The sequence below is a fragment of the Ahaetulla prasina genome, chromosome 1 (assembly GCF_028640845.1).
Source record: "Ahaetulla prasina isolate Xishuangbanna chromosome 1, ASM2864084v1, whole genome shotgun sequence".
NCBI lineage: Eukaryota > Metazoa > Chordata > Lepidosauria > Squamata > Colubridae > Ahaetulla > Ahaetulla prasina.
The window spans coordinates 210,268,490-210,412,668 of NC_080539.1; the positions used below are offsets into that span (position 1 = coordinate 210,268,490).

Consider the following 144,179-nt stretch of genomic DNA (forward strand, 5'->3'; position numbering starts at 1 on the left):
CCGGAGTGGGGTCTTGATCGCCCTGGTAGTGGGCATCTGCTTAAAGCGTCCGCATGCCCCACTTCTTTTCCGGTCGATGCTGCAGCTTGTAGGAATAAGCGGCTAAGAAGATAGTCCATCGGGTCAATCGTGGCGAAAGTGCCACAGGCGTTGGTGTCGCCAGCCAGTATCCCTAACAGCGGTCTATGGTCAGTAACAATTTCAAAGTCTCTACCAAAACGTATTCGTGAAACTTTTTACCCTGACACAATTGCTAGCGCTTCCTTATCCAACTGGCTATAGTTCCTCTCTGTCGAGGACATCGTTCTGGAGTAGAAGGCTATTGGGGCTTCTGTGCCGTTTGGAAGTCTGTGGCTGAGCACAGCCCCACCCGTAAGGGAGGCATCGCAAACCAGTAATAATGGCAATGAGCTATGATACTGGATCAGTAGGCTATCGCCGAGAGTAGGTTTTTACTGCTTGAAAGCCCTAGCTTCCGACTTTCCCCAAGACCAAACAGTATTCTTTCCCAGAAGCTTATGCAGCGGTTCAGCAACGGTCGCTTTGTTTTTAAAAGACCGTAAAAATTCACTAGCCCCAGGAATGCCTGTAGCTCTGTTTTGTTTTTGGGCGCTGGAGCCTTTCTTATTGCCTTGACCTTGCTCTCAGTGGGGTGAATTCCTTTCTTGTCTATTCTGTAGCCCAAGAACTCGACGGATTCTACCCCTATCTGGCATTTGTTCACTTTAACCTTTAGTCCGCTGACCGAAAATGCCCAGAACTTTTCTCAAACGCTCCCCAATTCCTCTAAATTTTCGCTGATATCAATACATCATCGAAGTAGGGGACTACCCCTGGGAGCCCTTGCAGAAGTCGTTCCATTAAATTTTGGAACAGCCCCGGTGCCACACTCACCCCAAATTGTAATCGGGTACACTTGAAAGCACCTCTGTGAGTTACAATCGTTTGGGCTTCGGCTGTGTTGGCGTCTACGGGCAGTTGTTGATAGGCTTGAGCCAAGTCTAACTTTGCAAAGACTTGCCCTTGCCCCAACGAGTGCAGCAAGTGTTGCACCACGGGAACCGGGTAAGCGCTTTTCTGTAAGGCTTTGTTTAACGTCGCCTTGTAGTCAGCGCAGATTCTAACTGACCCATCTGGTTTTACTGGGGTGACGATTGGTGTCTCCCACTTTGCGTGATCGACTGGCACCAGAATCCCCTGATTTATGAGCTTATCTATCTCCTTGTCAATCTTAGGTTTAAGGGCAAAAGGGACTCTCCTTGCCTTTAACCTAATGGGGCTACCTGGGGTCTAAGTTGAAGGAAATAGGGGTCCCCTTGTACTTGCCCAGGCAGTCCTTGAAGACATCTTCGAACTCGTTCATGAGTGTGTCTTTTAGGTTACAGTCACTTCTGTAGATGCCAGTCACTCCCATGCCCAATGCACGGAACCAGTCTAGTCCCAACAAACTAGGCAGGGTCCCTTCGACGATCGTGATGGGCAGGGTCTTCTTGTGTGGTCCGTACTCGACTCGGACAGAGGTGGTCCCTCGAACAGGGATGCGATTCCCTTGGTAGTCGTGGACTCGTAGCCGTTGTGTTTGCAGGTGGCGCTTTGCGACTGATGGCAACGCTTTCGCCAAAGTGTCCCAGGACATGATGGTGATCGCTGACCCGGTGTCCACTTCTAGTCGGCACGGCACTCCTTCTATTTTGGGCTTGGTGAAGATTTTCTTCTCCACCCGGGTTGTGGCGCGGCCTATGATCACCGTCGTTTGATTCGAGTTCGCGCCTTTTTTGTTTGAGCCAATCACGGGTCGCCTTGCCGATCCCGCGCTCTGATTGGCCGATTTGAATTTTCGGCGGGAAGGTTGGGGAGCTCGACAGACTTGAGCTAGGTGCCCCTTCTTCTCGCACCGCCGACATGTAGCGTCCTTGAACTTGCAGTGTTGGCGCTGGTGTTGACCTCCGCAACTTCCGCATTCGTCCCGGTCTTCTTTGCCGCGTTTCTCGGTTCGACAAACCCCTTCCTCATCCTCACCGTCGGATTCGGTCTGGATCTCTTCTTGGTGCACCGGGGTTGATTTTGTGCTCGCCTTCGGTGTGAGTGGCTGTTGCAGGGTCTCCGCCGCTTGGGTGGACATTTCATGCGCTCTGGCTTCGTCCAGGGCGTTTGCCAGCGTTAGATTGCTTTTCGATAGCAGCCGCCCGCAAACGCATGTCTCTGACCCCACGGATGAGTTGCTCCAGCAGCGCCTCGTCCAGGTCTCGGTACCCACAGTCTTTGGAGGCTTTCCAGGGCGGCCATGTAGTCGCCGATGGATTCGCCTCGCTGTCGGCGCTCTCCAAATTCAAAACGCCGCACGTATTTGGACGGCGTTGGCGCGAAATGGTTTTTTAGCAGGGTTTGCAGAGTTTGCCACGATACCGATTGTACCGGCGTTGGCTCTGCCAGGGCTTCCGCGATGTCGATGACCTCGGGACCGCAGTGGCTCAAGAAGTATGCCCTTTTGCGGTTGTCTGGAACTCCTTGCAGTTCGTTTGCTTCTAGGAAGCTTTCGAAACGGGTCATGTACGTTCCCCATTTCTCTCTGGCTGGGTCAAACGGCGCGGGCGGAGTGTAACTGGCCATCTCCGCGTTTCTGCCCTGGGTTTGCTGGGTTCGGTTCTTCCGTGCTTCAGCTCGGTTCTGGTGCTCCTTAGCCTCGAAATCCCATCCTCGTCACCAGTGTTAAGTTTGGGAAGTAACGAGGCTGGAGACCAGGGTAGTGACAACAGCTCTTTAATATAGGGTGAACCCAGCAACCTGGCTGGGGAAAAACCTCTCCTTATATACTGTTTAACCGGCGGCTTCAACCAATCAGCAACGTGCTTGTTTCCCGCCAAAACATTTAAAGATACATAACACTGACGATCCCAGCTGAGCCACACGATCATCAGAGGCTTCTTTTTAACTTTTAAAAGTATTTTTTCGGCCGAAGAAAAAATGCTTTTAAAAGTTAAAAAAAAAAAACTCTGATGATCACGCGGCTCAGCTGGGGCGGGGGGGGGGAAGCAGGGATTTTTGCTACCGGTTCTCCGAACCACCCGCTGCCATCGCTACCGGATCAGGCAATCCAGTCCGAACCGGGAGCATTTCATCCCTGCCTTCTACCCAATGCTAGGAAGACAGAAAGGAAGATGCTTTGGATTTCTGTAATATCAAATTACAGAAGTTTTAAAAAAAGCCTGTGCCAATTCAAGGACAGCTCTACGCCCACGTATCTAGCATGTTGTGAAAATTTGATGAGAAACTCCTAAACAAAATCAATGTTTGCAAAATGTATACAGGTTGTCCTCGGCTCACAACAATTCATTTAGTCGCTGTTCAAAGTTACAACGGCACGGAAAAAAGTGAAGTATGACCATTTTTCACATTTGTGACCGTTGCAGCATCCCCATGGTTACTTAATCAAAATTAAGATGTTGGGCAACTGGTTCATACATATTTAACAAATGTTTTGCTTAGCAACATAAACTTTGGGCTCAGTTGTGTTCGTAAGTCAAGGACTTACCATGAAGCCGCTGGGTGAGATCATCAGTGGTTTCGGTGTGAGGTACCAGCTGTACGCGGATGACACCCAGCTGTACTTTTCCACACCGGACCACCCCAACGAAGTTATCGAAGTGCTGTCCCGGTGTCTGGAGGCCGTACGGGTCTGGATGGGGAGAAACAGGCTCAAGCTCAATCCCTCCAAGACAGAGTGGCTGTGGATGCCGGCATCCCGGTACAGTCAGCTAAATCCGCGGCTGACCATCGGTGGCGAGTCATTGGCCCTGATGGAGAGGGTGCGCAACTTAGGCGTCCTCCTGGATGAACGGCTGTCTCTAGAAGATCCTTCCTTCCTTCCTTCCTTCCTTCCTTCCTTCCTTCCTTCCTTCCTTCCTTCCTTCCTTCCTTCCTTCCTTCCTTCCTTCCTTCCTTCCTTCCTTCCTTCCTTCCTTCCTTCCTTCCTTCCTTCCTTCCTTCCTTCCTTCCTTCCTTCCTTCCTTCCTTCCTTCCTTCCTTCCTTCCTTCCTTCCTTCCTTCCTTCCTTCCTTCCTTCCTTCCTTCCTTCCTTCCTTCCTTCCTTCCTTCCTTCCTTCCTTCCTTCCTTCCTTCCTTCCTTCCTTCCTTCCTTCCTTCCTTCCTTCCTTCCTTCCTTCCTTCCTTCCTTCCTTCCTTCCTTCCTTCCTTCCTTCCTTCCTTCCTTCCTTCCTTCCTTCCTTCCTTCCTTCCTTCCTTCCTTCCTTCCTTCCTTCCTTCCTTCCTTCCTTCCTTCCTTCCTTCCTTCCTTCCTTCCTTCCTTCCTTCCTTCCTTCCTTCCTTCCTTCCTTCCTTCCTTCCTTCCTTCCTTCCTTCCTTCCTTCCTTCCTTCCTTCCTTCCTTCCTTCCTTCCTTCCTTCCTTCCTTCCTTCCTTCCTTCCTTCCTTCCTTCCTTCCTTCCTTCCTTCCTTCCTTCCTTCCTTCCTTCCTTCCTTCCTTCCTTCCTTCCTTCCTTCCTTCCTTCCTTCCTTCCTTCCTTCCTTCCTTCCTTCCTTCCTTCCTTCCTTCCTTCCTTCCTTCCTTCCTTCCTTCCTTCCTTCCTTCCTTCCTTCCTTCCTTCCTTCCTTCCTTCCTTCCTTCCTTCCTTCCTTCCTTCCTTCCTTCCTTCCTTCCTTCCTTCCTTCCTTCCTTCCTTCCTTCCTTCCTTCCTTCCTTCCTTCCTTCCTTCCTTCCTTCCTTCCTTCCTTCCTTCCTTCCTTCCTTCCTTCCTTCCTTCCTTCCTTCCTTCCTTCCTTCCTTCCTTCCTTCCTTCCTTCCTTCCTTCCTTCCTTCCTTCCTTCCTTCCTTCCTTCCTTCCTTCCTTCCTTCCTTCCTTCCTTCCTTCCTTCCTTCCTTCCTTCCTTCCTTCCTTCCTTCCTTCCTTCCTTCCTTCCTTCCTTCCTTCCTTCCTTCCTTCCTTCCTTCCTTCCTTCCTTCCTTCCTTCCTTCCTTCCTTCCTTCCTTCCTTCCTTCCTTCCTTCCTTCCTTCCTTCCTTCCTTCCTTCCTTCCTTCCTTCCTTCCTTCCTTCCTTCCTTCCTTCCTTCCTTCCTTCCTTCCTTCCTTCCTTCCTTCCTTCCTTCCTTCCTTCCTTCCTTCCTTCCTTCCTTCCTTCCTTCCTTCCTTCCTTCCTTCCTTCCTTCCTTCCTTCCTTCCTTCCTTCCTTCCTTCCTTCCTTCCTTCCTTCCTTCCTTCCTTCCTTCCTTCCTTCCTTCCTTCCTTCCTTCCTTCCTTCCTTCCTTCCTTCCTTCCTTCCTTCCTTCCTTCCTTCCTTCCTTCCTTCCTTCCTTCCTTCCTTCCTTCCTTCCTTCCTTCCTTCCTTCCTTCCTTCCTTCCTTCCTTCCTTCCTTCCTTCCTTCCTTCCTTCCTTCCTTCCTTCCTTCCTTCCTTCCTTCCTTCCTTCCTTCCTTCCTTCCTTCCTTCCTTCCTTCCTTCCTTCCTTCCTTCCTTCCTTCCTTCCTTCCTTCCTTCCTTCCTTCCTTCCTTCCTTCCTTCCTTCCTTCCTTCCTTCCTTCCTTCCTTCCTTCCTTCCTTCCTTCCTTCCTTCCTTCCTTCCTTCCTTCCTTCCTTCCTTCCTTCCTTCCTTCCTTCCTTCCTTCCTTCCTTCCTTCCTTCCTTCCTTCCTTCCTTCCTTCCTTCCTTCCTTCCTTCCTTCCTTCCTTCCTTCCTTCCTTCCTTCCTTCCTTCCTTCCTTCCTTCCTTCCTTCCTTCCTTCCTTCCTTCCTTCCTTCCTTCCTTCCTTCCTTCCTTCCTTCCTTCCTTCCTTCCTTCCTTCCTTCCTTCCTTCCTTCCTTCCTTCCTTCCTTCCTTCCTTCCTTCCTTCCTTCCTTCCTTCCTTCCTTCCTTCCTTCCTTCCTTCCTTCCTTCCTTCCTTCCTTCCTTCCTTCCTTCCTTCCTTCCTTCCTTCCTTCCTTCCTTCCTTCCTTCCTTCCTTCCTTCCTTCCTTCCTTCCTTCCTTCCTTCCTTCCTTCCTTCCTTCCTTCCTTCCTTCCTTCCTTCCTTCCCTCCTTCCTTCCTTCCTTCCTTCCTTCCTTCCTTCCTTCCTTCCTTCCTTCCTTCCTTCCTTCCTTCCTTCCTTCCTTCCTTCCTTCCTTCCTTCCTTCCTTCCTTCCTTCCTTCCTTCCTTCCTTCTTTTCTCCCTAGTTTCCTTATTTTTCTCCAGGAGAGCGTTCTACCAGGTTCGCCTGGTGCGCCAGTTGCGCCCCTTTCTGGACCGGGATGCCCTATGCACGGTCACTCACGCACTCGTGACGTCTCGCCTGGATTACTGCAACGCTCTCTACATGGGGCTTCCCTTGAAGGGCATCCGGAGGCTACAGTTAGTCCAGAATGCGGCTGCGCGGGTGATAGATGGAGCCCCTCGTGGCTCCCGCATAACACCCATCCTGCACAGACTGCACTGGCTACCTGTGGCCTTCCGGGTGCGCTTCAAGGTTTTGGTGACCACCTTCAAAGCGCTCCATGGCATAGGGCCGGGTTATTTACGGGACCGCCTACTGCTACCAGATACCTCTCACCGACCCGTGCGCTCTCACAGAGAGGGACTCCTCAGGGTGCCGTCAGCTAGGCAGTGTCGTCTGGCGACGCCCAGGGGAAGGGCCTTCTCTGTGGGGGCTCCCGCCCTCTGGAACGAACTCCCCCCAGGACTCCGTCAACTTCCGGACCTCCGAACCTTCCGTCGCGAGCTCAAGACACATTTATTTACCTGTGCAGGACTGGCTTAGATTTTAAATTTATAGGGGTTTTAAATTGGTTTTAATATTTATATTTCTATTTTTAATAACTGGGCATTAGAATAAGTTTTTTAATGATTATTTTAATTTGTATATAGATGTTTTATATGCCTGTGAACCGCCCTGAGTCCTTTGGGAGATAGGGCGGTATACAAATTTGAATAATAAATAAATAAATAAAAATAAATAAGACCACTAAAGGAAAATACAGGGAAAATAACAGGAGGCAAATGTCACAAAAAATTCCAGCAAAAGCAATATAATACAATGCATGGCCTTTTAAAAATGCTCTTGGGTTTCAGTGTATAGCACATAGCATAAAGATTGTGGCTGGAGAAAGAGAGAGAGAGATGCTGGGCCCATGCTCAAATGTTCACAGATATTCCCTCGCCTTCCTTCTTTTCTCCCCTAGTTTCCCTTATTTTTCTCCAAGTGCTTCTCCCACTTTTAAGAGGGAGGGATGAATAAGTGAAAGCTTTGTTTGGAGAAGAGACCACCAGCATATGTAAGAGTAGATTGGACTGGAAAAGCGGCAATGGGCAAACTGCTTCTGCATCATATCAAGAAAAATTATAGCTATGTAATCACCAGGAGTCAAGTTCAGCAACACCATCCTTATCTTATTACAACCAAAAGTCAAAATCTGATTTTAGGAGTGAAATATGTGAAATGGCTAAGTATTGAGTAGGGCTTTCTTAGGGCTGACTAGGTAAAGGTAAAGGTTCCCCTCACACACAGGTGCTAGTCGTTCCCGACTCTAGGAAGCGGTGCTCATCTCCATTTCAAAGCCGGCACTGTCCAAAGACGTCTCCGTGGTCATGTGGCCGGCATGACTCAATGCCAAAGGCGCACAGAACACTGTTACCTTCCCACCAAAGATGGTCCCTATTTTTTCTACTTGCATTTTTTGCATGCTTTTGAACTGCTAGGTTGGCAGAAGCTGGGACAAGTAATGGGAGCTCGCCCCGTTACATGGCAGCACTAGGGATTCGAACCGCTGAACTGCCGACCTTTCGATCGACAAGCTCAGCGTCCTAGCCCCTGAGCCACTGCATCCCTAGGGCTGACTATTAGAGCCTTAAAAAGAAAATGACAAGTGAAATGTAGAGCAGTTGGATCTGGGGGGTCAGAGAAAACATACTAGTTAGGAAAAAGTAGTATGTGCAGCACAGCATTTGTATCGCTGAATGCACAAACAGTAACAGAGATTGGCTTTAATATGAATATGGGCCCAATGGAGATGGGGATCAACTATGGCTCACTTTTTCACAGACCTCATTCCTCAGTCCAGAACAGTTACCCCCATCATTTTTATTTTAATTATTTATTCAGATTTTTATCCTGCCTTTATTACTTTATTAGTAAGTCAAGGCAGCAGACATGTCAAATACTTTTTTCTCCTCCTATTTTACCCATAACAACCACCCTGTGAGGAGGGTTGAGCTGAAAGAGAGCGACTGGCCCAAAGTCACCCAGCCAGCTTTCATTGCCTTAGGTGAGACTAGAACTCACCGTCTCCTGGTTTGTAAGCCAGCTCATTAACCACTACACCAAACTGGCTCTTCATGCCATCTTGAGCTGACCAAAAATAAATGTGAGATAAAAATGTAATGATAAAAATTAAACAAGTCTATCCTATAATTTTTACCATTACATTTTTATCTCACATTTATATTTGGTCAACCAGAGTGGGTAAATATATGTTCTCTAAAATTAGTCGCTGAGGCAGCCTTCATTCTAGATTGCCTCAGCAATATGAGCAAGCCATTGCTAGAACTTAGTTGATTCCAAATTCCAGTGATCCCAATGTCACAATAAGGTGCAATTATTATTAAGGCCAACTTGAGTACTTATATATCATAAATACAATATAATAACCTCTTTAAAATGGGTTTCCGTGCATATTTACTGCAAAGACTGTGGTTGGAGAGAGAGTTGTTGGTCCTTATGCTTAAATATTCAGAGATATTCCCATACAAACATACAAACCTAGAGCCAGTTTGGTGTAGTGGTTAAGGTGCTGGCTTTAGAAACCAGGGGGATGTGAGTTCTAGTCCTGCATTAGGCATGTAAGCCAGCTGATTTTGGGCTGGTCCCACTCTCTCTCAGCACAACCCTCCTCACAGGGTGTTTGTTGTGGATAAAACAGGAGGCATGTTTGCAGAAAATAATAAAAGTGGCATATAAATAAATTGATTAATGATGATGATGATAATAATAATAATAATAATAATAATTTATAAAATACATCAAGAAATTGCAGCTTCCTGCAATAACACCAGCAGAACTGCAAAAAACTGTGCTACTCAGAACATCGTACATTTTAAGAAGATACTTGGTTAATACCTAGGATGCTGGCAGCAACCAGTATCAAGCATCAACGCCTGTCAGTGGTATTTATGATACATTTTTAAATGTTCAGTTGACTGAGTTTCATGTTTAATGAATAAAAGAGATAATAATAATAATGTAGGCATCATAAGCAGATCATCTACTTTCACAGCACTCACTAGCCTTTCTTGCCAGTCCAGAGTCAGGTACTGAATGTACATCTTCAACGGATTTCATGTTCTTTCTAGCAGAGATGCTCAGGAGATTCCCTCAGCCCCTCTCCTCCTAGAGAGAGAAATATACTGGACTTTTAAACATTGCACTTGGGAACAGGATGAGGAACGAAATGGTGTTTTCTTCCATCCATCAACAGTCTCAGAATTAACCGACCGGAATCTCCAGGGGAAGATTCTGGAGAGGAAATTCATGACTGAGAGGCGGGGGGAATTTATGTCAGGAAAACAATTGTCTTTGAAAGGATGGGTAAAATAAAAATTAGCTAAAAATACTGCATAGCATTAGTTTTCTTTTTGATTTTGTATGCTTTAGCCTAATAGGTTTTCCCCCCTTATATTTATTTGCATTGTACAAGTTTCGCAATTACATGTTATGCCATTGGAAATTCAGTTACATCTGGATAAAGAGCAAGCCAGCATCAACTTTTATTTTATTTTCTATTTTTTTTTCCTACAGGAGAAAAAGATTCTTTAAGTCACAAATTGTGATATATAAACCTACTTTATATTTTAAATTCCTTTGGCACATATTTTTTTTTTAATTCCTTTGAATATTTGGCATCTGATTACATAGAGTAAAAGGAATTTTTACATTCTATCTTTTCCTTTTAAAAACATTTGATTCTGCTAGTCATATAATCATAATACTGGTTCAACAGTACAGAGCAAAGAGATTGTTCCATAGAATTGATTTTCTTTACATCATTTTTAAAACGTTTACTTGCCAGCTATGACAACAGCATATGGGATCCCTATTTCTTTCCCCTGCAATTAGAGGGAAGATGTCGGGTGAGGATCTTCCTAGAAAATACATGCTGGTAGTAATAACTACCAAGATACTACTCCAAGCAGCAGGGTATTTTAGATCCAGATATCTTCTCGGAAAGGAATTTGAGATTTCTTTTACTCTATCAGGGTTCAGACTTGCTGGATATGATACCTCCTCCTCTCCATTTGATTCTAGAAGAGGAATCTTCAAGAATTGGTAATTTGAGGACTTCTTGTCTAATCGGTCATTGCAGCGGAAATTTATATTCTGAGTCTAGACCAGATTTAATCACAGTTTATATTTTCAAAAGAGAACGTGATATTCTCCCTTCCTTCCTGTAGCCTTAGATCAGTTTTTAATTTCAAAGTCATAACTTAACTACATCTACATAATAATGTTAATATCTTGGACACTACAAGCCATCCAAAACATAGCAATGTGAATACTGTAGTTATGGGGACACCTTGGTACATCCATGTAACAACACTACTTCAGGAACTTCACAGGTTACCACTAGGCTTCTGGTACAATTCAAGATGCTCATAGTCACCTAAAAAGCCCTTAATGCCATAAGACCTAGATAGCTGTGAGACCATTTGAGAGACCCTTCTGTAAGATCCAATAGGCTGGCATGCTATAGGTTCCATCAATTAAAGAGTACCACTGTCTCAGACCCAGAAAGCATGCCTTCTCTCACATAATACTTTCCCAGTGGAATAGCTTTCCTCCTCCCATTGAAAAAAAATGGTTGTCCCCAATCCTGACAGGCTTTACAAGGTCCTGATCTGATTCTTTCATCAGGTAGTAGGCCCAAAAGTTCCTTGAACCTGTTGGAGCTACATGGAGGGAATTTCTGTTCCCTAGTGTTTGACTTTATACAGTTTTACTATTTTTGCTAGTATTTTTGTTTTTAAAATCTTAGCCATCCAGCATCATTTGGCAAATGGGCAGCAACATACATTTTTTAAAAATCTATAACAAACGACAATTTTGGTGGCCCTATTTTTTTTCTTCTTCACCTCCAACTTGAAGAAGTGTTACAGAACTAGAAAGCTTATTGTTGGTTATATGGAATCAGAATTGAAGTAAGTGGAAAGTGTGTGTGTGTGTATATTTTTCTTTAGGATGTCTTAACATTACTATGACATAAAGTACAGTATAGGCAGGGATGAAATGCTCCCAGTTCGGACCGGCTCACCCGCTCCAGTAGCAATCGCGGCAGATTCGGAGAACAGGTAGCAAAAATCCCTGGCCCCGCCCCCTGCCTCTGCTGAGCCGAGCCATGAGGTTTGGTTTTTTTTTACTTTTAAAAGCAGTTTTCCTTCAGCCAAAAACATGCCTTTAAAAGTAAAAAAAAAGCCTTTGAGGATCCCGCGGCTCAGCTGAGATCGTCAGAACCCTTTAAAAGTTTTTTTAAACAAACTCTTCGGCCGAAGAGCTTGTAAAAAAAAAAAAGTTTTAAAAGGCTCCTCTGGCAATCCCAGCGGAGTTCCTCATCACCAGAGAACCTTAAAAAATATGTTTTCTACAAGCTCTTCAGTTGAAGAGCTTGTAGAAAACCTCCTTTTTAGAGGTTCTGGGCTGCTATGAAGCACTTACCTTATTACTGCTCCTTTCCGGCTCGCAAAGCCATGCTTTACATCAGTTGCATCAGCTAGTAACTGATTCTGCCTGCCTAAAATCCATCTCCTCAGTGCCTCCTCAATCTGTCTGCTTTCCTGGCTGAGAAACTCTGGGAATTGAAGTCCACAAACCTTAAAATTACTAAGGTTAGAGACCCCTGATCTAAAAAATATAAATAAAATAAAACAAAATAATAAAATAAAATATTTGTGCAGCTTTCTGAGATTTGGTGTGTTTCTGTAGTGTTTCATTCTAACTACACAAACACAAAATCGCACAAAGCTGTATGTGGCATTTTGTGTGTGTCAGTTGTGTTGTGTTGTGTGTGTATAAAGTGTGAAAGTTGGTTTTTGAACTTTTTGTGGCTGTGTGAGGTTCCTGCTTGTTGCAGGGGCCATTTTGGGTGAAGTGCAGCTGCTTTTACATTGTGTGTGAGTCAGTTGTGTTATGTGTGTGTGAAATGTGAAAGTTGGTTTTTGGTACCTCTTATTGTTTTGTATACTTTGTTTATTATTTTTATTATTTATTGTTATTGGCCATGCCCACCCAGTCATCTAACCAGCAAGCCACGCCTACCAATTAAGCCACGCCCACAGAATCGGTAGGGAAAATTTTTAGATTTCACCCCTAAGTATAGGGATTAAAAAATTAAGTACAGGTACTCCTTGATTTATAACAGTTTGCTTTGTGACCATTCAAAGTTACAACTGCACTGAAAAAACTGACTTATGACCATTTCTCCACACTTAACAACAGCTGCAGCATATCCATGGTCCTGTGATCAAAATTGAGATGGTTGACAACTGACTCATATTTATGACAATTGCACTGTCCCAAGGTCATGGGTCATCTTTTGCAACCTTCTGACAAGCAAAGTCAACGGGGAAACCAGATTCACTTAACAACCATGTTACTAATTTAACAACTGCAGTGATTCACTTAACAAATGTGGCATGAAAGGTCATAAAATGGGGCAAACTCACTTAACAAATTTCTCACCTAGCAACATAAATTTTGGTTCAATTGTGATGGTAAGTGGAGGACTACCTATATACAAATTTCTAGCCAGCATCATTCCCTACAAAATATTTCAATAATGTACAATGTGTCTTGAATTTGGAGGGAGGGGGTGGCCAGTGGGAGGAATGTTTACTATCTATAGCCAAAGAAGTCATGTTTTAGGAGGGGTGAAGTGAAACGCTATTCATTTATTTCATAGGAAAAAGAGCCAACAATATTTATAAATTCTTTATCTTTACTAAACAGGAATGTAAACACAATTGTAAGAGTGTTCTGGCCAAGTCTGATATCCACTTCATCCCCAAGAGGAATGTGGTTTATGAGAAATCTACATCTGTAAGAGAATTCAGAAGCCCAGAGAAGCTGTTGCACAATTGGTGCTTGTACAAACAGGATAAACACTGGGAGTTTGTTATTAACAAATAAGAATACCTTAAAGACATGTAGGTGCTTGAAATTCTCACCCAGAGATTTTCTGAAAGAATGCAAGTAGTAGAGTATTTCTGATTTAGTTATAAAATGATAAATATTTTGACAAAGCTTCGAAGTTGACTAAAAAATATTTTGTTGAATATAAACAGCTGAATGAATAGGAAAACCTTATATCAAAAAGGGGTTATATTACTGTATTGCAATTTATAAGGAAAGCAAGCTTAGATTTTATTCAACAAGAGCAGTGAAATCTACCGAAACTCTAGTAAGCTATATAGAATGAATAGAAACCCAGTATTAGAAATGGCTTAAAGTAGGTCAATTTCTGTAGTATTTGAACTTGGATTTTATGATGAAATGGGATTAAGATGAAGCAATGAAACCATATTTTATAGCCATTGTTTTTTGTTGTATAGGTTTGAAAGCTAAGCACAACCTGGTTACCCCACTACGTATTATCAGGAATATTGGCAGGATTGGAAAATTTTAAAAAAATCTCTTAAAACAATGGCAAACCATTTCTGCATTATTGTCAAAAAATGATGCATTGATGAAATCAGTAGAAATTGAGCTTGACTTGAGGGATATTTTTACCTTTAGTTTACCTTAATTTAGGCTTCTCAGGTCAACTATAAGCAGAAATATTGGATAGGTTAAGGTGAACCTGCTTGTTGTGGGAGATGAGTATGAAATGGGCCATAAAGGGGATTAGGCAAAGCAAGAATTTTTAATCCTAAACATGTCAAATCTTGACATAGCTATTCTGGATAATTATTTTTATTTTTGAATTTGTAACCCCCGTCTTTCATTTCTTTGATGTTAGGAAATCATTGGGTCAGTGTTTTTTTCATAGCAAGCACCAGGTAGGATTAGGAGTATCTGGAGAGTATGCACAAATAAGCAAACTCATTCTCCATGGCTACCAGGGAATAAGACAATGGAAGGAGCATTTCATCAATTATTCTTTATCTTATTATTTGGAAAAGATGAGCAGCTGAATTGCCTGGATTGGCAGCTTAATATTGGCCACCTTCCCTTAACAGGATAAGGAAGAAACTTTAATAAACATGTCCTTTCAAGTTTAATCCCTCTACATGTATTTCTTTCCAAAAGAGGCTGTAATTGCAGCAACCTGAAGCAGCATTCAGAAATGGAGTAAATCCCGGCTCCTGACCATATCCTCAAACAAATGATTGACAAGCATGCTAAATTCTGCCCAGAGCAGAATAAGAGAGAAAATTCCTGGATCACCTGGAACAGCTAAGGATGCTTTAAGCTCTCAGCTGTGGATTAGGGATAAGGTAAAGGCAATATCATGGAGATTGCATAAAAAGGGTTATGAGGATATGTTTGTGCCACAGCTGAGGGTTATATGAGCCATACTCGAATTTTATTTAACTTAATTTATATGGGCAGCTATGAATATTATTTTGGATTCCTTTAATCTAGATCAGTGTTGGCAAACCTTTTCGGCACTGAGTGCCAAAATGGGAGCGCACAAGCATGCGTGTGCTAGTCTTCTGGTTTCCGGCACACGCATGCTTGTGCGGGGAAGATGGTCTTCCAGTTTCTGTTGTGCATGCACATGCGAAGTCCAGGTGGCTGGTGTGCATGTGCACACCAGAACCCAGAAGATCTTCTGGTTTCCGCCACTCCTGCGCATGTGAAGACCAGCTGGCCAGCATGCTGGAACCCAGAAAAGCAATGACCGATGTCTCGCATGCCCTGAGAAATGGATCTGCGTGCCACTTCCGGCACGCATGCCATAGGTTCACCATCATGGATCTTGAAGTTATTCCAAGCAAACCCAAATGCAGTCAAATTTAAAGACTACATAGCACAAACCTGGAGTAGATATAGGTGAAGCGACCATTTCCTTCCATTCATTATGGAATTTTCACCTCAATCTCTAGAATGTCAAGGTGGAATGGCAGGGGATGTTCCTTTATTTTATTCAGATACTGTAGCTTTGGATGATTAATTCACAGTCAACCAATGAGTGCCACATCCTAATGATTTGAACCTGGGTGCCTTCTAGACCAGCCCAACTTAATCATTATTCTACTTTTATTCAAAAAAGACATTAATTTCCCAAATAGTATTGCAGCTAATAATTGGATCCAACATATATAGATGTATGGAATACATAAATGTATATATAGGCATATGCAGGTTTGCCTTCATAAATATTACATTCTTAGTGTGGTTCTGCATTAAGAACCAAGTTTCCTGTCAAGAGGGGCATCTTTCCAACTGCATTGAGAATATTCTCATAATTCAGCCAATAATGATCTCCTGCCTTATGGGGATTATAGAAATTGCAGTCAATCAATACTGCTGGAAAACCCCCAGCAGTGGAAGGAGATTGAAAAAGAGGGTTAGTAAACTAAATTAGAAAAGAGAAGAGAATTTATCGAAAAAGGAGATCTGTGCCTCCCAACTTCTGAATGGGCTGCTGAAGGACTTAGATTTGCTAGTATTACTATCTTGGCAACCAAATCTGGTCTGCAAAAATCCCAACCTATCTTGAGTTAAAATTGCTGCCTATCCCTTAATCCTCCAGATTTTTGCAGCCAATAATGGTAGCAATTATCATTATTACGGTTCATCAAACAGCCAGCCAAACATCTATACTGGATTGGTATTTTTATCCACCTACCAAATCCTTCCCAAAGACCTGGGACAGACAGTTCTTAATAGTGGTAAAGGGAAAGGGAAAGAACTAGGGTAAAAGCGGTTGTAGGATGTAAGTTGTTCCCAGTAAAGCTGCCTTTTGAAATCGAGCGATGGTTTATTTCGTCAATGCCGCTGTCGCCGATGGTATTCATATGGTGCTCCAGATGTTGACCTCTTCATCCCACTCCGTTGACCTCACCCCATTCCTAAGAGGTGTGTAAGGGACATGCATAAGTGCATCCACATGCCTACCCTCCCTGTCCTAATATTCCTTTTTTACTTACTCGTTTCATGTATCCAAATTATGTTTATACTTTTACCTGTCATCTTATATATAATTGACAAATAAATAAATAAATAAATAATAAAAAGAAAAGAAAAGAAATGAAATAAAATAAAATAAAATAAAATAAAATAAAATAAAATAAAATAAAATAAAATAAATAAATGTATGGTCTGGAATTGCACCTCAGGTGCCTGTTACCACTGGTACCATCTTCGCTTTCTTTTTTCCCAGAAGTCGTTCTACTTCTCTTTGCAGGTCTTGGCATTTCGTGATTTCCCCAGTTCTTGTTCTTCTATTCTGCTGTCTCCAGATACCGCATTTTGTTGTTGTTGTTGTTATTATTATTATTATTATTATTACCATTCCTCTTCTCGCGCGCCAACGAAACGGAAACTCCTCTGCCGAGTCCCCACCTTGGAGGGGCAGCAGAGAGGCGCATCACGTGGGGCGGAGGAGCCCGGCCTCTCTGTGGGCAGCGGCCGGGCGACAGAGCCTCCGCTGCTGTTGCTAGTGCTGCCGCCGCCGCCGCCGCCACGCCTAGCGAAGACCCAGATTGGGAGGAGCGCCGGTGTGAGGGGGGGGTGGGAAGGAAAAAAAAAAAAACCGGCTCGGGTGGCGGAGGCAGCCGGAGCGAGCGGGGGAGAGATGGAGGCGCTTTGAGCGCGGCCCGGGCTGCTTGACGGGCGGGGGTTGGCGGAGGCAGGAGGAGCGGGGAGGGGGAATCCGTCAGGGTCAGCGCCGAGCCGCTTTGCCCGCAAGCAGCCGCAGCCTCGGCCGCCTCTCCTCTCTTCTCCCAGGATGTCGCGCTCGGTGCTGCAGCCCAGCCAGCAGAAGCTGGCCGAGAAGCTGACCATCCTCAACGACCGCGGCGTCGGCATGCTGACTCGCCTCTACAACATTAAGAAGGTGCGCGGGCCCGTCTGCGGGGAGGGAGGGCGAAAGCCGTGCGGGGACAAGCGGGGCCTGGGGCTCCGAGCCTCGCTCCACGCTGGCTTATTCCGCCAGCTGTGGGAATTTCCGGCCTGCCTTTGGGAAGGTGCGAGCCCGTAGGCCGCGCGCAAAAGGAGCATTTCCCGGCTGCTTTTGGAGGGGCGCGGGAGGAAAAGAGGCGGCCGTAGCACCGGGGGCGAAGTCTCTCTCTCTCTTTCTCTCTCTCTCTCTTTTCCCGCTCCCCCCCTCAATCAACCCACCGGGCCTTTCTTCCCAACCCCATGGCTGCTGCTTCTTACTCAGCAAGGCCTGCAAGGTGTGGGGATTGATTTGCTCCGGGGCGGAGGCCCGGAATGCAAAAGGAAGCAGACCCGGGTTTTTTTTTTAAATTATTATTATTATTATTAAATTCCCATTTCCTTTACGCAAAGAGTGAATGGAGAGGAAGAGAAAGAAAGGGAGGGGGGGTGTAAAACCGGGATTGGGCCGGATGCCTCTTCTGGATTTATCCCATTTGCCCCATGGAATGAAGTAGAGAGAAAAGATAACGTTGGAGAGAGGGAATGTTTTCGCCACTGTTTTCCCGAAACCCGACGCAGGGGCTAGTATTCCGTGTGTGTCTGTCTGTATAGCATGTATGTTTGCGTGTACGCCTACGTTTCTGTATGAAAGGAGAGCTCAAAACTGGATATGTAATACCTGCACTTTTCTCCTCGGTCTCGGTACTCTTGTTGCCCAAAATTGTAATAAAAAAGTATGACGTTCATTGCTGGTTGCCCCGTGTCGTTATTGCTTGACGTAAAGTGCTCATTGGAAAGATGGTAGATTCGCTGCTTAGTAAACATTTTTATGTTCGGATTTACTAACAGCTCCCCTGATTGCTAGGTGGGCTGATCATAAAGGAAGGAGAAGTGAGATTCTTGACAGACCGTGCTTCAAATATTGATTTGCTGATATTTGACTACCAACTTGCGGCATTAACATGCTACGAAATTCAATATGTAATTCTGTTCGCTCTGATGGTGTGTTCTGAGAGTTTCCTGCTAAGAGAATTGAAATGTAATTGGAAAATAATCAAGTGGTTTTTGCTCTGATTTGAATGATGATATTAGATCATCATTATGTGAACAGATACTAAAATATATGTGTAAAAGTACTGGGATATCTTAGCTATAAAAATCGCTATGTGATAGAACACTGATTTAAATCCTTTTGCTTTTAATAAAGTATTTAGAATTGTGGTCATTGTTAGATGGATTCCTCCCTCCATCCATGTAAGAACTTTATAGATGTTTCACTGTGTTATTCCTGTATATGTTTGTATTATCCTTGAATTATCTGGTAGCTTAGTTAAAAGACTTCTAGTCTTTAAAAGTGGGGTTGGAAAAAAAAGCTAAAATATGTTCTGGTAGGACAGTGATTCCGATTATCACGTAATACTATATAGGTAGTCCTCCACTTATGACCACAATTGAGATCAAAATTTCCACTGCTAAGCAAGACAGTTGTTAAGTAAATCACTGCAATTATGGTTATGGTTGTTAATGGTAGTTAAGTGAATCTCGCATCTCCCTTGACTTTACTTGTCAGAAGGTTCCAAGAGGTGATCACGTGACCACAGAACATTGCAACTGCCATAAATATACATGCCAGTTACCAAGTGAATTTTGATCACATGATTGTGGGGATGCCACAATGGTGTGAAAAAAAGTCATAAGTCACTTTTTCAGTGCCATCCTAACTAAGAATGGTCACTAACTGAATGGTTGTAAGTCAAGGGCTACCTATATTAGCATTTAATACGGGTGGTAACATTGCTGGATCATAATACTAGTCCGGTATCAGGAGTACAGCTCTACATTTCAAAGAATATATTTCTAGGAAAGCACTGTAAAGATTGATACCTCACTATATTGTGGCTATTCACAATGGCTATATTAACCATAGCCATTGTAAATAAAACAGTCAAGTTATATTAAATACAATAGATCAAGCACTTTTTCTTCATTAAAATTTATCCATTGACCACAAGAGATTCTATTTATGAGTGACTGTCTATATAAGACAAATCAAAAGAATATGTGTTTCATTTTAGGAAGGTACCATAAAAATGTGCTAATGAGTCTTCATTAGGTAGGAAATACTGCCAGTTTGTACTTGTTACAGTAACTTCATAAATCACATATCATAAGAAAGAATAGCTTCTAAAAATGTATCCTCAAAAAGGCCTTTTTAAAAAAACCTACTGGTTTCTTACCACCACCACCCCCCAAAAAAATCTGAGAAGGATTAGTAATCATGGCAAACTTATCCATGAAACAGCTTTCAAATATTAAAAGTTCCATAGTTGTCAAAATAGTGATTTGGTTATATATTGTAGCATCTCCAAGTTCATAAAATATACAAAGAGGCAGTCCCTGGGATAAGAAGATATTCTATTCATAACACTGTCAAATTTGTATGTATGTCAGAACTTGTACTTACAAATGGATGGTCTATTACTAAAAATAGTGGGTAGCATTGTCGTTCCTTGAGTCAACAAAATGCTAAAGCCATGTAGTGCTTTCTGGAACTGCTAAAAACAGGCTGTATATAAAAAATGTGCAGCTTCAGTGGCTCCTGAAAGCATTGTGCGGCTTCAGCAGTTCAGCAGCTAGCGGAAGGAGAACACTACCCACCATTTTTAGTAATAAACAACCCATGCGTATCTAGGTCTCAAGTCAACTGATACGTGGATTACCTATATAGCTCTTAAATACTGCTTGAACTGAAAGTGAAAGTTTGACAGTCTGCTTTTTCCCCCCTTAATACAAGAATAGCATCCTATGTTGTTACATTACTCCCAAGAACTTCAAAACTTGAGTGAATATCTTCCAATTCCACCTCAATTACCTTTGATTAATAACTACACATAGGCTTCTGTTACGAACCATAATAATGCAAAAATATGCACGATATTATTCAAATGAAATAGTTATATAAACAGTCACAGAATGACATCTGATGGAAGTACATAAGTGATATCATGACATTAACTTTTGCTCCTCTCTGCAGCCACCTCATAACGTCAAGCAGTTCAACCAAAATTATAAAACCCAGTTCTCCACCATTAGGATGTTTGCATCCAAATTAACAGAACCATGGTGTACTCAATCCAGTTTCCTGGATTTGCACAACACACTGAATTGCAAATTACATTATCGGGGTTCCCATTGCTCAAATAGCCTCAAACTAGCCAACCATACTTTAGTTGAGACAATTGTGTTCACCAGCTGTTGAATAAAAAAATAATAGGCATTATAAACAGCTGGGCTTGGTACAATTCACCTCCTGCCAATTTTCCTTTGCAGAAATGCTAATTGCAATTTTGTATCTGGATTTTATACAGTACTCATCACTATGGTAACTGTAAAACTACTGATTAAAGCCCTTGTTTTTCATTGGTTTGGGCCGATGTGATCTGGTAGAGCAGAATGGATGAGATTCTAAACAGTGCAGGCTGCTATTTTTCATTCTGCTGCAAATCCTTTTATTCAGGAAAATATCTGCATATGAAAGGAGCCTTGTAGTTTTCCGGGGCTCTTTTTTTCATATATCAGGAATAAGCAAGTGTTCAAGTGTATCCTATCTAATTTATGTTTACTTTGTTATTATAATCAGTGAGAGAAGTAACAAAACCAGAAAACCATCTATGGATTGATTAATGATGCTTCCAAAGGGGAATCCCCGTGATCCCTATTTACTTTTCTGATAAAGCCAAAATCTAAAAGCCAGGATTTGTTCTGGGCTCCTGGCTTTTTAGGAAGGTAAAAGTCATAGATTTGAGTTTTGGTGTAAAACAAGAGACTTGTTTAGAGTTCCTACTAGACTAGAGGAGGGAAGTAAAACCACAATTCTTGCTTCTAATGATATTCAAGCTGATTTTTGTTTTGTAGGATTACAAAAGTTGTATCAGGCAATATGTGGTATTGTGGTTAGATGAATTGGCTGTTTTAAACAGAAAAGCAGAAGTTGAGGCTATCGGTGGTAACAGTTGGTTGATCCCCGCTGAAGTTAAGCAGTTTGAAACCAAATTATTTTTTGCTGGAAAGTTATAACTTCTCTGATAAAATTTGGAAAATAGCTAAAATACTAGTATTTCCATGGTTAACATATGCATCCTTTTTCTCCCTCTTCTTCTCTTTTTTGATTCAAGTCAGTAAGTTAACTCAAAAGCAGCTGAAATCCTCAGTTTTTTTAATCTAGTGCCCACTCTATCCTTGCCTATTTTCTGGGGCACTATAAGAGTTGAAGAAGCAACCTTTCTTTTCTATTAGCACTCTGTTAAAAGCAGAACAATATTTTTAGTTAAAAAATGAATAACTGGTTAGAAACTTTTTATCAATGGTAGGAAACAGGATATGCACTAAGAGACAGATTGTTCTCCCAAATTATCTTCTGAGTCCAAGTGATGACAATGGATAGGGCCAGTTTCTATATTTCCTGACATGACAGTCACAACTGTTACATGGCTTTGGCGAGCATCTCTTTCTTAGCACTCAGGAACCAGGTATAAGTAGGTTTACTTACCCTTCATTTGGGAAAAAGAAAAGATAGCACAAAGACATAGAAATGTTGTTTAAAAGTTGACTAGTGTCTTGAAACAACAGCTAAGAGTGGGAAGGGGCAGTAAATGTTGGTGATTGAGTTTAAGATGAGGATCCTCCATTCTGGTTCAGAACATTTGAATAAATTATTGGAGTTAATTATTGGAAGAACTTTAGTAATTCAATACTATGTGCTTTCTTATTTGGTAGAAGAGGAAAGTTGTTCTTGTTTTTTCATTAACTTTATCTGAAAGATGAGCAGTGCTATGGTTGCAGTTAGATTATCTCAGGCCTCATAAGTTATAATTTATAAAACTATAGGTGTCATAAATGCTTTACATTCTCATCTCTGATACCTTGAGAATGATTTTAACTTGCATGAAGCCAAAGTTCTCAAGAACATCTGGACCAGGGCAATCAGGCTTTCTTGATTTGTTAATTGGTATTGAATTTCCTGCTTCTGAATAATACTCCAACTAGTATATAGCAGGCGAAGAATGATTCTGTAGATTCATAACTTACGGTTTAGGTTTTAAATAATAATTTAAAATAATAATAAATTATACATGTGGTTTGTTTTTTGTATTAGTATGTTGTATGAACCCACTATTCGGGGTTATGAAAAATATGAAATAAAATAAATAAATATTACGGCTTAGTATTGTGGGTGAGCCTGGTCATACTATGTTAGAAATAATGTTTTAAAAGTCTTTTAGGATTATATACACTTATACAGTGTAAATGAGATCAACTTTTTGTCCCATGTAATCCATAATTTTAAGAACTTTATTTCAGCAATTTTGCTAACTGATGCTGGGTCTTTAATAGTTATAACAATCAGATGGGGAATATAGAATTACTAGTGGGACTTATTTTGCAACAGATATTATCTAGTCTAGTGCACATCTATAAGTGAATTAAAATATGAAGTTAGCAGTACATAGTACATTTTTAGAACCCAAGTAAAATCTGAATATGTATGTATACATTAAATAATGTAGATATATATTTTTGTTAGCATTATCATTCTCCATGTTCACATCACAATGTAGTATTAATCTTGGATCCAGCAATACCATATATGTTGCTTCTATCTGGAAGGACCATTTTCTTTAAACTTTAATATAAATTAGTTGATTTCTGAAGCTTTGTTACGGGCAGCTAAAAGTTAGTAGATATTTTCAGTTAATGGATTTCTCAGAGACCTTAGTTGGGCCTGCTTTGGACACTTTAGGTTTTCACTCTAAAATATAATCCCATAATGGGTTGTGCTAACCCATGATTTAATGAACTGTCATTTTGCATATATTCAATGAGAATCCATAATTTGTGAACCATAATACCTGAGTTCATAGCAACATGCTAAGACAAAACCAAATAAAGCATATTATAGCTTAGCGCAACATGTAATTGGTCTAGTGATTAAGGCACCAGGATAGAAACTGGGAGACCTTGAATTTTAGTTCTGCCTTAGACATGAAAGCCTGATTTTGGTCCAATCACACACTTTCACTTCAACTGAACTTAATTCAGAGTTCTTGAGGACAAAACAGGAGGAGGAAGGTTTATTAGGAGGAATGAATATTAGGTATGTTCGCCGCCTTGAGTTATTTATTAATATGTTAAAGGTGGAATAAAATAAATATAGAAGTAAATTAATATATAAACTTGATCAATGTGGAAAAATATGTCCTGATTTAAATACTTGCTGAAAGCCTATAGTAATTTATGTAGTAGCCACTAAAATACTGGAATTTCAGTATTACTGCTGTTGTTAAGGCTTTCTTCTGCTGAATTTAATAAAGGTTTAGGAAAAGTTGATGAATAGAATAGAATAGAATAGAATAGAATAGAATAGAATAGAATAGAATAGAATAGAATAGAATAGAATAGAATTTTTTATTGGCCAAGTGTGATTGGACACACAAGGAATTTGTCCTGGTGCATATGCTCTCAGCGTACATAAAAGAAAAGATACGTTCATCAAGAATCATAAGGTACAACATAATAGCTATGGACTGATGTTGCAGTTTCCTCTGAAATACGTGAAGCTCAGTTGCCTTTTAGATTCAAAAAGTGTCTGAAGCTTTAAAAGCTATATTTGCGAAAGGGCTGTTTGTACCAGTCTGTATGCTTGGGATGCAGATAGTGTGAAATCTTTATTAGGAGGCACTCCTGTGGTTTTCATGTTCCAGCATTCTTGCCTGATTGTATGCACTAAAGAAACACAGTAATTGTTAACCCTACAGAATGAAACACACTGGCTTCAGAACAGTAATGGTTCAGACTTTATTAGAAAAGGCAATTTTTCCTTTGTAATAAAGATAGTTTTAAAATGCTATTTCCTGAGTTGATAATTAAAATGCTTCTTTGCATGGTATATAAACAATGTTTTAATGGAATAACAAGAGACTCTTAGATGTCTTATGGCCCTTGTTTTCTAAACTACAGTAGAACCTCTGGTCTAACTACAGTAGAATGCTTCTGACCACGACCAAGTCAGGTTACGACCAAAGTTATGGAATGAATTACGGTTGTGACCAGAGGTTCTATTGTATAAGTTTTTTCTACAAGTAGTTTTTGTCCTTAGCCTACCAAGGAATGCTTAAGATGTGACTGAGAGCTCAATAAGTCAAGCTTCTTGGTTCTGATTTTTTTAAAACCACACTAGAACCACATGCCTTACCACAAACATATTTTGAAACTGATCTGAATTTCAGAAGTGGTTTGCACGCTGTGGTTGGAAGGAAGTCAGCAGTTTGAACAGAGGTATTTTATCTAGAGATATGATTTTCTGGAGCATAGCTGAATTGTTTCAGAATCTTTTTTCCCCTATGATTTAACCCTGCAATTAGAAATAATTTTTAAAAATCCAAATTGATTTTGAAATCCAAAATCCCCAACTGGGTTATGTCTTGATTATGTTAATCGGAAATGCAACAGTGAACTTCAAAAGTGCAAGCTTTTGAATCTTCATGAATTATTAATCAGCCAACTTGAAGTTTTGGAGGATTTGAAAAGTTGTACACTTTTTATAAAAATTTGGTCAGTCATAACAGGAATTACCCTCAGGTACATATTTTGGATTTAAATTCTAAACTTCTCAGTGCTCCTGAGGCGGAAATTAAATTCAAGAATAACTTTATCAATAAAAGAAAGAGATTAATCCAAAATCATAGATTAATCCAATTTAAACAAATAATTACAAAATGTTCTTACAGTATGAACAAAACCTGCAAAACATTTTTAACAGCTTTTAGTTAGTTAGTTTTTATACTGTCTTCCTTAGTTCAGGTTAGTTTTAGAATCTAGGAATATTTAATTAAAATCAGTTCATTATGCATGTTGCTTATTGTAATTATGCATATTTTTGGCAGAAGATATTTCTTAATTGATATTTCTCAAATAAACTTTACATTACCTTAAATTCATAGGTTTGAATATTTTGCTGGTTTAAAATATTAAATAAAAGGAGAGACTAAAAGATTTAGTGATCTGCAATAAGATTAGTCGTTTTTTCTTTATTATGTGAAATAAATCAAAAGTAATTTTCAAGACAGAATATGTTACCCTTACTAATTCGGCAGATTTTCCACGTCTGAACGAAGGCACTTCATTTATGCACGAATATGAAAGACATTGTTGTCTAGAGAGAGAGAGTAGAATTTTTTAGGGTCTTCTATCAGTGACTGTTTAGGAATTAGATTGGTCTTCTTTTGGTCCCCTTCGGATACGTTGTTCCCACCTAAATTCCCATCCAGAAAATTTTGAAAATCGTGTTAAACTAAAAAGTTGTTTTCATTTTTTTAAAAAAGTACTTTGATATAAGCTTACAGGTAGTCTTCAACTTACAACTATTTGTTTATTGACTGTTAAAGTTATAATGATACTGAAAAAAGTGACTTAGGACTGATCTTCATGACTGTTGCAGCATCCCCATGGTCATATGATCAAAATTTGGATGTTCGGTAAATGGCATTATTTATGACAGTTGCACTATCCTGGGGTCATGTGATCACCGTTTGTAACCTTCCCAGCCGGCTTCCAACAAGCAGAATCAATGGGAGAAGCCAGATTTGCTTAACAACTGGATGGGTTTACTTAACCACTTTGGGCAAAAGATCGTAAAATGGGACACAGTTCACTTAACCATTGTCTTGCTTAGCAACATAAATTTTGGACTTGATTGTGGTTGTAAGTCGAGAACTGCATGTAGTTGATTTTAAAACAAGTAGGATTTTTCTTCTGTATATCAAATTGCTGGGCATATTGACTAGCTGTTTAGAGCAATTTTTACTTGATGTTAAATATCTTCATGAAGCTCTTATGGCAAATTATATTCAATAAACATTATAAATCTGCTATAATGACTGGGATTTCCCCACCCCACCCCACCCCCAATTCTTGGCTCTTTATTTCTATTACAGGTATGTAAGATTTTCACTAAGAGTTCTTCCCGAAAGTTTCTTGCACTATCAATTTTCCCTTTCCTTGTCCCTCAGAATGGTACTTTGGGTGTGACATGAGACATGTGTGCATTGAAAATTCTGATTTACATCTTTTAAATAACCTATATGTAAATGGAGATAGTTAAAACGTTGACTGTGAGCAGCAATATTTTGCTTTAACTCTGTTAATAGTTTTAGTATGCATTCCTGAACGTGATGTTTATGGGAATTCAAAAAAAAACCTTTTGTTTATGTGTAATCTTCTCTTTTTTGTTGTTGTTTCGTTACAATGCTTCCCCCAGCAAGGACAAGTATGGAAGGTTTGCAAAGCTTTTTCACCTTCCCTCTGCCCGCTTTCAGATCAGCCTCATATTTCCATGATTTTTCTCTTTCTATTATTCACAACTGTAAATAATAATAACTTGCCATCCTGGCTTTTCACTATATTGTATAGAAATGTGCAGCATGTTATAATTTGCATGAGACAGATTACATGAGGATTTTATGTTGAAGAAAAGCTATTGGCGCCAAATTAGAATTACTGCACAATTTTCTTCAGAGTAGTTAATTTGAATTTGCTAATTGTACTTTGGGGATAGTTTTACTACGTACCACTTCTCCCAGATTGACTTCATCTTAAAGTAGAACATTGTACTTTTAAGAAAACGTTTACCTTTAGCAGTTAAGGATAATAACTGTATTATTCAAAGTGATGGCCAGCTAGGTCATCACAAAATCCCACAAGAAACCATTGAAACATTACTATGTTAACAAATTTGAGGAGATTAGAAGCTGAGATAAAATTAAGGTTACCCAAATTAACATATAATTCTTTAGGCTGGAAGCAGGTTATCAGTACTAGTCAAATTGAGAACTGTTCTTACCATCCACCCTAGTGATATTCAGTACATTTCAGAGTAGTACGACTGGATTCCCAGCCCAATTTAGGATTTGATTACTATAATAGAAAATAATTCTGTGGGGCTTGTGGTGTGTTTGTAGGTCAGAACATACTGAATGTGGCTGCAGGTGCAAAACTTGTGCCTAAAGGTAACCTTGATAAACACAGTTTAAATAGGTCTTCTTCATTAAGACTTTTGCTTTCATTTACTTTTAAATGCACACTAGTGTTGATTGTTCAAATTGTAGACAGACCAGCGCTAACTCTAAGCTGCTTGTTTCTTTGATTTAGGTGAGGCATAAAAATGTAATAAGCCCATGATTTATTTATTTTTTTGCCAGTTGTTTAAGCTTCACTAATTCAGGGTGGCGATTAAAGATAAACCTGTTTCACCCTCTGATAGAAGGAAAATATCAGTTTCTTTTAAGATTGCTTTTTCAGTTCACTACTGTCCTGCATTAACAGCTTTGAAATGTCCACACATTTTTTTTTCCAGTAGGAGAACATTTCTGTACTGTCTCTCATTGCATTGTCCAGCTGTGACAATCCTCATTCATTTTTTTTCACTTCACTATGAAGCCAAAGAGATATTTCTATTTCTTGATTGCAGATTATTTATAATAAATGCTTGGTGAAAAGAGTATATCTTTAGTTTCTTGTTTTTATTTTCTTCCATAGGCTTGTGGAGACCCAAAAGCTAAACCTTCATACCTTGTTGATAAAAATCTGGAATCAGCTGTTAAATTCATAGTCAGAAAATTTCCAGCTGTAGAGACACGCAACAATAATGTAAGTAATGAAACATTCCATAAATAATTGAATTTCTTAAATGTCTCCTTCTTTAATCAATTCCGTTAATGCAACTGCTAGGGATTTATTAATAATATTTATTTTATGACACAGTTGACTTTTTTGTAGTGACTATGTTAGATGAAAAACTGACATTAAAAAGTTGTAATTTTGTTAATGACATAATAGGAGCATTCTGTGTTGAATACTACTATGTTCTAAAACTTTTATATTTGGATAGGAGCTTATCTAATTTAGGATATGACCATACTAAGCAGTTACAATAGTTTTTGAGAACAGAATTTCAGTGGAACCTTTTGAGTGTGTTAGGGTTTATTATGGGTATATTTGAGATGTTTCAAACTCAATGGAGAATTAGAAAGTATTTTGAAAGAATTGCAACTAGATATATTAGCAGATACTTTTCGAGTACTGCATAACCATCACTCTTTTAAATTAACTGTAGAGGAAAACTGAATGAAATAAATATATTTGTAAAAAAGTGTCACATCGGCTCCTGCCTCTTAATTAAACTAGTCATTCCATTATAACCTGGGATAGAAAGTGAGCCATGGCACTTTCTGAAAATTCTTTTTTATATAATTTCATTGGTTTTAAGTTAAAAGATAAGCAGAAAAAAAAAGATCTGAAAACAAAAAGGTCAGAGCAGAAAAAGTGAACGTGCAAAAAAAAAAAGGAAAATAGAAAAGGGTTTCCAACTTCTTCCATACAAATACAAGTAAAATATATCAAACTTTTGATCTAAGATTAACAATTGTCTACATTATTCCCATAATCCCATATAATTCTAATCATCAAGTCCCCAAAGTGATTTTCAAGTAGAAATAATATCTGTCAGTCTTTGCTTTCATCAAAACTGTCAATTTCACCATCTCTGGCAATTCCACCACTTCATCATCCATTAATCCATTGACTTTCTGAAAATTCTTGATTTGTTTTGATAGCAGAGCATTTTCAAAGATACTGAATAGGGGGTAGGGGTAAGATATGTGTTATGTTTTTATATTGTTTTACAGTTTTATAAACCAGTTTGTGGTGATGCTGAAAGGTAGGTTAGAAATATAATAAATAAATAAAATAGAATCATCTCCCACAATGATGCCATATTTCTAATAACCCAGCTCTCAATTTGGGTAATTGCACAAAAGTATTTCTGTTCTTTTGATATTGTGAAAACCATCTGTTGAACAGGATGGAATAAAATACCCCAAATGATGCCTTTTACAGTTCTCTTCTGTACCTTTAGATTTATTTCAATTAATTCAGTGGTGTTATTGCTACATTATCAAATTTTGTTCAATGAAATAAGCGTACAATTGTTAAATAAGCTTTAAAGATATTTATAATCTTAACTGAATGCTGATAGAAATATAGAAAGCTCTCCGTTGGTTAATTTTTTATTTCTTTATAATGGAAAATTGGGAGGAAGATGGTCTTACCTATCTGTTTTTCTTCTCAGAGGTGGAAAGGGGAGGCAGGTAATGGGCTTGCATGATTTCTGCATGGAACAGTTTGCACGACTGCTTGAAATTTCTATTTCTGGTGCAGTTATTAAGTTCAGTAATTATATTCCTTTTTATGGTCCCACTTGGCAATATTAATATATTTATGTATCTAAAACTTTACTTCAGATGTATTTTATATTTGCTCTAAATTGCATCCAGACAATTTTGTTTAGAGAAGGCCCATTGGAAATCAGTAAGGCTTATTAGTTATGTAAAGCTAACGTCCCATTGATTTCTATAGATGTACTTTAAGAACGGTGAACTCTGATTCAAATATTGCACATTGTCAACTTGTCAACTTTTCAACTGTTCAAATAAGTAGTTTTGCAAGCCACAGCAATATCTGTAACTTTCAAATGCAATGACTTTGGCATGATCTGTATGTATACTTTCACAATGGAAAGCATCATCCACCCATGAAAGAATTATTAATTACCCAATGGAAAAGTGTTTAGAAGAGCCCAAACTCAGACATAATTTGTCTGAGGGTATACACTTTCCTTCAAGACTCATTCAGAACATTTCCCTGATTTTTTAATGTCCCATTGCAAACCACTGGTGGTCTGGTCTCCATATGACATAGACATAAAACAATTCATTTGTAGTCGGAGATCATGCTGCTGAAATTTGATAACAAAATATCTGAATTTGTCCTGTACAACTATGAGCAGGATGGGGATGGGTACTAGCCATGCGTCTTCCATTGGGATCATCTTGTGATTGCATGGTCTCATGTGGTCCTGAGAAGATCAGGAATTTGAGTTGTAACCTGATTGCTCAAAGGCTGGCCGCTCCTGCACTGAAGATTGATTCCCAAAGCCAGGGAAAATAATCATTTTCTTCTAGAACATCATTGGGATGGAAACTATATGGATCTTGGAGGCTGGAAATATCATTTCAGAGAAGATGCTATATTAGACAAGCCTTGGTTTGTACATCCTCCTAGATGTCATATCTAATCAAGGGGATCTGAAACATATGAACCCTGCCAAATCTTACCAGATGGGCAGAAACCTTGAGAGATAGATTCCTCAGATAAGCTGGCCCTATCCATGAGTGTCTTCCTAGGTGAGAGCCAATACCACGAATTGTACCCAGAACTTCACAGACAATAAGTGAAACTCATGAAGCAGTGGTATCGCATGGGCATACTAAGACACATCCATAGTACTGTTGGTACTATGAATGGCCTTCAAGCACACCCTCATGTAGAGAGAATTGCAACTGTAGGGTGACTAGGGCATATATGACCTTCTGGAGAGCTCCTCTTCTAAAAAGGGATGCAATTGCCTAACGTTCGTAACTGACTCAAGGTCTTCTTGGCCTTCACTGCTATTTGAGCACGAGCAATGAGTCCAAGCTGTTCCCCAGGTTATGTACTGGTCTTGAGTGTAGGAATGCAACCCCACTCAAGAGTTAAGATGGAAAATCTCCAGATCAAGGGAGAGAAAGGCACAGTTATAGTTAGGATTTTCCACGTCATATGATTACTTTTCGTAACAAAAGAGGAAAAGTTGGATATCAGAATTAAGCTTTTAGGTAGGCACTATATGTGTATATATTTTTGTTTTATATTTTAGTATCCTTCAAAGCTAATTTTAGGGTGGTGTTAGACAGGTTCTACCTGCTTAATATTGTGCGTCAGACAAAAATGTTACAACAAGAACAAAATCTCAAGAGTCAGCAAAAAAGTAAGCAAAACTGGATTTGCATTGCATATAATGTACTGAGAATAGCAGTTGGGTGCAGTGATTAAGTCAAGTTCTTATATCAAAGAAGTTTAAAAAATTTGGAACTAATTAGGTTTGGGGTTTGTTTTGTTTTTTTGCTCCCTGTAATTTTTAGAATGAGATTAAACTAATTTTTAACTGTTCACTTATTTTGAATTACAGATATATTAATTGTGTATTAATTAAATTAATTAAAGTATACAAACAGCAGTCGTTAAATATTTCTAACTTGAATGCATAAAAATATGTTATAAAGTATGGAATTTCTGTTCCTTTTTGGAATTCAAATGAAAAAATAATGACAAAAAGGGAATGTTATTATAATGCTGTATTTCTATGAGGCTGTTAGGATAAAACGCTATCTGCTGATCTCTTCGGTTGGCACTAAACAATGCCAGCATATCGTGCCTCTGTTGTCTCTGTTCTGAGATCCTATCAAATGAGGGGATCCTGGTTTGTCAGTTTGGCTTTGCTGCTAATCTCTTTCAGCAAGTTTATGGTCAACAGGAAGAAGCTGTCTTATGGTCTCTAGCTAAAACTATCTGAACAGATTTGTGTGCCCGTCTTCCCACGTACCATTTGGACATCTGTTTAAGATTTAAAAAAATGAGAAATAAAGCATAAACATCAGATCGGGGATAACCCCAGGGAGCAGGAAAGCAAGACACTATCACAATTGGGCAATCATATACAGGAGATTCTGAATCTGGAACAATTGACACTGAGAGATTAAAATTGTTTAGCCAATCTCTTATTTCAAGAGGAGTGAAACTAATCTAGGAAGACTGGAAAATGGACAAACAAAAGCACTTTTCAGATGTCATATTTCATTTTCTGGATAGTGCACGAAAGAAATTACAGCCACTATATGTAAACCATACTCTTAACACTATGTCAGAATATTGTTTAAGTGAATTGGCACTTAATACCCCCCACCTCTCCAAATAATTGGCACTTATAATTATAATTAAAATTACCCCCCACCTCTCCAAATAAAATAGCAGAAATGTTGTTCAGAGTAGCGTTAAAACAGAATTGTACAGATTTGCCTCTTTTTTTGCTAAATACATTAGTGGAGATCCGCTTTTCTCCTCTGTACAGCCTGGAGAAAGCTCTTTCAAATTAGAGAAGAGACAAGACATAAATGGAGAGAATCCAGGAGGCATAGTACTAATTGGGAGGGCAGTTGCTGGAAGAGAAATGATTGCAGTCAACTATGGGTAGTGATCAAATCCGAAAATAAATTTCTGATCATACCCATTACAAGTCACTTGATCTGCCCACTAAGAGAATGGATGATAAAGCATTCTAGATTTTACATGGCGGCACAGTGGTTAGAGTGCTGTACAGCAGGCTACTTCTGCTGCCTGCCAGCTGCCTGCAGTTTGGCAGTTCAAATCTCACCAGGCTCAAGGTTGACTCAGGCTTCCATCCTTCCGAGGTGGGTAAAATGAGGACCCAGATTGTTAGGGGCAATATGCTGACTCTGTAAACAGCTTAGAGGGATGTAAAGCACTGTGAAGTGGTATAAGTCTAAGTGCTGTTGCTATTGTTGTTGGGATATGTTGGCTTAAAGGGCATATTCCACTTGTGTACAGGTAATCCTTAACCTACAACCATTTGTTTAATTTTTTTTTTTATTTACATTTATATCCCGCCCTTTTCCGAAGACTCAGGGCGGCTTACAGTGTATAAGGCAATAGTCTCATTCTATTTGTATATTTACAAAGTCAACTTATTGCCCCCCCAACAATCTGGGTCCTCATTTTACCTACCTTATAAAGGATGGAAGGCTGAGTCAACCTTGGGCCGGGCTTGAACCTGCAGTAATTGCAGGCTATTGTGTTCTAATAACAGGCTCCTAACAGCCTGAGCTATCCACGGCCCTTGACCGTTCAAAGTTACAGTGGTACTGAAAAGAAGGGATTAATGACCAGTTTTCACCATTACGTCTATTGCATCATCCCCGTGGTCACATGATCAAAATTTGGATGCTTGGAAACCTGCATGTCCCAGGGTTATGTGATCACCATTTGTACCCTTCCCAGCCAGCTTCCGGCAAGCAAAATCATTGGGGGAAACCACATTTGCTAAACAACTGCAAAATTCACTTAACAACTTCAGTTATTCGTTTAACAACTATGGCAAAAAAGGCCATAAAGTGAGACATGTAAAAAGTTAACTCACTTAACAACCACCTTATTTAGCAGAATTTTTCAACTCAATTGTAGTTGTAAGTTGAGGACTACCTACGTAACAACTTAAAGGTGTTTTAGACATGGGCTTGGGTAAGTGAATAGTATCATGTGATCAAGATGGAGGTTTGGAATTGTCAGGGTACAAGGGTGTGTACATGGAAAGAAGAATTGTACAGTATCTTCTAAAATATCAACTTTCAAGAACAGAACTAGAACTGAAATATGAAGTAATGCAAGATCCAAAGCCAGCTTTTTAAAAGAGCTTCAGAGCACCGAACACCTTGCATATCCTTCTTCGACAATACAGTCAAAATGAATTTGTTCATTCTGGTGATGATCAGAAATTTAATCTTCTGAATTTATTTTTGCCCCTTGACTCTCCTAATAGCACTGAGAAATCTGATTTGTAGATATGATTGGGAGGAAACTACATTCCATTTCTTAGTAGTGAATTTTCTCTCACACGTGTTTTCTGCAACTCTGATTATAGAACAGTTTTAATTGGTACAGTCTAGCATTATTATAATCAGAAATGTATTGTTTCACTTAATTACTCAGGAATCTCTTGCCTTTTGGCTACTTCGTTGGCAACAAATTACTAAAAATATCTGATAGACTTGAGAAAGATTTGAGATAATAACACTTATATACCACTTCACAGTGCTTTATAGCCCTCTCTAAGCGGTTTTCAGAGTCAGCATATTACAATAACAATGGAAAAAATATTGAAAGCTGAAATGTTTTATTATGGCAATGAAATGAAAGTATTTTTTCCTTTTATATACTACTAGCATTTTACAGTAATTAACTCTGTAGTAAGAAAAACGATTACTGATTTCTGTGCAATGATTAATAATACTCACAGGAAAAGTTAAAAACATTTTAGGGCTATGCAAAACTTTTCAGAGAAGTGTTTTGTAGTATACGTAGTACATAGGAAGGATGGCCGTTCATATTAAGGAAAAAAATCTTTTAAAAAAGATATATCACTTTTTTCTAACAAAGCTGCTGTGCCCAAAAACAAATAAGAACAGAGTAAGCCAGGGGTCTCCAACCTTGGTCCCTTTAAGACTTGTGGACTTCAATTCCCAGAGTCCCTCAGCCAGCTGGCTGAGGGACTCTGGGAATTGAAGTCCACAAGTCTTAAAGGGACCAAGGTTGGAGACTCTCGGACTAAGCAACCGTGCATGATTGGGTGGGGGAAGGGCAATTGCTTTAGAAGCGGTGAGTACTGTATGTGGTTCCACATGATGCAAATACCTTCCAGGAGATTTTCACAATGTAAAAATTATTAAAATATTTTTTTGTTTACTTTGCATTTAACTGAAGTAAATCATGAAGTTAAGCATTCTTGTTATTTAAGGAGTAAACTTAAAATGCACTTTAAAAACAGATTTTATTTCACCGAAATAATCATTTACACAATGTTTACATGAATTGCCTAGGATTGGTTAGGGAACATGACTATGCTGAGAGGTTGCTATATTTTTCATGGTGGATGCTGCAATTAAGGTGACATAATTATTGCTTGAATTACATCCATTCAATCTATTAGATCATTAAATGGGACTGGTCCATATCTAAATGATTGCCTCCCATTTATATTTACTGACTGGATTGTACTTTCTATAGTTTTCTGCTCCAGTCCTTTGAGAGCAGAGCGCTAAAATGGTTTTAATAGCTACTTTCTTTGCCAGGGTCATGTGACTGCTTAGTAAGTAGTTCCTAGCTGTTTTTCCATACATTTGATGCATAATTATTTCACTGGGGAAAACATATGTCTATGGAGGAGCCATGCAAGACTTTGGGGGATGGGGAGTACTGCTTTTTCAATGACTCAAAGAGAAAAGTCTTCCACAAATTAAATAGCATCTTTTTTGAAGAGTTTGCTCAGCAGTACTATGTTCTATTTTATAAATAAGGAAGCAACTGAATATATGAAACTGTAATAAAAAGAATCATGCTTAATCTGAAATTTTTAGAGGGTGTAATGTTGAATGTAACAGCAAAGCATGTTTCAGATTCTGACTTTTCAAAATATCTTGTATGAGGTCATTAGGTAGTACAGTAATTATATTTTTAGTAGTACTGTATAACAATTATAATATTGACAGGAGATTTGGGTTCAATTCCACCCATTATTGCAAAAGTTTACAGGGTGATTTGGGGTTCTTTTCTTCTCTCACTTTACCCAACATCACCAGATTGTTGTCATTAGGACAAATTAGAGGAGGGAATGTTGGGTATCTCTTGGATAAAAGGTAGATCCTAAATATGAAAAATAAATATTCAGTAGGTTTATTTACCTAGAAAAAATCCTACACTACATCTATAGGATTTTTTGAAAACACGCTATAATATTAAAGATACAAATTTGATTTTTATGGTCATGATTTCAGTTGGTGAATTGGATTATGAAGAAATAATAAAAATAAAAGCAAAAAAGCCTTAAAAGTTTAAGTTTTTTTAAGACAACTTACATTTCTCCACAATACAACATTTATATATATTAAAAAATACATTTGCATAACTCAAGCCAAGTGAATTATCATAGGAGTAGGCAATGTATTGAATTTCAAATGTTCTGTTGTTCGTGTGTTATTCTTCCCGCAATTCTTAAGAAACATGCAAATTAAGGTGTAATCATTCAACAATGTAAACTTGAGTTTCTTACTTTAGCATTATCCAAATGAAATGCCAGGTTGATTGACATTTGATCAGTTAAACAACCCATCATATACTGGCTACAAATTAGTAAATGATTATGCAAAAACAAGTTTTCTCTAATCTCAGAAGGTTTGCAGCACTTCCTGTTATATGTACTCAGTTTAAATTTTGATTCCTAGTAGTTTCATGCCTGTGGTAATTACTACTTTGTATGGGCCAACCATTGCACAGACCAGATTTACAGGTTATGCATGAAGTAGACAAGCAGCCTCAGATGTTCATGTATCCTCCAGCGTTATAGAGTCCGACCCTATTCCTTTATAGGGCTATTATAATCAAGGCAAAAATCATGTTGATAAGTAACTTTTCTGTCTCCATGTTGCTAATTTGTACTATATAATGGTAAAAGTTCCCCTCATACATATGTGCTAGTTGTTCCTGCCTCTAGGGGGCAGTGCTCATCTCCATTTCAAAGCTGAAGACCCAGAGCTGTCCAAAGATGTCTCTGTGGTCATGTGGCCAGCATAACTAAATGCCAGAGGTGCACGGAACGCTGTTATCTTCCCACCAAAGGTGGTCCCTATTTTTCTACTTGCATTTTTTACGTGCTTTCAAACTGCTAGGTTGGCAGAAGCTAGGACAAGTAACGGGAGCTCACCCCTTTACGCAGCACTAGGGATTCAAACTGCTGAGCTGCTGACCTTTTGATCGACAAGCTCAGCAACGTAGCTTATATATATAGTATATATACATATATACACACAATATATATGTGTGTGTGTGTTTTCTGAGGTTTTCGCGGGTGTTTGTACGTAGGTCTTTGGTTATTTGGGTTTTCTCCCGCGTAAAATTGGAAGTGTCTTGGCGACGTTTCGACGAAGTCTCATTTGTCATCTTCAGGCTGATGTTTTCAGCTTCATGCTTCTAGGAGCAATGTGTGATCAGAAGCACGAAGCTGAAGCCTGAAGATGATGAATGAGACTTCGTCGAAACGTCACCAAGACACTTCTAAATTTACGCTGGAGAAAACCCGAATAACCAAAGACCTACATACAAACACCCGCAAAAACCTCAGAAAACAAATATATATATATATATAGTGTGTGTGTGTGTGTGTATGTACATATACACATACACACACACACCGTATATAAGACCCACCTTAGTTTTTGGGAAGGAAAATAAGAAAAAAGCTGATTGGCGGGTGGATGGCCTCCCAGAATACCCCCAATCAGCTGTTCTCAGAAGTGAACTTTAGCAACAGGTTGGTTGGTTGTGAGCTCTGCGCCTTGCTTTTTTTTCAGCCTCTGAAACCTCCTTTCTTCAGCCTCTGAAACTTCCATTTCAGAGGCTGGGCGAGGCTACATTATGCTTAAGATGTTCTGAGTTGGAGATGTGGTGATTTACTAAAAGAAGGGGGGGAATGAGAGAGAAATATTTTACTAATATTTTCTTTTCATGTGGGGAGGAAACAGAGCATATCACTGACCCACCCATTCCCATAGCTCCAGAGTTGAGAAGATTGCTGGCAATAGTTACAGTAATGACCGACTAAAAAATCACATTGACAGAATGTTCTACTTGCCTGACCTAAGCAATTTTCTTTCATAAGGGTTGGTCCCAGAAAATAGTAACCTTCCTTTGGGATTTAAAAAAGGAACTGGTAGAAGTATTGCAGAAGTTAATCAATAAATATTTAATTGATGGACTGTCAAAAAATATATACTTTCATTACTTTCCTTGAATTGTTACTGATTAGATAAGACTCAACTATACCAGTTAACTGCAAAATGAACATCTTGCTATTTTAGAAATTATTAATCATAGAATCTAAACATTAAATACTGTAAGTAAAATTAACAGAAATAAAAACAGAAATTTGTCAAATCCTTACGCAACTTAAACACATTGAATGGAATAGATAATTCATTTAAAACCTGAAAATATGATCTACTTAAACATTTTCCTTCTTATTTTCATTTTACCAAGTTTTTTCCTGATATATTGTAGTTAATTATTGATTGTGATATGTTAGGAGCAGGTTGCTGTCCCCGAAACGTCTCAGAAACTTGCTAGAGATACTATTTAAACTGTCAAAAAAGAAAAATTATTAAATATATATATTAGCTATCTTATGTAAATAAAATCACATTTGTATTTTATTTATTTATTTATTTGGCTATGCGTGGGTTTTTAGAATGGAGATCCCTGAACATTACCTAGAAAACATATATTGACTTTTGCACACAAAAAGGTTTCACTTTGGAAAGATTCTAGAATTCAAATGAACATTTTTAATGTAATATGTGTCTTTAGAAATGGAGTCTGGATATTTTGCGTATTATTCATTGATGACATATAAAATGTTTGCTATACTTCTTACAGTTGAAGCTAAATTATGCAATCATGCAAAGTAAAAAAAATAATAGGCTGCAGAATAGCAAAGCTGGTTGCAATAGCATTATATTTCCATTTAATTAATCTTTGTACAAGCTCCAGCCAAGTATTCTAGCACACTTGCAGAAGAAAAAGGGTTTTTTTAACCCTGTAGAGCACTAACCTGAAGATCTAGAATGAGGGATCAGATGGGTACTGTTATTGCATATGTGAAAACACACACCAAAATCTCTCCTCCCCAAAAAAGCTAGATTCATATTACAAATTACAAGAAAGTTGAGTAGAAAGAGAAATACTAGAGACAAAAAGTAGGAAAAGCGTGGCTTTTATAAGACTTTTGTCCAACCCCTCAAAAGCAACTCTACTCTGGTTTTACACGACCAGAATGGAAAAGGGCCTTGAATTGAGTGGTTAGCCACATTCCAAGCTGGAAAGACATTGGCGAATTTTGTGGAATCTTTCTCCTTATGAATCTTATGAACCTTATGAACCCCCCTTCCACCCCCTGAAAGTGAATTTCTCCACTTTCTAATTTGATTTTTCTTCTGCCTACTTTTCTCCTTCTCCACTACCTTCATATTTGATCCTTTTTCCAGCATTGATGACGTTACCTACTTTGGGTAATGAAGCATCTGCAAGAAAACAACTAACCTTAGAGAGCACCAAGAACCCTCCTTTCAATCCTGAGCTACACATAGTCTCCTTTATTGATTCTTTTTCTGTTCAGGTTTTTTTTTTGTGCATTATCAGTTAGCACAAATTAGTCACAACTTGCTTCATTTTTTTAATGAAAAATATTATTAACTCTTATTAAAAGTTATGGATTTAAGCATTTGGAGAGATTGGACTAAATAATCGGCAAGGTCCCGTCAATATCAAATATATTGATATTTTATAATTTTATGTTAATGGGACTATTCTAAGTTTTCTAAAAAGATAGAAAAGTCTTTTATATAAGAATAGTTATTTTTAGCTGGAATCATCTCCAGTACTTTCTATGAAACACTTAAATCATACAACAATGGTCATCCATTGGCTAAGAAAAGATGTTATAAATATCTTAAATTTGAGTCCATTTTAGTATAAGATTATTTTTAATACTGGGAAAAACAGAAAAATGTCACCTTATTCCAAACCAAATTATACAGGCTGAACAATATAATAGCTTTGCAAAATAAACATTTTAAAATGCGTTTTTATTTAATCAATGACTTTATGTTTCCTGCTTAGTTAATTATCTCACATTAGCTGCTTATACATATTGACTCATTAGATATACTCCAAGTGGATAAAATAATATCATGAAATTGATTACTAATGTCAGTTAGAAAGGGATGAAGAATATCAACATTAAGAATGATCACATTCAGATGATATGATTGGTCTGTTATGACTTAGCTATGTAGATATATAATAGAGATAATCCTCAACTTGCAACCATTTGTTGAGCAACCATTCAAAATTATGCTGGTGCTGTACAAGGGGGACTTAACAATAGGTACACAAAGTTGTGGCCATTGTAGAATCCCTGTGGTCAGGTGATCATGATTGCTGGCCTGCCGGCGTTCCCCATTCCCCACTCATGGCACCCATGCATCCTCTACACCAGGGGTGTCAAACTTATGGCCCACAGGCCGGATGCATCACGCGCTGGCCACACCCACCCCTGTTTTAGCAAAGGGGAAAAAAGTCATGATACATCATGTGACGACAATATGACCATGCGAGTTTGACACCCGTGCTCTACACTCTTTTATGTGGGACTGCAGCTTTTTCCTGCTGAACAACCTGCACAATCCTGAAGTTATGATAGTTGCCAGGACTGACAGAATTGCTGTTGCTAATTGGTACAGTACATGATATCACATTTTGTGACCAAATCACTTATTGACAGCGGTCCTAGTTCAAATTGATTTTATATCCTGGGTAGTACTTACAGCTTCTTTTTCAGATAATGCAACTTCAGGTTATCCATCTAGGATTTGCTTCTAGATTGCTGTCAGTCTGAATAGGGAAGAAGGCAACCAGTTTTATTTTTCCCTTGTTGACTTTATTTCAGCTGAAAGAAACTGTCATACCATCTTCAGACAACACAAGCTAAAAAGCAAACCACAATTGCTTTGCAACTATGCAGTTAAGAAAATGCAAACTTTAAGTTTGTACAGATATGTAGCTAAGCTACAATTAGCCAAAACCTATGGTACTCTGAATAGTTTTACTTCCGTATCTGTGGAATTGCATTTTAGATGATCTCAATCCAAGTGATATTATCTTGAGAATGGGACCAAATATGGCCTTCGTATTTATTTTGTAGTCTGTTTAAAACCAAAGTTATCTGTTTTTGTTTCTTCTGATTATCTTCTGAATGATATAAATGGGTAAATATTTCTCCATGGTTGACTAAAACTGATTCTATTAATATGCATTTGGTATCCTTGTAAACCCTTCAGCAGATCTTATTTCATCCATTACTAGTAACAACTGTCAACGACAGTTCTTATTTGTGCTTCCAAAAATGATTCCTGTTAATGATTTTCAGGTGCAATTTATCTGCATTTAATTAAGGTATTTTAAGAGAAAGTAATAGAGAATTGCTTGAATGTTTATGAAAAAATGGAAAACGAATAACATTCTATTTGACTTTTGTGAACGGATTGAAAAACTGTATTGCCCTCATATATTGGCCTGACTTAAGACTGTATCTCAAAAAGAACATACCATTTCTCTCAGAATATTGCTGCTTCCCATCCTCAACTAACATAGCATATTATACATACAGTTTCAAATCTGTGAAATACATGAAACTCAGTATGAAGCTTTAAGGAAATCACTGCCTTTATCATAGCATCCAGAGTGTAATGTATGTAGCATCCCAAAAGGTAATATTGCTGAAAAATACTGTGTGAAAGCTATGTTCACTGAATATTCTTGTTTTCATATTTTGCTCTTCCATATCTTCACCAATGTCTTAACATGCTAGCCTCTTGCTTCTTTTTCATCTTTGTTTCTTTTGTTGCTTGTGTTTCAATGTATATTGTGTTATATTGGCCTGGTTAAAGAACCGTTACCGTATTTTATGTTTGTATCTACATTTTATTTTGCATGCTTAACGTGGCTTTGCCTGGATATTCTTTTTGGTAAGTTCTGAATTTTAAAAGTGTATTGTTTTTCTGTAGTAAACCTGTAAACTCTGTTATCACCAATCTTTCCCACATCAAGAAATCTGTCTTTCTTTTCATCATGCTGATTTGTGCTCATAAATGGTTTTGCTTTGGCTAACTTATCTGTATAACCAATACATAACACTTTTAATTTCATATTTAGATCTTCTGTGACTATGTCACAGTTTCTGTACTAATGGATACTAATTACCAAGTAACCAGGACTAATTAAAGTTAATAGTCGAATATGGTTTGAATCATTGTCGGCTCTCATGAAAAGATTGCAGAGAGCCCAGTGGAGTCCTCTTTTTTTGTGTGTGTGCATACCTTTGCTCATGAAATGTGTGCACACGCACCTGTGTATCACAGAGAGCTACTTGTTATTTGGAATGGATGGCTGGCTTGCTTATATACACACATAGTTTGTGTTCAATAGTTAACGCTTTGGTTCAGTGACAGATTTCAAGAAAAGAAACAAAGATCTGATTTACATGACCTGTTAACCAATCTGACTGATTAAGAGATATGCACATGATACCATCTCCTTTCCTGCCTTGCATTGCTCTTTAACCATGGTCTGTGCATAAGTAGATAGAAAGAGAATTCATGCTACCTTGGAAGAACCATCCTTTCTGGGTTTAGGCAATGCTTTGGTCTTAAAAACAAAAAACCACACACAATGGTTAAAGTATATACATTTCCTTGAAGTAATTTGGTTGATTTAGATGTCATGCAAAAAAATGTTTATTCTGTCCACCCTCTTGCTTCCCTAACAGCCAGCCTTATGGTAGATGTTTGTATTCACAGAGGGAGAACTCCACTGAGTTTATAGCAGAAAAGACTGCATCCTGCTATTTATTGATTTTTGTAAAATTCCTATAAAATACAACTTGATATTAGAGCTATACAGTAAAATCATCAGTAAAAAGAAATTATGAAAAACATGATTCACATGCTTCTTGCAATATGATTTCTTGATTTTCCAAAACTAAACTATTGCTTATGCATAAAAGTATGTGTATATGTCTAAATATATTTTTTCTTTAATTTACAGCAACAGCTAGCTCAGCTGCAGAAAGAGAAATCAGAAATTCTGAAGAATCTGGCTTTATATTACTTCACTTTTGTTGATGTTATGGAATTTAAGGTAAAGATCTAAATATAGATTAACTTTCTTGTGAGGCTTGTAGCTAAAAGTTCCCATTAAGTATAGATAAAATCATTCCCTATGATGTTACTTTAAGAATTATATATAGCCTATCATAAATTATTTGTTACTGTAAAATGCTATAGTCTAATAAACAATCATACCTTTCTCTTCCTTTTTATTTCAAAGGATCATGTCTGTGAACTATTGAATACTATTGATGTTTGCCAAGTCTTCTTTGATATTGTAAGTCTGAAAAAAATGAATCTTTCAAACAATTAAGATAGAAACATTATGAGGGAATATCAGGGTTGTATTGTTGCAGTTATATCAAGCTGGATTTGTTTCTTACATTCTTAAAGGATTGAAAACGGGACATGGGGTTCATACACCAAATTACTGTGGTTCATCTGCTTAAATCTGATTAAATAACTGTTAAATAATGCTGGATTAGGAATATCTGTTCAATATGGGGTCTTTAAATGTGCATAGTATTTAATTTTTATGTTTTAAAATTAAGCAAAAGAAGGTCTAGGAGCTGTTAAAAATTCAGGCAATGATCCTTGATGACAAACTATGGAGCTTCCTAATGGATTTTGGCAAAACAAAGCCATTGGCTGAATAGGTTTAATAAATGAGTAGGGTTAATTATCTTTAAAGGTTTTTCTTTTAAATTTCCCCCAAACTACCACAAAAATAAAAAATCCTACTTCTCTGACTGTTCCATGCAACAGTATACTGATTTGTCAGGCAGAGGATGGAGAATTAGGATATCAGCTACTGAGAGAACTTTAAATTTTGTCATTAACTATTTTTACATCTGGAACCCAGAAATGTATTTTCAAGACATTTGACAATTATTTTATTGGATGAGCTCACCTAGAAGATTTTGGCCGGGACAAGTTAATAAGTCAGACAAAATCTGAGAACTCCAAATGGTTGGGCCTGTGTCAGTCACAGACACCAGAGTCAATGGGCATGGAAAAATGCATGAAGAATAAGAACTTGAATGTGATATGAGTAATCTGCCGTAAAAAGTGTGCATTGTTTAATCAACGAATTGATACATTTCGCATAATTTTTTAAAAAGAACTTTCTTTGAATTTTAATTTCAGACCGTAAACTTTGATTTAACAAAGAACTATCTAGACTTAATCATAACCTACACAACATTAATGATATTGCTGTCTCGGATTGAAGAACGGAAAGCCATCATAGGATTGTACAACTATGCTCATGAAATGACCCATGGAGCAAGGTATCTGATACACTGGGGGCCTTTGGGGACCTCATTCACTTTGCAAAAGTATTTTTACACTGAATTCTTCTTTTGCTTTCAGTGATAGAGAGTACCCACGTCTTGGCCAAATGATTGTGGATTATGAGAATCCGTTGAAGAAAATGATGGAAGAATTTGTACCACATAGTAAAGTATGTGTGAATTTTTCTGTTTGCTGAATTGTATTTTTAAAATTCAGTTAAGTGCTTTATAATGTGTCTGTCACTATTTTCTTTAATGATTTTAAAATTTTAATAGATTGTTAATTAGGCCAGTTGCATAAATAGATAAAAAGTTTTTATTTGTCCCTTGTAAACAAAATGTGTAAATTGCTGTGTAATTGTGATTTCTTTATGTTTTTCCCCTGACTTCTGAATTTGTAAATATTTTATAGTGAAATAATGTTCAGTCATTTCTTGCCACACATTTTGGAGTATAAGATGCACTCCCCCCCACCCCAGAGAGGGTGGAAATGTTGGTGCGTCTTATACACTGAATACAGCCATTTTTGGCCTCCCAAACCCGGCCCTGTGTATCCTGTTTTTGCCAAAAACAAGCCCATTTTTCACGAAAACAGGGCCTGCAGAGGGTTTGGGAGGCCTGCAGAGTGCTCCTGGGGGCTGGGGAGGGCAAAAACATGATGCATGGGTGATTTGGGAAGCCAAAAATGGGGGCATTTTTGCCCTCCCCAGCCTCCAGAAGCACTCTGCAGGCCCCATTTTTGCAAAAAAAATGGGCCCGTTTTCATGAAAAATGGCCCCATTTTTGGCCTCCCAAACCCCCCATGCATCGCGTTTTTGCCCTCCCCAGCCCCCAGGAGCACTCTGCAGGCCTCCCAAACCCTCTGCAGGCCCTGTTTTTGTGAAAAACGGGATGTGCAGAGGGTTTGGGAGGCCTGCAGAATGGGGCTGAGGAGGGCAAAAACTTTTTTTTTCTTGTTTAACCTCTTCGAAATCTTGGTGCATCTTATACTCCAGTGTGTCTTATAGTCCGAAAAATACAGTAAATCTTGGAATCTAACCAACATTTCATAGTCATTATTCACTTCAATATTTTAGCCTTCACTATCCCTTTGGTATCATATATGCTTACCACATTTTCTCAGTATTCTCAAAAATATAAAAATATATAAATAATTATATATTATTCTCAAAAATATAAAAATAATTATATATGATACTTTGGGACACAGCGTTTTCACCTCCTAGACTGTGCTTGCAGTAGTCTCATTAAAGAAGAATTTTACACTCTGCTAAAAATATGACATTCATAATTGTCATTTTCTTACTGAATGCAAAATATGCATGGCAATGGTAACTATTCACAAGCAAATGAAAAGGAATGTTTAAATTAATCAGAGTTAATGGAATGAATCTTGAAGGAATTGTAAGACAAAAGGGAAATAAAACTCACTTTCCCTCCATTCTGTAAAGCTCTGTTAAAGATTTTGATTGCTGTATATTTGGATTGAATTTATAGTAACCAGCTTCATTCTTTATGAACAAGATGATATAATCATGTTAGCCAGCAACCAAATGGCTTTTAAAGCTTCTAATATCTGTCACCATTTGTCTGTATTTTAAAAAACTCCCTGCATTTTTTTGCAGCTGGTTTAAAGCAGTAACTTTGCAAAAAGGAACAGTAAAACATAATAAAAGTAAATAGAAGTGTATTTGTGATGGAGCAGAGATGTTAAAGGACACATTTGGGAGTTGTGTGATGCCAAGCCTTGGCTTGGAGTACTGGACAAGGTCAGGTAACCAAAGATGTGGAGTACAATAAGAATGAGTTAATGGCCTGGAGAGAGCAGAGGATTGAGTAGATGAACCATTTGGTTCTGATTGTTCCAAGTGGTGGTGTACCTTAATAGGTCATAGGCAGTGGAAGCAATTGGGCTCTCTGCTAGATTTAGTTTGTGTCTCAGAGCAGATGCAATATGAATCAAGAATGGAGGATATTATCATCTGTCCTTTGTCATAGACAAACTACTCTTTGATTGCTATGGAGTTAATTAGTACTACCAATCTTTTGTAGGATGAATGGATCTATTCATTTGGTCTGCCTCAGATGTCTAATGGATCCATCTGCTTTCCAGAGGACTTAAATAATTTACTGAAGCCCTGGAAGACAGTTGTGGAAAGGCCTTGGTTATTTATTGTGGAGACAACCGCAGCCTTAGACAGGATTGTACCTGAGTGACCTCTGCTTGTTACTGATCATGGAGAAATACTGAGTTTACTGAGGAGCTTCAGCAGATGAAATGGCTGGAGAGATGCATAGAGCAATCCTGACCCAAAAAAAGTGTGAATCTGATCAAATAAGATAAAAACATAGGTTCAAGCCTATACTGTGGCAGTAACTGTGGCAAAATGGTAGTATGTCTCGCATTATTATTGTATGAATTACCACCTAGCTGTCCTATTCAAATAAACCACAAAGAATGCAATAGAGGAGAATTTCTTGGGCTGCTGTTAGAATTGGGAAATAAAATCACTCAAATTAGTTGGAAGTTGAAAGTCTGCTATACAAACACTATATAAGTGACCAGAATTACATCTTATGTGATATGGCCTGGAGCCAGGCTCTGAGGAAATGGATTAGATTTTCTGTGGCATCAGCTTTAGCATCTAGTACCTGAGATTCTTTCCCTTCCTGGTTGATGAAAACCTCAAGGAAGGTATAGATAGACAAAGACAATGTGCAGATAGGTTTACTGCTACTTTTCAAGTTTTTCAGGTGTACAATCTGTGGTGGGTTTCTGCCGGTTCACCCCAGATCGGGTGAACCAGTAGTGGCAGCGACAGGAGGCTCTGCCCACCCACTCAGATGTCATCACGGACGCTCTGCGCATGCGCAGAAGGTTCTGCGCATGCGCAGAAGGTTCTGCGCATGCGCAGAAGCGCCACAAGCGAAGAGAGCGCATGCAAACATTCGGTTACGAACCAGTAACAAAGGTAAGAGGAACCCACTACTGTGTACAATGTCACTCTTACATCTCCAGTTGGCTCTTTTTATCTACTTATTACATTTTTTAATAAATAATTTAAGGCAGTACAGCTCAAAACACCTGCTTAGATTGTTGAGAAGATAGGCCTCCAGTTGCAGGGGAACCTGGATGAAACAGATTGTTTGGATGCTTTTTGGACTGTTTCATGCTTAGGTATGGTTTCAAGACCGCATTAATCTCCCTTAGTAGCGAGCTGTGGCAAGATTGGAATAGGAGAAGTGCAATCCTTACAATTTTGCTTGATTTCTCAGTGGCCTTCAGTACCATTGATTATGGTGTCCTACAGTGTGTCAGAGGGTTGTGATCTTTTTTCCTAAGAGGGCAATTCCAGTCATTGGTGATGGAAGAAGTTAAGGCCTAGGGCGTTCTGTTATGGAATTCCACTGGACTTGGCACTGTTAGAATCTTTTTAACATCTATATAAAGCCACTGGGGGAAGTCATCCATAAACAGAAAGTTAAGAATTAGTGAGTACAGAAGATGTCCTTGAGGGTACACAGGGAAGATTCATTGCCAAGGCATCAATCAAATAAACAAAATTTGAACCCAGACCAAGAAAGTGGTTTATGAAAATTACTCAGACCGTTCCTCCCCTGCCCCTTACAAATTCCATTAAGATAAAAGAGGGAGGAAGGGAAACACACTCAGATATGCAAAATTCTGTTACTGTATACCTGTTCTAATAAAAATAGCTTTAAGTCTACACTTAAAATCTATGTCTTAGTCTGGTCTACCTTATGGAGGTGACATAAGATTCTCAGTCAAATATTTTGCCCCCCACCCCACCTCGCCCCCTGCTAATTGGAACATTTGCTGAAGTCCTGATCTAGGGCTTGGAATTATTAATGTCTGGATGGCAAAAAGCAGGTTCAGTTCCAAAACGTTGGAATGACTTTGGGTTCAGAATCCATCTGTATATTTGCCATGGGCGAATAGGCGGCAATATAAATTCAATAAATAAATAAATATTCCATCTTTAGTTCTGGATAGGATCAGCATCTCTTGTGCTGAACTGCTTCATAACCTGCAGTTCCTCCTAGATTCCCTGGTTTGACTTGAAGAACAAGAGGCAGCTGTATTTAAGGAGGACCTTCTCATCTTGTATGCCAGTTATGGCCTTTTCTGAATCAAAATGTCCTCCTCATAGTTAAGGTGCCTTGACTACTTTTCAACTACAGTAGTCCAATGCACTTTAAATGTAAAGTTAAAAGTTCCCCTTGCACATATGTGCTAGTAGTCATTCCCAACTCTAGGGGGCGGTGCTCATCTCTGTATCAAAGCCCAAGAGCCAGCGCTCTCCAAAGACATCTCTGTGGTCATGTGGCCGGGATGGCTAAACGCCAGAGGCTCAAGGAACGCTGTTACAGTGCACTTTACATGTCCTTAAAGATACCTAGGTAGTAGAGGCAATCCAAAATGCAACAGTTATGGTTGCCACTTGATTGTCCATGTAATGCCTCTTCTTTCAGAGTTGCAAGTGTTGGCTGGTAGTGCAATTCTTCATGATTCAGCAGCTGAGTGTTTAGAAAACCACACCCTCCCTGTGGTGTATACTTGTTCAATAAGATTTGTAGGGAAGACTTGTGAACAGATTATTCTCTCATTGCAAGGGCTGAGGGGCTGAGCTGTCTCAGTTTCTTTCCCCCCCCCCCATTTAAATCTGATTAGCCCCAACCCATTTGATATTTTAGAAAGCTAATATGTATGGCTTTTTAAGAAAGCTACAGAGGCTGGTGTGTTGTGAGTTTCTCTCTTTCCCACAGGAGGAATATCTGTTTTAATTGGATTTTGGTTCTTTGTATATGAGGTGATGATGATACATTGAATGTATTTTATTTGTTTTTGTCTTGTTGCGGAATATGGATGTGTAAGCCATTTAGAATCAAATACATTTGGACTGATGTGTAAGCCTTTGTAATAAATAGCAATAAGTAATACTGTTTTCTTTCAGTCAGGGATAGAATGTGAATTTACTATATATCCCATCACAGCTGTTTAGATGCAGGCTTAGCTTGCCGGTTCTCTGGATATACAGGCACTTAAAAACAGCAGGGTATATTTTACATGTAGTCACGTAAATTACTACTTTTAGCATGCAAATTGGAGTCAACATTCAGGTTCTGCTATGAATGTCTTAAACATGAGTGACTTTGGATGTTTGAATCTGTGATGTTAGATTTAAATGTTATTTATTAATTATCAGATTTAAAAATGTATGTGTGTGTGTGTGTGTGTGTGTGTGTGTGTGTGTATAAGTCTTTGGTTATTTGGGTTTTCTCCCGCGTAAAATTGGAAGTGTCTTGGCGACGTTTCGACGAAGTCTCATTCGTCATCTTCAGGCTTCAGCTTTGTGCTTCTGGGAGCAATGTGTGCTCGCAGCTGTTTCTTCCTTTTAACTGCTAGTGGGGTTTTTGATATTTTGATATGCTAGTGGGGGTTTTGATATTTTGATTTATTATTAATTTGTGCTCTAGGCTCTTTCAGATGCCCTCATCTCACTTCAGATGGTCTATCCTCGTCGGAACCTTTCAGCTGATCAGTGGAGAAATGCCCAGCTCTTGAGCCTCATCAGTGCTCCCAGCACAATGCTTAATCCTGCACAGTCAGACACAGTATGTCACTCTTTGATTGATCTGTGTTATATTTATGTCTTGAAACCAGGAATAATTCCTTCCTTGGTTCCTCCTCATGCCATAGGGAAGGGGCAGCTCTGATGATGTGTGGGGAGGAATGGAGAACTTTCATCCACGAATCTTAATTATCCTTTGAATTCAGCTTGCTTGCTGAGTTTATATATTATGCCTAAATGTAGGTTAACATTAAGCGATGCATTTGCATAACATCTTATATTCAGGCAAATAACTATATTTATTTAACTAGTTAAAACCTGCTTCTGCAGCCTCATGTAAAGAACCCGGGGAGCCCGCAACCATGAGGCTGTTTTAGACCCCTGAAACAGTGGCGGGTTTCAAAAAATTTTACTACCAGTTCTGTGGGTGTGGCTTGGTGGGCATGGCATGGCTTGGTGGGTCTGGCTTGGTGGGTCTGGCAGGGGAAGGATACTGTAAAATCTCCATTCCTTCCCCAATCCAGAGGAAGGTTACTAGAAAATCCCATTTCCTCCCAATCAGCTGGGAATCGGAAGGCAGAGAATAGATGGGGGCAGGGCCAATCAGAGGTGGTATTTACCGGTTCTCTGGACTACTCAAAATTTCCGCTACCGGTTCTCCAGAACTGGTCAGAACCTGCTGAAACCCACCTCTGCCCTGAAAGCTCTCCCTTCTCCTTTTAACTAACTTTAACCTCTTGTCTCCTCTTAATATTTTTAACTTTTATATATACTCTTTTTTGTTTTAGTGTTTTATTGTACAGAGTCCCACTTTGAGGGAGATGAACAGTACAGAAATGTGAACAAGTAATTAATTAATGAAAAAGCTTAAAATAACCGTCTGAGATAGTGCCATTCTAAATCATAAAGTATGCGTTGCTCTTTTAACTTAGATGGGGTATCTTATATGAACCCAGTTAATATAGTGGTCTGGTACCTGGGAATATTCAGCTGCCCCAAACACTGTAAAGTGGTAAAACGGGGACTTAATCTAAACAAACAAATTATTATTAATGCCAAGTTATGTACATTAATTCACTTTCTACATTCGTGGATTTTTCCCATATGTAAATTAAAAAGCAATCTACTGGCCAACTGAAAGACTGTATATTCCAATATTGAGGCCAATCAGAAGCATTCTGAAGGCTTACAAATGGAACACTGGAGAGGGAATTCCCTTCTTCTGTCAGGATGTAACTGAATCTATCATATTCTGCTATCGATATTAGTAAGCATGGATAACCATGCCCTCAAATAATTTGCCCAGTCCCTTTTTAAAACCATGTAAATCAGTGAATATCACCAAATCAGATGGCAGTGAATGTTAATGGAGAGTCTCAATCATCCATATTCCTGGTTGCCCCAAAGGTGCTTTTTCAAAAAGCAACTGTACTTTTCTTGGTGCTTGTTTTTTAAAAAAATATTTTGTTTTTCATCCAAGAACTGAAGAAACTTCTTGGATGAGAAGTGAAATGTGGTTTTTTTTTAAATGTCAGGAAAGTCCAATTGTCTTATGGAATATCACTTTTGGGACAGATGGCAGTCAGTTTTTCGTATTTTAACCAATCATTATGTAAACCAGTATTATTTTTGACTGTCAAAAATTTAAGTTTAGTAGAGGATCTCTGTATTGTATTGTTATGTGAGGGAGAGGTTTATTCCCATTACATTTTTACATCACGAATGAATTTTATTCAACCTCATCATAATGGCAAGCACCATGTTAAGATTACTTTTCATAAATGCTTCTATCTCTAGTTCTCTTTATTAATTTTATTGCAAGTCAGATTACACTTGGGCCATTAAGCATAGAATTGTAATTTCTATGTTGTGGATGTTAAATGATTAAATTACAGAATCAAAGTAAATAACAAATTGTTAGGCCATAAATAGTGCTTGCTTATTTTTTTTTCATTCCACATATCCTACATACTGTGTTTATATATGCAATAAGTATATTTAGTTATGCTTCATTGGACAGCACTAATCCATTAGAATTATGTCTGTGGCTATCGCAGTTGGCAAAATTGTGATGATTAAGTCATTATATTCTTCCAAGGGGCTCCCAAGAGAATCATCACAAAGAAGAGTTAGCTCATCCTTAAATATAGGTTAGAAAGTATGTCTCTGAGCTCAAATTGAATAGTAAGTATTAAAGATCTTCAGAATTCCAAGTCAGGAGAACTTTCAGTGTATTTATATGTAATGGTTAGATAATAACAACATGTGTGCTTCTATTAAACTACCTTACTCCCTTCACACTGCCTTGTAGAATTGTAGCTAAACTGTCCTGACACTATATTTTGATCATGCCAGTCCAAAACTAAGATATTGTAACAGTCATTACATTTAAAGTAAAATATAGATTAAGCCATTATAGCTTAATCTGTATTAAAAATACACTTTAAACCATTTTTATAATCCTGAAATATCTGTACATTATATTTTCCTGAAAGACTGCTTTTCTTTAAAATGTAAGTAGATCTTAGATGAAAATGAATCTTACATTAACTGGATTACTGTTTTCCATTGATGATTAAAATTTGCTTTTTTAAACAGATGCCATGTGAATATCTCTCTCTGGATACAATGGAAAAATGGATAATTTGTAAGTTTAAATTTTACTGATGTGCTTGCAATTAATGTTCTTTACTGTAATGTCACAGTATCAATGTGTAAGAAATTGTTGAGAGAACAGAACACTTGTGCTATTCTCTGCCCCAATATATTCATAGCTTTAATTATATATTTTTGAGTACAGTCGCATAAAAAATGATGTTAAACAGCATTTCATCTTCAGCTGATGTTTTAGACTTTTCAAATCCAGCTGACAATTTTAAGTGCTCAATACTAGAAGTTAATTTTTATTGTGACATAAAATGAATGATAGAGGGTAACTGAAGTAATAGAAAGAAAAAACTGAGTCCTGATTCCCACCACATTTTAAGCTGACTATACTAGTAAACTAAAATATCTGTACCACCATCTTACAACCAGCCCCAAACTATACATCTTTCATTTCTAAAACATACAGAGCAAAACTTGAATTAGTAGGTTCTTGGTTTCAAACTTTGGTCATGGCAGATTTGGAAGTTGAACTTAGTCATAAAAATGCTACAGGCTATTGCTGAAGAACTACCCAAGACCAGTAGAGAGTTAAAATTGAGACACAACAATTCTGTTAATTACACTGGCTGGCACAGTGTGTAGTATGTACATACTTGAAGCTTTAGTTCCAGTTCCTTTCTCTTTCCTGTCAAGCAGTGTTAACAGCTGCATGAACTCTAAATTTTTCCAATTTTTAACATTTCTTATAGACATGACCCAAAAGGGTTCCATTGCTATTAGTGGGAAGAGAATCAAGAATGTGCTTAAATGTCTTCCCTGGAAATCAATAGGCGTTTAAAATGACAACATTCTTTTTGTCAAAATTGTATGTCAAAAAAGAGGGATTTTATGGCTACCTCTTTAAGAAATGAGTTCAGCTCAAGGACTAACAGGAGAAACCTACAAACAGAAAATCACAAAACACCTGTCACTTGACATCATCAATTTATCCATGTGAGAGAAAGTAGGGAGTAATGGTGCTTATTATCCTTGCATTTTCTCTTTGAAATGTCTGGAAACACCTGAATCTCTTAACCAGCTATTATAAGAGGTAGAATGCTTTGCTGGGGAGATGGTTTGGCTGTTTAAGGTTGGCCAGAGGATGAAGGTTTTTAATCCTTACCTGGAACATTTTTGGAATGGCCAATTGAAAAACCATTATTCTTTTCATAGAATTTAATTTTTTATGCACTAGATATAAAAGCTAGGAAATTGCTTTTTAAATATACTTACTAGTGCACAACACGATACAAGTTGTTTGCATTTATAGGGATTTTATTTCTACTGGAGACCAAACAAGAATTCCACTTTTTGAAGAAAATAATGAATGTAAAGATAGGAAAGGTTTTTCACATTTTGTTTCAACATAAAATAGAAAATGACATTTTCTCCTAAACCCAGGATCTGTAGGTTTTTTTAAACAGATGCCATGTGAATATCTCTCTCTGGATACAATGGAAAAATGGATAATTTGTAAGTTTAAATTTTACTGATGTGCTTGCAATTAATGTTCTTTACTGTAATGTCACAGTATCAATGTGTAAGAAATTGTTGAGAGAACAGAACACTTGTGCTATTCTCTGCCCCAATATATTCATAGCTTTAATTATATATTTTTGAGTACAGTCACATAAAAAATGATGTTAAACAGCATTTCATCTTCAGCTGATGTTTTAGACTTTTCAAATCCAGCTGACAATTTTAAGTGCTCAATACTAGAAGTTAATTTTTATTGTGACATAAAATGAATGATAGAGGGTAACTGAAGTAATAGAAAGAAAAAACTGAGTCCTGATTCCCACCACATTTTAAGCTGACTATACTAGTAAACTAAAATATGTGTACCACCATCTTACAACCAGCCCCAAACTATACATCTTTCATTTCTAAAACATACAGAGCAAAACTTGAATTAGTAGGTTCTTGGTTTCAAATTTTGGTCATGGCAAATTTGGAAGTTGAACTTAGTCATAAAAATGCTACAGGCTATTGCTGAAGAACTACTCAAGACCAGTAGAGAGTTAAAATTGAGACACAACAATTCTGTTAATTACACTGGCTGGCACAGTGTGTAGTATGTACATACTTGAAGCTTTAGTTCCAGTTCCTTTCTCTTTCCTGTCAAGCAGTGTTAACAGCTGCATGAACTCTAAATTTTTCCAATTTTTAACATTTCTTATAGACATGACCCAAAAGGGTTCCATTGCTATTAGTGGGAAGAGAATCAAGAATGTGCTTAAATGTCTTCCCTGGAAATCAATAGGCGTTTAAAATGACAACATTCTTTTTGTCAAAATTGTATGTCAAAAAAGAGGGATTTTATGGCTACCTCTTTAAGAAATGAGTTCAGCTCAAGGACTAACAGGAGAAACCTACAAACAGAAAATCACAAAACACCTGTCACTTGACATCATCAATTTATCCATGTGAGAGAAAATAGGGAGTAATGGTGCTTATTATCCTTGCATTTTCTCTTTGAAATGTCTGGAAACACCTGAATCTCTTAACCAGCTATTATAAGAGGTAGAATGCTTTGCTGAGGAGATGGTTTGGCTGTTTAAGGTTGGCCAGAGGATGAAGGTTTTTAATCCTTACCTGGAACATTTTTGGAATGGCCAATTGAAAAATCATTATTCTTTTCATAGAATTTAATTTTTTATGCACTAGATATAAAAGCTAGGAAATTGCTTTTTAAATATACTTACTAGCGCACAACACGATACAAGTTGTTTGCATTTATAGGGATTTATTTCTACTGGAGACCAAACAAGAATTCTTCTTTTTGAAGAAAATAATGAATGTAAAGATAGGAAAGGTTTTTCACATTTTGTTTCAACATAAAATAGAAAATGACATTTTCTCCTAAACCCAGGATCTGTAGGTTTTTTTTTAAAAAAAGCATCTGGTATTGCCTTAAGGCTAGGCTCTCAAAGTGGATAAAGCCATAATAAAAAAATTAATTTGATTATGTACCAATGTAGCTTTAATTAACTATAGGTAATATGGTTTGCCATACGCTTTTGTTCCATTAAACAGTGGGAATCACCCGGTACTATTGAGATTCAGATCAGGGATAGAATGGTTCTAGGGAGCACAGACAGGAAAAAGTCATTTTGTAGGTTCTGAATAGATATTTACTTATTTACTCATTCAATTTCTATGGCCACCCATCTTAGTCAATGACTCTTGGCGGCTTACAATAAATAAATAAATATACATATACATATACATATACATACATACATACATACATACATACATACATACATACATGTATATATATATATAAAATTAAAAATACTAGCAACATTTTGAAACAATAAAAACACTAAAAGGTAGTCCTGGCTTACAGATTGTAATTGGGACCAGGACGTCCATTGCCAAACAGTGTGGTCATATGGTATGATGTCATGTGACCATGCCAATTTACAATGTGAATTGCAACAATCCCAATTCCCACCTACAGTCATGTGATTGCCATTTGTGGGCTTCTGCCAGCTACCCCATTGATTGCTTGTCAGAAAATGGCCGTGAAGGTTACAAGTGGTAATCACATGACCAAAAAATGCTGCGTCATAATTGTGAGCCAGTTGCCATAATGCCATCTGCATTCTGATCACATGACCATGGGAATGTTCATTCCTCTCATTCAGAGCTGTTGTAATTTCAAATGATCACTGTATGAGTGGTCATTAAGTGAGGACTGCATGGTGATTGTTTTAAACTGTACAGGGATGTTAAAATAACTGTCTTAAAATCAAGCAGATTGAAAATGTATTAACTGGATGCGGTAAAAAGTATGAACGATCTATTTTACTTTTTATTTTTGTGGGTAGAATGTAAGGGATTTGTATCTTAGTATTCTGCTTCAGCTCTTAGTAATAATTATTTTTATAACTATGTGATTTTCCTCCCCTCATTTTAAAGTTGGATTTATTTTGTGCCACGGAATCCTGAATAATGACACAACAGCTTTGACTCTTTGGAAACTCGCTCTTCAAAGCAGCTCTTGCTTGGCACTCTTTCGAGATGAAGTTTTTCATATTCATAAGGCTGCTGAAGATTTGTTTGTAAACATAAGAGGGTATGTGTTTTTTTTTAATTATGCATATTATATGATGATCCAGGCATGATAAAATAAGAGAAAGTCCAGATAATTCTTCATTAACAGATTGGCAGAAACAGCAACGTTATCCTCCACCTCACCCCACTCATTTTTAGCTTTACCATACCCAGATGTTTCATAATGTTGAATCCTCGTCAAGTCTTGTTAAGGTGAATCTAAGGTTGCTTTTAAAGTTATTTTAGAGCATAAATTTAATTAGGGTCCATAATAGGAATATCTGTTAGTAGCATTAACAGATTCAACATCCATGAAATTAGAAGGAAAGATCAGAGTAATTGCTCCGCCCTATCCTTTAGGACCAGAGAGAATTACATCTTTTGAAGTCTTAGGTACATGTTTCAATATTCATTAATAGGTTTCATTTTACTTTAAATTTAGAGTATTCATAGCATTGAACCTAAAGGCATATTGAATTACTAGTACATATTTCATTTGATCATTATTGAAGTACATAAATGTTTTATTGAACATATCTAGAAGGGTGTTTATCTAGTCCTCTCCTCCCAGAAGGTTTTCTGTCTATATTTTTAAAGATCACCCTTTTCATTCTAAGCAGCAAACTGTTTCTTAAATTGAAAAGTTAAGACAGGCATGTTTTCTACTATGTAAGAAGGACTGGATATATCTTGAAGTAATGCCTGGAGATTTTAAGGTTAATGTCCTTAGAAGAGCCAAAAGAAAATTGACTGCTGGGATAAAATACAAAAGTATGAGAATCAAAAAGCAAAGGCATATAGAAACAGTAGGCACTATTTTGAGCTCTGAATTAAATCTTACTTTAAAATGTGCTTCTTATTCTGTGCCTTCTGATTCTGCAAAGAAAAAGATACATAATCCCTTTTCTCTTTCTTTGTGTTTATATTGGATTTAAATATATTTAGTAACCCGTTGGGCTTTGAGGAAATTAAGCAAAGGAAGATTTTCTTGTCTTTTGTAACTAGAGCCACAGAAAACGTTCATCACCACTATGTTTACACTTTTCAATTATATTTGCAGCTATAACAAACGTATAAATGACATAAGAGAGTGCAAGGAAGCTGCTGTATCACATGCGTAAGTATACTGCATATAACAATTTTAGAAGGCTGCAAATTATGTACTCATACTCATCTAAATTTTATAGCTTTATCAATAAAGTTAAGAGATAGATTTAGATCCCATTTCACAAAATGAAGGCCATTCCGATTTTTTTCCCTTTCCCCTTCTTGCAGCTGCAGAACCACACAATTCGGAAATGTTATTGGGGTGTGTGTGTGTCTTCTTTTGTGGAATTTGTTTCAAAGGGGAGAATATTAACATGTCCCTTTCTGGCCAAACACAATTATCCTCTGGCTTCCTCTGCTGGATTATCGAATCCCAGTGTATATTTTCTATCGTGCAGCTCCTTCTCTGCTATCTTTCATAGTTGATCTGTTCTTGAATCGTATATTTTTATTAAAATGCTTTAAGAGCAGAGTTACAAAATAAATGTTAAACAATTCTAGGTTGAATTGTTTAAAGTTTTATGAAAAACATTAAAAGTAGTGTTTATAAATAATACTAAAAAAAGTAGTGTTTATAAATTATGTTAATTATAAATAATTAACATAAAAATAATTAGACTGCAGAATTATATGAATTATCACTAGACCAGAGATTTCCAAACAACTTGAGATTTATTTCTGAAATGTAATATATTGGTAATGTTAATCATAAAATTAACATTTTTTTGCATAGGGGTTCAATGCACAGAGAACGGCGCAAGTTTTTACGGTCTGCACTAAAAGAGCTAGCCACTGTCCTGTCAGATCAGCCAGGACTCTTAGGTCCCAAGGTAAATAAATAATGCTAGAGGAAAAGAAATGTTTTTCTTCAGAATTACTAATTCTGTGGCTTCATCATTCTGGACAATTCCATTTGATATGCATTCCTTCTTTAGAAGTGAATTGCATTAATAAATGTGTCTCTTTCTTTTCAGGCCCTGTTTGTATTTATGGCACTATCTTTTGCTCGTGATGAAATTATTTGGCTGCTTCGACATGCCGATAACATGCCTAAGAAAAGCACGGATGATTTCATAGATAAGTAAGGCAATAGATGAAATAATTGTGTGGGGTCATATTTCTTGCAGCTTATGATATGTTTGTTTGTTTTATTATGTTTGTTTTTTGATACTAAAATGAAATTCTATCAAAACATGGTTGTGCATGTTGATTGAAAGTTGTATATTTATTTATTTATTTATTTATTATATTTGTATACCGCCCATCTCCCGAAAGACTCAGGGCGGTTCACAGCCAAAAAACAACAGAAAACATATAATACATATAAACAGCTAAAAGAATAGACAGTTAAATTCAATTGATGCCCTAAAACTTTTAAATACAAATTTAAAACCTCAATTAAACCCCTTTTTTAAAAATCCCAATTTAAAAACTATGTTCAAGCTAGTCCTGCTCTTCGAAACAGCAACGTCTTCAGCTCGCGGCGGAAGGACCTGAGATCGGGGAGTTGACGAAGCCCCAGAGGGAGCTCGTTCCAGAGGTAGGGGCCCCAGAGAAGCCCCCCCCCCTAGAGGTCGCCAGCCGACATTGTTTAGCTGACGGTATCCGGAGGAGGCCCTCTCTGTGAGAGCGCACTGGTCGGTGAGAGGTTAATGGTGGCAGTAGGCGGTCCCGTAAATATCCCAGCCCTAGGCCATGGAGCGCTTTAAAGGTGATAACAAGTACCTTGAAGTGAACCCGGAAGACCACCGGGAGCCAGTGCAGACTACGCAGGAGGGGTGTTACACGGGAGCCACAAGGTGCTCCTTCTATCACCCGCGCAGCCGCATTCTGGACCAGTTGGAGTCTCTGGGTACCCTTCAAGGGGAGCCCCATGTAGAGAGCATTACAGTAGTCCAGGCGGGATGTAACAAGGGCATGAGCGACCGTGCATAAGGAAGCCCGATCCAGAAAGGGGCGTAACTGGCGTATCAGGCGAACCTGATGAAAAGCTCCCCTGGTGACAGCTATCATATGATCTTCTAAAGACAGCCGTGCATCCAGGAGGACGCCCAGATTACGAGCCCTTTCCGTGGGGGCCAATAGTTCACCCCCAATGGTCAGTGATGGAATTAGCTGACTGTACCGGGCCGGCATCCACAGCCACTCGGTCTTGGTGGGATTTAGTCTGAGTCTGTTCCTCCCCATCCAAACCCGTCGGCCCCAGGCACTGGGACATCACTTCAACAGCCTCGTTGGGGTGGTTAGGGGTGGAAATATAGAGCTGGGTATCATCAGCGTATAGATGACAACTCACCCCAAAACCACGGATGATATCAAGGTTTATAAAGCAGGGTTTATATGACATGGTGTTTTGAATATGTGCCATACTAGTATTACATCGAGAACTGCATTACTGCACTGTACAAAAGCTTGATTACAATGCAAATGTTTCTTTAATTTAAAATGCTAACTACTAGAATGGTTAGAAAGTTGAAAAATAAAGAGATAACATGCAAATTGAAAATGACATTGTATTAATTAAGTGAAACTGGACAGGGGCTTTAATTTGTTTCCCCCAAAACATTAATTTGTCTGTAGAAAGTGAACAGACATGAAAGTAATGGGGCTCTAACAGAAAAGATCATATTAATAAAGGTATTTAATAGGATTTTTTTTCCTGTTGTTTTCTCTGCTATCACCACGTAGATCAGGGGTCTCCAACCTTGGCAACTTTAAGACTTGTGGACTTCAACTCCCAGAATTTCTCAGCCAGCTTAGCTGGCTGAGGAATTCTGGGAGCTGAAGTCCACAAGTCTTAAAAGTTGCCAAGGTTGGAGACCCCGACGTAGATAACTAAATTGGAATCTGAAACATGTTCCCATCAGCAGATCTTTACTGTATTATCGCAGTGATGGTGAAACGGCTGCTGACAAGTCTTTGAGAATAATGTATTAATAATGTTAATTAATTTAATGTCTTAAAAATAATAAAGATGAGATCTAAATAAGATTAATAAATAATATAAATATAAATTATGTGCATAATGTACTAGTCAGTGTGGAGAATGTTCCAATATCTCTCAACCTAAAAGCTCTCAAAAATGTTCTCAATATCCTAAAGAGATTTAAAATATTTATGCTAATTAACTCACATACATGGATCATTGTGTTGTAAACCAATCTTTAAACTACAGTAGATCTCAAAACCAGTTTGTTCTGTTATGATATTTGATGAGTCAGCAACAAACAAAAACTTCACTGAGTCCCTTGGGAGATAGGGCGGTATATAAATATGATTAAATAAATAAATAAATAAATAACACATTATACATAAAGTTAATGTATGTGTGCACACAAATAAGCCCATCCATGGATAAGACAATCATTGAATTCTTAACCAAAATACTGTGGAAATTGTCCTTTAGGCTAGGCTGATAGGACCTTATGGACCTATCCACTGATGGCATATCCAGTAGAATTGCTTCTCTTGAAAGTATGGGAAAAGTCTCCTTGTATGGGAATATTCCCTGCAATGCTCTTGGATGTATGCCATTGTTTTTAATCGATTGCCAGTAGTTCAGTAAATGCCTTATTTACCATAGAGGTTTTGTTTTAGACATCCATCTCAGTTGGCCTGCTAAAGTAGGAACATTTTAACCCTTCCCCTCTGTCTTTCCTTTAGAGCAGAAGTGGGCAACCTCTTAGCTGTCAAGAGCAGCATTTTCAGAAACTGAATGGTTCCAAGTGGGTAGAACAACATCACAAATCCAAACGGGTAGAACCACAGCATACATTTGTTTGTGGGTGGGGGCCTTTACTTTTTGAGGTTTATTACACAGTTTTCACATGTTTTATATCTGAAACTGGCAGGAAATAAATCCTTGACAGGGTTTCCAAAGGCCACAGGAAAAGGGCCTACATTTCAAGAGACCATAGCATCACTGGTGGCCCTCCCTCTCCTTAGCTCCCTTACATCTTTCTTCCCATTCAGCTAGAAGATAAGTGATGATGCTAGATGATTCATCCCTTCCATTTGTCCGCTCCCCATTTCTTTCGAACATACTTTTTAATATTTTTAGGCTTAGCTGGGACAAACGTACAGCTTTTTCAGTAATAAAGCGTTGCTGTTTTTTGCGCTGTGAGGCGCAAAAAATCAAGACCGTTTATAAGATGGCAGCATAAATGAACTAGTGAAATGTATACTCAAGAACCTAGTCAACTAACAGTCAACACTAAATTGGTGCTAAGGATCAACAGAATTCAAGGAGGGCTGGACAACACAAGGGTTCTAAATTGATGATGCATTTAACTCCGCCATCCCATCTCTGCCTGTTCTTCTCCTACATTTTATGTGAAAAGAGACTTTCATGTAATCTTTTCATGAGATACCCTGTTTAATTCTCTTCTCTTTACAATTCATTTACAATTCATCAGTGAAAACAATATTAAGTTAATAGCGAAAAGGCAAAGTCATCCGAGCTTGTTGGTCTTTTCCCACCCACTCAGTTTTACTGTTTTTCCCACTTGTCAACCACCTGCTTTATTCTGTTCCTTCAGGCACATAGCAGAACTGATTTTCTACATGGAAGAGCTTAGAGCACACGTACGAAAATATGGCCCAGTGATGCAAAGATATTATGTTCAATATCTATCAGGTTTTGATGCAGTTGTTTTAAATGAACTTGTACAGGTGAGTGGTGAAGATTTTGCCATGAAATCTGATAAAATTTACAAGAGTTGGATTGAATACTGCTGTGTTTATTTTTTTGAAATTTCAAGTCAGTGCAAGAGCTTATGTTTCCTATTAGTCACCATAAAAAGATACACTAATGACAAAAACATTTTTAAGGTCTCCGTACTTTGTCTGGAAGGACAAAATTTCTTACAATAAATCACCTTTTTCCAATGTCCACTAGATGGGGCTCAATGTTTGTCCTTCACCAAAGATTCATTAAGATGTTCAGAAGGGAAAATAGTTACCAGTGTGTTTATATTTTAAAACCATATATGCATATAATAAAGTTGAAGGTTCTTGTAATAAGGAAAAGGCATGTGAGGACATCACAGTAGAAGTGAAAACAGTAAAAGTAAACAACTAGTGCCTTCCTCCCCTTTTTTATTAGAGTAATTTAGTAAGCTTTAATTATTATTTTTTATTTGATTTATGATCTTAGCTGAGTTGTCAAGATGGGTAATAGAAATTGAACAACAAACTATAGACAAAAAGTTAAAAATGTGTTGAAAAAGAACATTTGTGTTAATTAAGAAAAATCTGAGGAAAAAAATCCATCGTGACTGCGCATCTAAACAGGAAATACGTTCCATGGATCTAAAGAAGCCTCCAACCCTTTAAGAGTACAACCCGTTAAGAGTCCTATAAGTGAACCTTGGCCACCAGTGGCATTTTTAGAAGGTCTTTTTTCCATGTTTGATTAGCTTCCAAAAAAAAAGAGAGAGGCCTGCAGATAATCAGGTTGTAATTATACAATAGAGATAGATAGGTATTTATAAAAACCAGTCATTTATCTGGCACTTTGAGACTCACAAGGAAGTTCTGTTCCATGAATTAAATTTCCATGCATTTCAGCTCTAGCTAGCATGGTTAAGACAAGTTGTCTAATACATTTGATAATAACTATTAGGTTGGCTATCCCTGGATCGCAGCATTTGACTTTTAAAAGTTCTCAACTATCTTTAATTAAAACCTCTAGTTTTCCTGCTTTCATCAATAATCTCTTTATATTATATAGATAATGGGTTGGGGAGTGTTAAAAATATAGTTCATTTTTGTTCGTAATTAAATTATTTTAGCCAGATAACCATGAAAGAATATTAAGAACAGTTTTCAGATTAAATACTGCTGGTTGATTTTATTTTTTTAATACTGTCTATAAAATTATGTACTCTCCTTCTTATTACTCACTGTAACCCTTATACATAGATTGCATGCATCAGACTTTATATACTGTCAATACCACTTAAAATTTATCTACATATATAGCTGGCAAGGGATGCCAATAATGGGGAAGAAAAACTTCCTAATAAGTGTGTGTTTGTGTGTGTATTGGCACTTTAGATTCAGTGCTTGGATTTTGTGAGAAGGTGAACAACAAACTCCTTACATCAGTTTAACACAACAGACAACTAAACAATCCCAGGAAAAGAAATTGTTGCTTTTAAAGAATTGTAGCACTTTTTAAAGGCACATTTACACAGGCTTCAAAGCACTTTTTTATCAATAATATATAAAAGAATGTGTGAGAGAGTGTTTGTGTGTACGTATAAAGAATTCCCTTTTGTGATAACTTGCAGTTAGTGATTGTTTACAGAATTAACCAGTGCTGTAACTTGTTCCCTTTATACATTTGAATATTCAGAATCTTTCAGTGTGCCCGGAAGATGAATCCATCATTATGTCCTCTTTTGTAAACACTATGACCTCCTTGAGTGTGAAACAAGGTAAGTGTGCGTGGTGTGCATGGTGTGGGTGTGAGGGAGAGGGATTTTAAAGGATTTAAAAGGAGTATAGTTTAGGTGAGTTCCGTAATCTTTATTTCTCATTAAAAGCTACTCCCTTACACCATGGAGTGGGAAAAGAATCGAAATCTTATCAGATATCCACATCACGCAAGATCTAAATATATTCAAATGACATTGTGGTGTTTGAACCTTTAGTATATCTTATTTATTTATTATTCATTCAGTGAAAGTGTTCTTGCATGAAAGTGCTGGTTCCTACCTTTTATCATTCTGAACAACATTGTATATACAAATATAGAGAGAGGTATATGTTTCATGCAGCTGTTTTAACCAAATGAATACGTCTCTTTGAACAATTTTGAATAATAAATATCTTCTACATTCTTTTTTTCCTGCATGTGTTTTTGAAAGCAACTGCCCACTGTAACAAAATGAGCTGTCAGTCTTTCATTTTCAAATATAAACTCACTTTGTTCTAGATAACCCTAATAGTCAAAGCTAATGTGGCATATCTTTGCCTTTGCTTGATCTATTCTATTTACTATCAAGTGTTTGTGTGGTATCCAATTGAGGTAAAATTGGCACAGACTTTAACTTCAGAAGATTCCTTACAAAGTATTTTCAGGAACTAAGAACTCTCTATAGAAAACTACAAATATAACTTCTGTCTCCCTGAACATTTTGACCAGCAGTGTTTCAGGACAGTTGTCTGATAAGAATCATCTGGAGTTTCTAAAAGCTTAAGTTGAAACTTAGATTTTTCTCAATTCAAATTTCAGTTAGTTATATAAACTGATGTCCGTTTAGAGAATGTAGAGAGTTTTGCATAGGACTAAAATTAATCAGCAAAATTCTGATATTAAATACAACATTTTAAGAATTGAGGGATTATCTTCATTGTACATTAACAGCGTGTTACAGAGTTGATTTTTCATTTCCTTCTATGATGCAGTTGAAGATGGAGAGGTATTTGACTTCAGAGGAATGAGGCTTGATTGGTTTAGATTACAGGTAAGAATTATCTTCTTATACTTAAATGCAATGTTTTATTTTTTTTTCTCCTCTAGAGTCTAATCATTTTCAGTCAAGCCAATAATTTTTAAGTATTTGATTTCTTATTTTCCAATCTATATTTCCTGAGCATTTTAATGTACTAAATAATAATAAAAGAACTTAAATGATTAAAGCTCCCATCCTGCTCTGCTAGCAGAAAGTATGTTTGTGATACGTTCTCATGCATGGATGGTAAATGGAATAATTTGCATATGACCAGCTGTGTTTGATTATTTGGAACAAAATAATATCCAAATTAGCATTAACAGGCCTAGATCTAGAATTTTTGCAATAGAACTGATAATTCCTAAATAGAGATGTTTTTAGAACTTTATTGTTTCATATAATCATATAATACACATAATGTGAGGATAAAACATACTATCCATTCATATAGTTAGAGAGCAGAATATAAAAGCCTAAGATTGCTTACGTGGGCTCTGCCTCAGATAGAAAGGATAGTTTCTCAAAGATTCTATTGATTTCAGTTGTTAATTTTTAAGTATATGTATTATATATATATAATACAAAACGTTGATCTGATTCAGCCAATTATATCTTGGTTTAAAGGTGAAATATGCCCAGATTTTAATGGATATTTCTACACTTCATTCTGGGTCTTTTATGGTAGGCAAAACAAATCAATGTGTCCATGATTAATTAATCATCTCCCATCTCATAAGCATATGTTTTATATTGAAATAATTCATGCCTTTAAAACAAAAAGTTCTTTGGTTAATCTTTGACATGAATTGATTTGCTGACAAGTAAGTAAATATTATTTTTCTCTACCTCTGTAGTAGTCTTCCTACATTTATTGCTGTTACATGGCATTACATTGATTTGTGCTGGCATAACTTCCCTATATGATTTCATTAATTCTTATTGGATGTGCTGAAAAGAGTTCATGGTAGTCCAATCCTGTGTGGATTTTAAGAGCAATGTTCAAATTAGATTATTATTTTTTAAGGTTGGCTCAAGGATGGAAGGCTCAAAGTTGACTCAGTCTTCCATCCTTCCGAGGTCGGTAAAATGAAGACTCAGATAGTTGGGGGCAATATGCTGACTCTGTAAACCACTTAGAGAGGGCTGTAAAGTCCTATGGAGCGGTATATAAATCTATGTGCTATTGCTATTTTTGGTATTATATTTTCTAGAAGCTCTAAAACACATAGTCATCTTAAACTGGAGAACAAGCCATTTCATAAAATAAACTTTATTAGTCATTTAGACGTGGCCCTTGTTTAAAGAAAAAGAACAGGGTAACACCAGATTATTTGAAGAAATGTAAAATAAAGTGCTACAAATAGAGATCTGTAACAACAGTTGTTCCAGCCAAATCCGTTTAGAGAAGGTTTTGTGGCTTGTTCTTGATTAATTTATTGCGCTTACCCCAAGTGTATCCTTGTAGAAAGATCCCATTGTTAAACCCAAATCAGTTTTTCTTATAAGTTGCTTTTGAGGTAATGCGTGAAGTCTGGTTTTCCTCAGTTGTTCAAAGAACAAGAGTTGGAAGAACATACTAGTCTTTTTATATAACGTTGGATTTTTTTTTTCAAGTACTACAGGAGAATATGCTTAAAAATTTAATTCTGCATTTGGACTTAGGAGGTTTTTGGCTGTAAACAAACTTAGAATTTTTTAACATACAGTTTCAAGTAACATTTATTTAATTTCTAATTGGCACATTACTATTTTGTTCTGATTTGGCTTTCATCCCACTCAAATAGCTTTATAAAAATATTGAAGCAATAAATGCCTTTTTATAAGGAAAATAAGTAGCTTCCATAATTTTGGATTGAGCTCATAAATAAAAGTAACTGGAAAAATAGTCTTCCTAGGTTTTCAAATGACTCTCATCAGTTTACTTATTTGTAAAAATAGATTGTTTACTTGCAAAAAGTTGTTAAAGAACATTTTGAAATTTTCCAAATGGTGATTGATAAAAATGACCTGTCCCAAGTTAATATAACAAAAGCATATTTTGTTTTATTTTTCATTCAGTTTTATTACATAAATACTTCCATATAAATGGTGACAGATTCTCTCAGAGGTCTTAGCCCTAGATCCCTGTTTTGTTTATTTTCTTTGTGTTTTATATTTACAGGCTTATACTAGTGTGTCCAAGGCTTCACTTAGTCTTGCTGATCACAGAGAACTTGGAAAGATGATGAATACAATAATTTTCCACACAAAAATGGTAGACTCTTTGGTTGAAATGTTGGTTGAAACATCAGATCTTTCTATATTTTGGTACGTCATTTAATTTAGTTCTGAACTTTTAATATTTGTCCAACTCTAAAGAAAATATACAAATTATGAAATACTGTAAAATGTCTGCTTTTAACATGATTAAACTGCATTCTTGCTACAAAATTGCACTTTATTCTTGTGTAGGATCCACTTAATTCAATATAATAGTTTTGAATAGATGTTACAGAATGCACGTATATTATGAGCTACTTCAATTCAGAGATTGGAAGGAAACCATTTTAATCTGGACTTTAGTCCTTTGATACTGACAAAAGAGTGGGAAAATACAGCTTTTATTAAATTTTACCAAATTGTATCAATTTTTAACCTACCATATTTTTCAGAGTATAAGACGCTCCATAATATAAGACGCACCATAGTTTTGGGGGAGGAAAATTTAAAAAAAATCTGCCTCTGCTTACCAACATCCATCATTATTCATCTGGCTAGCGTCCTTAGCAAGCAGCCTGGTCAGTTTCAGCACATTAGCCTGATTCAGCATGAGCAGGTGATTGGCGGGTGGATTGCCTCCCGGAATACCCCCAATCAGCTGTTCCCAGAGGTGGACTTTAGCAACAGGTTCGCTGGTTGTGAGCGCACATGCGCCTCGTTGGGGCAGATACACAGCTTCAAAAATCCAGCTGATTGTCGCAGGGCGCTCCAGTGAGTACAGCAGGGGAAGCACGGAACCAGTTAGACAAGGCAGCAGCTGTTCCGGGTTGCCATTTTGGCCTCTGCACCTTGCTTTTTCACCCTCTGAAAGCTCCGTTTGAGAGGCTGCCTTTGCAAAGAGAAGCTCCTTTGCAAATGGCGCTTTTGGAGGCTGCAAAGCAACCTCTCAAACGGAGCTTTTGGAAGCTGTTTGAGAGGCTGCATTTGCAGACCCCAAAAGCTCCGTTTGAGAGGACTCGCGGAGGACGAAGGGTGGGGGCCGGTGGGTGGGTGGGACTACATTTGATGCATAAGACGCACCCAAATTTTCACCCTCTTTTGGGGGGGGGATGCATCTTATATTCCAAAAAATACGGTAGTTGATTAAATTAGCCTCTCTGCCATGCTATTGCTTATATACTTGTTGACAGTAGCATACCTGAGATGGGAAGAAATATATCTTGTGTGGAGGCCATAAGGTGGATGTTACCAAATACAAGGAAGCTAGTGATGGTTGTAGAGTTGGGTCATTGTTGCCAGCCATGCCATTCATTTGTTTGGCAGTTGGTAGTGGAATGCAACAACAAAGGGGGAAAATTGTGCCATCCAATCAGTTTTGATTCCTGGAAACTGCCCTTTGCAGTTTTCTTAGCAGCATTTTTAAAAAGTGGATGTGTTACAGGGCTGAGTGAGAATGACAGGCCTAAGGTCTCCCAGCTGACTTTGTGCCTAAGCCAGGAATAGAACTCAAGTGTCCCCATTTCTAGTGCCTTAACCAATATACCAAACAGGCAATGGGACACAGGTATACCCTTTTTCATTATTTTGCTTTTATGTTTTATAATCAAAATCCACTCAGAAACATTCTTCTGCAGTTGATACTGGGGTGAATTTTTAAAAGATTATTCTGCTCTTTTTTTTTCCTTTCAAGAGGACCATGATGACTTATTTATTTCAGAAACATTTGAACTGGAGATTGATTCTGTTGTCATTTATTATTGCTCTAAATATATTTATTCCTCTAATTTTATTAGAATAATTTGTGAAGCTCTCATGTTGTATCGTGTTTCAGTCTTTAGATGGTTTCAGCTATTGTATACATAGAATATAGGATACGATTTCTGGTATGTTAAATGTATGCACTTAGTAGCATGTTTTACACTGTTTATTGATTTAAAACACTTGTTCCAAGTAAAATGAAAATGAATCATGATTCTGAACAGTTTTTACAGTCGTGCTTTTGAGAAGATGTTTCAGCAGTGCTTGGAATTGCCTTCCCAGTCCAGATACTCAATTGCATTTCCGCTGCTTTGCACTCACTTTATGAGCTGTACCCATGAACTGTGCCCAGAAGAGGTAATACTGTAACTTAAAATATCCCTTGCATAAGTAGAAAGAGAAGATGGGGGATCATACTGTTTTTATGTATATAAAGGCAAGACTATGTTAGAGTGTCTGCTTCATCAGCCACAAGGAATCTGGTTGGACAAAATTTTGTCCGTTGTATTAGAAATTCCTCTATTCTTGATAAATAAAAAACAGAGAAGGCTGGTTATGAATTCACTCATACACACATATAGATAAATACATTAAATTTTAAATCAGTGTTCAAATGTGCCAACTAATTTATTAAAATATTTACACCTTCCATCTCTATAAGTTTGGACAGCGGAAACTTAAAATACACGGGACATAAGCTAATACATGATACAAAGACCGGTTCAGGTAGAAAATCATGACCAGTCTGACTTAGTCTGCTTGTGGCAATGTTGAAGAAAAGGGGCAAAATTGGTTTAGAGGTAATACGTCAGAAAGTAAGGAATGCATTTGTGTCTCATCCCCAACTCAGCAAGATTTCAGAAGAGACAGATAATTCTTAGCTGATTAGTTTCATTCCTTCTAAGTTATGGATTTTTTAAAATGTGTGGTATAAAATTATTCATATTGATTCAATATGGGGTGGAAAGAAGCTAACTAGGTATAGTAAGAATGCATGTCATCTCTTTAATGTTAATACTTTTGAAGGGAGGTCTAGCCATGTGTACTCAATATATTTGTTTATGTGTTAGATTTATATCCTGGTGCTCAGTGTATATAACCAAATACTTTAATATAGTGACTAAACTATAAAGAATAACACCTTTTTGCTTTGGTGTTAGTTCAAATCAATTTTAAAAGCTGTTTTCAATGAGTGTTAATGATCTCCTAATTTTAAAAGAGTAGAAATAAATTGAGAATTGATTTATCTATCTTGACAGAGACACCACATTGGTGATCGCAGTCTCTCCTTGTGTAACATGTTTTTGGATGAAATGGCTAAACAGGCCCGGAATCTTATCACAGATATTTGTACAGAGCAATGTACCCTAAGTGACCAGGTGAGAATTAAATCTCGTTATTTTGCACTGTTACTAAATGAAACTCGGTACTATGCAATAATTGCACGTTCTTTTTTTATCCTTGCCTTGTAACCCTTGTCTTCCATAGTTTACCTTGTCCCCCACTCACATTGAAAAACCCTTTGGGCACAAACCTGTTTTTTTCCCTCCATTCTATGTGAAATGTCACCTACATAAAATGAAAAATATATAAAGTAAGAAAAAAAAACTTGAATATTTGTGAGATCATTTATCACCAATTAACTGCCCATCCTACAAGATCTGAAAGGGTTGGCATGCTTCAGGTCCCGTTCATTAAACAGAACTATCTCCCTCCGGGATCCATGGGGTGCATATTCTCTGTTAAAGCACCTACCCTATGGAACAACAGACATCCCCAATACTAAATTGGCCCTACCCCTGGCAACCTTTAAGAGGACCCTGAAGCCTTAGTTCTGATGTGAGCCAGGATGATAAACCTGCTGGAATAATAAAGGGTGCGTGCCTAGTCCTCAGTTTAATGTGTTTTACTATATGATATTTGAGTTTATCATGTTCCATATTGTAACATTTTAACCTTTGTTAGCTGCTTAAAGTCAACATGGCTATGGTGGAGGAGACATAAAATTGAATGGATAGATGGGCAGGCAATCCTAGCAATTTAGATACTATTAAATAACATAATATTTAAATTCCGAATAAAGTCTTTTCATAATAATCCAGTCCTTATTTCCATCAGAAACCAGCATAGCCTTTCATAATTGGAATAGATAGAAATTAGAATAAATTCATTTTTCAATCCTAAATGTTGTCATTACTACATTGCAAGCGGGTAAAATCCTGGAAATGGACAGTCTTACTCAAATCTTCAAAGGCAAAATGGTAGTGAAGGTACGAAGTGCAGTATTCGAAATGAAATTAGCAATGGGTTTTGGTTTTTTTTTGTAAATTGTAACCTGTTTTTGAATTTTTTTCCTCTCCTTTTTTAAGTTACTGCCAAAACATTGTGCCAAAACTATTAGCCAAGCAGTGAACAAAAAGTCAAAGAAACAGACGGGTAAGAAAGGAGAACCAGAAAGAGAAAAACCAGGAGTAGAAAGCATGAGAAAAAATAGGCTGGTAGTGACCAAGTGAGTAATTTTGAGATTGTTTATATTTAAGTAGATATTTGTCTTAACTTTTCTTCTGTCTTTGATATACATACATAAACATTGTGCTGTTCCCTTTCAGGCTAAGTAGTGCTGTGCAAAAGGCAAAAAAAGGAGGGAGGAATAGTTAAAAGAAACTACTTAAAAGCACAAGATAAGAAGAAGGAGAGGAAATATAGCTAAATACATTTTGCAATTGTACCATTCACTATACCTCCCCATAGCTTTCTATCCTTGAAGCCATCCTTGTTTCTTCCACATCACACATGATTTCATTCCCTATTCTCTCCTTCCTTTTTGAGAATATAATCAACTCCATCAACCTCACCTTTCCTAAAGGAGTGGTAAGATTAGCCTATCCACCTTCTCTTGAATCAGACACTGTCTTTTTATATATGACCAAACCATCACAGCATTGCTTTTTTTTTTTACACTGATCATGTACATTTCTATTCAGTCTATAATCATTTATCACTCACCTTGGTGTTTAATAACTTAATTTGATAATTTAATTTTCAGGCCCATGCTTTAATTTACAACTTACCTACCGTTCTCTGCATCATTCAGGACTCTTGTGTTTTACAAAAGCATGTGGACATTCTTGATGCCAACCAACATAATCTATAACATCATCATAAACACTTTCACAAATATATTAAAAATCCAGGGAACATTTCACATCTTTGTCTTTCTCCCCGTTTTGTGTTGAATCATTTGCTAAACATTCCACTCTCTTGCATGTTCTTCTGTCATAATACTAGTGTTACTACATTATTTAGCCGATTTTCAATTGCATATTTGCAGAAAATATTCCAGAATTCAGTTCTATTCACTTTATCAAATGTTTTCTCTGAATCAACAAAGGAAACGTTTCTCATATTTTACCTCAATTGCTGGTACAGAGCACTAATTGGTCTGCATGCTTCCTACCCAGTTAAGCTTGACAATATGTTCCAAATTTAGTTTGTCACTTCTTGGACTTTATCAATAAGAATCCTGCTAAAAATCTACCTTGGCATACAGCAGTGGCCTCCAACTTTTCCGATTCAGCAGACTCGCGCCAGCAGGAAGAGGGGGTGGTTTTGTGTGCATACCTGCGTGCCACTTTCAAAAATGCAGCTTCACATATGTTAGCGCACACCAGTGATGGGTTTCAAAAAATTTTACTACCGGTTCTGTGAGTGTGGCTTGGTGGGTGTGGCATGGCATGGCTTGGTGGATGTGGCAGGGGAAGGATACTGTAAAATTTCCATTCCCTCCCCACTCCAGGAGAAGGTTACTGAAAAATCCCCATTTCCTCCCGATCAGCTGGGACTTGGGAGGCAGAGAATAGATGGGGGTGAGGCCAGTCAGAATTTTTACTACCGGTTCTCCGAACTACTCAAAATTTCCGCTACCGGTTCTACAGAACTGGTCAGAAGCTGCTGAAACCCACCTCTGGCGCACATGCATCCACCACTTCCACTTCCTGGTTCCTAATGGGCCTAATGGATTGGAGGTCCCTGGCAAAGAGTACAGATCAAGGAAATAGTAATAGCATTCTACAATCTGTGTAGGTATCAGTGTGCTTCATGTCCTCATATCCTGATGAGACAGAAGCAACAATATGTTGTTCTGCCAAGTCTTCTATTTCAGTATTAAATTTTACCATGGATGCAGTAGCGACTTCTACTTTCATCAGACGATGGCTGAGAAAGGACAAGATCAGCCCATGTGGTTGATCTCCCTCCACCTCTTTTGAGAAGAACAATCATAACACTCATAACTTCTTAACTCCACTGATATTGGAGGGCAAATTGGAGTACAGAACATTTGCCAAGGATACTCAAATTTGCTTGTGGTGAATTCACGTATGTTGGGAGGGCTACTCTAACCAATACTGGATCTGCACAATAAACACCTGCTTCTGTATTTTAACCTTCTCCTTTCCATTCAACACAAGATAGAACAAAAGAATTGTATCTCTTTTTATCCCTGTGCTACTCGTCTTAATATACTTCCCCCCCCCCACCTTCCATTCAGTTAAGTCCTATTCTTTGACACTGCCTTGCAAAGTCCCTACAGTTTTCTTGGCAAGCTTTTTTAGAAGTACTTTGCCATTGCCTCTTTCCTAAGCCTGAAAGAAAACGACTGGTTAAAGATCACTTAGCTGGTTCTGTGCCTAAGGCAAGACTAAAGCTCATAATTTCCCTGTTTCTAGTCTGATGTCTTAACCACTCTCAAGGAATTATATAATTGCATTCAAATAGCATATATTAAATTGGGATTGATGTAGATTTATGCAGTTTTATCTTTTCTTATGTGACTTGTATATTCTTTGTTTTTCACCTACTCAAGCCTGGACAAATTGCACACAGCACTTTCTGAACTCTGCTTTTCTATCAATTACGTTCCAAACATGATCGTATGGGAACACACCTTTACCCCAAGGGAGTATTTAACATCTCACTTGGAAATTCGTTTTACCAAGTAAGTCCGATTAACAGTTTTAAATCTTTGCCGTTGGCTGTCATGATCAATACTTCTTTGGAATCTTCCACGTGTACATTCCATTAGGTCAGGGGTGTCAAACTCGCGTCCTGTGGGCTGGATGCATCACGCAATGCCCACGCCCACCCCCATTTTAGCAAAGGGGGGGGGAGTCATGATACGTCACATGACAACAACATGATGCCACCAGTTTAACACCCCTGCATTAGGTACTGATCAACTTTATAGTTGCGCAACTGCTTATTTTCAGTCATGCAACTATATTGTGCTTTGCCTTTTGTAACTTTATAGAGATTATAGTATTATCAAGGTTATAATCATAGCAATCAGATATTTATGACAAATACCTTAAATTTAGATAGTAGGATATGCCTGTTCTTAATATCAAAACAAGTAGAATCATTGAAACTTAGAAAGATCGAGAGTCTGTTGCTTTTGATTAATCCCACCAGTTGAGTTAGGTCTGGTAGATCAAATCATACTTCAACATCTCTGTATGGAAGCTTCTAGCCTGTTAAACATTTTAATGCCAATCATGGGCATTAAAAATGCCAATCAGTGTCATTAAAAACCCCAAGAGGTTTGGTTGTTTTCTTGTCGTCGTTTCATTACCCAAACTAGGTAACATCATCAGTGCTAGTAAGGAGTATGGTTTGCTCTCACTTCGTATTCTATAAACTTATAAATATAAGCTGATAGCAAAGCCAGCTTCTTACTAGAACTGATGATGTTGCTAGTTTGGATAATGAAACGTCTGCAAGAAAACAATCAAGCTCAGAGAACACCAAGAACCCCTCATTTCAACCCTGAGCTTAGTACCAATCCTTTATTGGTATTGGAAAAGCAGGCAAACATCAGATTGTTCAGATGATACGAATAACTGTGTTATAGTAGTTTAAAGCCAGGTTTTGATTTTTTGAAATTTCTTCATTTAGATTATCTGCATGACATTAATGCGCTAATAACTTCTTTCATTTTTACAAAGGTCAATTGTTGGGATGACAATGTATAATCAGGCAACACAAGAAATTGCAAAACCTTCAGAATTGTTAACAAGTGTCAGAGCTTATATGACAGTGCTCCAGTCAATAGAAAATTATGTACAGATTGACATCACAAGAGTGTTTAATAATGTCCTTCTTCAGCAAACCCAGCATTTAGATAGCCATGGGGAGCCAACCATCACCAGTCTATACACAAATTGGTAAGAATTTGAATGAATGTTCTCCTGTTTTGTACGAGATGGACTTTCAGACTTAAAAAAAGATTGAGAATGAGTGCCCAAGGGAAAGAGAACAGTGTGCCCTGCTTCAATATGCAGCTTGAAACTGAATAGCTCAGATACCTTATTTTTTAAAAACAAAACAAAACAAAACTTCCAAGTTTAAAACTTTTAAACTTTAAAAACATTGCAGTTAATATTTCTTTAAAAACTTGGCTTTTAGTAAGTATCAGTATAACTATATGAACTACATTACCATTGAATAAAAAACTATGTGCTTTGAAATACTGTATTAAAAAGAAACTGTATAGTGAGAAAAAAATGGAAAGGAAAAAGCATACTCCCAAAAGGGAAAAAAAAACCATTAAGTATCCCTCAAAGATAGTGTACCAGGAGGGGAGGAGCTTTTAAAATACCTGTAAAAACTTTACCTACCTGAATTATATCTAGTCCTAAATGAATATTTCTTTAAAAAATGATTTTTAATTTCCACATTAAGATTCAATTTTTAACAGTGAATTAAACCCAGATAGTATCCGGTCTTGCTTCTGATTTGGTTCAAAGCAAATTCAAAGACAGAGATGCCAGATTTTATCAAATCAATATATATCCCAGAGCACCCAAATATTCTTTTAGGAATACGTAATCACCTTTTCTTTCCAAAAATATATTCTAAGAGCTTCATAGATTAAAAGATTCTACATTTTTAGATATAATATAATAAAACATTAATATTTTAGCTCCTTCCAAGAAGAACATAGTTCACTATAGCAATAACTCCTAACCGATATAGAATGACAAGTGTACACTCATAACATCTAAGTAGAAAGGATTAAGTCAATCTTTTAAAATTATTTTCTGAGTGATCCAATAGATTCTAAATTCTTTTATACAGAAAAAGATAATATTTTTACAGAAAAAGATAATATACCTTGAATCCTGACAGCCTTGGTTACTCCAATTATGTGTTCCAAATCTCTTGTATCTTGTCCAAAGTTTTTTTAAAAAGTAATAAATTGTCAGTCTAGCCTCAGTAAAGGTCTTCAATACACTCAAGCTTCAGAGGCTGTACCAGAGATATTAATTAGTATATCAGCTTACTGAAGTGATTTTTTTTAGTTTCCTATTTAGAAAATTGCAAATTGGTTTTAACTGAATATTACATGCTCTGAAGATGGGCATTTAATACATTCGGTTGTTTTATGTGAATCAGCAAGGATAAAAAATCATATGGATCTTGTCAGAATTGATATGGTATAAATTCTACTGTGAAAATAAATTTCCTTTTGTTAAGGTATCTGGAAACTTTGCTACGGCAAGTCAGTAATGGCCATATAGCTTACTTCCCTGCGATGAAGGCATTTGTCAACTTGCCTACCGAAAATGAGCTGACGTTTAATGCAGAAGAATATTCAGACATCTCAGGTAGATTTTCTTTAAATATTTGTTTGAAAATATTGGGAGTTTTTCTGTCAGGCAATTCTGTCAAGTAACACTCTTAAGTATAAATACTACATTGGGAAGTCAAATAGCAAAGCTGTATTGCTGAACCTAGAGAGGAACAAAGAGATTTCATTTCACACAGTGAGGCTTCCCTAAGGTCTTCAAAAATGGCACCTTTGACATGTGATGGATCAGAGGGGGCTAAGGAGTGGGGATGGCTTAAGAAGCAAAAGTTGAGAATAGGCTTGTTTTTATAGTGAGTTTCTATTTATTTATATCCCACCTTTATTATTTTTAAAATAATTCAAGGCAATGAACACATCCAACTCACTTTCCTCCTCCAATTTTCCCCACAACAACAGTAACCTTGTGAGATGGGTTGGGCTGAGAGAGGGGGACTGGTCTTAAGGTCACCTAGTTGGCTTTCATGCCTAAGGAAAGGCTAGAACTCACGATCTCCCAGTTTCTAGCCTGGTGCCCTAACCACTAGATCACACTGGCTAGTTTCACAATCCACTTACCTGCTTTGTTTTTACTCTGCAGCAAATAGGTGGCAAATTATTTTCTCCTGCGGAGGTTTGAGACAGTGTACGTATCTAAGATTACAGAACAGAATAGCAATATATACTGCATGCATTATATTAAGGCATTATATTAAAGCAAATAAATGTGATTTTTCTTCCTTAGAAATGAGAGCCCTATCAGAACTCCTTGGTCCGTATGGTATGAAGTTCTTAAGTGAAAGTCTTATGTGGCATATTTCCTCACAGGTTGCTGAACTCAAGGTAGTTTTCAATAATCTTGCATGGTTATTGTTTTTGTAGTTTTAACAGTCAAATTTGTGTTAAAACAAGGTATCCCTCAGCCTTCCATCCTTTATAAGGTAGGTAAAATGAGGACCCAGATTGTTGGGGGCAATAAGTTGACTTTGTATATAATATACAAATGGATGAAGACTATTGCTTGATATAGTGTAAGCCGCTCTGAGTCTTCGGAGAAGGGCGGGATATAAATGCAAATTTAAAAAAGATGATTTTAATTAGTACCATCTTTTGTCCTTATTCATCAGGATTTTGCCCTGTATTTTCATCTGAATGGCAAACTCGTTTCACTTTAGGAAAAAATTTTGTAGTTTCTTAAAGCACACAAACTTGTTGGTTTAACCATCAGTTATACTCAAACAACATATTTCCGTAGATCATATATGCCTGGGATTGGCTGGACAGCTCTTTTACATCTGATTACATATAACTTTGCATTTTGTGGCCTACTTACCTATTTAAACAATTTGTATAACCTCCTATGTCATGGTGATGACTCCGGGCACACAGCAAATAATAAAGTCAACACAGCATAATGCAACAAATAAAAACTTAAACTTATAAATAATATGTAATGATTAGACCTAAAAATTGAATATTAATCGATAGAGACCAAACCACAAATCCACCAACAGAACTGGTTTAACCTCCTGGCTCAGTGACTAGGAGAACATCCTGGCCTTTATAAAAATCTAGAAAGGTCAGGGGGCCTGCTGATCTGAGGTGATCCTGTTCCACAGGGCAGAGAAGGCATGACTTTGAAACCCTACAAAAATCATATTTCTTTATGGACAGGACCTGGTGCCAGTACTATTTGTTGTGATGGGGTGAATACAAAAGACTGCAAGTATCCTGAACTCATTTAGGGTTTTATAGTGATTTACCAGCACATTGCTTTATATCCAGAAACCCACTGCAACAATGCAGCATAAAACAAAAGTGTCATGGGTATAACATAATGTGCCCCAAATTGTCTGCATCACTTCTTTCTGGGCCAGCTCTGCATTAACGAATGCCCCCTTGATACTTTGAAGCACAACTTCTTGCCTTGGCTGCTTGATGGAAGTTGAAATCCGAAATGTGACTGGTTTAAAGTTGTCTATCCCTAATTTAAGGAAATCCAGTAAAGATTCAGGAAACTTCATCCTTGAGATGTAGTATCGTGCAGAGTGATATGGTATGTAGCCTTAGAGCTATAGCTTTAATTCTTTGAATGCAAATTACCTATATCTTATAAATTAGTCTAAAAAATTTACTGTGAAAATCTTGCCAAAATAGAAGAAGGAATGATAGAAGGCAATGTTTTGAAGCTCTAGCCAGACCAAACTCAGAAAATGTAAGTTATTTTTTCATGAGGAAAACCTGTAAAAGTGATGTTGATGTGGACCAATGATGGACTGTATTGGATATTGTGTTCTGCTGTATTTATGCTTTCAATTTTCTTTGCATATTATGCAGAAAATGTTCTTTATAATTTGCTTTATTTTGCTTTGCTCTATTCTGCTCTGCTGTGCTTTTTGCTCTGCTCTGCTCTACTTTCTCTTTAGGCCATCTTAGTCCAGATTGAGGAATGCAATCCAGTTATTCCAAACCAGCTTTGGCCAATTTTGTGAGATGATTAGAACAATAAATGCTTTATGAAGCAGACAGAGCTTTTATTATTACACTCGAAGCTTTCTGTTTGCTGTGTATTTAGGCTAAAATAGTGTAATGACATAGTTCTTCTGGTCAGATAGTAGGAAGATCTGGATTTCATGAGCTGTTTCCTGCTTGCCTCACTGAAATGTTCTAAAGCATGCACTTATTACTATACTCAGATCTGTGCCTGACCTGAGATCTTGCTTCGTCTTAGAAACTTGTGGTTGAGAATGTTGAAGTACTAACACAAATGAGGACCAGTTTTGATAAACCAGATCAGATGGCAGCTCTCTTCAAAAGATTGTCATGTAAGTATGCTAATCAATAAAAGATGTACATATTCATATTTGTTAATGTAATGGATAATAAAAGTTCCTCAGTGACAAAAATAAATAAATAGCTAGAATAGACCAACACTTTCAAATAAAGACTAAAATTAACAAATTACACTCATTAGAAATAACAGGACTTTCATTAACGAATTGCATGAATTTATCAACAGTCAACAACCTATTTAATTCATTAACTGAATGAAACTTACAAATAAAACTGTATAAAGACAAATATTTTAAAAGCTTGTAGGAATTTTAAGAGGACATCAAAGTGGATTCTAAACAAGCTTCTAGAAAAAGAGCATCCATTTTTTTTCATTCTTTCCCTTTCATTCAGTCTTAGATCTGATTTCCATTTCACAGACTTAACTTAATCTTCCTAGTTTCTTACCTTTCATTCAAAATTCAGAACCAGTAACTGGTGGGGGCTAGGTTTGAGAAAGCTGCAGTATGAGCTGAAGTAATTAGGCCATTGTCTTGCCTTATATGAGATTACTTTTATTTTCTGCAACCCAGAGTTTTAAACAGGATGTGGAAGCTACTCCACTGTTTGTGCTCTACCCTTGATCATTTTAGCTAATTAAATCCAGCTGGAGATGTATTTATTAATCGATTCGTTCATCAGTTTCTATAGCCACCAACTCAACCAGGTGACTCTGGCCAGCTTATATTCTAAAATTGTACAGTTAAAATAATTTTAAAAAATTAAAATCACAAAAACATCCACAAAATCAGTAAAATACAGGCAGCCGCCGTGATGATCAATCAACTAATGGTAAAGCCAAGTAACAATGCCCTTAACACATTCAGAGCCCCAGACCCAGGTATATACCCAAGTTCTTAAAGCTTTGCAAAAAGCCAATTGGATTGGAGAAAGTGGAAATGGTTATCTGGAGATCCTGCAGACTTTTCTTCTTTCCAGAAAAAGTTATTCTCTTGGTTCTGACAGAGGAAGTGGCATACCGCCTTCTCAAATTTCCTCACCTTGGGTTTTGGATTACTACTGTTTAGTAGCAATTATTTTCCTCTTGGATGACATGGTAGGGTGGAGGATGGCCTTCTACTTTGATATGCTTAAGTGAAAAAATATTTTCTATGGTAAATTTGTATCAGGCCTGGTTTCAGTTCTGAAACTGCTTTGGTGGATGATCCTTATTAGAAGAGAATGCAGCCCTGTTGACTTTCTAGAAGTCTTGTTTTTTTTAAAAAAAATCCATTTATTACATTAATTTCCTAGAACTACTTGCTATGTAGGATTTGGTGTCACTCTGATAATGATGAAACTGTACTGTTGAGTATGGTTTGTTTGATCTAGTTATGAGGCATTGCAGGGATCTACGTTGTCCCCTGTGTTCTGTAACATCCATGTGAAAGGCTGGATGAAATCGTGAAGATTTGAAGCCAGGGACAATCAATATGCCGGTGATGTGTAGGGCCTCACCAATGTGTAGAGACAATATTAACTTACGAGCACTGGTTAACAAGATAGACATGCTTCTGGAAGCAGGTATAGTGAACAGAAGGTATTTATAGAAATAGTATTGTTCCCCCAAAGACCAAGTGCCTGCATTGGCTATCAGCTCAAAATAGTTTTTTAGCCATCATCGTTTCCTTATGAGGATATGAATACCATAAATAATCTTGCATTTGTGCTGTAGACGACCTTTGAAAACAATTTGGAGGCTTCACCTGTGAGAAATGGTACTTCTTGGTTACTGAAAGACATGTAAAGGCAGAGTTAAACTTCACTCTGAAGTATATACGTCAGTTATACTTCACATCTTTTCTCCGAAATTCACCTATTCCTTTTTCACTTTCACACTTGCTAAAGGTAGTAATGTTAAGTAAGGCTCAAATGACCTTAAGCATAAATCGAGGTTGGATCAATCCAGTGCTTGAGAAATTTAGAGGGAATCTTGGTCACAGGCAGTTTACAAGCAGCCTTTGGGAACTGTACCCATACCTCTGTATGGGACTGTATCTTGATTGTCCCTTTACTAGTTCATTTCCATTGATAGCTTAAGGCAACAGTCTTCCTCCAGAAATTCTCGTTGTGGTGGGAGATTTTGGGCCGGGAGGGTATGTCCATGAGATTTTAAAATGCAGATATTTTCCTCCTGGTTCATGCTCCACCTCTCACAGCAGGGATCCTCCAACACCAACACCACTCCCGCCATAGACCAGCACTGGGCTGTTGCATGCCAGCAACAGGGCCACGTAAACAAGTGAAGTCCCATTCACATGATGCAGTCAGCATGCAAAACTACGCCTCCTCCAGTCCATGGAAAAATCTTTCTCCATGGAACCCTGGTGCCCCAAAAATTGGGGGCTGCTGTCCTACAGAACTTAGCACGGACAAAAAAAAATGCTGTTTACGAGCATAACTTAATGAAAATTTGCCATTCTGTTTCACAGTCTTTACATTTTTTTTTCCAGCTGTTGATAGTGTTTTGAAGAGGATGACTATTATAGGTGTTATTTTATCATTCCGATCACTTGCACAAGAAGCGCTTAGGGATGTAAGTACTGTGTTGTGCATTGTAACTCTTCCGTAAAACACGTTCGCTTACCTTAATGTAAATTGAATGAAATGTATTACAAAAGTAAATGTAATTAAGTGCTAATAACTGTAAATGAGGTAAATAAGGTCTTGGTAGCCTTAACATAGCTGCCATGCATAAACTGAGGACAGCAAGGGATAAATATATGCAGAAATCATAAAATGCTGTCAAAAGAGAGAAAAGATATAAGAAATAAATTACTTTTCTGTGTTCCCTTATCCTAGGTTTTATCCTATCACATTCCTTTCCTTGTAAGTTCAATTGAAGACTTTAAGGACCACATTCCAAGAGAGACTGATATGAAGGTAAGGATTTTCTCCTGAGAGTAGTGGATGGTTTAATTCCAATAAAGAAAGAGAGAGAGAGAGAGAGAGAGAGAGAGAGAAAGAAACAATACACACACACACACACATATACATATACATATACATATACATACATATATGTATATAGGTCTTTGGTTATTCGGGTTTTCTCCCGCGTAAAATTGGAAGTGTCTTGGCGACATTTCGACGAAGTCTCATTCGTCATCTTCAGGCTTCAGCTTCGTGCTTCTGGGAGCAAATTTGCTCCCAGAAGCACGAAGCTGAAGCCTGAAGATGACGAATGAGACTTCGTCGAAACGTCGCCAAGACACTTCCAATTTTACGCGGGAGAAAACCCGAATAACCAAAGACCTACATATAAACACCCGCGAAAACCTCAGAAAACAAATATATGTATATGTATATATAAAATCATAAAAGCAATATACCACAGTAGCTGTGGAATGTCTGAGTAGTTTTGATTAACATGATAAAAAGATTCATAGTATTGTTGGAATTGTTACAATTCCACATTTTGTCATCTTCAACACATGTAACGAAGAACTATGTATAGCAGTCAGAAACATTAAGTGATGTCTTGGGAAAGATTGGGGAGAAATTGTCATCAGTGGAGAGAATAGAGTAGTGCCAGGGAAAAGAGTGAAAGAGGGAAGTTAAGATTGATTAGAAAAGAGGAAAGAGAATTATCATTTATTGTTACTTTTACATTTAGCAAGAATTTCTAATTTATAGTCGTTGAAATATTCCTTAAACAAATGGATATTTTAAGAACATTTTGGTCTGAGGAGTTCTAAGACACAGATGCAAGCAAGTATAGGATGAGAAGAATTTGTAGCTCAATAGTTACTGGCAGCTGGCTATTCTGACAAACATTGGGATAGAATTGTTCTCTATCATGGAGCCTCTATGAAACAAGTAGCATAGCAGAGGAAGAAAATTGAAAGAAAATTTATTTATTTATTTAGATTAGTTAGTTAATAAACATACATAATTGTATGATTCATACATGGCAGCAAATTTTGAAATGTTGTTTTTAGGCTAATGAGCATTCATCCTCTAAAATGATAGACTTTTGCTTTGAAATAAAATCAGATTTGATTTACAGGAGACATCTGGAATCAAATTCTTCTATATGAGACAAGAAACATTTACAGCACAAGTGCCTGAAGTTACTTAGATTCTCAGTTAGTGCATTTCGAGAACAGTTTTCAAATCATATTAGTTTTTCCACTTTTCCCTAGTTCTGTTTTTAATCTAATGAAATTTCATAGTCTAGTGACATATTTCATTCTACAGTAGTGTTTTTTTTTTCCAGGTGGCAATGAATGTATATGAGCTCTCATCAGCTGCAGGACTCCCATGTGAAATAGATCCTGCCCTGGTTGTAGCTCTTTCTTCTCAAAAATCAGGCAAGATTATAAATCATGTGGATAGTGAGTGTTGTGTGATTCTTCTGCATTCAGCCATTTGCTATCGTGAAAACAACTGTTGTTGATTTTATCCGAAGGTTTTTTTCTTTTCAATCAACATTCTATTTACAGGATAAAATATTTCAAGATTACTGCTATTATTTGTATGCTTTATTTATGGGGGGGGAATTGAAGTAGTGAAAAACTGATACAAAAATATTTCCCCGTGAATGCATGCAGCCAGAAGAGGTGGCTAAATGCTTGATCTTGATTTAAGTTTCACGAATGAAGGCAAATATACATGTCCCAGGATAATGTTGCAGGATCCAATCTGGGTCAGTCACTGGGACCAGAGATTTAGTCCTCCAAGCTTTCGGACTTGTGCTGGAGCCCATCCTCAAGGAACTTCTCTCTAGCAGAGTGTGCTTTGGGCTATTCTGGGTGTGATAATTTATATGGTGCCTGGTTGTGTGACTTTTAGTTGTTGATTGGGGTGTTGATGGCCGGCTATTAAGTCATTGGCTGTTGTTTTCAAGTTGATTTAAGTTTATTTATCTTGGTCCCTCTCTAGGATACAAAATATCATATGTTTTCATTTGAACCAAGTCAAAATGAATATGGGGTCCTTAAAAACAGTTTACTTGTAACTCATCCTAAGTTTCCAATTCTCAATAACTTCATCTCTTCTTTTAACCAACTAAAGTGTCCCTTTTAGCATCCTTTTTAAAAATCATTAATGTCATGGCAATTTGTTTTTCTTTGTTGTTGTTTTCTTGAGCTTTCTTTTCAGTGATTAAACTAGGGTATGTTTCTTTCTGGACATCCCCTCCCCCAAATAAATTATTGTTTTAATTTGAATTCGTTTTCAGAAAATATTAGTCCAGAGGAGGAATATAAAATTGCTTGCCTTCTGATGGTCTTTGTGGCAGTCTCCTTACCGACTTTGGCTAGTAATGTGATGTCTCAATACAGTCCTGCCATTGAAGGTAATATTTGTGGGAATTCATGGAGAGAATCTGTTAACCATTCAGTTAAAACTATTGATTTCAATTTATGGTCTTCGTGGTTACATTTTGGTGTGGAATAACAAATCATTTTTATTTTACAATGGTACTTTTCAAAAAGTAAATCTCTTGCTTCAATCTACTTGGTTTTTAGAGATTAATGATGAGAAAATGTTACACTGTAGTACAGCATCCCCCAACCTCTGGGCACCAAGGACCATTTCGATGGAGAGAGTTTTTTCCACAGACTGGAGGGGGCATGGTTTTGTGTGCTATCTGCATCCTATGGATGGGGCTTCGTTTGTTTGCACAGCCTAGTTTCTGGCATGCCACAGACCAGTGTCGGTTCATGGACCAGGGTTGGGGATCCCTACTGTAATGGAAGTATTTATAAGATGAAAAACAATAATAAGCATTAACTGGAAGAGTATTGAAGTGTGTGTGTGTGTGTGTGTGTGTGTGTGTGTGTGTGTGTGAGAGAGAGAGAGAGAGAGAGAGAGAGAGAGAGAGAGAGAGAGAGAGAGAGAGAAAACCGAATGAAATAATACAAATGTCTTCTTGTCTAGGTCACTGTAACAATATCCATTGCCTGGCAAAAGCAATCAATCAGATTGCTGCAGCCTTATTTACCATTCACAAGGGAAGCATTGAAGATCGTCTCAAAGAATTTTTGGCTGTATGTACAATTATTTTTTTCAAAATAACCTGCTCCAGAAATTAATCTGTATTTTGCAAAGTTTGCAGCTATACTGTGATTAGTTTACACTGTTTGTTATCAACCCTGATAATATTGGGGGGGAGGATTTGTACATAATAATGGTTGCTATAGTGAATGTCCATGTTTTCCTTTGCTTATTGTATTTCATTAGAATTAATCTATTCCAGGGATCCAAGCACTCAAATGAAACCATTCAATTAATGTTCAATTAGTCCCATTCATTTCTTTATTATTCATTACTCTATATTCCCCATGTTTGCTACATTCTTTAGCATTGCAAATTACCATTAGTCTTACATAGTATTTGTATCAGACATTGCTGAATGAAATAGTATGCCTTAAAAATAGGAGGAACTGTAACTTGTTTTGTATATATTTAATCAAGTTATATGTGATTATAATTTATCACTTGTTATATGATCATGATTTATCACTTGTTGCTTGTATGTACACTGAGATCTTATGCACTGGAGACAAATTCCTTGTGTGTGTCCAATCACAGTTGACCAATAAATAATTCTAATTCTAATGTGTGCATCCTTACAGCTTGCCTCCTCCAGTCTACTAAAAATTGGCCAGGAGACAGACAAAACCACTACAAGGAACAGAGAATCTGTTTACTTACTTCTTGACATGGTAGGTTTTAATCCTAACTATTGTTTATTAAAGCTGTTTTGCAAATAAGCAGAGAGATATTGTTGTGGATCACAGAAAAAGAATTGCTGAACAAGTTCAACTTATTAAACCAATTTCTACTCCAGTCTTCTTCCCCCTACTTTTGTCTCAAATTGGACATATAATGGCTGCAGATTTTGTGTTAGTTCAGTACAGCTGGAACCCACAATATTATATACAATCTTTGCTTTCTCTTCTGTGTTGTCTCTCACTCCAGCAGTTTCCCATTTAAATTTTCTCAGCAGTACATAGACCATTATCAAATGCATTTCTGAAAGTAACTTTATTATTGTGATGTCATGGTCATTCAGCTCACTTGGAAAATATTATAAAGGGAAGAAAAGTAGTAGGTTAGCCATTGCAATTATTTCCTATTGGTCAAAGTCTGCTAGCAATGTGATTTCTGCATCTAAATTGATTGGATCATCTCACAGATGTTCACAGAATCATAATAAATACTTTCAGCCAAACAAATGAAGAGTAATTTATAATGCATCCAGAAGAAACAGGCTGATTAACTACCATATTTTTCAGAGTATAAGACACTTCGGACTGTAAGACGCATCTACTTTTTTTGGGGAGGAAAACAAGAAAAAAAATCTGTCTCTGCCTCCCAACAATTTGCCTCCTTACAACAAACAGCCAGTTTCAGCTTCATTTTCCACACAGCCTGATTAGCGCAAGAAAAAAAATCTGCCTCTGCCTCCCAGCAATTTGCCTCCTTGCAGCAAACAGCCTGTTTCAATTTCAGCTTCAGCACAGCATGATTAGCACAAGCAGCTGATTGTCGGTTGGATTGGTCTCCTGAAGATCAGCTGTTTGAGGCTGCAGGGATTGCCATAGCCTATTGCCGCCTCTGCGCACCCCATTTGGTGTATAAGACGCACCCAAATTTTCACCCCCTCTTATGGGGGAAAAAGTGTGTCATATACTCCAAAAAATATAATATTTGGTTTACAGGCTGGGAACTAGATCAGCAGTTTGAATCTCCTTGTGAGAGATTGCCCCCAAAATGCCATTTTTATTGAAGCCTTAGTTGAAGTGGGGGGGTGTGGGGGTGTGCAGACCTATAGGGACATCCATAAATATAGGAAGATGGATTTTACCAGCATCCTGAATTCTACTCTTTCCCCAAATTCTGATTGATTTCCTCTTTCATTTTAGATTGTGCAGGAGTCTCCCTTCCTGACTATGGATCTTCTGGAGTCCTGCTTTCCCTATGTCTTGCTACGGAATGCGTACCATGCTGTGTACAAACAAAGTGTCACATCCTCTGCCTGAATAGCTACTTATCTGGAGACCAATTAAGCACGCCTCTCTGTTGCCTCAGTTTTACTTGTAAACTGTGGAGCTGTTTTTATTTTATGGCCTGGCAGAGTTTTGTGGATTCTAAACTTTTTCCCAATGCAGTTGTATTTCTGACCAGTGGTTTCTTAATATGGTTGTATTACAATATAAGCTTGGCTGATTTTAGGTTGCACATTTGCTGAAATTATTCCTTTTTTTTTCTTTTTTAGAGTCTCAATTCTGTTCAAAAAAGAAATGCTGAAGTTATGGGTTTTTTTTCATATTTGACCATGCAGAAATCATAATGGCTTGTTTATCTCCATGAAGAACTCTATTTAGTGATTATTTTAGTGTTCCTAGTTTTCATCTGTGTGTAAATTATTTCATATAGAGAGAATTTACAACCTGTACCTATTGTTCTTATCAGAAATAAGATCTGGATGTGCATTTCTGTGAACTATGACATTTTTACTTTATTTTTTGAAACACTCACTCAGATTAATGACAGATGCTATCTAATATTTTAAAAAGAAGTTATAGGATTGGTTATCCTTAAACAATCTTCTCCATACAATCTGAAATGAGAAAAAGTGATTTTGTTTGTACAAAGCCTACATAGTGAAATTTTTTAAGACTAATGTCCATGGTGCCCCATTGGCATTAACACTACATTGTATCCTCCTGTATAATAAACATTCTTATGCATTTATCAAATGTTGATAAAATGTTATCCCTTAACCACTTTTTATATGTTTTAAATTTTTGAAATTCAAGTGTATCTTCCATTACATACAATAAACACTACACTGAAATGTTCTGGTGATTTTGCTATTTTACACCATTTTAATGTATCTTCATCAAGGAATTTCTTTAATGTTTGACTCAATAATGTTTGACTCTTTTTTTGTACAGAATATATTCATAGTTTCTAACATCTACAAAAGAAAGAGCAATACAAGTTGCATTTCCCTTATTGTCATCTCTAAAGACTATGATCACAATTCTGTTGATTGAAGAGTAATTTAATTTTTGAATATTTTTAATCTACTAAAAACCCCTAACGTTGCAGGTTGCTCTGCATTTTCCTTACTGTAACTAAAGGAAGTGAAAAGTTTATTCCCTGCTTCCCCTAACTTTTGGCTACATACTTTTCAGTTACTTTTGAATACCTGGCGTAATAATCATAATACAGTCCAACAGTTGTTTATGCCAATCTTTTGCCATTAGTTCACACATGAACAAGCCAACACTTAAAAATGCAAAAATATGCTGACATTTTCAACAGCATTTTGTCCATTCAATTTGAGTGTAAGTAAAAGAAATATATTACTGAAATCCTACGCTCTTGAATATTTCCTAAAATTCAACACAAAAAATTGAACTGGTTCCCTAGCTTTATGAAGTTTATATAGCCTCCTATCTCTTCAGAATCAAATCTGGCTGCTACACAACAATCAAATGAAAATTTGCTCTGGGAAGTGGTGGGGGGGGAAGAGGGAGGGGAAGGGTTAGGGTTGGGGGAGGGGGGTGTATGGGGAAAAAAATCTTGTAAAACTTTTTCAATTAAAAAAACAAATGAAAAAAGTACATAAAGGAGATATAAAATTCAAATTTATAAATATATTTATGAATTAAATCTATATAGGCATCCATTTCATATACTTTTGAGTTCCGTATTTTATTCATTTTGCCAACTTACAAAAATGGCTTTTGCTGATGTAATGAAGCTCAAGTTGAATTAATGATTTTGTTTTGTTAGCTGCTGATAATTAAAGCTTGTGTACAAAATGTGAGGTGTTAGAGCACACGCTGTCATTGTCCTTAAATCATGTTGACTTTGCAAGACTAATAGAAAGTACATACTGTGGGATTAGAGTAAATCAATGAGTTAAGTAAACCTTAGAGGCTGGCAAACAACTGTTTAGCAACAAACAACCATTTAACAACAATTTAGATGCAAATATGTGTACTTTTAAAAAAAAAGATTAGAGATACTTAGTTGAGTTAATTGCAAACTAGAGTAAATATTAAAGATGAGATATATAGAAGGATGAGCCTTGTCTCAAGTTATCCTCATCCAGCTCAAGTAACCTGTGTTATAATGAAACAATGGACTGAGTTATTAGGAAAGATCAGAGTTCTGAATTAAAGCTGCTCATTTTTATCACTCCACCAGGACTAACACTGCATTAGGCAGAGTCTGAAAACACAGCAGGTGATTTTGTTATTTGTGGTTTTCCTCCCAGAAAAACAAATTGGCTTATTCTTGGAAACGATATAGTTTGACTTAGGTGCTAGTGACAAAAAACAATCATCATGATATGTTTCTGTGCTCCTCTTTGCTACTAACCTACTTTATAGTGTTGCACTTTCCCATGAAACTCAAACTTTGTTTTGAAAATCCATTTACAGTCTTATGGCTCTTTACCCTTGGAAATTTCTATTAGAACCCATGTTTTACTTTTAAGCAAGGATCTCTTCCCATACAGTTGCCCTCCATTTCTGTGTCTTAACAAATTTCTCACTTAGCAACAGAAATTTTGAGCTCAATTGTGTCGTACGCTGAGAACTACCTGTATCTGAAGATGAATCTGGAGACTGGTATATGCAAAACAGCTGCCGTCTCCCAAATCTACATCCTTCTCCTTTAATCTTTTCCATGTTATTTTCTGTTTCTCTACCATCCTACTGACAAGTCAGATATTGTCCAGTGGTTTTAAATTTAATAATAAATACCTTTAAAGTCTAGAGCATGGGTGTCAAACTTGCTGCGTCATGTTACCATCACATGATGTATCGCAATATTTTTTCCCTTTGTGGAGCTGGGGTGGGCATGGCCTGCGTGTGATGTATCCAGCCTGCGGGCCGCCAGTTTGACACCCCAGGTTTAGAGAAAGGCAGATGCCCCAGTGGGAGGAATAATAAATATGAAAGTTGCAAGAAGTGAATTAACCTCCTTGCTAAACAATTTCCAGCTAAGACATGGACTTTGAGATGACGAAATAAGTCAGTATACAGCCTACTAGGCAAAGGTTGTCTTGGAGAGGAAACTTGATAAGGTGAGGTGTAGAATTAAGTGCAGGCAATGGGCAGAGTTTGGAAACTGATAGTTGTAAATGGTAGGTAATTGTTATAACTTGCAGACAGGTGATCCCTACAATTGCTGACATTTTATTCTCTAGTATACTGGTGTAACTGGGATTGTAGCCTCCATATTAATAAGTTCATATGTAAACCATCTGACATGTCCTGAACTGTGTGACTTTGTTATGAATGAAAGCAATCAATGATTCATGCAGCCTTGGGCTTTGTCCCAAATGTAGCCTATAAAACTGACGAATCATACTACATTCTTCCCCTCATTCCAATAGGACCATCTGGTTGGCAGAAAAATACTCCATTAATGAGTTGATGTTATTTTATCTCTGCAATAGTTGATGGGGCTTTGTAGATGATCCAGTTAAAGCACTTTTAACTCAGAGTTCCTCATGTTTATTCCTATTGCCTATCACAGGCTCTCCCCTTGGATGTCAGAATTGGGTTATTCATTGCTTTCTATATTTATGTAAAACCAGTCGTGGCTTATAAAATGAGCATTATCTTGTGGCATGGTAGATGAAGTTAACCAATTGTAACTTAGAGTAATCTGTGAACTTTATAATGGGAATCTTTTGAATCTAAGTAAGTCATTTAAAGTAAGACTACTTAACACAGAAGATTCAGAATGAGGGAATCCTGATCAGGTGGCTTCTGGTCAAAAGCCCCTGCCGTTGCTCCTCTAGGTAACTGGTGTAATTGTCCATCTGCTCAGGAAGTTTAAACTTCCTGTAACATAAACCTGTTCAGAAGACAACCTTGTTGACCTCAGTGTATTTTCTTCCTAAGCAATTGAGCAATACATTGGCAGTAAGTAACATGAAGATGCTGCGATCCATCTTGCTATTTGATCAACTACTGACACTTGGCAATGTTCAAGGAAACTTTCAGCATATTACTTTTGCAGAAGTTCCAAGGAAATTAAAATTAAAATAGTATATTTTATCAAATGCAGAATTCATATCGTTAGCTATCCCCGTGGGGTTTTGATAGCTAGTTTATTTCATTCGGAATTCCAGTGCATACAGAGACGCAAGTCCAAATGTTTTTTTTTAATTGGAAAAGGTTAATAAAAACAAAAAAAACCTTCCAGAAATATTGTTCTTGGTCCAACATATAAAAGGGCTATTTATTACATCTTCCCATTAGATTCAAATATAGGTTATTTGTTCCAACCATTGCAATACAGCCATACACAGTACAGAAAAAAGTAACTATAGGAAAACACTATGCAGGTCTTCGGTGTACCTTTAAAAATAAAAGTACCATTGAAATAGGAGGCTGACAACAGCTGCATATCATTTCCAACTTGACCTTCTTTTTGGCCTTGGAGGGTTTTTTTGTGACTGTCTTAAGTTACATTACAAAGGTTGCACCTGTAACAAATTACACATGATGCCATTTTAAATTTCCCAACCAGAGTATCATGAATATTTATATATGAAATGTCCATAATTTCATTTGTATCTACGGTTTAACTGAAAGCCAACTTGCTTTGGAGTCCTTGGAGAACTCTGCAAGTTTTAGAAAGTTGCAAAGAATTCCCCACCCCACCCCACCCCACCAGGATTTACCAAGCAGTTATCAATGCTGGATTGTTTTATTGTTTCATAGTATATACTAGTATTGTTTAATATTTTCCAATATAGCCACAGACTGCCCAAATTTGCTAGAAAGCAGGAATATCACCCGAAGCTAATTTCATACACCCTCCAAGGAAAATGAGACTATATTCCCAACATAGATATCCTGTCCTGTCCTCCCCCTCCCAATTTCCCTCAATGCTGTACTAACTACTACTGTATGAGTAGTTTAAATGACAGCCCCATGTTAAAGCCACACACACACCCAACAACCTGATAGCAATTAACTAACCTTGTCTGATCGTGAAAAACCCAAGCAGTGTCTGACCTGATTGGTATTTGGATAGGAGACCCCGGGGAAACTATAAACCGTGAAATCTGAAAAACACTCCACTTTATTGTTGCCAAGAAAACAACCTGGACATGTCCATGAAGACATCAGAGGTCAAGTTCAACTTGATGTTTAACCTTTTAGGACTGTGCAGCCTTTTGGATTCAAACTGGTGCTTTGGGGCATGCAGGGGTTCAAATGCAGCACCAGCCTGCAAACCTTTAACCCTGAACTAACCATACAGCAACAAGAGTAGGCCATAAAATAATCTAAAGGAGGGGTGTCAAACTCAAGGTCAGTGGTGCCGGATCCCCCCCTGCACGGTGCTTAGAACTGGCCCTCAGGGGTGTCCTGGAAATAGTGAAGAACTGTCACTAGTTTAGGAGGGCCACACAAAGCCCTCCCAAGCTCCATTTTCTCTGGCAGAGGGTTGCAGGAGGCCGTTGCAGATGAGAAAGGAGCTTGGGAACCCGTTGTCACTGGCAGAGCACCACAGGTGCCTCCAACACGAGTGACATCAAGCTGGCCACACCCACCCCGGCCATGCCATCCCGGCCCTCCCGAGGTCAAACACAACCCTGATGAGGCCCTCAAATTAAATCCAATTTGACACCCCTGATCTAAAGCAATCAAGATGATTTCATAATTTCTCCCATTTTACATAAAAATGCCGCTGGAAAAAGCAGAGGGCTGAGTACGACTTACAGTGGTTTTTTATTTATTTATTTTTGTCACAACATTATATACAAGCACATATAATGAAAGAAAACAATAGGACAGGAACGGTAGGCACTTTTGTACACTTATGCATGCTCCTTATAGTCCTCTTAGGAATGGGGTGAGGTCAATGGTAGACAGTTTTTGGTTAAAGCTTTTGGGAGTTTGAGAACAGACCACAGAGTCAGGTAGTGTGTTCCAAGCGTTAACAACTCTGTTACAAAAGTTTTTGTACCACAGCCATACAGGAAACCACCTTAAGCCATTATTAAACACCCGGAGCAATGTAGGGCTGACCCTCACTCAGAACTCTTTGTAACTGTTCCCTTCTAGCCAAATGAGGGCGCAGGAATGCCCTGGGAGAGGTGGCGACAACGGCAAGTTTCCTTTCTATTTTCATCTCTCTTTGGCTGAGTGTAAAGGAGAGGGTGAAAACAAAAGCATAGTTGAGGGATGGGGAGCAAAGGTGATTTCCTGTTAGGCTGCCTCTTGTGGGGAGTTCTGCTGCCCGCCTTGGTTGCTTTCTACCTTCCCTTTGGTGGGAGGGTGCGCATTGGCCAGTGTCTGCCTTGCCCCAGAGATCAGTAGGAAATGAAAGGGGGGTCCAAGGGTGGGGGAGAAGGGCCGAGGTGGCAGCAAGGGGAGAAGGTCTGCTTTCTATTTGTTCCTGAAGATCAAAAGCATCTGGATCCATGTGGAAAGAGCTGCCTTTGGCCGCTAAGTGAAAGTTTTCCCAAAGATTGGAGGGGGGGGTTGTGGATGGGTGGGTGGGTGGGTGGGGAAGCCAGGACAAACGAAAACGGTCTTTATTAAAAGACAAAAGAAGGCAGGTTTGGGGGACTTTTAAGGCAAACTCTACGAGCCGCTTCTACTGTTGGTGAGAAAGAAATAAAAAGAAGCAGAAAGCTGTAAAAAGAAAAAGTAGAAAGGAAAAGAATGACGGTTTCCCACCCCCTCCTCCTCCATTAACTCCCTGAGGAATTTAAGGCTGGTTTCAGAGAGAGGAGCGGGAGGATTAAGGGTGCTTTACTTTTCCTAAACCAAGTTGCCAGTTAAGGGTCGAGGGGGGGGGGAACAATCTCAGTCGGGAGTGGGGACTGTCCCCAACGGCTCATTTTCGGCCAGAACCAGAAGCTGCTCCCACCAAAAAACCGGCGCAAAACGAGCGAAAGAGGCGGCCGCTTTCCAGATGGATAAACAGAAAAGGGGCTGGAGGGGGGGGGCGCCTGGCCGGGAGGGAAGCGGAGGCAGCCTCAGGTCAGGTCGCTCCTCTCTCCCGTCTCTCCTCCGAGACTCCCAGGAAAAAAAGAGGGGGAGGGCGAGGGGGGGGGCAAGAGGGTGGGAACCGGGAAAGGGCGGGGGTGGGGTGCGGCTCCAGAAGGGAGGTGGGGCTCTCCGGCCGGGAGGAGGTGGGAAAAGAGCGTGAAAAAGCAGCGGCGCGATCCAGTCACACATCAGCGAAGCCGGGCTCGTCCGCCGGCGCGGACCTGAGGTCGCTCGCTCTTTCCTTTCTCCCTTAGGAAACTTCTCGAGCTCGCGCCTCTCCCGGCCCCGCAAGCGCGACTTCTTTTACGCGCCTTCTCTTAGCCCGCTGCCCGAGAGGGATCCCCTCAGCGGACGCAAAGGGAGCCTTGCTCTTTTTCTCCCACCGAGCCTGGAGGCGAAGGGGATCGCGCGACCTCGCTCCCCACCCGGGCTGTGCGCGAAGGGGTTTGGGAGAAGCTCCCCTGCCAGGTCTCGGCACGCCCCCGCCGCGGCCAGACTATTTGTAGGAGTCGCCCAGAGCGGATCCTCGCGCAGTTGGGCGGCCGGAGGAGGAATCCATCCACCACCTCGGGGAAGAAAGCGGGCTTTGAAGCGGGAGGTTTTGTGTGTGGGTGGGGAGAGGATGTCTCTGGGCTGCGGCCGCGGCTCTGGGAAGATGCTGCTGCCTCCGTCCGCTCTGCTGCTTGCCCTGGCCGGGCTGCTGGCTTCCTGGGCGCCACTGGCGCGGGGCGCGGCTTGCGAGCCGGTGCGCATCCCTCTGTGCAAGTCTCTGCCCTGGAATATGACCAAGATGCCTAACCACCTGCACCACAGCACGCAGGCCAACGCCATCCTGGCCATGGAGCAGTTCGAAGGGTTGCTGGGCATCCACTGCAGCCCGGACCTGCTCTTCTTCCTCTGCGCCATGTACGCGCCCATCTGCACCCTCGACTTCCAGCACGAGCCCATCAAGCCTTGCAAGTCCGTCTGCGAGAGGGCCCGGGCCGGTTGCGAACCAGTCCTCATCAAGTACGGCCACGCCTGGCCGGATAGCCTGGCTTGCGACGAGCTGCCGGTTTACGACCGAGGGGTCTGCATTTCCCCCGAGGCGATCGTCACAGCCGAGGGATCCGGTGAGTCGCCTTCAGTTTTCCATCCTTCAACCACCATCCTGGGAGCCCTGGCCCTGCCCTTCTTGCTCCTTCTTCTGAGGTTTCCCTTCCATCTCTCTAATCCTGGCTAGGATTGGGACCAATTCTAGGTATTTTCTGAATCCCTGGAAACTCCCGAATTCAGAATCGCACATTTTCCTTAAAACTCCTCCACCATCATCTTGTCTAGAGGCCCCTTGGACAAACGAAATTGGAATGGGGAGTTGAAGAAATCAGAACTACTGTGTTAGAAAAGGAAGGGGGAGTATGTACTGTGAGGGAGGGGGGGGGGAATAAATGTGGATAAATATGCTCTGGGTTCCTTCTTCCTAAAAGATCCTGTAGAATTCCTCCTCAGCTGAACAACCATTGTCTCAAATCTGCTGGCCTCAAATCTTACCCTACAGATTCACTGTCAGTCGATCCTTGTCTTCTTTTCCCCAATTACCCATCTTTTCCTTGATTGCAAATAAACCTTTCCACTTATTTCATATTTCCAGGTCTTATTTTCTATATTTGCCCACAACTTAAGCAGCAGTACCTTGCTATGGCAATCACTTGAGTTCCCAATCTTGCCTCTTTGATCTGTGTAAAAAGTAAGCCAGTTCCTCTCTAGTCATCTAACCATCCTTGTACCTTTGTGTAGCACAACGCAGTTGATTTATTATGTAAATCTCCAGTTTGGAAAATGAATTTAATCATAAGAACTATGAAATGATTAATCTACTTTTTCAAATCCTTATCGATCATGCCTGATACATCTCAACAGAGATGAGGAACCTGTGGGTCCACAGATGTTACTGCCTGGGGCTCATGAGGGTTGGCCTCCACCAGCAATTAAAGCAATTAAGTGCCTTTAATTTTCTTGTTCTAAGCATATGGGTGTATCTCTATTTCCAGTGTTGTAACCATGATAATTTGCTTACCTGATGTTGGTAAACCACAGTTCCAGCAAACCAGGTCTTCTGACCTGACTCCCTTATTGCCTTTCCATTCCATAATCATAGCTTCTTCAGCCCCAGCCCCTTAAAAAGCCTGCAACCTCCTTTAATGTCTCATATTCTGTTATCCATCTGAATTATTGTAAAACTTGCATAGCAAAAAAAAAAAAAAGGAATTTTGCAAGAAAAATCTTAGTCTTTGGACTTTGTTCCCAGGCAATACTTTCTTTGTGACCAACTAAAATGCTTGTTAGCTTTTTCTTGGTTCATTCAAAATGTTACAACAATATATTTAAGTCTGCAAGGGAAGGGAAGGGAAGAGGAGATAATACTAGTTTTAGTGGAGTTGTCTTCTCAAGTCCCCTGGAAGGTAAAGAAACTTAGGACACTTGACAGTTTGTCCACAATTGTAAACATTGTTGCTTGCCCATTCTTGCAGGTTTCTTTTCTGTTGGATGAACTAAGATAATTGGTCTTATATATAATCTGAACATTTGCTTAGTATTGAAGCCAACTGAAGTCTTCTATGAAAAGAAATCTGTAAATCGGCACCTGATTACCAGCTGTGACTCTCACCAAGGATCTTAGTTTTCATTTGCTCTACTAGAATGAATTAGTTTTCGTTTGCTCTACTAGAATGATAAAATCAGTTTCCCAAAAGTTAATCCTTTGCAAAAAGTTTTGCAACTTTCTAATTTATTATTAGGATCTTGTATGTTTTCTTTTGAATTTATTTTGGCAACGGTTCTGGAAAATGCTAGAGCTTAAGATGCTAGAAAAATGAAACGGCTAGATTCTGTTTTAAGAGCCTCCATTTTCCCTTGCTACTCACACTTCTTGATCTGAAGAAGTTCCATAGATGGAATGGGTTCTTGTTTTTCCTTGGATTATAGTTAAAGCCAGGGAGACTACATACCTATGAAAAGGTAGCTGCACAGTGGAATTAGAATAATGGCACAAATGTCTCTTGGCCACTTTGTAAATCAGGTGGCTGCACAATACTTCTCAGCTACACATGGCATTTCACAGATATTGTCTTGTTTGTTTGTTTTTTAAAAATGTTCCATTAAAATAGGGTTTCCCAACCTTTGCAGTTTTAAGATGAATGGACTCCTGGGAGTCCATGCGTTTTAAAGTTGCCAGGATTGGGAAATCCTGTATTAGGATGCAGTTCTAGTCCCACCTTGGTCATGAAGCCAGCTGGGTAATCTGTACTTTTCATGGCAATATTTTCAGAAAATCTTGCCCTGGCCTTCTTTTTACAGCTTAGAAACATTGACTGGCCCAAGGCTTGGGAGTTGCTGGAAGCCAGTGGTGATTCAAAGGCATTTACACACAAAAAGCATTATATTGTATTTTAAATTGTATGAAAAATATGTTAACATATCCTGCCTGCAATTACAGAATAATGTAGAGGAAATATAAGCATTTTAAATAAAGATTAATAGATAATTGTTCAAAGGGTATAAAGTAGAATATTGTACATAAGTGCATTTATTAAAAAGGAAATAAAACTTCCTTTATATGGTAGAGTTAAATGAACAGGTTTTAAAGGTTTCCACTACACAAATTTGTGGGTTACTTAATTTTTTTATGAGAGAATGTTTATGCAAATAACTGTTTGCAGCCTAATCTAGTGGAAGCGTCTCAGATTTGTGTGCCAATCCTCATGAACAATCTCCATCTTGTCCATTTCCATGTTAACATAGTATTATTCTCAATCCCTCTGGAAACGGAACAGAAATTAGGAAACAGTTGGTGATTTGTGCTCAGAGGCTATGAGAGTGTTTGAGACTCCAAGAGAAATGTGTATTGGAATCCAAAGGTAGCTTTTTGTGACCAATTATTAACTTACCATATAGACTTAGTAAGAAAACCAGAAGGGGTATTTTACCTGTGTCTGCTATAGGTAGAGCCTACCACAATTAAATGAGAGATCTGAGAAATTTCATTTGGCAAATCTTGATCAGTGATGATTAAGTAACCTCTTTAGGTTTGGTTTGGCTACTCATTGGTGTAACTGTTCCCCTTGCATTTCTCCAGTATATTTAAATTTTTATGATGCAAGATTATAAAAAGCAGGCATGAAATCCAGAATACAGAACATCCCTGAAGAAATAAAATTCTCTTTGGTGAAATCCTTCTTATGCTGTTAGTCTCCTGGCTGTGGAGCTCACCAGGTGGTAGGTAGTATTAGCGGATGAGCCTTAAAATTCCTTTACGTCTTAGAGCAATGAAATTAAATGGAAGCCTTCAACTGCAAAGTATACTCAAAACCAAGATTGTTTGTATTAGCTGGCACTGTAGTTTGTTTGCTTTGCTTAAGGCTTTTGGGAAGCAATTTCTGGTGTATCCTGCCAATTCCCAAAAGTTCCAATGAGAAGAAATCCTTTCCATACCGAAAAGGTGGAAAAATCCATAATCTCTTATATACAGGTAGTCCTCAATTTACGACCACAATTGAGCCCAAAATTTATGTTGCTAGGCAAGACATCTGTTAAGTGAGTTTTGCCTCAGTTTACGGCCTTTCTTGACACAGTAAATCATTGCAGTTTGTTAAGTTAATCGCATGCTTGTTAAGTGAATCTGGTTTACCCATTGACTTTGCTTGTTCAGAAAGTTGCAAAAGTTGATCACATGATCCCGGGACACTGCAATTGTCATAAATGTGAGCCCGTTGCCAACTGTCTGAATTTTGATCACATGTCCATGCGGATGCTACAACCGTTGTGTGAAAAATGGCTCATAAATCACTTTTTTCACTGATGTTGTAACTTTGAACGATCACTAAATGAAGGAGGACTACCTGTATTACTGAATTACAAGCTCTCATCTTGAAAGGGCAATGGAAGTTGTTGTTCAACAACATCTGGGGTTATATAGGATCTACATCCTTAACCTGATGAGGAATTGCTTGAAAGCCACATGAGTTGAAAGAGGCTCTGGCAAAAGAATGCATTCCTTTCAAATAAGACAGCTGAGCATAAAGATATATCTATAAGCACAACAAGAGTCTTAGACATTAGATGTTAATTGGTAAAACATGGGCCAGCCATTCTTTCTTGTCCCAAGAAAGCAAGCAATGGCAAACATTTTTTTGAAATTGTTGCCAAGAAAACTACAGGGATTTATCCATTTAATTTGCCAGGGATACTTAGCTCTAAAGCAGGATCAAGCAATCATGGGCATTTCAAATATGGCTCTATACCATTTTTGTGGAACCTAAAAATTGTATTTTAATTTTTTTTTTTAAAAAAAAAAGAATTTTCTAATTCAGGAATGGAGGAAAATTGCTGAATTTGAAAAGTCACAAGTATTTCCAGGTTCTTACCATACTCTTGTAAGGCTAGAGTGCTCTGAATTAAGATGGAAAAACTGCAGAATGCATAGAAAAAATGCCCAAAAAGTGTTCTATTGACCATTTTACAGGGACTAAGGAAGTTGTCTGTATTGGCTTGACATTTGGCTTGCAAAGTACTTGCCATATTTCAGGCTTGGTTGTCTATGTCCTCAGTTTCACTATTTGATTGACTTCATGGTTATGTGTGGAGGTTTACTTTTCCATTAAGCCAGGTTTTGGAATGGTTGGGAACTATTCTGGACATCGTCTGGGCACCAGAAAGTTGAGATTCATTTCAAAATCTAGGCCAGTTTATGAATGAAACAGTAGAGCTAGAAGAGACTTTATAAGAAAGGAAGGTATATATCTCAAGATGGTGTTTGCTCTCTCTTGTGCCTTTCTAAAAGTACATCGTACAACCCAAACAGTATGTTCCTAAATGTACCATCTCACAGCTGAATTTGCACCTTCTGGCTCAGCTGAGACGATTAGGACAGCCCATCTCCCTCCTCAGGCTCCCCATCCCACTCCCCATTCTTCATTCGCCTTGTATTTTGACAACTGGTCTTCAAGCTTCAGCCATTCTAAACCTCACTGCCCAGATCCGTCTGCAGACAGAGTGTTGACTGTTGTTTCAGCTGCCTTGGGTTTGATACCTGCTGGGAAGCTCTGCGGGCAAGTGGTTTCGGATGGCGGAGTGGGGGGCGGGGAGGGTGAATGTCTCACATTGAAGCCTCTGCAAAGGTCCACCTCCCCTAAGCACGGAGGTGCTTCCCAAAGTGCCTTCAGAACAGATCGGCACTGAAATCCAGCTTGGCAAAACTCGCAGCCATTAAGAAACCGTCATATTCAGAGCCACGGAGAAGTCGTTTTCTGTCAGATTGCCCCAACGTTACCTATTACGGAGGACCAGAAAGAGCACAATAGTTTCATTGAATAAAGCCAGTGTGGAATCCATGAACGCCTTCTTTCACTGACGGGGAACATGATGACATGCTTGGTGCTGAGATGTTTTTTAAACTAAACAAACACGCTGGGCTACTAGGCCGAAGCCACCTCTCTTCCCACTCCTCTCTCTCCCCCCCCCCCACTCCTTCTAGGAATACAAATTCCTCATCTTCTAAAAGTAGACTAAACAGTGACTTGAAACTTTGGGAAATGGAGATTCAAACTCAAATTGGGGGGGGTGGGGAAACTGATAGGTCTTTAGGAGGGGTTCCAGGACCCTGGGCTTTTTTAAGCACAAGACTTGGGTCCATGCAACTTGTGGATCAATTACACCTGTTTCTATGGTCCCAAGGTTTGTGCTTAAACACTCCAGGGCCCTGGGACCCCCCCACCAAACCCATCAGTTTCTTCTACAACTTGAGTTTGCATCTCCATGTGAATCATATGCTGTAGGCATACGTGGCCAGAAAGAAGTGGGGGTTTGTAGCACCTGAGGCTATACTGTGCTTTGGATATGTCTTGCTAAGTTATGGTCACAAGGATTCCGGGAAGAATCACCTTAAATGCACTGCATTTGTCAAAGAGCTTGCTTTGTGATAACAGCCGCAGGAAAAAAAAAAACTACAGTTATTGTGCAGACATACTCCCGTTCTTGCTATGTCCTGGCAAGACTCTGCTCTAAAATTGGAGAAAGCCCCACTGCCAATCATTGTGAATCAGAATGAAAAACTATCCCCTCCCCCACAACGCTGCTTTCTCTCAGGAGAGATCTGTTGAGGCAATGATGGACTTGGCTGAGGCAGGAAGGGGTGGGAGGCAAAGTCAAAAGTGAGTTGCATAGAATTCTAGTGTCACTTATCTTGATTGACAAGTGACAAAGGCTTCTGAAATTACACCAGGAGAGTGCATAAAATCTATGTGGCACGTTGCAGTGTTTCTGAATGGCACACAAAGTTGTGGGCCAACTCTCAACCACCTAGCAGCTTTCAGATGTGTTAAATCTCATTTCCCATTACCTACAATATAGTGCACAGCTTTTCCCATTTCCTGTGATTAATCTGCTGGGAGTTGACACTCAACATAAGAGCACCAGCGTGCCTACTGTCCTTGTCCTAATGTTCCCTTTAATTGTATTTATTTTATGTATTCAATTCATGCTTATACTTATATATATTATTTAATATGTATTCAAATAAATAAATAAATAAATAAATAAATAAATTAATTAATTAATTAATTAATTAATTAATTAAAATAAAATAAAATAAAATAAAATAAAATAAAATAAAATAAAATAAAATAAAATAAAATAAAATATCCAGAGAACCACAAGTTCCCACCTTTGAAACTAAATATGTGACTGGGCCTATAATGGAAGATAGGATCTCCTGTCTTGTCCTGTCCTGTCCTCTTATAACCCGCTTGTCCAGCCCTTGGTGATTCAAGGTCCATCAGCACACTTCTCCCAAATGAAAATATTATTCCTGGAACCCTTCAGAAAGGGATTTACTTAAGACGCTTAGCATGACAGGGTATGAAGTTGGAGAGCAATCTGACCACCAATCCTGAACAATCTTTCGTAGCCATGAACAGCTGACTGAACAGGCATTCACATGGGCAAAGTCCCCAGCTCAAAACTGCTTTTTGTTCACTCCCTGGAACTTCACTTCATAGAAACTGCCTTGCCAAAACAGTTTTGCTACCTCTTAAGCAGCCTGAGAAGGTACCTGATGGGATGGCATTTTGGATCGTACCACTTTGGACTCCACTAACATTTAATTTTGTTCGCCACCCTGCTTACCTCTTTGATAGAGAGGCAGGGTGTAAATCAATTATACAACCCAAATAAAAGCTGTACAGAGCTATTTCCTAGAAAAAGAAGAGAAATGAAGTGGAGGCCGAACTACAGTTCTTTCATGTAAGCAATCAGTTTTGTCTTGCTTGTGAAAAGAGAAATCATTTTTTAAAAAGTATTTGTATGTTTCAAACCTATCCTGCCCTCCATGGACACGTCTTTTGATACAATTACTATCATCAAAGGAGAATGGGTATTACTCCGGGTCAGTAACTAACTTGCTACTAAAACAGTGCATCTGAGTAAGGATGCAGTTTAAAAAGGACAACCACTATAGAAAATGGTAACCTATAACCTCATTTTTCTTATAAGATCAGTATAATTACCAATCAATTTAGAGAAGATCTGTTTTAAGAGAACATTGAAGGATTTGCTATTAAAATATGTGGCTTTAAACCTTAAATAATCATACCATATTTATCATCATCATCCAATGAATATCACAGTATATTACTGGGCATTTTCTGATTATTTGGGTTTTAAACAAGAACCAAGAGTTCATAGAGGTATCATTGTAGTATTTGGAAGTGGTTTTCTGCAAAGTCAGTGCTGTAAATTTAATAGTTTAAAATATTGGGGGAATCACTTCAGTATGGCTATATGAGTTCTAGTTACAGGCGACTTTCCCCCCCAAATTCTTTCTACTTCAATTTGAAAATCCCTATTAATACTACTGCTACTTTAATATTAAAGTTATTCATGATTGAAGAAGAAAATTTGAAGACATTTTTATTATTGATCAAAAATCCTTGATTTAAGGCTTATTCTATTTTGGAATGATTCCATTTACAGTTTTTCTTTCCTTAGGCATTTCTCAATCTGCTACCAAAGCAGATGCCAAATAATTTTGTCTGGAGAGACAGTAGAACTATTTTACTAAGAACTTTTTTTTAAAATTTCTCACTCAGAGAATTGGCCTTTCTGCCACATCCTTGCTCAACCTCCCCCCCCAAAAAAACTTCATTAAATATATTCATTTTATTTAATATAAAAATATAATTGTATTACCAGGGAGAAAAAATAATCTACTAAATTGGTTCGCTAATTATGAGTGAATTTAAGCCAGTGGCTGTTAGCCCAGCCCACCCCACAAGGTTGTTGTTACAGGAAAAATAGGAGGCAAGAGTACAAGATATGTTCATTGCCTTAAGCTATAGGTAGAAAAAGGTTAAAAATATAATAATGCTGCTTAAACACCATCTGCATTGACGAAGTCACCATCGGTCAATTGCAAATGGTAATGAAATAGTTTACATCCTGTGACAATATATTTAACACCATCAAACAACATATCTCTAGCATAGGTCCTTGAGAAGGACTTCACTGGTGGATAAAAATGCCAAATCCAGTCTAAATAACTGGCTGACTGAGCGACCAATAAGACTCTACTTACGAAGGAAAATAGGTGAGTGTGGAAGGTTACAAGGACCCAAGACAGTTGAAGGAGAGAGAAAGGCATTGGAAGAATATCCAAAGGGCAGTGAAGAAGATGCACTGAAGCTACAGTATTATACCAGGAAGGTTTATGAGTACTGGAGACACCAAACTGGCCTACAAGAAAGACCAAATGAAGAACCGAAAAGAGACATGGAAAGACAAAATATTACATGGCTAGTACATTACAAAAACAACAACAACTAGCAGGCAAAGCAGATAATAACAAGACCTGGCCATGGCTAAGAGCAGGAAAATTGGAGAAAGTGACAGAGGAGCTAATTCTGGCTGCATAAGACCAAGCCTTTAGAACAAATGCGTACAAAGCCAGAATTTAGAAGACGGCAACAGATAGCAAGTGCCACCTAGGCAAAGAAGGTAAAGAAAAGTGGACCACCTGGTTAGCTGCAGCAAGAAGATCTGCGCAGACTGATTACAAACAATGGCATGACAAAGTAGCAACAAATGGTGCATTGGAAAATCTGCAAGAAATACCATTTGCCTGCCTCAAGCAAGAACATAGACAAAGTAATGCAAAATGAAGCTGAAATGCTCTGGGATTTTAGAATTCAAACAGACAAGTGCCAGCCACACAATATCCCAGATTTAACAATTGTCAATAAGAAAGACAAAAAAAAAAAATCTAGGAAGCCAGGTTTTATTTTGGCAGTGTTTTGCTGAGAAAATCATAATGGCGTGCTAAAAAGCCACATCATGGCTTTAGAGCTGAATGCGTTCTACATAAGGACAGATGAAGGGCAAATGAAGACCTGTGTCCAGCATTACACAGTAGCTAATCAACTGCATTCTAGGTAGATGATGTGGTATTTCGGAGAAGTTGGGTCCTCCTGATACAAGTAGTCCTTGACTTACACCATTTGTTTAGCCACTACTTGAAGTTACAACATCCCTACAATGGTTGCTTGGCAACCAGCATGTATTTACAATGGTTGTAGCATCCCAAGGGCATTTGATTGCCATTTGCAACCTTCCCTGCCAACTTCCAACAAAGGGGAACTCAGATTAACAACCACATAATGCATTTAACAATGATATAATTTTTTAACAACTATGGCAAAAAATCATAACTTTGTTAACTCACTTAACAACCACTTTTCTGGTCCCAACTGTGGTTGTGTAAGAGCCGTGGTGGCACAGTGGTTAGGATGCAGTATTGCAGCCTAAACTCTGCCTACAGCCTGGAATTCGATTATTTCCGGCTCAAGGTTGACTCAGCCTTCCATCCTTCCGAGGTCGGTAAAATGAGGACCCAAATTGTTGAGGGCAATATGCTGACTCTGTAAACCACTTAGGGAGGGCTGTAAAGCACTGGGAAGCAGTATATATAGTAAGTCTAAGTACTATTGCTGTTGTAAGTCAAAGACTATATTTATACTCACAAGAGGTAGAAAAGGATATCTGAGGAAGACTCAATAGTTGGGGACGACTCCAACTATTGTCCCTCTGCCAATAGAAGGCTTCTGTAAGTGAAACATGGAAGCAGGGAATTTTCAGGCACAATCTTCTCCATATAGCTCAGGATATTATCCCTTTTGGAGAGTTAAGATTCTTTCTGGAGGAAGGAGGATATGGAAGATAAAGGGCTTTGTGGGGGACTGATTGAGTATACTCTTGTGTACTTTTAATGGCAGGAGTCTTGCGTCAACAGAAAGACCAGGCAGAGGGTGTCACATTCTTGCTATCTGCAGTCTACTTTTGGCAAAAGTCAAAGCAAAACATACAATGTGTTTTGTGGTTTCTATTTTTTTTATCTCTTAGTGGGAGTTAGGGAGCCATGCTACAAGTTTAGCCCTGCTGCAAGTATCAGCAATATTGTCCAATACAGATAATCCTGTCTTAGCACCATCCAACAAAAGCAACTTAATAATGTGGAAAATCACCAAATCGTAAAGCTCACAGATGTGGAGATGTCTATGAACTTAAACAACAGACAAATAATTGGAGCGGATGACCTGAACATAACAGAAATAAACGAAGAAAACAAAATCTTCCACATTTAAGAATAAATTGTGTGCAGTGTTCTGAGAAGAGATACATACTTTGGCGCAGCCTTCTTCAACTTGGCCCCTTTTAGCTGCACTGGGACAAGGATAGAGAGCTGGGCTAAGGCTCAAACTTTTACTCTCTGCTCCATCTCCTGAAAAAATAAAAAGAAATACAGTAAGGTAAGGATGATATATAGTTCTACCTCCTGGTTTTATTGGCTTCTTATATTAGGAAGTGGCCTGTCAATGCAGTTTAAAGATTATGACTAGAATCTAGAGATAAGAGATGAATTCCCACAGAAGTTCTGTTCTTTTTTTTTTATTATTTGAATTTATATCCTGCCCTTCTCCGAAGACTCAGGGCAGCTTACATTGTGTAAGGCAATAGTCTCATTCTATTTGTATATTTATATACAAAGTCAACTTATTGCCCCCCCCCAACAATCTGGGTCCTCATTTTACCTACCTTATAAAGGATGGAAGGCTGAGTCAACCTTGGGCGTGGTGGGACTCGAGCCTGCAGTAATTGTAATTGCAGGCAGCTGTGTGTTAATAACAGGCATTAGCCTAGTGAGCCACTTCCCAGCCCTGTTCGTTTAGTCTGAAACCATTTCCCCTTTTGAAAAGGCACCCTGGCTTGTTCTTTTAGCAGAGGGAATCTGATTCTACAGCAGACTGATTTTCAAGCTGCAGGAAGTTACATCTTCCATACTGATGCCAGAGTCTTTAGATGCCAGAATCTTGCAAGTCAGGTGATTTGATCAATAAATAAAATAAAATCCCAAGCATGAATAGGTAGCATTACTAGTGCCTTCTTTATATTTGCTCAGAGAATAACAATAGTTATTAGCACTTAGACTTATATTAAAAACTTAAAGAACGGTTTTTCCCCCCGAAGGCCATCACTCTGCTAAACAAATAATTCCCTCAACAATGTCAAACTATTTACTAAATCTACACTACTATTAATCTTCTCATCATTTTCATCACCAATCTCTTTCCATTTATGACTGTATGACTGTAACTTTTTGTTGCTATCACTAAGGGTTAAATTGCAACCTATGACCATCATTTGTGTTGTAAATGTTGTACCTTTGATGAAGGTATTTTTTTTCTTTCTTTTTCTTTTTCTTTTCTTTTATGTACACTGAGAGCATATGCACCAAAACAAATTCCTTGTGTGTCCAATCACACTTGGCCAATAAATTCTATTCTATTCTATTCTATTCTATTCTATTCTATTCTATTCTATTCTATTCTATTCTATTCTATTCTATTCTATATACCACTTCACAATGCTTTACAGCCCTCTGTAAGCTGTTTGCAGAGTTAGCATATTGCCCCCAACAATCTGGGCCCCCATTTTACCAACCTCAGAAGTATAGAAAGCTGAGTCAATCTTGAACCGGTGAGACTCAAACTGCTGGCAGCTGGCAATCAGCTGTACTGCATTCTAATCACTGAGCCATCACGGCTCTTATACTTTAACGATGTTAGTCTGCACTATTGCTTTAATACTGCTTTCATTTATCTGAATATATATGAATTACAGCTCCCATATTATCAAGCATGGCATTTGGGTGTGATGGGAGTTTAGTCCAAAACATATTGAATGCATTTGTCCAGGCAAGGTGGAGAAAGAACATTGAAATACCATGAATTAGCAATTTCCAAGAAAATACCATTGCAATTATGGAAACTACATTTCTAATGAATTAATAGCCACCCTAATTAATAGCCGCCCAGCACGAACCATTGATCCCATTGGCTGAGGATTGTGGGATAAACTATAAACTTTACACATCTGGAGAACTGCAGGCTGGAGGTTACTGCCATAAACAATGTTTCTTTTATAAATAGGCAATACATTAAGTTGACAGGCACGTTTCCACGGCAGGATACATCCAAAAAGACTTCTGGAAGAAGTCGGAAATTTCCATTTTCTCTTCTGTCCTTTCATAGCATCCTGCCTTATGAAAGATATACAGTATTTATTTAATATTTTGATACAGCCACAAGACTTAATGATCATTTAATTAAACTTTTCTTGACCAGTTTGTGGCCAGTTTTAATGATGCAGGCCAGTGATGGGTTTCAAACTTTTTTACTACCGGTTCTGTGGGTATGGCTTGGTGGGCGTGGCAGGGGAAAGGATACTGTAAAATCTCCATTCCCTCCCCAATCCAGGGGAAGAATACTGCAAAATCTCCATTTCTTCCCGATCAGCTGGGACTCGAGAGGCAGAGAATAGATGGGGGTGGGGCCAGTCAGAGGTGGTATTTACCGGTTCTCCAAACTACTCAAAATTTCCACTACTGGTTCTCCAGAATTGGTCAGAACCTGCTGAAACCCACCTCTGATGCAGACATTGTTGACTTAATGGACCAGTGAGTTAAGAACATTTTGCATATTTTTTTCATGGGTTTTTTTTTTTTTTTTTTTTTGCACCTGGCCCTAGTTAACAAGAATAGCTCTAGTCACTTTTATGAATTGCTTTTAAAGTTGGAGCTGAGGTACGCAAATTCAGTGCCCAAAGATTGTAGATGGGGCTCCAGGCTCATTCTTAAAATAAATATTTAAAGAGCATGTATCCTTTGTTCTTGGTCTTTCAGTGTATGAAAATATTGATCTAAAACATTTTTAGGGATGATCCTTAAAGATGAGAATATTGTATGTTGAATAGCAGTAGTAACAATAAATTTAGATTAATGTCTTTATTTTAAAGTGGGCAGTTCTTGTGTTCTCTAGTGCAGCTTTTCACTATCAAATATGTCATGGCAGTCATAAAATACAGGTAATCCTTGACTTACGACCACAATTAAGCCCAATATTTCTGTTGTTAAGTGAGACATTTATTAAGTGAGTCTTGCCTCGTTTTATGACCTTTCTTGCTGCAGTTGTTAAGTGAATCACTGCAGTTGATAAGTTAGCAACTTGGTTGTTAAGTGAATCTGGCTTCCCCCTTGACTTTGCTTGTCAGAAGGTCGCAAAAGGGAATCACATGACCCCAGGATACAAGCAACGGTCGTAAGTATGAACCAGTTGCCAAGCATCTGAACTTTGATCACATGATCATGGGGATGTTGCAAAGGTGGTAACTGTGAAAAACGGTCATAAATCACATTTTTCAGTGCCTTTGTAAATTTGAGCAGTCACTAAACGAACTGTCGTAAGTGGAGGACTACCGGTATTATGATGTTTTTACGATCATTAAGTGAATGCTGCACTCATTGAATTAAACAACGGACACAGTTTTGCCAAAACCAGAAGTAAGTGTCAGTTTTGGCAAAAGTGTTGTAAATATGATTATGTGATTTCAGGATGTTGCAAACAGTTATAAATGCAGGACCATCAAAGGAGTGTGACTTTTGGAACTTTGGATCCAGATCGTATGTCCCCTTTTTTGGCTTGGTTGTAACTCTGAACAACTGCTAAACAACTGGTCAAAAAATTGAGGACTGCCTGTATGGCAAATTCTTTTTATCATAGGAAGTTGGACTCTTATACTTGGCTCCTGAGAGAAAGCTTCCCATCCCGTCTGATTTTTTTTAAAAAGCAAATGTAATCTTAGTTCCACTTACTAATGATACAGTCTTCCTCATTCCATGATTTTAAGTCCTAGAATTTACAGTAATTGTATTATATTGGGGATTCTGAGAGTTTCAGGCCAACTCTTCCAAAGATACCAGATTGGGGAAGTCTTTTTTAATGGATGAAAAATTAAGCATTTTGTTGTGGCTGTGTTGAATAATCCAGTATTAAAAAATACTAACACTTGTTTGCATATTTAACAATTCATGCCAGATTTCCCTATGGATTCTAATAATGGGAACTGTAGAGGCACCAATGCCGGTGAGTATATTTTTATCTAATACTTTGTTTTTGCCTTTTACTCTTGTTGTTTTATTGACTTCAGGCCGCAACAGAATAGAAGCAACCTAATAGTGTCAGGATGGTACAAAAAGTATTTGCTTGTAGTAACAAGTTCCTTCTGACTTACCTATTACTACCGGTTCTGTAGCATGGAGGAAAGTGATAAATTGGATAAAACAATGGCAGAGTAGAAACATATATTTAGATAAGATTCTGTTCTGTGGTAACTGTTCAACTGGTATTGTATCCAAGAAGACTGTTAATTTTGCAAATACTGCTTTTCCTTTGACATTCTTTTTTATAAAGGTTAATTCTGGCTTTTTCATATGCTTTATGTCTTGAATCCATATATGTGTATGTGTGTGTGTGTGTGTATACATATATGTGTGTGTATACATATATGTATGTATGTATGTATACACACACACACACACACACACACATTCCCTCTATCTATCTATCTATCTATCTATCTATCTATCTATCTATCTATCTATCTATCATCTATCTATCTATCAGTAGTGGGTTTCATAACCCGGCGCTACCGGTTCAATATCGATAGCATGAGTGCGCAATGCTTCTGCGCATGCGCAGAGCATTTTTTATGATGTCTGGGTGGGTGGGCGGAGCCTCCCACCGCTGCCGCTACTGGTTCACTCGAATTGGGGCAAACCGGTAGCAACCCACCACTGATATACATACATACATACATACATACATACATACATACATATATCTGTGTGTGTGTGTAGGGCTTGGTCGGTCCATCATTTTACAAAAGAAAAAAGTGAAATGAATTAAAGAAGCTTTTAAAGTCTCATAGAGAATAAATGGTTTTCTGTTTGTTTTAAGAAATTCAAATCTTTAAAATAAGACTGACCTGGTTTTTCGATCACTGAATCCAGTCAGTAAATCTGTTATATACATCAAGGATATAATTTTTTTAGCTCCCAGGAGTGTTCACCAGAGTAGAAACGGGTAATAGAAATTAAATATATACCTACAAACATGATTTATATTCATGCAGTAAGTCCTTAAAGCTAATCCTTGCTTTTCCCCTATAATGCACATATGAATGTGTCCTGTTCTCCAATTACTATTCCCAATCATCATCAGACCTTCTTCTTAACCTCCCTGTAATTTATTTTCCAAGTTCCATGGTTCCCTGTTAATGGGAAGTGCCCAAGGCAGGTTCTGTAGCTGCCACACAGAAGTGTGAAGGATTGTAACCAAAGACCATGCTTGTTGGGAATTCTGGGAATTATGATCCCAACACATTGGGAAGGAGCCAGGTTGTAGTAGGCAATTGTAAAAATTACACCAGGAACTGGATCCCATGTGAAGCACTTCACATTCCCTAAAATAAGATGGAAATTTTCAGCACTATCATTTTTTACGTATCTTCAATACCCTATTACAAGGAGCAGTGTGGGATGTTGTTCAAAGAAAAGTCTTGGATCTGAACTATTCTAACAAACATTGCAAATGTTCCATAGTGTATTTTTTGCTGGTGAATAATGTCTTTGGGCAATATCTAATAAAGTAATCCCTGACAAAGACAATTGGCAAGTTCTTTTGTATAAATAATTATCCGTTCTTTCTGGACTGGAAATAACATTTTTGTCCTTTTCACAAAACGTGTGTTTGTGTTTCAAGAAACTTAAAAGGTTTCTCCCAGATTTTTTTATGTTAAAAATATAATGCTTTTGCTGTAGTTTGTAGGTTAAAAGGTAAAGGTTCCCCTTGCACATATGTGCTAGTTGTTCCCGACTCTAGGGGGCGGTGCTTATCTCCGTTTCAAAGCCGAAGAGCCAGGGCTGTCTGAAGACGTCTCTGTGGTCATGTGGCTGGCATGACTAAATGCCAAAGGCACACGGAACGGTTCCAAAGGTGGTCCCTATTTTTCTACTTGCATTTTTTACATGCTTTCGAACTGCTAGTTTGGCAGAAGCTGGGACAAATAACAGGAGCTCACTGCGTTACGGGGCACTAGAGATTCGAACCGCTGAACTGCCGACCTTTCAATAAGCTCAGCGTCTTAGCCACTGAGCCACCACATCCCTTTGTAGGTTTGTAGGTTATTGCATTCTAAAATAAATAAACTATGCCGATAAAAAAACCCATATTCATAAAAGTTGCATTTGCAATGGCCATTGTTTCTCTAGCTCTAGTGCCTTAAGTCTCAAAAAGTGCAATTAGTTTTCCCTTGCTCTACCTTATGCCTGGACATCCCCTCTCACCTGTCAATCCCTAGGATGTTTAGGACTCATCTTTTACATCAAAGCTATAGACAACTTCATTTTGGGAGATTTACACATGAAACTTTTTTTAAAAAAAATAACTTTTGGTGAGGTATCACATCCAGTTTGGAGGAATTTCCTAAACACTTATAGGGGATCCTTTTTTACACATTATTCTAATTCTTTGGCCCATAGCCATTCATTTTTACTTGCTTTTCACATCCTTTATAATACTTTTTGGTCACACTATTCTCACAGCAGGCTTCAAATTGTCAAATGCCAACTTTATTTTTTTTCTTCCTACTAATGGCCAAGAATGGAGGGAAAGTGCCAAGGATATTGTTGGAGATGGCATGCTACACAGGATTACCACTATCTTGTGGTCTATCCCCTTCCACCACCCCTATTCTGGGGGCACAAGACCCAGAATAGTTTTTCTACATCACCTACCAGGGTTTGACTCCTAGAAAACCAAGCACCGTATTGCATCAGATCAGGCATTTTCAAAACCCACATTTTGAATTGGACTGGGAAGTCTAGTGGAAACTAGTGCAATGACTGCGGAATGGGGGTTCTCCTGCAATGGCAGCTTAAGAAAATTTAGCTAATTTAAGGTAGAATTCCACTGGAGATGCAAAATGTTCTGAATTTAAATCAGGGGTCTCCAACCTTGGTCCCTTTAAGCTTTGCTGGCTGAAAGACTTTGGGAGTTGAAGTCCACAAGTCTTAAAGGGACCAAGGTTGAAGACCCCTGATTTAAAATGCTTCTGAGCTCAAAGCGACTTATTCCAATCTTATTCCAAGCATCTGTTGATATTCTGATTATCTTGCAAGTCTTTTGAGCTTGGAATACTTCAAGGACTGTTGCTTTCAATTCGAAACAGGGTATTCTTGAGCTTAAAATGTTTTGCACATTTCTCAGCTTTGAATCATACAAATAGATGTGAAAATCTGTAGCACTCCACTACTTATGTTTTCTGGGTTGTAGACACAAACAGCCCTGTTGTTATTTTTATTCCTGTTATTACTAAAAAGGCAAATAAGCTTTTCTTCCAGGTGAAAGCTAAATTAAATGTTCTTACATATCTCTGTTGATATATTTCTTATCTTGACTGGCAAAGTCGAGAGCAAAAAGGCAGGCAAGACATGTGACATTGTCTTGGAAGTATGTATGTATGTTTATTGCAGTGTCTTCTGAATTTTCTATTTAGTGATATACAAATTATCAGGCAGCAAACTAACAATTTAACTAAGCAAGTTGACAGAGTGCACAAGCTTGCAATGTAATATCTTGCCTTATCAAAACAGAAGAAATTATTGTTGAAAAATGCGGTTTTTGAGGGAGGAAAAAACCACTAATGCAGATCATACTGAGAAGGTGGCTAGGACCAATAGGAAAGTTCGGTTCTAAAGATCAGCTGACTATGTGGGTGAGGATCTGTCCTGAATTTACAGGTAGTCCTTGAGTTACAACAATAATTGGGACCAGAATATCCATCACTAAGTAGCTGCAGTTGTGTCACATGGCCGCATTGCCTCACAATGGCAGTCCGGGGACTCCTGTTGGCTGTTGTTAACTGAATCCCACCATATTGTTAGGCAAGGGCCCACCCAATCCAAGCCATTCCCAACTCCTCCAATCCATTGCGAGAAGGCCATGTGCAATTTGGATAATTTTGGCCTCAGGAAGAAGGTTTGGCTAAGGGTATATGTGGTCTCAGGAAAAAGGTCCTCCCCAGCCTTGGGGAGGACCAGACGAGATGCAATTCATCATTAGGAGGAGGAAGAAAACAGCAAGCATAAACTGGGGGTGGCAGGGCCACTGGAGTGCAAAGAGACAGATAGCGGGGAAGCCAAAAGGGTAGAGATGGATGGAAGAGAAGTGGCGGGGGTGGGGAGTTAAAGAGGCCCTGTGGTTAATTCCTGTATAGTAGAACCTCTGGTCACAACCATAATTTATTCCATAACTTTGGTTGTAACCCGATTTGGTCATGACCCAAATCTAATTTTGGAAATTTGGCGCTTACAAAAAAAAATGCCGCGGAAAGCGAAATCTGCTGTGAAACAAACGAACAAAATTGTGAATTTTTTGGTCAGAACCCGATTTGGTCATGGTCAGAAGCATTCGTGACCAGAGGTCCTACTGTATTTATAATTCTATAAGTACAGGTGAGCTGCTAAGTTCCCCATATTTTGATCACTTGACCATGGGACTCTGCAACTCCCATAATTTCTGGGACTGGGCATAACTACCATTTGTTCAGTCCAACCAAGTTCAGTGCCAGCTTAACTTTGAATGGTTGCTGAACAAATGGTTGCTAAGTACAGATAATCCTCGATTTACAACAGGTTACTTAGTGACCATTTCAAAGTTACAACAGCACTGAAAAAAAGTGACTTATGACCATTTTTCAGACTTAGGACCATTGCAGCATTCCCATGGGCGCATGATTTACTATTCGGATGCTTAAACAACGGACACACATTTATGATGGTTGCCATATACCTGAGTCATGCAATCCCTCTTTGTGACCTTCTGACCAGCGAAGTCAGTGGGGAAACCAGATTCACTTAACAACTGAGTTACTAATTTAACAACTGCAGTGATTCCCTTGACAAATATGGCAAGAAAAGCTGTAAAATGGGGCAAAACTCACTTCACAAATTTCTCACTTAGCAATATAAATCTTGGGCTCAATTGCGGTTGTAAGTTGAAGACTACCTCTAGTTCTGTCAACTCATTTTGTTTTATTTGCTTTTCCCCTTAGCCAAGAAGGGGGAATGTTTGATCTTCCAAATGTTAAAAGTTACCTTTGGTTTGGAAGATGTTAAAGGATGGAGTAGGAAAGATTTGCTTTGGTAACAGCCTGTTGAAACAGTAGACAATGTGTAGTTGAAGGTGTTATTAAAGTCAATCATTAACTGGTTGTATCCTAGAAGCATTCCACTCTTTGCTATGGGTTTCTTATCAGGAAAAGAGAGTATTTTTTTTTTTTTTTGGCCAGAATAAAAGTATAGTTGCCCTCACTTTTTTCACCTACTGTTCCACCTCTCCTATCTAATAAGCGATCCATGAGGAGAGATCAGTCTAAAGCAAAGCACATGGAGCATTAGGGACATAGAAACTTGACTTCCGCATTGTTCTGTTATTTAAACATCTCAAATACAGCCCCCCACCCCAAAGGGAACTAAGGTGGTCTTTTACTCTAGATGAATGGTTCATGACTTTTGGGAGCATTACATCCCACCAATCACTGTATTAAAGAACCTTGGTCCTTTGTTATCTATAAGGATAACAAGAAAATATCATTGAAGTAGATTTGGATTTGCCTTGGGACAGCAGCAGTGATTGTGTAGTAGAGGAAAATGCTGGGAAAATTCAAGGAGGAGAGGTAGACTGGTGAGATAGGTCATGTCTAGACATACCAAAGAATCTTCATGGTCTGCATTCCCCAACAGAAATCTTCTGCTCTGAATCAGTGTCTTAAGACAAATCCTGTCTTGCTTTATGATCCTGGGAAAATAACTTCTTGCAAACTTGAATTTTATGCTGTGTCTAACTGCATGCAGAAAGAAATGCCTGTAATGATTATAACATCTTTCTTTTGACAGTAAGATTTCTAATAAATCTGCAAGACATTGTCTATAAGCAATAAACTTATATATATATTTTTCCCTGTCAACAAATGGGCTGAGTGAGACACAAACCAATTCCTTACTGACAACACAGTTTATTTGTGATTATTGCCAAATCGCATACCTTTCCTTTTTTTTAGTTCTAATTTGAAGGGAAATTCTGTTTTCTAGAGCGCTGCAAATGCAAGCCTATAAAAGCTACCCAGAAGACCTACCTTCGGAACAATTACAACTATGGTAAGTGTGGCATGAGGACAAGAAATAACTTTTGAGGAAGAGAAGATTAAATGAAAACAGAAATGATTTCACAGAAAGGCGTTCTTGGGTAGCTACTTCAGCCAATTGCTGCCAGCCAAAGGCAGGCAGCTGTTGGGGACCAAAAATTGTCCGCTGAAAGTGACTTTTAAAGAGCTGAGGTTCCTCCCTCACCTGTTTCATGCTCAAAATAACAATTTTAGGTAGTACAGGCTGCCAAAAGGATTGACAATCCCAAAGTTATTTTATCTTATTTTAACGTTTGTAGAAATGGTTTTAATATGGCTGTAAACTGCCCTGAGTCCTTTGGGAGAAGGGCGATATAGAAATATGATTAATAAATAAATAAATAAAGTCAATTAAAAAGATTTGAAGCTTAGTGGAATTTGAACCTGGCATTCCTACATTTTCACCTGAAACCTTTGAGAATAAGTAGCTTTCTGAAGGGAACAAGATACATTCCCAAATGCATCGGAAGTATTGGATACAAACGCAAGCATTTCTTTAGAAAAGAAAAACAAAAATATTGATTTGAAGAAGGCAGGTATTGTTACCCTTCATCACTAATAATCAAGTGATGACTATCATTTTCTTAAACTACTCTTCTGATGCTAATGACGGTGCTTATTGTTTTAAAAAAATAAGAACTCTTTTATTATGTTTTCAATTATTAATTTACACTTTAAAAAAAAAAACTTTCTCTCCAGGGTCAAAAAGAACGAAATATTCTGGAAGATCCATTAGATGTCCTCATTTTAATCTCTGTTCTTCTTTTTCTTCAGTTATTCGGGCTAAAGTTAAGGAAGTAAAAACCAAATGTCATGATGTCACTGCAGTGGTTGAAGTAAAGGAAATTTTAAAATCTTCATTGGTGAACATTCCTAGGGACACGGTCAATTTATATACAAACTCTGGCTGTCTTTGCCCACCACTTAATGCTAACGAAGAATATATCATCATGGGCTATGAAGATGAGGAACGTTCTAGGTAATAAGGGGCTCCTCCCTTGAATTAGTTCCACCAAAACACAGTTAACTGCGTAAAATTAGGAAACCAAAAGAGAAATCTTAAATCTTGATTGTGGACTAAATGTTATCAAAAACAAGCTATTTTATGGCCGATTAATATTTTAATTGAAAAAGAGATTTTTAAAAAAGGAGAGAAGAATAGCTGGAGGAAAAAAATCTACATCTCTGATGAATAAACTTGGCATAATTTTGAGAAAGTTAGTAAACAGATGCACTTATCTCATGAGTTTTCCTGTAGATGAGATCTTTATTTAAATATGTCTTTATTAAACAAATGAACATCCTTTGTGCCTCTTGGTTCCCTCACTGTCTTAATATTTGTATATAAGTTAAAGTTCATCTGATTTTTTTTTTTAATACTCCATCTTTATTTCCAAGAGTGTTTTTGGAGTTGATTGGCTTTCTTGCAAAATAAAAATGGTAGGTGATCATTATTCCGAATTCTATCAAATGCATTCCCAGTTGCCCAGAAAAGCAATGCTTTGTGATAAATTTTAAAATTCCCATCTATTCAATGGTGCCCGGAATTAAGGATGCTCAGCCTACTTCATGGAGACATTTCTTGGAAGCATGTGCAATAAGAATTAGAATTTAATAATAGAAAACAACCCCTGGATTGTTGAAAGTAATTGGCACCAAGAACAACCTCTCAGATCTGATCAAATGGTTTTTATTCAGCTAATGCCGACAGCTTGCATTTTGCAATAACCAAGCTTGCCAAAGCTTTTCAGTGGTGTATACCTTAGTTCTGACTCACTCATTGGCTTGCTGTAATCCATCTGTCTTGTTGGATGCTGGCCTCAGACAGTTCCTGAACCTCAGTTCCTGAACCCTTGTTTTGTGGAGTTTGCAGCTCCTTGTGACCATACACGGTGAAGACTGTTAGCACAATTTCCTACCACTGTAAAGAAACTTTAAAATGGGTATATCATAGAACTCCCCCAAAAGCAAACCTCATATTCTCACCAAACTAGTCCTGTCCCTGTGTGGTGCTTTATCTCCCATTCTACAGATCTGGGCATCCTCAGTTGTAGTCCTTGGTCATGAAGGTCTACCCAATCAGTCATTTAATTTAATTTAGAACCAATGGTCATAGTTTGCAACCTTCTGAACTGTAGAATAGAATAGAATAGAATAGAATAGAATAGAATAGAATAGAATAGAATAGAATAGAATAGAATAGAATAGAATAGAATAGAATAGAATAGATTTTTTTATTGGCCAAGTGTGATTGGACATACAAGGAATTTGTCTTGGTGCATATGCTCTCAGTGTACATAAAAGATACCTTCATCAAGGTGTGCACTTCTAGTATTCTCAGCATTTTTCTGGTTGGAAATTCTTGAAGTTGCACATCTAGCACATCTGGGGGGAGGGAACAAGTGCTATCAACACATCTTGACAGTGACAGATTCTGAAAAAAAACCAGGGATCTTAGTTGGAACTCATGTTTCAGAATCAGAGACTTGTATGGATCTGGTCAAGTGAATCTCTGTGCCTCTGTGCCATCCATTTCATCAGATTTTGTTGTGAGGTTAATTTAATTTGAAATGCAAGAGAAAATGTAATACTAGCTGATTTTAAACATTTCATAACCTTTTCCCTAGGCTAAAATTGTGTCAGGCACAAAAAACCAGTTCCACATGTGAAGATCCAAATTAACCGATTTATTGCTAAAAGCCTATGTATAGGAATCTTCTCAACTAATGTTAGAACTAGATATGAGTCAAAGGCATTGGGGTGGAGGGTGGACTTAGCTTGTGGCTATGCCATAATGACTCTAAACTGATCCCTCTTTTAACTCCTCCCACTGGCTCTGCCAGTCTTTAAAATTGTCACATTACATCAGTTCAAGAGCTATCTATTTAAAAAGATCTACACCTCTGTTATATATGTTTCTGTCTAAAAACAGTCTTGTGACACCTTAAATTTTGGTAGATTTATTGTCGTTTGTTATGTTCGAGTCACAAATTAAACAAAGCCACCCATGAAAATTGTTCTATTTCTAAGAATGTCTTAAATCTATCAAAGTCTATTACTGCAAAGAGTTGCATTTTTTCTTGCACTTTTTAAAATTCAGAATATTTAAGGCAGGATACAGCTAAACTACTGTAGTATTACGTACTATTCATACTCGTATACTTATATAGCCATAGCTAGCTTTTCTTCCATGAGTATAGATTGTATTAACAAACATTTGTACAAATGGGAAAAGTAGGCTGTTGCCATGGGACTTAAGTGGTCCCATATAGTGGTCCTTATTAGATCTGCATTTGCTCCTTAAACATAAAGCTTTCTCTTTCTTCTTAAGCTGAGCTATTTTGCTTTTCATATATAACCGTTGTTCTTTTTCTTTAAAATGCAAAGACTACTCTTAGTGGAAGGCTCCATAGCTGAAAAATGGAAGGATCGTCTTGGTAAAAAAGTGAAGGTAAGACAAATTTAATTAACTGCTTAGCCACATTTGACCTTGATTATATGTTGTTATATTTTTTGTTTTGGCTCATTTCTAAACAAGCTGCTGGATTCTGTTTGTTTACTCAGAAACAAACAATTAGGCTTCACTGTCCAGCTTGCTTAAGTGAGAATACAGCCTCAGGCAACTCCATTCTCCACAGAAAGGATTTTTTTCCTGCCGTATATCCTACTGAATCTCCTTTTCATTACCAAGTATCTCCCATGCCAAAACAAATTCCAAAATCTGTAAATGAATATATAAACTGAGGCAATCCAAACTAGAAGTGAAGACTTACATCATAGAGAATGATGCAAAAATATTAAAACACATGTTATAGAAAATGAGTAAAGAAGCATGGATAATTATGTAGCATGATTAAATTTTAGGGACAGCACTTTGGGAACAGGTTTGCTTTCCTTTAGGATTCTTTTTGACATAACTCTTTGCAGGTAGTCCTCAACATACAGCCACAATTGAGACTAGAATTATGGTCATAAGTTATAGCAGTCATAAGGCAAGGCATCCATGCAACCCTGACTCTCCCCACCGCGGATGCTATGTGGAGCATGGGATGTCTCAGAAGGTGGGGAAGGCCCTGGGTTGATGAACAAATGGTCATAAGTCAAGGACTACCTGTATATCAATTGTCTGTGTTTAGTGATGTACCCCATGTTAAGATGAACAGGAAAAACATGGAGGAGTACGTGTTATGACTGATGAATACAATATTTGCTAGAATGGACAGAATGAATGCTGGAGTAATAAAGCAAAGGTAACAAGATACTTTCCAGATCCTTTTAAAGAATTACAGAATGTGTCGGGGGGAAAAAACCCAAAGACAATTGCAGTTGACAGCAGTTACTGAATACCGTTGATACCATCCATGCTGTAGACCAGGGTCTCCAACCTTGGCAACTTTAAGACTTGTGGACTTCACCTCCCAGAGTTCCTCAGCCAGCTTTGCTGGTTGAGGAACTCTGGGAGTTGAAGTCCACAAGTCTAAAAGTTGCCAAGTTTGGAGACCCCTGCTGTAGACCGTTCATTTTGTAGTTTTGGCAACAAATTGGAAGATATTGTTGAAGAACTGTGGGTCATGTTGACGTAAAAAGGTTGCTAGTTTGAGATCTACATGTTACAGAGTGGTACCAGTGGGATTAAACATTGATGATTTCAGAGTTATATTTTGATCCAGAGTACTGTTGTTTTATTTTGTAAAAAAATGGAACCGATTTCCAAACATGGCCAGCTTCTTGGTTTCACAGGGAGCTTTGAGGTTGAAGATGGAGTGGGAGAAACTATCTATGCTCTGTTATGCTCTTGGATTTTTTTCAGATGTAAAATGATTGATATTCGCTATAGCGTCGTATAGCATAATTGTTCCTAGAAGGCATTTTGCACAGAGTTGTTTCTATCCTGGTAAAAGCACTAGTTACTATGTTTTTAAATAGAAATATCCACTGATTGTAAACTTCCTTCTGCAATGGCATCAACCCAATTCAAGCTTTTCATAATAGTTAAATGTCAGAAAAGAACGCAGTACCCCTGACACAGTTTGCTTATCCTTCTGTTGAGAATTGGCCATATCTACAGGCTGTGGAGATCTTGTCAGCACTACCGCTAAGGCTTCCTTTGTCTTTACTCCTCCTCCTCTTCTTCTTTTTTTAAACTGCTGCCAAAACACAAAACAATAGTCCACTCAACCCATCTCAACAGGGGTTAAGAGGGTATTAAGTCAGGAACTTTTAAGTACATGTCTGAGGGGACACCAGAAGAGAACCTGCTGAGCTCCTGCTCTTTCTCGGTTTATGGAAGGTTATTTTGAATCCAGGGAAATCCTTTCAAATTGGCAATGTGGGGAGGACAATGGTGCGAGCTCTTTCGCTTGAGCTTTGTTTTGTGTATGACATTATGTCCAGAAATTCACTTTGCATAACACGGTTTAAAAATCTGATTTGTTATGCAACATAGATTATTTCTTACTCTCACTGCTGAAAGAAGGTAATGTTACAGTCCACTTTCCCACGCTCATTTATCGGTGTTTGAACGTATAGCCATCATATTCATTTCAACATATAGCCTTCAACCACATATATACTGCTGACCAGCACCAATCTCTTACTGGGGTGCTTTCTAAGCATAAAATATGGCTGGTATTTTTCTGAAAAAATCTGTTACTGTGGACTTATTGTCCTTGATATGAAATGTTGTCATTCTTGTAACAATCACACACTTTTTAATACTTAACGATCATGTTCATGTATGATAGCAAGAGATATGTGGCAACAGAAATGCCTTAGAACAGGGGTGGGAAAAAATGGCCCTATTATAACTTGTAGACTTCAACTCCCAGAATTCTGGGAATTAAAGCTCCCAGGTCATAAGTGTATCCTTTTTCCCCACCTCTGCCTTATAAGGATATCATCTGTAAGGCACAGTTACATATCTTGTCCTAAAAATAGCATACATAAGTCAAAAACTGTTTTGAAAAATTATTTTGACATTATAAATGATTTGTTAAAAAAACAAGGCTGCAGAAAGTTCAAACCTTTGTTTCAATTTATCATTTGATAAGAGTTAACTTTCCATTTGCAGTCTGTGTTTAATAGTATTGATCACTTTCTAGGTCAAAATGACCTGGAAACATAACATATTATTCGCATTATCTGGTTTTCTCTGTGACCTAAAAATTTGCATTTTCTTCTTCCTAAATATCTAACCTCCAACATTAAAACTGCTTAACAACTTAAAACTCTCGGTTATGAATCAAGTCCTCCAAAATTTTCCATTTACTAGCAGTTTTAGACAAAAGTGTATGCGATGGCACCCAAGTGGGCTGAGATAGCTTTGAGGCTCTTTGATTAAAAAGATAAAAGCAAAATAGGATTGAATGGAAAAACAGTAAAATGTACAGCCACCTGAAAAACTAACTATAGGGGAGAAAACTGCATTTTTTTAGGTAGGTGGAAGTTAGTGTTACTAAACTGACAGTTACTCATGGTTTTGTTACCTCATGATTACATTACTGCAATGCACTCTTGCATGGTCTGCTTAAGACGCTTTGGAAGCTCAGCACAAATAGAAACAAATGCTTTTGGTTATGCCCATGTGCCGTAGCTTCTAAATCAGTGATCTGCAACCTTTCTGGCTCACACAAATGGAGCTTTGCCCACCGCTCACGCAAGTGGAAGTGTGCACTCACCCACTGCTTGCACGGCCCAGTTCCAAACAAGCCAGTTCCAAACAAGTACTGGAATGCAGTCTAGGGGTTGGGGTCCCCTGTGCTAAATGAGCTACGTTGGTTATCCAGTTGGCTTCCAGGTTTAATTTTAGATGCTGGTCATCCCTTATAGAACCTTTCATGGCATAGCCATAGTGCTTAGTTTTTTGAGAGACTGCCTATCTCTGGTTGTTTCTGCCCATTTGATGCATTCAGTCAGAGTGGGAGCTACGACCCATCAGTTAAAAGTTGTCATTTTATGGAACTGAGGAAGCATGCCTTCTCTATTGCAGCTGCTGCTCTCTAGAGCAGCATTCTCCCCCATGCCCACCGCCCCGCAAAAGATATACAGTTCCCATTTCCTTGGTTTTCTGAAATCTCTTAAGACCTTGTTGTGTTCCAAAGCCTGAGGTTATGGGTGTCTGTGGAGCCCCTGTTGAATGTTTACAGGTTACAGATTGTTACTTTGGTCTATGCAATCATGTGTTTTTACTGTGCATTGCAGTTATGGTAAAGAGCTCAGAGGCCTTTTGGAGATGGGGAGCCTTGACAAATCCAGTAAATCAAAAACTAAAATGATTAATCTCTCTGTGTATATCTTGTTTTCTGCTTAAAATAAATCTGCTATTGATATTAATATTTACCTAAAAAGAATCTAATCTCCCACCCTCAGAAAGATATATGTATATATAAATCTGTGCATGCAACATGCTTTTGTATGTGTGCATAGATAGGTGTATGCATCTGTATTCCTATCAGAAGCCATACTTCAAAGAAGGAGAGGGCCAAGACCAAAAAAACTAAAGGTATAACTATTCATAAGTACTTATTAAAATTAATTACCTCTAAAATTAAGCACTCCAGTAAAAAAATTAATTGATTCCACTCTTCACAGAAACCACTTAAGTATATAACTCTCTCTAGCAGAAATCACAAAAAAGATGTAGGTAGTAATACCATAGAGAGCACTATCTGATATTATCATGTGGATATTGGGGGAAATGGACTTTGGGGGGGGGAGAAAGAAAAGTGGAAGAAACAAATGAAGAGAAAGTATATTTTGCTTGAAAATTATTAGAAGGTAGATTAATCTTCCAATAAAATGAATAGAATAGGGATATGTTAAGGAGATGGTGTGGGAACGGTTTGGAAGTGAGTGAAAAGAATTATGCTTCAGTGTGCTTCCAAAGTGTGCAAAATTAGGGTTAGGGTTAGTGGGACATATGAAAATGGAAACTTGGTGGAATGAGGAAAGAAGCTATGGATGAGAATTTAAGAGAAAGTCTGCTGCAAAAATTAGAATAATATACTCTATAATGTAAATGTAGAGAAAAAAGATATCAAGAATATTGTTCAAGAGAGACAGTGTCATTGTGTCCTCCTTAATTTCTTAAACTCCTTAATCTCATTACACATGGACAGACTTAATCATAGCTTCAACTGTAAAACTCAGTTTAGTTTTTAGACCAAGCAAAATCCAAAACATCTAAGAAATTTCCAGAAGGTTGGCACTCGAATCAGTCACCAAGAAGTTTATTAAAGATAAACCACATTTACAAAAGAGACAATTAAAAAAATCTAAAAAGGAAACAAAAAGCTAAGAAGACCTCTTCTCCAGCAATCAACATCCAGATAAGCAGGGATTAACACCAGGAGCAACACACAAACAAGCAGTAAAGAATGCCCTAATCAAGGAACTTTCAACCAGGGGTGAACTACTCCGATTCGCACTGAATCGGGCGGTCCAGTATCAATCTTGGTGACTAGTTCAGCGATCCAGTAGCAGTGGCAGAGCAACTGTTCATTACTTTGCATGCGCAGTAGGTCTGCGTGTGCATGTGAAGTGCATGTGCGCATGCGAAGCAAGCTCAGAAAGCACCTAGGACTCCACAATTGAACCATGAGCTACATATATTCTCTTCTATTGATACATAAACAAATTAGGATCAAAAGAGCCAGAGAAGATGCAGAGCATTAAAAAATGCTTTGATCTCATGAGTGACAAAAGCTTAAACAAGGAACATCCAGCACAATGAATAGAATGAAAATAAAAGTGAAGGCAATGTTGGAACCAAGCTGTTTGCAAAGGTAGAAAAAGTATGGAGAATTGGCATAGTTTGTCCATCCTAGTCATTTCCTGTCCAGTTGTTGTATTCACTTTATGTCAGTGGAGATTTTTGTTTGTATTTGTTGTCGACGCATCAAGCATTTGGTGGGCTTCTCATGAAGGCTGCTAACGAATTGGCTTCTCGAGGTGAGAGCCTGGAGAAAGTCTGGGATGAGAAGCCCAGAGCAAATTCCAGAGCCCCCTTTTATTGTGTATAGGTAAAAATGGGTGGTTACAAAAGGTAAGCAGGGGAGGTTACATATTAGCATATATTCAATATGTGAACACGTGACTGCAAGCACATCCACAAGCCTATGATTTTGGGAGAAAGCTCATGATTCTTGGGAGGAGTTTTGCCATGAGGTGGCTGCTCTTTGTTCTCTGCTTGTTGCCCGCGTGGTACAGCTGCATAGCAATCTACACAGGCTACAAGGACATCACTCCCACACGTGTCTAAGGCGTTCTACAGTTACACTATTCATGCTACACATAGCAAACAGAAATACATCTTGAAACATCCTGGCTCTGCTTGTTAACAAATCTCATATAATTGTGTGTAGGAGTAATTTCCTTTGAAGCTCTGTGAAATGAGCCTTATCAGAGAAGGAATGTTCTGTGGCTATCTCAAAGGTGTTGATACATTTACAGGCAAACATTTTGCAACCTTGACATCAAACAGATTTCTGCTTACATGATAAAAATTAGCCAGACTTACCTATGCTGATATTTTTGCACATAATCAATTTCTCAAAACTTGCTCATGCTTATATTTGCACATAAGTAATTTCATAAACAATTTCATAAAGGGGTTCATATGGCATAATATTCCAACAATTTGTGTCTTTGCTTGTTTTCATTCTTCTCCAGTTTGGCCACAGTTGGTTTCATTTAGCTTTTGTTTGAAAAAATATATTCACTGCAAGGCATTTTTCAGCCTGTGTCATCTTACGCTGGTGTTCCCTGATACATTTCTATTAATAAGATCTCTAACATTAAAGTAAGAAGTCTTTAACAGAGTTGAATTATTAAAATAAAGCAGTTATTAGTACTGAATGACCCAACCCACGTTTCCACTACCACTTTCACAGATGTTTAGTTTCTTCCCCTCCTGTAATCTCAGCAGTCATGTTGAGGATATCAGAAGTGAAGATTGAGGGTTTTTTGCTTCTTTTTCTTGAGTGCCACAAATGTTGAGCTGGAACTTCAGCAAAGAGGGTGGGTGGGTGGGTGGGTAGGTAGGTAGGTAGGAAGGTAGGTAGGTAGGTAGGTAGATAGGTAGATAGATAGATAGATAGATAGATAGATAGATAGATAGATAGATAGATAGATAGATAGATAGATAGATATGCATCACAACAAATCATTAGAACAGAATTATTTGAACCAGAATGTGGCCATTAATTTTGCATATCAATCCCTTAAAACTACAAATAAAGTGAAAGATCCAATGATGGCTTATCTATCATTGCACATAATGGTATATTATAGAAATATAATTCTGATATAAACAGCTAATCGCTTTATATTAAAAGATGAGAGATGAATCACGTCTTTAGGAAGAAAACTGAACTGCCCTTGTGGCAGTCTCACCTTTTCTTTTTAATCTTACAGCGCTGGGACCAGAAACTCCGTCATCCTGCCAAAGGCAGAAATGAACCTGGGCAAAGTGATTCTGCTCCCAAATCTGGGAGAAACACCAATCCACGACAAAGGCGCAACTGAGATGAAAAATGCTTTGAGGCCAAAACTAATCCGTGGACTTGTATAAATTAAAAGACTTGCCTTCTTGAAGCAGCAAAAGAGAAATTGCACTATTGCACGTTGCCTTTTATTGTTTACTATGAGTTCATTCTGTAGCCAATGTTAGTTGTTGTTGTTTTTTCTTCCCTTGTTTTTTTGTCTCTTGCATTGTGCAGGAGTACAGACACTTGGAAAAGAAAGGTATATTATATTCACAAACATCTATCTGTGAATTACATTGACAAACATTTTTCTTTCTTTGAATGGCCAAATTGATTTTATGATAATTGTTTGTATACAGTTCTTTCGGTCTAGAATGCCACAAATACTTTCTTTATATGCATAAACAAGTTGCCTGAAAGGACATTTTTTTTAAAAAATGAATCCAGCAATTCTTAGGTTGTATTAAGAAACATAATCCAAATTTCCCTGTAGTTATAAAGAAGAATGAGGTAAATGTGAAGTTTTTTTTTTTTGTTTGTTTGTTTTTGTTTACATTTATACCCCGCCCTTCTCCGAAGACTCAGGGCGGCTTACAGTGTATAAGGCGGCTTACAGTGTATAAAGTATATCAGGACCTCACATATTAAGAAAAATTAAGATTTTAATGGGCCTTTTCTAATAGAAATAAAACGTCAAAAGGCAAATAAGTTCTAAAAGTTGTTATCTGGGAAACACAAACTATTTTTACAATTGGCAAGTGGAAAAATTGATCAATTTTAAAGAGTTTGCCCCCTTCTCCTTATTCATATTGATACTCTTTATGGCAGGCTAGATTATGCAAAGAGATTATACCAAGAGAATCCAGCCTTTTAGAGTAGGTTTGCTAATAAATGTCAATTCCGCTTCAATAAACCACTTATATGAAGCTTTGTTTTAAAACATTAGCCATGACAAAGACCGCACCAAGGACTTACTTTTGAAAGTCTTCATCCTTCTGGGAAAAGTTGTATAGAATTGTTAAAATCGTGCCCAAAGATGCCCCATACTTTTCTTCTGTTAACACGTCTCCCTCCTTTTCATTGTTGCTGCCGAGTCATAGGAACACAAGCGGTCTTCTTCAGGCCTCCATCTCAGCGTAGATCTGCATTTTATCATTTCAGGCTGTCCTTTTGATTGTATTTCACTATCAATATGCAACTGGAATGTTTAATGGTCAATGTTAGGGATCTGGATGAATGCTTCTGAGAAAGCTGAAAGGGTGATCCTTCAGCTATTATTGGACTAAAACTTCCTACCATGTTGACTGTGGACAATGGGACTCTGAGCCTAACACTGCTGGAGAACCATAGGATCTTCACCCTTACCAGTAACAACTAAGAGCATCAACGTCTTTGCAATCAGCGGACATTTTAAATAACTTACAATGCGTATTTCTATTCAACAAGTGCCAACAGATCATCCTAATGATCAGAACTTTTAAGTCTTTTGTAGCAGTGCCAATAGCTTGAAGTTGTAATTCTTATCTTTCTCCTTCTCTGAATTGAAATAAAACAATTATTTTAGCAAAAAAAGAAATGGCATGTCTTTCTTTGGCATGTAATAGTGTGGTGGTTTCATTCAGAAATTAAATTTAATTTAAACTAGACTGAGTGCATTTGTAAGCTTCAAAATGATAATGGTTAGATACAATTTTCATCATATTTCAAGATGACCCCAAAAAGGAACCCGGGGGGGGGAATCTTTTCTGAGGAGGAAGTGACATGCAATATTTAACTTTGATCATCATTCTCCCTTCCTTTTTCTATTTTTCTTTCTTTCTTTTAATCTTACAGCGCTGGGACCAGAAACTCCGTCATCCTGCCAAAGGCAGAAATGAACCTGGGCAAAGTGATTCTGCTCCCAAATCTGGGAGAAACACCAATCCACGACAAAGGCGCAACTGAGATGAAAAATGCTTTGAGGCCAAAACTAATCCGTGGACTTGTATAAATTAAAAGACTTGCCTTCTTGAAGCAGCAAAAGAGAAATTGCACTATTGCACGTTGCCTTTTATTGTTTACTATGAGTTCATTCTGTAGCCAATGTTAGTTGTTGTTGTTTTTTCTTCCCTTGTTTTTTTGTCTCTTGCATTGTGCAGGAGTACAGACACTTGGAAAAGAAAGGTATATTATATTCACAAACATCTATCTGTGAATTACATTGACAAACATTTTTCTTTCTTTGAATGGCCAAATTGATTTTATGATAATTGTTTGTATACAGTTCTTTCGGTCTAGAATGCCACAAATACTTTCTTTATATGCATAAACAAGTTGCCTGAAAGGACATTTTTTTTAAAAAATGAATCCAGCAATTCTTAGGTTGTATTAAGAAACATAATCCAAATTTCCCTGTAGTTATAAAGAAGAATGAGGTAAATGTGAAGTTTTATTTGTTTGTTTGTTTTTGTTTACATTTATACCCCGCCCTTCTCCGAAGACTCAGGGCGGCTTACAGTGTATAAGGCGGCTTACAGTGTATAAAGTATATCAGGACCTCACATATTAAGAAAAATTAAGATTTTAATGGGCCTTTTCTAATAGAAATAAAACGTCAAAAGGCAAATAAGTTCTAAAAGTTGTTATCTGGGAAACACAAACTATTTTTACAATTGGCAAGTGGAAAAATTGATCAATTTTAAAGAGTTTGCCCCCTTCTCCTTATTCATATTGATACTCTTTATGGCAGGCTAGATTATGCAAAGAGATTATACCAAGAGAATCCAGCCTTTTAGAGTAGGTTTGCTAATAAATGTCAATTCCGCTTCAATAAACCACTTATATGAAGCTTTGTTTTAAAACATTAGCCATGACAAAGACCGCACCAAGGACTTACTTTTGAAAGTCTTCATCCTTCTGGGAAAAGTTGTATAGAATTGTTAAAATCGTGCCCAAAGATGCCCCATACTTTTCTTCTGTTAACACGTCTCCTCCTTTTCATTGTTGCTGCCGAGTCATAGGAACACAAGCGGTCTTCTTCAGGCCTCCATCTCAGCGTAGATCTGCATTTTATCATTTCAGGCTGTCCTTTTGATTGTATTTCACTATCAATATGCAACTGGAATGTTTAATGGTCAATGTTAGGGATCTGGATGAATGCTTCTGAGAAAGCTGAAAGGGTGATCCTTCAGCTATTATTGGACTAAAACTTCCTACCATGTTGACTGTGGACAATGGGACTCTGAGCCTAACACTGCTGGAGAACCATAGGATCTTCACCCTTACCAGTAACAACTAAGAGCATCAACGTCTTTGCAATCAGCGGACATTTTAAATAACTTACAATGCGTATTTCTATTCAACAAGTGCCAACAGATCATCCTAATGATCAGAACTTTTAAGTCTTTTGTAGCAGTGCCAATAGCTTGAAGTTGTAATTCTTATCTTTCTCCTTCTCTGAATTGAAATAAAACAATTATTTTAGCAAAAAAAGAAATGGCATGTCTTTCTTTGGCATGTAATAGTGTGGTGGTTTCATTCAGAAATTAAATTTAATTTAAACTAGACTGAGTGCATTTGTAAGCTTCAAAATGATAATGGTTAGATACAATTTTCATCATATTTCAAGATGACCCCAAAAAGGAACCCGGGGGGGGGAATCTTTTCTGAGGAGGAAGTGACATGCAATATTTAACTTTGATCATCATTCTCCCTTCCTTTTTTCTATTTTTTCTTTTCTTTCTTTTTTTTTTTTTGCATCCTTCTTCCAATTTTTTACTCCTCTAGTCATTCTTAGCTTTATACCAGGGGTGAAATTCAGCAGGTTCTGACAGGTTCTGGAGAACCGGTAGCGGAAATTTTGAGTAGTTTGGAGAACCGGCAAATACCACCTCTGGCTGGCCCCAGGGTGGGATGGGAATGGAGATTTTGCCATATCCTTTCCCTGTCATGCTCAACAAGCCTCGCCGCAGAACCGGTATGAAAAAATTATTAATTTCATTTTCAAATTATTAATGTGTCTCAAGATCAAGGTGTAACACATTTTTTTATATAAAAAAGCTTCCCCTACTCATTGCATCATGGTTCTGTATGACTAAAAATGAATCAGATACAGATATTTTGCAGACTTTATTTTCACTAATGATTGACATTGTTTTTTCTTGGGTGCAGCTCTAAATGTACTTTATATAAGAGCAGAGTTGCCAGTTACTTCTTTAAAAAAAGGCATAAATGTGCTGTACTTGTGGAACAATATATTATGTCAAGATAAAACTTAACTGATGGCAATCCTGTGGTCTCTGTGTAACCTTGCAATCCATAACAAAGTTGCTAGCTCCACTGTTTCCTGATAGGATGTCTCTCATTTTGTCACCTCCATGTTAGCCATTTAACATGAAGCAACTAGAGTGGAGCTGTTGTGACACGACAGGAGCTGTGGAGTGGTGCAGTGGCCTAGAGGTGGAGCTCTCACCTCACAATCAGGAGGCTGTGAGTTCGATCCTAGGTAGAGGCAGATATTTCTGTCTCTGGGCGCACTGAGAATATATCTGGTGAACAAAACTCCGCATTGGTGACAGGAAGGGCATCTGGCCATTAAAACACTGCTAGCTCCATTCAGTTGCCCAAACTCCACCCCGCAAGGGATTATGGGGTTGTTAAATGAAGATGATGATGAACTAGGATGGAGCTCTTCTGAACTACGGTAGTTTGCTCAAGATTGGCCACCTCTTTATGGGATGCTGGCGATTGTTCTTAAAGATGTAGTGAGCAATGCTGGCCATTCTTTCTAGCCATATCACCTCCTATATTTCTCCTTAGAATGTCAATCTTGCCAGGTGAGACAGAGAACAGGTATAGAAACAGAGAATTGGATGTTTGCCCCTTGCCATTTCCTAGATGGATTTTTAAAGGAGCAACACAGCTACCTAGCTCAGACACTGTATTTTTCGGAGTATAAGACATACCGAAGTATAAGACGCACCTTAGTTTTTGGGGAGGAAAATAAGAAAAAGCTGATTGGGAGGTGAATTGGCCTCCCGGAATATCCCCAATCAGCTGTTCCCAGAGGTGAGCTTTAGCAACAGGTTCCTTGGATGTAAGTTCTATGCCTTGCTTTTTTTTTTTTTTTTTTGCTTTTTTTTTCTGCCTCTGAAACTTCTGAAACTCTGTTTCAGAAAAAAACTTTTTTCTGCCTCTGAAAGCCTCCGAAACAGCTTCAGAAAAAAGCCTCCGAAGCTCTGTTTGGGCTTTTTTTTTGAAGCTCTGTTTTGGGGCTTCTTTTCTGAAGCTAGGATAGAATAGAATAGAATAGAATAGAATAGAATAGAATAGAATAGAATAGAATAGAATAGAATAGAATAGAATAGAATAGAATTTTTATTGGCCAAGTGTGATTGGACACACAAGGAATTTGTCTTGGTGCATATGCTCTCAGTGTACATAAAAGAAAAGATATGTTCATCAAGGTACAACATTTACAACACAATTGATGGTCAGTATATCAATATAAATCATAAGGATTGCCAGCAACAAGTTATAGTCATACAGTCATAAGTGGAAAGAGATTGGTGAAGCTATGTTTCTGATGCTTTTTTCAGCCTCTGAAACCTCCATTTGAGAAGCTGGGCAGGGCTACATTCGGAGTATAAGACAAATTTTCACCCTCTTTTTTTGGGGAAAAAGTCATACTCTGAAAAATATAATAATGACACCATTAATCTTGCTCTCTTTTTCTTTTTCACTATAGAATTTCCAGTCCTTTGGGCCACTGCTGGCATTTTAAGTTCATTGCATTCTCACAAATTGTTGACATGGTGGATATGGCCAAATATCCTTTTATTACAAGACAAATTTGTACAGTTCCTGCCCACAACCCATTGTGGTCTCTAAGGATGCTCTCCGCAAGTTTCTTATTATTGTTAAATTGTATTTGCCACCCATCTCACCACAGAGCTTCTCTAGATAGCATTTAAAAAAGTAAAATTAAGTTTACCTGATTTTTTTTCTTTATATTTACTGTCTGTGTGGTTTTCTTAGTTAAAAAAAAAAAGCCTTTTCCTGCACAATATAAATGTGAGCCTTTGCCATTGTCACTGAAGTTATCATCTACCTCCAGCATCTTCCTATATTGCTACTGGCCAATATAGATGCCTGCTTGCTTTAGCTGGGCAGCTGGAATGACCTTCAGATCTTGGATGACCCTGCTGGAAATATATTCTTCTGGAGTACATTCCCAGAATTCTTCGCTCATCCCTCCCAAGAACATTTCCCCTACTGCCCATTCCCCACCATGATGAAGCAGTACAGCAAGCCTCGAGGCAAAAAGATTATTTGTAGTGTGGCTAGAAATAAAATCAGCTCATACTGCTAAATGACAAAGAAATACAGACAGATTGGACAGACTGACAATAATGCTTTGACAAGCGATAAGGCAAAGTGTGCAAATTGTTTTATCATATAGCATAAATGCATAAAAATGTATGTGCAGTGGGATGAATTGGGTTATCGAGGCAGCTGATTAAATCCATACCTTTCTGCATCTGGGTATTATTATTTCAGGGAGCAAATGTGTAATTACATCGTCTCTGGCTAATTAGCAGGATGCTGTTACTTTGTGAATGATCGTTTCCTGTAACTATGTACCCTTGAGGATAAATTGTCATGAGGCCAAAGTTCTTTATACTTCTCATCCCAAAGCCTCCCATTAAGCTTGTCTTATCACAATTCCCCTGTAATTTTTGTTATTTTTGGAACAAATTTATTTTTAAGACAGAGGCATGCTCTGGAGTCATGGGCAACTGAACTTAAATCCTACAGCTAGAATGCAGATATTTAGACTATTAATTCACACTCCCTGTTCTGCAGCAGAAATCCAGATTAAAGCATTCCAAACATTTGTTTGACTAACTTCTGCTTGAGATATGCCCCCATTTCTCTTGTAAATGGCTCCACTGTCAAATTGCTCTGGCTGTTAGGAATCAGAATCTGCCTTGTACCTTAAATCCATGATTGTTTCTGTTGTGGTCCGCCAGCAGCCTGCGGAGCTGGCAGCGGAGTCGGACAGTGAGGAGGCTGGGGAGGACAACGGGCCAGTCCTGGAGTCGGGAAGGCCCGGACGAGGGCTCTGCATCAGAGGCAGAGATGGGGCCAGGGCCATCTGGGAGCAATGCGTGGATTCTGGAACCTCCAGAGGTGGACAGCACAGAGGCAGAGGAACAGGAGGAGCCTGTTCCTAGTGCACGCATGTGAAGAGCTGCCAGAAGGCAAGAGCAGCTAAAGCAAAACAGACAATTTGGGAATAAGGCCAGGAGATGATTGGCCCCTCCCATAAGACTTAAAAGAGCAGCAAAGGCTCTTGGGCTCTTTGTAGGACAGCAACGTTGCTACATCTCTTGTCGTCATCGCTTGTTCCTGAACTTTTTTTTTTTATTTCGTTTTGTCACAACAGTATATACAATCATCAACATAAACAATAACCCATCATGAGAGAAAAAAGTATATAAAAGTAAAAGTATGCAACAACTATGTTAATTTGATATAATGAAGGGAACAATAGGACAGGAACGGTAGGCACTTTTGTGCTCTTATGCACGCCCCTTATAGTCCTCTTAGGAATGGGGTGAGGTCAATAGTAGACAGTTTTTGGTTGAAGATTTTGGGGTTTTGAGTAGAGACTATAGAGTCAGGTAGTGAGTTCATGGGGCTTTGCCAAGAAAAGCCTTTGGCAGGGTGCCAAAGAAGACAAAGGTTTGTGATAAGGCCAAAGGACTTTTTCTGAAGGACTTGTTTTGGAATTAATTAGAACTAAGCTGAGAATGAAGTAATTCTTAGCTGTTCTAATAAAATATGTTTGTTTAGGATTGATTGTGTCTGGTAATAACTACTTGGGCCTAAGTCACAACAGTTTTGGGCTCCCTGGAATGAGAGAGAACATGTTTTGATTTTCAACAACTATCTTGATCTCAGCAATTTCTCCATGCAGAGCTTCCCCACCCACTTCATGAGGTTCAGTTCCAAAACTAAAAAGTAGCCAAGGACCACCAGGAAGCAGATGCCGTAAGGAAATGCATCTCACAAAGGAGAATCGGAAAGTAAGAGAAAAGAAAGAAATATATGCTAAGCATGAGTGGAAAGATGGGTATGTAGGTAAGTATTATTTGTATGGGGTATGTAATGTATTTTGAACTTTGAGAGGGAATTTTGGGCGGGAAAATTGCACGTTGCTGATTGGTTGAAGCCTCGACCAAAAGAGTATTTAAAGAGGGGTTTTTGCCGGTTGTGTTTGCTGGGGTCACAATAAACTAAAGAGCTGTTGTCACTCACTGGTCTCCTGCCTCTTCATTGCCCGAACCTAACATTGGCGACGAGGATGGGATGTTGAGGCAGTGAGATCGTAAAAAAGAGCTGACGGAACCAGGAATTCGAAAACCCAGCCAGTTCTCGAAGGTGGAAAATAGCGATGTCCAGCTACATGCCGCCAGCGCCATTTGACCCAGCAAAGGAAAAATGGGGGTCGTACATGGCTCGTTTCGAGTGTTTCCTCAAAGCAAACGAACTACAGGGAGTCTCGGATAATCGGAAGCGAGCATACTTCCTGAGCCACTGCGGTCCAGAGGTCTTCGATACGGCGGAGTCACTCTCAGAGCCAACGCCGGTACAATCGGTACCGTGGCAGACACTACAAACAACACTTCGAGCGCACTACGCACCGGTACCCTCAAAGTTCGTCTAGCGGTTCGAATTGAGGCAACGAGTACAGCGAGAGGACGAATCAATAAGCGTGTACATGGCCACACTGAGGAAAGCCGCAAACCACTGTGAGGACAGAGATTTGGAGGATTCCTTACTCGAACAACTCATTTGTGGGGTCAGGGACATCAGACTACAAAGGCGGCTGTTGTCTAAAAGCAACCTGACTTTAGCGATAGCCCTGGACGAAGCCAGAGCTCATGAGATGTCCACCAAGGCGGCGGAGACCTTGCAAAAGCCAAATGCGCAGAGTGCTGGGACAAAGACTACACCGGTCCACAGCGAGGAAGTCCAGGCCGAATCGGAAGGTGAGGAAGAGGAAGAGGTGTTCCACACCGGGAGGCTGGAGAGAGGTGACCGGGACGAATGTATGAGTTGTGGGGGGCAACACCAACGGCAAAACTGCAGATTCAAGGACGTGGTTTGTCGGCGGTGTGAAAAAAAAGCACACATAGCTCGGGCCTGCCGAGCCCCCCAGCCTTCCCGCCAAAAATTCAAACCGACCAATCAGAGCACAGGAGCAGCGAAGTGGCCCAAGATTGGTCCATTTAAAAAGGGCGCGAAGTTAAACCAGACCACTGTGAGAGTGGGCCACGCATCGACACGACTAGAGAAGAAAATATTTACCCAAGTCTACATTGAAGGGGTGCAGTGCCCAATGGAAGTAGACACTGGGTCGTCAATCACAATTATGTCCTGGGACACCATCGTGAGAGAGCTGCCAGCCATCGCAAAACGTCAGCTACAAACCCAGAAGCTGAGAGTGCAGGACTACCAAGGAAATCGGATCCCTGTTCGAGGAGTCACATCCGTCCAAGTCAAATATGGACAATTCAAAAAGACCCTGCCAATTACCATAGTAAACAGAACTCTACCAAGCTTGCTAGGGCTGGACTGGTTCCGAGCTTTGGGCATGGGAGTGACCGGGGTCCACAGGAGCGACGTCATCCTCAGAGACGAACTACTAAAGGAGTTTGAGGATGTTTTCAAGGATTGCCTGGGCAAGTACGTGGGGACCCCTATTTCTTTCAACCTTGACCCCCAAGTCGCCCCCATCCGGTTAAAGGCTAGGAGGGTTCCATTCGCCCTAAAGCCCAAAATTGACCGAGAATTAGACAAGCTAGTAAGCCAGGGAATACTAGTCCCCGTCGATCATGCAAAATGGGAGACACCCATAGTAACCCCAGTCAAACCAGACGGATCGGTCCGGATTTGCGCTGACTACAAAGCAACGCTTAACAAAGCATTGCAGAAAAGTGCATACCCCGTTCCAGTGGTGCAACATTTGCTGCACTCATTAGGGCAAGGGCAGGTCTTCGCCAAACTCGATTTGGCCCAAGCCTACCAGCAGCTACCTGTAGATAGCAGCACAGCTGAGGCGCAGACAATTGTCACGCACTGGGCTTTCAAATGTCTGTGACTCCAGTTCGGAGTTAGCGTGGCCCCAGAGCTCTTCCAGAACCTAATGGAGCAATTATTACAGGGCCTACCAGGAGTGGTACCATACTTCGACGATGTATTGGTATCAGCTGAAAACTTAGAGGAACTCGGGGTAAAACTAAGGAAGGTGTTGGGCATTTTTAGGTCTGCTGGGCTTAAAGTTAAGCTCAACAAATGCCACATTGGGGTGAAATCTGTAGAATTCCTAGGATACCGAATAGACAGGGAAGGGATCCACCCCACGGAGAGCAAGGTACGGGCCATTAGAAAGGCCCCAGCCCCCAAAAATAAAACAGAATTACAGGCATTCTTGGGGCTTGTTAATTTCTATGCGGTATTCTTGAAGAATAAAGCAACAGTAGCCGAACCGCTACATAAGTTGCTAGCAAAGAAAGCTGTGTGGTCCTGGGGGAGAGAAGAGGCTAGGGCATTTGAGGGGGTAAAAAACCTTTTGTCCAGCGATAGCCTCCTCATCCAGTACAATGGCACGTTGCCACTAGTGCTAGTTTGCGATGCTTCACCATATGGGGTGGGGGCGGTGCTCAGCCATAGGTTACCGAATGGAACAGAAGCCCCTATAGCGTATTATTCCCGGACGATGTCCTCTGCGGAAAGGAACTACAGCCAGCTAGATAGGGAAGCGTTGGCCATAGTCTCCGGGGTTAAGAAATTCCACGAATACTTGTTCGGGAGAGATTTCGAGATAGTCACGGACCACAGACCCCTTCTAGGACTCTTAGCGGGTGACCGCCCAACACCCATGGCACTTTCTCCCAGGCTGACCCGATGGACTATTTTCCTAGCGGCATACTCCTACAAATTGCTCCACCGCCCAGGAAAAGACTTAAGGCATGCGGACGCTCTGAGCAGATGCCCTTTACCAGAGACAATTGAAGACCCTCCCCGGGGACACCCGTCTTGCTAATTGACTCTTTGGACTCTGGCCCAGTCACATCCAAGCAGGTGGCTAGGGCATCTTACAGGGACATTACAATACGGACTGTAATCGGTTGGGTGCAAAGGGGTTGGCCCGCTGCGCCGGGCGAGCGTTTCAAAGACTTTGCGAAAAAACGATCAGAGCTGTCGGTTCAAGGGGGGTGTCTGTTATGGGGGGATAGGGTAGTTATCCCAGAAAAATTACACGAAAATGTGTTGGAACTGTTGCATGTGGGCCACCCAGGGATTGTGAGGATGAAGAGTTTAGCGAGGAGTTATGTATGGTGGCCCTTAATGGATAAGGATATCAGCGACAGGGTAGGGAAATGCCAATCCTGCCAAGAGTCGAGGTCGCTACCCCCTACAGCCCCAGTCAGAGAGTGGGAGAAACCCCAGGGGCCATGGTCCAGGATTCACATAGATTTTGCCGGGCCGTTCCATGGGCAGACCTTTTTAATTGTAGTAGATGCCTACTCAAAATGGTTAGAAATCATCCTCATGAAAAGCACAACGGCCGAAGCAGTAATCACAGTCCTAAGGCATCTATTTGTAACACACGGCCTGCCCAACACCCTAGTCTCTGACAACAGCCCGCAATTCACGGCAAACCAGTTTGAGGGGTATTTAGCGGGAGAGGGCATCAGACATGTCCTCTCGGCGCCTTTCCACCTGGCGACGAACGGACTTGCAGAACGTTTCGTTCGGAGCACCAAGGAAGCGCTATCTAGGATAAGTCCAGGCGACTGGCAAATGAAAATAGACACTTTCCTGGCCGTCCAACATAGGACCCCTTGTGTAACAACTGGCCGCAGCCCAGCCGAACTCTTAATGGGCAGGAAACTCAGGTGCCCACTAGACCGACTAAACCCAACTTATACCCCAGACGGGTACAAGGGTATTCAAGGAAAAACCAGGGAAATGACAGTGGGTGACCCAGTATGGGCACACAACTATAGCGAGGGCCCAATATGGTTAAAGGGGGAAATTCTGGGCATAACCGGACCCAAATCATACGTAGTAGACATGGAGGACGGCCGGGTATGGAAACGCCACATAGACCAGTTAAGAAAACGTATACCAAACAAACTAGAAACCAAACAACCAGGCCCTGACTACCACTTGTTTGAATCTGCAGCTGACTCAAACCCGGGGCGAGCGGAGGACTTATCTGATTCTGATGAAGTCCAGCGACGCCAACCGGTTCCTCCTGAAGGCAACAGGAACGACTCAGCCAATAATCCAGGGCCGGACGGCCTAGAGGAGGAGCTGGGAGGAACAAACAGTCCCTCCGACCAGCTCGACTCTCTCCCAGAGAATGAACTGCGCAGGTCAGAAAGAGTTAGGAGACGCCCTGTCTACCTGCGTGACTACGTAGAGAAATAGCATGCAAATATTATGTAAATAGCGGTACAAAGCGTTCTGGGAGGGAAGGAGTGTAATGTATTTTGAACTTTGAGAGGGAATTTTGGGCGGGAAAATTGCACGTTGCTGATTGGTTGAAGCCTCGACCAAAAGAGTATTTAAAGAGGGGTTTTTGCCGGTTGTGTTTGCTGGGGTCACAATAAACTAAAGAGCTGTTGTCACTCACTGGTCTCCTGCCTCTTCATTGCCCGAACCTAACAGGGTAGCTTGGCCATTTTGGCTTTGGTGTGCACTTTTCTCATGTAGCTCATTCACAATTGGTTTGAAGCCTCCAAATTAGCCATAATTCTTTTCTAATTGCATGTCCACAAAACCCACCAGGAATAATTCTGGTTTCATGATTCTGGTCTCCAATATCTTTTGCTTCATTTTATGGCTTTGCACCTAATTTCTTTGGTTTTCTCATAAATCCATCTCACTTGAAAAAAATCCCTCTCTTCCTTTTCACACTTTCAACACTGATTTGATATTCTTTTTTACATTTCTGAGGGTTTGGCTGGTGTCATATACCATTGGTACATCATTGTATTCAAGTTCTCCCTTAAAGTACAACACAAGGTAAATTTGACACCAGTTCCCCACATTTCTCCCATATATCCATATTTGCAGCACTGGTGGATTTCAAAATTTTTTACTACAGGTTCTATGGCCGTGGCTTGGTGGGTGTGGCATGGCTTGGTGGGCGTGGCTTGGTGGGCATAGCAGGGGAAGGATACTGCAAAATCCCCATTTCCTCCGGATCAGCTGGGTCTTGGGAGGCAGAGAATAGATGGGGGCGGGGCCAGTCAGAATTTTTACTACCAGTTCTCCAAACTACTCAACATTTCTGCTACTGGTTCTCCAGAACTGGTCAGAACCTGCTGAAACCCACCTCTGATTTACAGTATGTTATAACCAAAGATTGTATCCCATTTCACCATATAGTCTTTAACTTGTTCATCCTCTTTATCAAACCTTAATAATAATTTGCATATTTTAGTTATTATATGACCATCATTTATCCATTCAATCAGAGTCTCTTTCTTAGGCTTTCTTGCCTTCTTGAGCTTAGTCTATGCTTCTTCTGCATTTACTGCTGTCCTAATAGCTTCTCCAAGGTCCTAATAGCTTCTCCAAGGTCATTCCCATGGCTTCCCACAGAAAGTAACAGGGTTTGTTGTTTCCATCTTTACATTATATTTCAGGTGGAATGTAAAAAAAATAGCCCATTACAGTTGATTTTTTTTTTTTTTTTTGCATTGAAAGAAACATTTGGACCTCTGAAATTACTTCTGTGGAACAATTCTTTTTAATGGACCTTTTCTTCTTGAACATTCTCCTTTAACTTAAAACAAGTCTTACCTGTACCTTTAAGTTGTTTAATCTTTTTCATATGACTTTTAAAAATATTTTCTTTCATTTCTTTATACATTTGTAAAACATCTCCAGCTTTTGTGTAATTATGTCAGTGGTAGCTTTAAAGTTTTGCACATCCCAGTAAAATATCCTAAACCTATTAAAAGCTCCAGATCAGATATTTTCTGTTTCAGCAATATCTAGAAGATCAAGACAATTGTTCTTTGTAATTGATTAGCATTAATTGCACACTTCCATATAAGTTCTGAAATACAGCCTGCTATCATGTATAGGTCTCCTGCGTGAGCAGGGGATTGGATAGATGACCTCCAAGGTCCCGTCCAACTCTGTTACTGTTTATTTTTTAAGAATGTCTGTGGGGGGCCAAGTGCAGACAAAAACTAGCCCTTGGTTTAACAGAAACCATTTTATTTATTTTTAATTTAAAAAGCAATAATAAAAGACACACTCTAGGACAGGAGTTTCCAACGGTGGCAACTTTAAGCCTGGAGGACTTCAACTCCCAGAAGCTTTGCTGGCTCGGGGATTCTGGGAGTTGAAGTCCTCCAGGCTTAAAGTTGCCAAGGTTGGAGACCCCTGCTCTAGGACACATTCTATCCACATATATACTATGTTGATACATTACGTCATCCTTGATTCTTTGGAAGAACTCAGTGTGTATAAAGGTGAACACCAGCTAAAGAACAGGCAGCTGTGACTTCACATTGTTGTGAACAGATAATATGTGGGCGGAACCGATGGATTCCAGTTTTTGTGATGCCAAGTTCAGATGGAATGCACAGAAACCAACTTCCTAAAACTAGTTTTAGGTTCAGTGAATTCAGTGTGAAGTAGGATCACTCTGAATTTTAGAAGGTATAACAATGTCTGCCATTATTTCTATATGATATTTGGCATGCTTGCACCTTTTTAATGTAAGCATAGAATAGCTGACTGCTTTACAGAAAGTTACCTCTTTGCCTCTCTCCCTATCCCCTCCCCCTTGTCCTCCCTCTCTCCTATCATCTAATTGCAATATATTCATTGTAAGATATGATCTTTCTTTGTTCCAGCAAATGGAAAACCCCAAACACAGTAAGAGTTGAAGCTTTTCCTTCTCCTGTTTTTTATAATTCTCGGAGCTATGCCCTTGACTGTCCCTGATACAATCTGTTTCTCTTTATCATAAAATAGCCAATTAGTCCCAAATGTCTTCAGAATCTTCTGAAAACTTCAGACTTCGGTGTAGAAAATGAATTCCAATAACAAAGATTAACCGCAAGCTTAGAAGTTCTTAGACATATTATCTCATAAGCCACAGCATCTGGATGTTACGTATATTTGGAGCATGTTCTACTCCTTTCCAGCACATTTATTTCAAAAACACTGGCCTATTGTTGTTTTGAATAGGCATTGAATGTTAGGACGTTATATTTCTGCAAGCCTTTCCGATTTTGACATGGCTAGAATTATCTTCTATCTATGCCATGTACTATGTCCTAAATGAGTGCAGTTACAAGACAACAAGAGGACCAAAGGATTATGATGTGCAGTTGCTAACATCTGGATTCTGATGGCAATACCCTTTTAGCAAAATAAAACAGACTTCATGGATAGGAGTTTGCCACTTCCTCAAAGAATGTGTGGTGTTGAATGGAACTGCATTTCCCAGGGCTACACATAATCCCAGATTATGTGATGAGTTTTGTGAGATCAGAATTTGTTTCCTTTTAATGATTATCCTGAATCTGCAGGCTGGACCATAAAGCTATTCCTGCACAAAGCTCTTGCGCAATACCTCTGCTTTATTTACAGACTGTTATGCTGGCTGCCTTTGGTAACCCTGCCCTCATGTCCATCCTCCCCTCATGTCTACCTCTTCTTCCATCTTTTCTCTTGCCAGAGAAAATCCATTAACTGATATTGTTAAGCAATGCCCCTGAGACCGGCCAAAAGAAGAGAGCCCCCCCTCCATTCTGGCAGAAGTATAAGGCTATTATTTCCTTTCATGGTTTTGTACTCAAGCAACTATTTTCAGAGCTTCAGTTCTTGCTCCTGACTGTCTGAACTCTGGAATAATACACAGTGCCCATCCCATTTCGACTTCAGCAACTCAAAAAGTAGATTTTTGGCTTTTATGTACCAGAGGGGTTCACATACAACTCCAGTTCTCCTGCTGTCAATGCAGGGGTGAAATCCAGCAGGTTCTGACAGGTTCTGGAGAACCGGTAGTGGAAATTTTGAGTAGTTTGGAGAACCGGCAAATAACACCTCCGACTGGTCTCAGAGTGGGGTGGGAATGGAAACTTTGCAATATCCTTCCCCCAAGAGTGGAGAGGGATTGAGGATTTTGCAGCATCTTTCCCTGCCACGCCCACCAAGCCACACCTACCAAGCCACACCACGCCCACCAAGCCACACCCACAGAACCAGTAGTAAAAAAAATTGGATTTCACCACTGTGAAATCCACTGTGTCAATGTTACACATGGCGATCCTTTTTTGCTCCATTAGTTACATAGCTTGGATCTGTTATCAGAACAGAAATAACTACAGAAACATGAAACCTCCGTATTCTCCCAATACTAGGGGGGAAATGTTGCCCAACAATCTAATGCTTATATACCGATCAGGATTATGAGTTTAAATGAGCTGATCTTCTTCTCAGAATGATCTCAGTTGGAAGCTTCAGCAGAATGATCTGTTCTCAGCCCCACTTTCTTCTCTTCAGTCACAGGACAATGAAGGGTCATTCAAAGGAATAATTGAGCATGAAAAGCAATTCAAAGACTGGATTTAGACAAAACAGTGAGCCACAGAGTAGCAAACTACATTTGAATTTAGCACATTGGGTACACCATGAATCTAACTGAGAAATCCTTGTCAAGGTAAACCATGTTAACTTAAGCATATTGTACAAAAGGATTAGAGAAATGTATTATTCACGTTTATATCTCACCTCGATTGAAATGGCTGGTTTCTCCAGGCCATTGCAGTAAACAGAATTGAGATCTTTTCCACACTGGCCCTGCTTTCAATTCCAAGAATTCCCCCCCCCCTCCAAAGTCTTCTTCACTCTCACCAAGCTGAAATGCTAAGGATGAATAGGGAAGAAAGTCAGACAATCACCTTTAGGCTTCAGATGTCAAAGGCCATGGACTGGAAGAGGGGTGGGTGGTGAACCACCATCATCTCAATATCCCACAGAAAAAGAATCAATTGGTATTGGTTCTCCTTATTCCTGTTTTGTATTGTGAGCGTTTGCCTGGCCATGTGAAATCTATTGAACAAATGAGCTGCAAAATTATATAGTCACTTTTTCCTGCTAAGGTTGTTGAAGTCACATCTCCAAGTCATCCCTTAGGGAAATAGACTTCCCCCAAATGCAGGACTTCATAATGATACAGAGGCCTCTCTGTGACACCATTTGAAACCTCCTTTTCCCAACTCTATTTTTCTATGCTTTCTGACATCTTCACAAGCAAGACACATACACCTATAGGCAGATGAAATAAGGGAGAGAAATGAGAACATACGAATGCATGAATGTTTACAGTTCAAGCTAATTGAATCATTATGTTATTGTGGACAAAGGAATGATACTGAATTTATTTGTGTTGCCTGACGGATAAACATTTTATTATACGGAAAGATGACTTTTTTTCCCCAGGGGAAATAATATGAACATCAATAACCTTGTAAATGACAAATTGCTTGTCCCCTAACAAACCAAAATGAAACCTCATTTATGGATCATTTTGGAAGTAATTCACTGTTCCAGAAGGTCTATTAAATTTGAAAGGATGTCATCCTGATAATTGACATCATTTGTGTCAATCTGCATCATCTGTGTAATAACTTAATCACACCAATGATGCAAATAGCCACGAATTACCCAATTTGCCTTATTTTTGTAATGATGTCATTAAACAAACCACATAAATCCCTGCAGATGTTGTAAAATTAACATCCATTTAACTGCCTTGTCTGGACTACTTCATAGGAAACAGTCTTGTCTGTAATTTGAGTGGAGATATCCAGATGGCAAGTTGGCCTGTTGTGTTCTTTGTGGGGAGATTTAAGAAATCAAG

At 38.6% G+C, this 144,179-nt stretch overlaps 2 protein-coding genes across 7 annotated transcripts; both read left to right on the forward strand.

Moving 5' to 3' along the window:
• The first annotated feature begins 16,747 nt into the window (after positions 1-16,747).
• Positions 16,748-87,902, forward strand: NCKAP1 (NCK associated protein 1). Of its 5 annotated transcripts, none has more exons than XM_058189268.1 (31): positions 16,748-17,032; positions 27,670-27,780; positions 42,514-42,606; positions 42,796-42,852; positions 43,722-43,864; positions 43,947-44,037; positions 49,367-49,504; positions 53,532-53,580; positions 56,035-56,191; positions 57,230-57,286; positions 57,950-58,046; positions 58,191-58,297; positions 61,755-61,887; positions 63,575-63,656; positions 64,630-64,688; positions 66,838-66,983; positions 68,867-68,990; positions 69,893-70,012; positions 71,003-71,142; positions 73,498-73,629; positions 74,636-74,854; positions 76,167-76,297; positions 77,003-77,100; positions 78,989-79,082; positions 81,543-81,625; positions 81,892-81,972; positions 83,309-83,426; positions 84,272-84,388; positions 84,973-85,082; positions 85,671-85,760; positions 86,964-87,902. In XM_058189268.1, the coding sequence occupies exons 1-31, from the start codon at positions 16,925-16,927 to the stop codon at positions 87,078-87,080; spliced, it is 3,402 nt and encodes a 1,133-aa protein (XP_058045251.1). In that variant the 5' UTR covers positions 16,748-16,924; the 3' UTR covers positions 87,081-87,902. The 5 variants fall into 5 exon arrangements, with proteins under 5 accessions (XP_058045251.1, XP_058045242.1, XP_058045264.1 ...); XM_058189259.1 differs by having other exon boundaries at positions 16,749-17,032; positions 42,520-42,606; positions 68,858-68,990; XM_058189281.1 differs by lacking the exon at positions 53,532-53,580 and adding an exon at positions 52,060-52,108 and having other exon boundaries at positions 16,750-17,032; positions 68,858-68,990; positions 83,309-83,402.
• A 6,341-nt stretch (positions 87,903-94,243) lies between these two features.
• Positions 94,244-127,871, forward strand: FRZB (frizzled related protein). Of its 2 annotated transcripts, XM_058164965.1 has the most exons (6): positions 94,244-95,191; positions 109,538-109,585; positions 115,654-115,719; positions 116,520-116,724; positions 119,133-119,196; positions 126,159-127,870. In XM_058164965.1, exons 1-6 carry the CDS (start codon positions 94,702-94,704, stop codon positions 126,267-126,269), a joined length of 984 nt encoding a protein of 327 aa, XP_058020948.1. In that variant the 5' UTR covers positions 94,244-94,701; the 3' UTR covers positions 126,270-127,870. The 2 variants fall into 2 exon arrangements, with proteins under 2 accessions (XP_058020948.1, XP_058020949.1); XM_058164966.1 differs by lacking the exon at positions 109,538-109,585 and having other exon boundaries at positions 126,159-127,871.
• Positions 127,872-144,179: the final 16,308 nt, after the last annotated feature.

Excerpts from the sequence above, each read along its gene's own strand:
- NCKAP1 (XM_058189249.1), top strand. The coding sequence starts at position 16,925 with ATGTCGCGCTCGGTGCTGCAGCCCAGCCAGCAGAAGCTGGCCGAGAAG. Across the intron at positions 63,657-64,629 it reads CTCCTTGAGTGTGAAACAAG|TTGAAGATGGAGAGGTATTT; the intron begins GTAAGTGTGCGT and ends TCTATGATGCAG. Across the intron at positions 68,991-69,892 it reads ATGAACTGTGCCCAGAAGAG|AGACACCACATTGGTGATCG; the intron begins GTAATACTGTAA and ends CTATCTTGACAG.
- FRZB (XM_058164965.1), top strand. The coding sequence starts at position 94,702 with ATGTCTCTGGGCTGCGGCCGCGGCTCTGGGAAGATGCTGCTGCCTCCG. Across the intron at positions 95,192-109,537 it reads CGTCACAGCCGAGGGATCCG|ATTTCCCTATGGATTCTAAT; the intron begins GTGAGTCGCCTT and ends AATTCATGCCAG. Across the intron at positions 115,720-116,519 it reads TCGGAACAATTACAACTATG|TTATTCGGGCTAAAGTTAAG; the intron begins GTAAGTGTGGCA and ends CTTTTTCTTCAG.